Source organism: Euprymna scolopes, chromosome 15 (assembly GCF_053919585.1).
Source record: "Euprymna scolopes isolate OS-2025 chromosome 15, ASM5391958v1, whole genome shotgun sequence".
Classification (NCBI taxonomy): domain Eukaryota; kingdom Metazoa; phylum Mollusca; class Cephalopoda; order Sepiida; family Sepiolidae; genus Euprymna; species Euprymna scolopes.
In genome coordinates, this window is record NC_136496.1 from 72,273,496 (window position 1) to 72,399,798 (window position 126,303).

Below are 126,303 nucleotides of genomic sequence, written 5' to 3' on the forward strand. Positions count from 1 at the left end.
GGTCTCCCCCTCGACTCTCTCTCTCTCTCCTGGTCTCCCCCTCGACTCTCTCTCTCTCTCCTGGTCTCCCCCTCGACTCTCTCTCTCTCTCCTGGTCTCCCCCTCGACTCTCTCTCTCTCTCCTGGTCTCCCCCTCGACTCTCTCTCTCTCTCCTGGTCTCCCCCTCGACTCTCTCTCTCTCTCCTGGTCTCCCCCTCGACTCTCTCTCTCTCTCCTGGTCTCCCCCTCGACTCTCTCTCTCTCTCTCCTGATCTCCCCCTCGACTCTCTCTCTCTCTCTCTCCTGATCTCCCCCTCGACTCTCTCTCTCTCTCTCTCTCCTGGTCTCCCCCTCGACTCTCTCTCTCTCTCTCCTGGTCTCCCCCTCGACTCTCTCTCTCTCTCTCCTGGTCTCCCCCTCGACTCTCTCTCTCTCTCTCTCTCCTGGTCTCCCCCTCGACTCTCTCTCTCTCTCTCTCTCTCCTGGTCTCCCCCTCGACTCTCTCTCTCTCTCTCCTGGTCTCCCCCTCGACTCTCTCTCTCTCCTGGTCTCCCCCTCGACTCTCTCTCTCTCTCCTGGTCTCCCCCTCGACTCTCTCTCTCTCTCTCTCTCCTGGTCTCCCCCTCGACTCTCTCTCTCTCTCTCTCTCCTGGTCTCCCCCTCGACTCTCTCTCTCTCTCTCCTGGTCTCCCCCTCGACTCTCTCTCTCTCTCTCCTGGTCTCCCCCTCGACTCTCTCTCTCTCTCTCCTGGTCTCCCCCTCGACTCTCTCTCTCTCCTGGTCTCCCCCTCGACTCTCTCTCTCTCTCACCTGGTCTCCCCTCGACTCTCTCTCACCTGGTCTCCCCCTCGACTCTCTCTCTCTCTCTCCTGGTCTCCCCCTCGACTCTCTCTCCTGGTCTCCCCCTCGACTCTCTCTCTCTCTCTCTCTCCTGGTCTCCCCCTCGACTCTCTCTCTCTCTCTCTCCTGGTCTCCCCCTCGACTCTCTCTCTCTCTCCTGGTCTCCCCCTCGACTCTCTCTCTCTCTCTCTCCTGGTCTCCCCCTCGACTCTCTCTCTCTCTCCTGGTCTCCCCCTCGACTCTCTCTCTCTCTCCTGGTCTCCCCCTCGACTCTCTCTCTCTCTCCTGGTCTCCCCCTCGACTCTCTCTCTCTCTCCTGGTCTCCCCCTCGACTCTCTCTCTCTCTCCTGGTCTCCCCCTCGACTCTCTCTCTCTCTCCTGGTCTCCCCCTCGACTCTCTCTCTCTCTCCTGGTCTCCCCCTCGACTCTCTCTCTCTCTCCTGGTCTCCCCCTCGACTCTCTCTCTCTCTCCTGGTCTCCCCCTCGACTCTCTCTCTCTCTCCTGGTCTCCCCCTCGACTCTCTCTCTCTCCTGATCTCCCCCTCGACTCTCTCTCTCTCTCTCTCCTGATCTCCCCCTCGACTCTCTCTCTCTCTCTCTCTCCTGGTCTCCCCCTCGACTCTCTCTCTCTCTCTCCTGGTCTCCCCCTCGACTCTCTCTCTCTCTCTCCTGGTCTCCCCCTCGACTCTCTCTCTCTCTCTCTCTCTCCTGGTCTCCCCCTCGACTCTCTCTCTCTCTCTCTCTCTCCTGGTCTCCCCCTCGACTCTCTCTCTCTCTCTCCTGGTCTCCCCCTCGACTCTCTCTCTCTCTCTCTCCTGGTCTCCCCCTCGACTCTCTCTCTCTCCTGGTCTCCCCCTCGACTCTCTCTCTCTCTCTCTCTCCTGGTCTCCCCCTCGACTCTCTCTCTCTCTCTCTCTCCTGGTCTCCCCCTCGACTCTCTCTCTCTCTCTCCTGGTCTCCCCCTCGACTCTCTCTCTCTCTCTCCTGGTCTCCCCCTCGACTCTCTCTCTCTCTCTCCTGGTCTCCCCCTCGACTCTCTCTCTCTCCTGGTCTCCCCCTCGACTCTCTCTCTCTCTCACCTGGTCTCCCCCTCGACTCTCTCTCACCTGGTCTCCCCCTCGACTCTCTCTCTCTCTCTCCTGGTCTCCCCCTCGACTCTCTCTCCTGGTCTCCCCCTCGACTCTCTCTCTCTCTCTCTCTCCTGGTCTCCCCCTCGACTCTCTCTCTCTCTCTCTCCTGGTCTCCCCCTCGACTCTCTCTCTCTCTCCTGGTCTCCCCCTCGACTCTCTCTCTCTCTCTCTCCTGGTCTCCCCCTCGACTCTCTCTCTCTCTCCTGGTCTCCCCCTCGACTCTCTCTCTCTCTCCTGGTCTCCCCCTCGACTCTCTCTCTCTCTCCTGGTCTCCCCCTCGACTCTCTCTCTCTCTCCTGGTCTCCCCCCTCGACTCTCTCTCTCTCTCCTGGTCTCCCCCTCGACTCTCTCTCTCTCTCTCTCCTGATCTCCCCCTCGACTCTCTCTCTCTCTCTCTCCTGATCTCCCCCTCGACTCTCTCTCTCTCTCTCTCTCCTGGTCTCCCCCTCGACTCTCTCTCTCTCTCTCCTGGTCTCCCCCTCGACTCTCTCTCTCTCTCCTGGTCTCCCCCTCGACTCTCTCTCTCTCCTGGTCTCCCCCTCGACTCTCTCTCTCTCCTGGTCTCCCCCTCGACTCTCTCTCTCTCTCTCTCTCCTGGTCTCCCCCTCGACTCTCTCTCTCTCTCTCTCTCTCCTGGTCTCCCCCTCGACTCTCTCTCTCTCTCTCCTGGTCTCCCCCTCGACTCTCTCTCTCTCTCTCCTGGTCTCCCCCTCGACTCTCTCTCTCTCTCCTGGTCTCCCCCTCGACTCTCTCTCTCTCTCTCTCTCCTGGTCTCCCCCTCGACTCTCTCTCTCTCTCTCCTGGTCTCCCCCTCGACTCTCTCTCTCTCTCCTGGTCTCCCCCTCGACTCTCTCTCTCTCTCTCCTGGTCTCCCCCTCGACTCTCTCTCCTGGTCTCCCCCTCGACTCTCTCTCTCTCTCTCTCTCCTGGTCTCCCCCTCGACTCTCTCTCTCTCTCTCTCTCTCTCCCCCTCTCTCTCCTGGTCTCCCCCTCGACTCTCTCTCTCTCTCCTGGTCTCCCCCTCGACTCTCTCTCTCTCTCCTGGTCTCCCCCTCGACTCTCTCTCTCTCCTGGTCTCCCCCTCGACTCTCTCTCTCTCTCTCCTGGTCTCCCTCTCGACTCTCTCTCTCTCTCCTGGTCTCCCCCTCGACTCTCTCTCTCTCCTGGTCTCCCCCTCGACTCTCTCTCTCTCCTGGTCTCCCCCTCGACTCTCTCTCTCCTGGTCTCCCCCTCGACTCTCTCTCTCCTGGTCTCCCCTCGACTCTCTCTCTCTCTCTCCTATTCTCCCCCTCGACTCTCTCTCTCTCTCTCTCCTGGTCTCCCCCTCGACTCTCTCTCTCTCTCTCTCCTGGTCTCCCCCTCGACTCTCTCTCTCTCTCTCCTGGTCTCCCCCTCGACTCTCTCTCTCTCTCTCTCCTGGTCTCCCCCTCGACTCTCTCTCTCTCTCTCTCTCTCTCCTGGTCTCCCCCTCGACTCTCTCTCTCCTGGTCTCCCCCTCGACTCTCTCTCTCCTGGTCTCCCCCTCGACTCTCTCTCTCCTGGTCTCCCCCTCGACTCTCTCTCTCCTGGTCTCCCCCTCGACTCTCTCTCTCCTGGTCTCCCCCTCGACTCTCTCTCTCCTGGTCTCCCCCTCGACTCTCTCTCTCCTGGTCTCCCCCTCGACTCTCCCTCTCCTGGTCTTCCCCTCGACTCTCTCTCTCCTGGTCTTCCCCTCGACTCTCTCTCTCCTGGTCTTCCCCTCGACTCTCTCTCTCCTGGTCTTCCCCTCGACTCTCTCTCTCCTGGTCTTCCCCTCGACTCTCTCTCTCCTGGTCTCCCCCTCGACTCTCTCTCTCTCTCTCTCCTGGTCTCCCCCTCGACTCTCTCTCTCTCTCTCTCTCCTGGTCTCCCCCTCGACTCTCTCTCTCTCTCTCTCTCCTGGTCTCCCCCTCGACTCTCTCTCTCTCTCTCTCCTGGTCTCCCCCTCGACTCTCTCTCTCTCTCTCTCCTGGTCTCCCCCTCGACTCTCTCTCTCTCTCTTCTGGTCTCCCCCTCGACTCTCTCTCTCTCCTGGTCTCCCCCTCGACTCTCTCTCTCTCTCTCCTGGTCTCCCCCTCGACTCTCTCTCTCTCTCTCCTGGTCTCCCCCTCGACTCTCTCTCTCTCTCTCTCTCTCCTGGTCTCCCCCTCGACTCTCTCTCTCTCTTGGTCTCCCCCTCGACTCTCTCTCTCTCCTGGTCTCCCCCTCGACTCTCTCTCTCTCTCCTGGTCTCCCCCTCGACTCTCTCTCTCTCTCCTGGTCTCCCCCTCGACTCTCTCTCTCTCTCCTGGTCTCCCCCTCGACTCTCTCTCTCTCTCCTGGTCTCCCCCTCGACTCTCTCTCTCTCTCTCTCTTCTGGTCTCCCCCTCGACTCTCTCTCTCTCTCTCCTGGTCTCCCCCTCGACTCTCTCTCTCTCTCTCTCTCTCCTGGTCTCCCCCTCGACTCTCTCTCTCTCTCTCTCTCTCCTGGTCTCCCCCTCGACTCTCTCTCTCCTGGTCTCCCCCTCGACTCTCTCTCTCCTGGTCTCCCCCTCGACTCTCTCTCTCCTGGTCTCCCCCTCGACTCTCTCTCTCCTGGTCTCCCCCTCGACTCTCTCTCTCCTGGTCCCCCCCTCGACTCTCTCTCTCTCTCTCCTGGTCCCCCCCTCGACTCTCTCTCTCTCTCTCTCCTGGTCTCCTCCTCGACTCTCTCTCTCTCTCTCTCTCTCCTGGTCTCCTCCTCGACTCTCTCTCCTGGTCTCCCCCTCGACTCTCTCTCTCTCTCTCTCTCTCCTGGTCTCCCCCTCGACTCTCTCTCTCTCTCTCTCTCTCCTGGTCTCCCCCTCGACTCTCTCTCTCTCTCTCTCTCTCTCCTGGTCTCCCCCTCGACTCTCTCTCTCTCTCTCTCTCTCTCTCTCTCTCTCTCCTGGTCTCCCCCTCGACTCTCTCTCTCTCTCTCCTGGTCTCCCCCTCGACTCTCTCTCTCTCTCTCCTGGTCTCCCCCTCGACTCTCTCTCTCTCTCCTGGTCTCCCCCTCGACTCTCTCTCTCTCTCTCTCTCTCCTGGTCTCCCCCTCGACTCTCTCTCTCTCTCCTGGTCTCCCCCTCGACTCTCTCTCTCTCTCTCTTTCTCCTGGTCCCCTCTCTCTCTCTCTCTCCTGGTCCCCTCTCGACTCTCTCTCTCTCTCTCTCTCTCTCCTGGTCCGCCCTTTACTCTCTCTCTCTCTCTCTCCTGGTCCCCCCTCGACTCTCTCTCTCTCCTCTCTCTCCTGGTCCCCCCTCGACTCTCTCTCTCTCTCTCTCTCTCTCCTGGTCTCCCCCTCGACTCTCTCTCCTGGTCCCCCCTCGACTCTCTCTCTCTCTCTCTCTCTCTCTCCTGGTCCCCCCTTGACTCTCTCTCTCTCTCTCTCCCTGGTCCCCCCTCGACTCTCTCTCTCTCTCTCCTGGTCTCCCCCTCGACTCTCTCTCTCTTTCTCTCTCTCTCCTGGTCTCCCCCTCGACTCTCTCTCTCTCTCTCTCCTGGTCTCCCCTCTCGACTCTCTCTCTCCTGGTCTCCCCTCTCGACTCTCTCTCTCCTGGTCTCCCCCTCGACTCTCTCTCTCCTGGTCTCCCCCTCGACTCTCTCTCTCTCCTGGTCTCCCCCTCGACTCTCTCTCTCCTGGTCTCCCCCTCGACTCTCTCTCTCCTGGTCTCCCCCTCGACTCTCTCTCTCCTGGTCTCCCCCTCGACTCTCTCTCTCCTGGTCTCCCCCTCGACTCTCTCTCTCCTGGTCTCCCCCTCGACTCTCTCTCTCCTGGTCTCCCCCTCGACTCTCTCTCTCCTGGTCTCCCCCTCGACTCTCTCTCTCCTGGTCTTCCCCTCGACTCTCTCTCCTGGTCTCCCCCTCGACTCTCTCTCTCTCCTGGTCTCCCCCTCGACTCTCTCTCTCTCCTGGTCTCCCCCTCGACTCTCTCTCTCTCTCCTGGTCTCCCCCTCGACTCTCTCTCTGTCTCTCTCCTGGTCTCCCCCTCGACTCTCTCTCTGTCTCTCTCCTGGTCTCCCCCTCGACTCTCTCTCTGTCTCTCTCCTGGTCTCCCCCTCGACTCTCTCTCTCTCTCCTGGTCTCCCCCTCGACTCTCTCTCTCTCTCCTGGTCTCCCCCTCGACTCTCTCTCTCTCTCTCCTGGTCTCCCCCTCGACTCTCTCTCTCTCTCTCTCTCTTCTGGTCTCCCCCTCGACTCTCTCTCTCTCTCTCTCTCTCTCTCTTCTGGTCTCCCCCTCGACTCTCTCTCTCTCTCTCTCTCTCTCTCTTCTGGTCTCCCCCTCGACTCTCTCTCTCTCTCTCTCTCCTGGTCTCCCCCTCGACTCTCTCTCTCTCTCTCTCCTGGTCTCCCCCTCGACTCTCTCTCTCTCTCTCTCCTGGTCTCCCCCTCGACTCTCTCTCTCTCTCTCTCCTGGTCTCCCCCTCGACTCTCTCTCTCTCTCTCTCCTGGTCTCCCCCTCGACTCTCTCTCTCTCTCTCTCCTGGTCTCCCCCTCGACTCTCTCTCTCTCTCTCTCTCCTGGTCTCCCCCTCGACTCTCTCTCTCTCTCTCTCTCCTGGTCTCCCCCTCGACTCTCTCTCTCTCTCTCTCCTGGTCTCCCCCTCGACTCTCTCTCTCTCTCCTGGTCTCCCCCTCGACTCTCTCTCTCTCTCCTGGTCTCCCCCTCGACTCTCTCTCTCTCTCTCTCTCCTGGTCTCCCCCTCGACTCTCTCTCTCTCTCTCTCCTGGTCTCCCCCTCGACTCTCTCTCTCTCTCCTGGTCTCCCCCTCGACTCTCTCTCTCTCTCCTGGTCTCCCCCTCGACTCTCTCTCTCTCTCCTGGTCTCCCCCTCGACTCTCTCTCTCTCTCCTGGTCTCCCCCTCGACTCTCTCTCTCTCTCCTGGTCTCCCCCTCGACTCTCTCTCTCTCTCTCCTGGTCTCCCCCTCGACTCTCTCTCTCTCTCTCCTGGTCTCCCCCTCGACTCTCTCTCTCTCTCTCCTGGTCTCCCCCTCGACTCTCTCTCTCTCTCTCCTGGTCTCCCCCTCGACTCTCTCTCTCTCTCCTGGTCTCCCCCTCGACTCTCTCTCTCTCTCTCTCTCTCTCCTGGTCTCCCCCTCGACTCTCTCTCTTTCTCTCTCTCCTGGTCTCCCCCTCGACTCTCTCTCTCTCTCTCTCCTGGTCTCCCCCTCGACTCTCTCTCTCTCTCTCTCCTGGTCTCCCCCTCGACTCTCTCTCTCTCTCTCTCTCTCCTGGTCTCCCCCTCGACTCTCTCTCTCTCTCTCTCTCTCTCTCCTGGTCTCCCCCTCGACTCTCTCTCTCTCTCTCTCCTGGTCTGCCCCTCGACTCTCTCTCCTGGTCTCCCCCTCGACTCTCTCTCTCTCTCTCTCCTGGTCTCCCCCTCGACTCTCTCTCTCTCACTCTCTCCTGGTCTCCCCCTCGACTCTCTCTCTCTCCTGGTCTCCCCCTCGACTCTCTCTCTCTCTCTCTCCTGGTCTCCCCCTCGACTCTCTCTCTCTCTCCTGGTCTCCCCCTCGACTCTCTCTCTCTCTCTCCTGGTCTCCCCCTCGACTCTCTCTCTCTCTCTCCTGGTCTCCCCCTCGACTCTCTCTCTCTCTCTCTCTCCTGGTCTCCCCCTCGACTCTCTCTCTCTCTCCTGGTCTCCCCCTCGACTCTCTCTCTCTCTCCTGGTCTCCCCCTCGACTCTCTCTCTCTCTCCTGGTCTCCCCCTCGACTCTCTCTCTCTCTCCTGGTCTCCCCCTCGACTCTCTCTCTCTCTCCTGGTCTCCCCCTCGACTCTCTCTCTCTCTCCTGGTCTCCCCCTCGACTCTCTCTCTCTCTCCTGGTCTCCCCCTCGACTCTCTCTCTCTCTCCTGGTCTCCCCCTCGACTCTCTCTCTCTCTCTCTCTCCTGGTCCCCCCCTCGACTCTCTCTCTCTCTCTCTCCTGGTCCCCCCCTCGACTCTCTCTCTCTCTCTCCTGGTCCCCCCCTCGACTCTCTCTCTCTCTCTCTTTCTCCTGGTCCCCTCTCTCTCTCTCTCTCTCTCTCTCCTGGTCCCCTCTCGACTCTCTCTCTCTCTCTCTCTCTCTCCTGGTCCGCCCTTTACTCTCTCTCTCTCTCTCTCCTGGTCCCCCCTCGACTCTCTCTGTCTCCTCTCTCTCCTGGTCCCCCCTCGACTCTCTCTCTCTCTCTCTCTCTCTCTCTCCTGGTCTCCCCCTCGACTCTCTCTCCTGGTCCCCGCCGACTCTCTCTCTCTCTCTCTCTCTCCTGGTCCCCCCTTGACTCTCTCTCTCTCTCTCTCTCTCCTGGTCCCCCCTCGACTCTCTCTCTCTCTCTCTCTCTCTCTCTCCTGGTCCCCCCTCGACTCTCTCTCTCTCTCTCTCTCTCTCTCTCCTGGTCCCCCCTCGACTCTCTCTCTCTCTCTCTCTCTCTCTCTCCTGGTCCCCCCTCGACTCTCTCTCTCTCTCTCTCTCCTGGTCCCCCCTCGACTCTCTCTCTCTCTCCTGGTCCCCCCTCGACTCTCTTTCTCTCTCTCTCTCCTGGTCCCCCCTCGACTCTCTCTCTCTCTCTCTCTCCTGGTCCCCCCTCGACTCTCTCTCTCTCTCCTGGTCCCCCCTCGACTCTCTTTCTCTCTCCTGGTCCCCCCTCGACTCTCTTTCTCTCTCTCTCTCCTGGTCCCCCCTCGACTCTCTCTCTCTCTCTCTCTCCTGGTCCCCCCTCGACTCTCTCTCTCTCTCTCCTGGTCCCCCCTCGACTCTCTCTCTCTCTGCCCCTATCTTGCCGTCTGTCTGTCTCCGTCTCTATTTCTGTCTCTCTATCATGTTTGTCTTTGTCTAATTTTGCTGATGGTTAAAAAATGCAATTCATCAGCTGTCAGAGAAATAGACCCGGACTTCTTTACCACCACCTCTTACTACTACCATAGCACACTTTTAGAGGGAAGGAGGGTGGGGAAGGATGGTAAATAACAGATCCGCCAAGAAGTTTGGGGTCAGGTTTGCTTTTCTACTTCAGCTTATTGTTACTTGGAAGGTAACCAGAAGATCCATCACTTGGCTTGCAGAATCAATCCTCTCCTCTTCTATCTGCTGGAAAGAACAAATGGTAAAATGAATGTAAAGCCAGGTACGGAAGAAAGGAGGTGGGATCAGATATTTTTACTTGAGGGCTTTCTTGTTCACCCATGGTATACACACAATATTTGATGACAAGGGCTTTTCACTTATTATATACTAGTTGTCCCTATTCGGTGTTGCTCGGGAGTCTGGTTTAGGAGGTAGGGCTATAAGTAGCTTTCCAAATTTTCAATATTTTAATTGGACAAGATTCATGCAAAAATTTCAGCCGGATCGATCCAATAGTTTCCAAGAAAATGTGGAATAGAAAGACTGAAATATAACATAGATTCATATGTGTTTGTCTGCATCATAAATAGTTTTCTTTGTCAACAACCAACATTCAGTTGTACAGAGCAGAAAAAGACTGGTGTTATTTCAAAGTTTTCCTTCTAGACTATTACAGCATGAAAGGGGAGGCAACCGTTCAGAATATTGGATGGAAGGGGAGATAACTGCATATCTCTTAGATATGTAGTATCAGTTAATTTTTTTTTTTTTTTATTATTATTCAATTATTTGTGGACTATTATCCTCATCTTTTAGTTGTTTCACGACGTTTCGGCTAATTATTATTCCTCTGGCCTTCGTTGAAACGTTGTGGAAGATGAGGATAAGTCCACAAATAATTAAATAAAATAAATTATACAAAATCAAAAAGGATTCCAGATTAATTCAATAATCAAGCAGTGTGGAGTATAGTGTAAATTTTATTGCCAGTTTGGAATTTAATTTCGCCAGAACATGTAAATACATAATAATGCTTTCACCTGAAATGTTGGTTATTAAAAGATCACCAACCGTCGGTCATAAAGTACTCTTAAATATGATATTTTTAATTTATGCAGATTTCGTTTTTATTATTAAAGAGCCAATTATCTGTTGAGTATTTTACCCACTATACGGTAGTGATTTCAAAAGTTTAAAAAAAATGGATGGTATCAGCTACAAGCGAAACATTTAGCTCTCTAGCATTATTTGTTACCATCTGAGCTAAGTTCATATGCATATGAAAACTTTAAAGACATCGCTATTAAATGAATAAATGTATATTTACGCATGCGTAGATGATACATGTTTAGTCCATTTACGCCTGTCAAGTTCCAATTTTTTACAATTTTTACCGGCTAAAAACCAAATCAAATTTGTTCCACAGGTCCAAAATCACCATATATATATATATATATACATATATATATAATCAAATTTCAAGACTGTAAACCAAGTAATTTGATAGACTGTTCCACACAGAAACAAGGTTACTTATAAGGATTCTTATTTAGAATTCAACTTAATTTTTATTTAAAAAAAAAAAAAAACTGTAGAAAAGTCTTTGAAATGGAACAGAAATGTCATATTCCAAAATCACATAAATTGATCGAGTAGTTTTATTTTCATTAAGAAACTCATTTTTAACAATTTATAGCAATTAATGTGAAATTATTAGCATTACAAGGTTGATCTTGCAAGTATTAATTATTGTGAACTTATCTGCCCCCCCCCCACACACACACCTTTTTCAAGATGGTTTTGCTTACTTATAAAATTTAATTTTTTGTTGCTAGTGCATTTTATGAATTGGAAGTATGTCCTGGTGCATATTACAACCGGATTTTAAAATTTAATTTTTTTTTTTTTTTTTTTTTTTTTTTAAATTTTGTTAAAAAAACAAAACTACTTTTCGATATGACATGTTCGTTCCATGACGCGTTAGTATATCACAAAGTACTTTTTTTTTTAATTAGGTTGACTTCTAAATAAGAATAAAAAAAAGTTTAACTTTTTTCCAATGACTCCCATTCAGCCGCCATTATTTGTCAACCTTCCAACAGGAAAGGGAAAAAGACTGCTGCTAGTTTTCAATGTTCTATTTCTTTTAATTTAAAATTTTGCCCGAAAAATAATTAGTTATTTTTAACTGTAATATTTCTTATTAAAAGACGTTATAGTCCAGCATTCGTTTGACTCAAACTTTCACTCTTTTTAAAAAAGATTTTTTAAGATATTAGCTTTAAAATAACAAGGCCGATAGCCATTAGTTGTGTGCTCTCGTGTAATGAATGAATGCGTGAATATAGGATTGACATGAAATTCTTAAAGATAAACTAAAATGACCAAAAAATGGGCTGAAATGACTTAAATAAATAAAAAGTAAATGACTTAGAATGACTTTAATGAACTTAAGGATGAATTGAATGACCTTAAGAATGACTTGAATGTTTAAAAAATAACTGGAATCCTTTAAAAACAACTGGAATGAGCTGGAGAATGGCTTTGAGACTGACTGGTTGTAAAGTGGGTGATCATTTTACACTAAATTAATACAGAAAAGTGATCCCCCACTTTATATCACAAAGTTACAAACGTAAGTACAGCATGTAGTAAGAACAGATACTACACTTTGAGATATTAAATCCTTTATTCATGTTAAAAATACATTGAAAATCAACAATGAACAAAAAACTTAGGCACATGACCAACTCAAAAAGTGGGGGATTGTGGGTGTCGTTGGTCATCCTTGTCACTCCAGAACTAAACAAAATCAAAAGTTTCTCCCAGCTAGTATCTTTCACCATACCGCATTCACCCTTTCATACTGGGGGACATTCTACTTAACTCCCAATTTTTAAAACATTTTTTATTGACGTGTAAAAACAAAAAAGATAACAATAAAGATGGTACAATAATTCATTTGTGTCGAGGGCGGGGAGAAAAATATGAGGGGAGGTGATTAGTAGGACCCTCCCAACCCCGTCTAGTTGATAGACTGCCCGTTCTACACTTTGATCTTGGCCAAAAGGCCGAGAAAAGCTTAAAAAGCTAAGAACAGCATGTATTAACAGACCTTTGATCTTAACCAAAAAGGCCAAGCGCAAAAAGTGTTACAGACAGACCGACAGTGACTTATAGAGTCGCTTGCACACAACTAAAAATGAATAAATAAATGTCGATTTGCTGATAAATTGTATCATAGCTTCTGGATAGAGTTAGAACATAAACCTTTAATACATGCACTTCCCTTGACTAACCCCTGCTTTTTCTTTCTCTAAATATTTTTCTTTCCTCTTTCTTTCTTTTCCTTTTTTTCTATTCCATTCTTTCCTTAATTTTCTTCTTTACTGTTCACTTTTTTTTCTTTTGTATTTGTTTCCGTTTTGCTCTTAAGTTACAGGTGTATGTCAGTAAACGTTGTCTTTGTGCAATGGAACTCTTTCCACAAAACATCTGTCATTTCTGTCACCCTTTTAACACTTCCTGTTGCTAACAAGCAAATTGTTATAACAGCTGCTGTTCTGCAAAAATCTGCCACTATGGATATACACACACACACACAATTTTCCTTTAGTCTTTTTTTTACTTTTTTGTTTTGTTTATTGTTCTCTTTTTCCGATTTTCTCACAACTTTCTATTTTATTTTAATGCTTTTTTTTTTTTCTTTTTAAACAGGATTTTGAAATTTTAATTATAGTATTGTTTGATCATTAAATTGTCGATTTTATCAAATTTTCATAAAACTATAATTAACTTCAAAAAGTTAAGTTTTCTTATCTATAAAAAAAGGGGGGAACGTGATACTATCGGTGTCCACCCAAGAAAACCTAAGTGCTAAAAAGTAATGCATAAATAAAATAATAGGAAATAAGTTTATTAGCAGAACAATTGAGAAGTTGTTCACGACACAAAGGAAGCTGAATAGGATTGTTGATCAAGGTGTGGCAAATAAAAAGGCTATATATTCTAGAGTTTTAGGAGTAGCAGTGAGTTTTGCAACAGTTTATGGACGGTCATGGGTTTGTGATGGTTGACAATAGTTTCCACTTTGACACAGCTGAAAGCAGGTTCTGGCTTGAACCAAATTGAGAGAGCTTTCGGAGATGTAGATAAGCAGACATCAACTGACAAACACGGTCTCGACAGGACTTAGATGTGGGCTTTAACATGCAATGGGCGGATAGTCTCTCTCTATCTCTCTCTCTCTCTATCTCTATCTCTCTCTCTCTCTCTCTATCTCTCTCTCTCTCTCTATCTATCTCTCTATCTATCTCTCTCTCTCTCTCTCTCACACACACACACACAGTGCAATTGATATATCTAGATCTATCTCTAAAATTTCCCCCTATAACTGAATATATTCCAAGCAACACCCATAAATCTGTCCGAGATGTTGCCAAACTTATCAAGAACCTGGGCCTGACAATATTTCAGTCATTGTGCTTAAGAATCTGCAACTAGAATCAACTCTTATCTTTACAAAGCTGTTCAATTGTTGCTTAAGAGAGAAATGCTTTCCATCTCTTTGGAAAACTTTGTCAGTCTTTGGTATTTTAAAATACTGGAGATTGTTCTTCTACATCTCAGTACAGACCGATCAGTTTCCTGTGCATTGCAAGTTGTTTGAATCTGTGATAAATCCAGAAATTGTAAATTATCTCAGCAAACAATCTAATTAGTAACAAGCAATATGGATTTCATCCTGCAGGATCAACTGCCAAGGTGTTAACTGGAATATTACACCGTATCAGCGAATTTATCATTTCTAGGGTAATAGCTCTTGACATATCAAAGGCCTTTGATAGACTTTTTGTCACAAAGGTTGTCTTCATAAATTTGCTGTCTATGAAATATTTGGAAATGTCTTTTCAATTATTAAATCCTTTCTGTTTGATAGGTCTATAAATGTAGTTATTAATGAGTAGAAATCTGAAGCACATGATATCAAGGTTGGCGTGCCTCAAGGATACATTCTGTGCCGATTCCTCTTCTCTTAGTGACTTTTCTAGATCATTTGTTGACATCTATGCAGATGATACAACTGTCTATGGCAGCACTCTGAATAGCATTGGTGATCTTGTTGATTCTCTCTTTGGATTTGGAACATGGTTTATTGTTTAAATATTTATCTACTAGCAGTTCAGCCTGGCTTTGCTCGGGCCCTATATACTGTTCATAACTTTATGTATATATATATATATATATATATATATATATATATATTAAAAAGTTTGACTCGTGTCCAGGTAATCTAGACCCAAAATTGATGGACGAGTTTGGTAGTCTGCAAAGGTCAACTTTAAACTTTAACCTCTTTGCAGCCAAAGTTTCACCCAAAAACTGATTAAAAAGCCTGCTGCATGTCTAAATACCCTTTATGTAAAATTAGCGGGGGTGCCCAGCGTTGCCTGGTATTTTGGAGGTGTGCGTTGATCAAAAACAACAAAAAAAGTGGTAGCAGGCAGGCAGGTGGGTTTGAATCTGTACCGCGAAAAAAAAGAGTTGGTAAGTAACTTTTACCTGGGTAGAGGATATTGGCACAAAGATGAAATTTAAAAAAAAAAAAAGACAGAGGTGGGATCGAACTTGAAAATGTAGGGTAATCAGTCTTTCTTGTTAACCATTACGCCATAGCGGATAGCGAAATCAATGAGTTAGTAATTAACTTATGAATCACGCACACGCAGAAATGGATGTTGCTTTTTAAATCTGGCTGGAGGCCAGTTAAGTTTCTGCTTTCTGCCATTTTATTTATTTGTTTCCCCACAAAAGCTTTGTTTTTAATGTTGAGAAAACCAGCTCCCTCCAAAAAGGGGGAACTGTGGCAGTATCCAAATAAATAGTAATTGTCTCCGTATGAAGGGTATTCCTTACATTGATCCAGGACCAATTACAGAACAGATACTACCTTGCCCGAAGGTGGTTTGTGTTCGATTAGTTTTGCTTTATTTATACGAAAAAGACAAACAAACACACAAAACGAGGGAATTTTATAAAATCTCAATCAAAAACAGATAGACAAATCTTAAATATCTTTGCAAATCTTAGATATTATGATCTAGGAAGTATGCGAAAACTTCTCCCGGAATCTAACCGACGTGAAAACCCTGATGCAAAAAGCCTTTAAATGCGCGCACCTATTTTGCCTTTTATTAGATTTCAAATGATTAGGCCAAAAATTGGCTGAATAGTTTGCTAGAGACTGCAAAGGTCAAATCTTTTGAACTTTGACCACTTGCCAGCCAAATATTTCGGCCAAAAACTGATTAAAAAGCTTGCCCTATGTCTGAATACACTTTATGTAAAATTTCAAATGTTTAGACCAAAAATTGACTGAGTAATTTGGTAGAGACTGCAGAGATCAAATTTTTTAAAACTTTGACCCCAATTTTGACCCCTTAACATTTATTGTTTTGGGCTCAAATCAAGTTAAAAAGTTTGATCCATGTCCAACTAACCTACATCTAAAATTTCAAGTGTTTAGACCCAAAATTAGCAGAGGAATTTGATAGACTTTTCAAAGGTCAAATCATTGAACTCTGACCCCTTGACAGCCAAATTTCTGGCAGAAAACGGATTAAAGATTTTCCCAAATCTCAATACCCCTTATGTCAAATCTCGAGTCTGTAGACTGAAAATTGACAGTGGTTTGGTAGGAAAATGTGGTGTATATATATATATATATATATATATATATATATATATATATATATATAATGACACATACGCACACACTTTTATAGATATATAGATTTACCTTCAAAAATTGAAACAAAGGAAATGGCTACTATAATAACATTGTCTTTCTACTTTCCTCACTATTTCCTCTTTTTGTTATAGTTTTTCCTCTTTTTCTAATCGCTTCCTAACACTTTGGGGAGGGAAGGGGATGGGGTATCTATAGTATCACATGGAAAAATAGTAACAGAAGGTCAAAACAGAAGTAGTTGAATACACTACAACCAAGACGGCAGGAAGGATTTCATCTTGGCCAAGCGTTTGATCATATATGGAAAAGGGAGAAACCCAGCACAAACCAAGCTGCATGAGATAGAAGAAAATGAGGTGTTTATTTAGAATTTTACTTAGAAAAATATCTTTATGATGTCCATACTCGTCACAGAACTGTCATATTCCAAAAATTACGTAAATTGATCAAGTAGTCTATTTATTAATTTATTTTTTTGTTAAGAAAATCAAATTTTATAACAAGCTGAATGGGAGAGCTGCTGGGCGCCATGTTTTAAATTCAAGGGCGACAATTCAATTTGATTATAGAGATTTTGTTTGTATGCATAATAATCTTTTAATTGTTAAAAATCGTAAAATTTGATTTTCTTAAATAGCAAAAAAAGAAAACTACTTGATCAATTTATGTGATTTTTGGAATATGACATCTTCGTTCTGTGACGAGTACATACATCATAAAGATGTTTTTATCTATTTTTTTTTTTAAATGAGTGTAATTTTAAACAAACACTGAAAATGATAATAATGCAACATTATTTAAAAAATATATTAAAATTCAAGCTTCTTTAAGTGATTTTTTTTTCACTTTATTATATTTTCACTTTATTATATCTTTTCACTTTATTATATTTCTCAACAAACCCAACTGGCTAAATCATTAAAATTTTGCTTTCTCGTCAACACAGCTGAGGTTTCATTCACTGCACAGGGATGATGGAGAGGGTTATTTCAGAATTTTCTTCATAGGTTTTGGTTAATGGGGTGTTACAGGGAGAGCATAAATACATAAAGATATACACAATACATATCATCATCATCATCATCATAACTATTTCTGTTCTTTCTTTTCTTTTTCAGTATAATTCATCCTGTGAAGATGGTTTTTGGTTTTGTAGCGATTGCAGCCGCTTTTGGAGGTTTTGTATTCTGTACAAATAATCAGTGGAAAGCGCGCAAGTTCAAGAAAGACCATCCCATCATCAGTGTGTTAATAGTGCTTGGGGCAGGCTATCTGCTCGTCTACATGCTTGGTGCTGTAATAGTCTTCTTGCTTGGGATAGCTTTTCCTCTTATGTGTAAGTATGAACTTATGTAGCCTTTCTTCAGTAAAACAAGAATTATGACATTTTCATTTTTTATTTTGAAAGTTTTTTTTTTTTTATTCAAATGCATTTTTTTATTTAATCTTTCTGATTGTTTCTGTCTTTCTCTCACTTCACCTTCCTCTCATTTCACCTTCCTTTTTTCTTTTCCTTCTCTACTATTGCTTCTTTTCCCCCTTTCCCCTCTCCTTTTATTCCATTCCCCCTTTTTCTCTCCTTCCTCCTCCTCTTTCATCTCCTTCCTCCTCCTCTTTCATCTCCTTCCTCCTCCTCTTTCATCTCCTTCCTCCTCCTCTTTCATCTCCTTCCTCCTCCTTTCATCTCCTTCCTCCTCCTTTCATCTCCTTCCTCCTCCTTTCATCTCCTTCCTCCTCCTTTCATCTCCTTCCTCCTCCTTTCATCTCCTTCCTCCTCTCTTTCATCTCCTTCCTCCACTCTTTCATCTCCTTCCTCCTCCTTTCATCTCCTTCCTCCTCCTTTCATCTCCTTCCTCCTCCTTTCATCTCCTTCCTCCTCCTTTCATCTCCTTCCTCCTCTCTTTCATCTCCTTCCTCCACTCTTTCATCTCCTTCCTCCACTCTTTCATCTCCTTCCTCCTCTCTTTCATCTCCTTCCTCCACTCTTTCATTTCCTTCCCATTTGTCTCTCTCTCACCCCCACTCTTTCCCATTTGGCTCTCTCGCCCCCACTCTTTCCCATTTGGCTCTCTCGCCCCCACTCTTTCCCATTTGTCTCTCTCACCCCCTACTCTTTCCCATTTGTCTCTCTCACCCCCTACTCTTTCCCATTTGTCTCTCTCACCCCCCACTCTTTCCCATTTGTCTCTCTCACCCCCCACTCTTTCCCATTTGTCTCTCTCACCCCCCACTCTTTCCCATTTGTCTCTCTCACCCCCCACTCTTTCCCATTTGTCTCTCTCACCCCCCACTCTTTCCCATTTGTCTCTCTCACCCCCCACTCTTTCCCATTTGTCTCTCTCACCCCCCACTCTTTCCCATTTGTCTCTCTCACCCCCCACTCTTTCCCATTTGTCTCTCTCACCCCCACTCTTTCCACTCTTTCCCATTTGTCTCTCTCACCCCCACTCTTTCCACTCTTTCCCATTTGTCTCTCTCGCCCCCACTCTTTCCCATTTGTCTCTCTCGCCCCCACTCTTTCCCATTTGTCTCTCTCGCCCCCACTCTTTCCCATTTGTCTCTCTCGCCCCCACTCTTTCCCATTTTTCTCTCTCTCTCGCCCCCACTCGTTCCCATTTTTCTCTCTCTCTCGCCCCCACTCGTTCCCATTTTTCTCTCTCTCTCGCCCCCACTCGTTCCCATTTTTCTCTCTCTCTCGCCCCCACTCGTTCCCATTTTTCTCTCTCTCTCGCCCCCACTCGTTCCCATTTTTCTCTCTCTCTCGCCCCCACTCGTTCCCATTTTTCTCTCTCTCTCTCGCACCCCTCGTTCCCATTTTTCTCTCTCTCTCGCCCCCACTCGTTCCCATTTGTCTCTCTCTCTCGCCCCCACTCGTTCCCATTTGTCTCTCTCTCTCTCGCCCCCACTCGTTCCCATTTGTCTCTCTCTCTCTCGCCCCCACTCGTTCCCATTTGTCTCTCTCTCTCTCGCCCCCACTCGTTCCCATTTTTCTCTCTCTCTCGCCCCCACTCGTTCCCATTTTTCTCTCTCTCTCGCCCCCACTCGTTCCCATTTTTCTCTCTCTCTCGCCCCCACTCGTTCCCATTTTTCTCTCTCTCTCGCCCCCACTCGTTCCAATTTTTCTCTCTCTCTCGCCCCCACTCGTTCCCATTTTTCTCTCTCTCTCGCCCCCACTCGTTCCCATTTTTCTCTCTCTCTCGCCCCCACTCGTTCCCATTTTTCTCTCTCTCTCGCCCCCACTCGTTCCCATTTTTCTCTCTCTCTCGCCCCCACTCGTTCCCATTTTTCTCTCTCTCTCGCCCCCACTCGTTCCCATTTTTCTCTCTCTCTCGCCCCCACTCGTTCCCATTTTTCTCTCTCTCTCGCCCCCACTCGTTCCCATTTTTCTCTCTCTCTCGCCCCCACTCGTTCCCATTTTTCTCTCTCTCTCGCCCCCACTCGTTCCCATTTTTCTCTCTCTCTCGCCCCCACTCGTTCCCATTTTTCTCTCTCTCTCGCCCCCACTCGTTCCCATTTTTCTCTCTCTCTCGCCCCCACTCGTTCCCATTTTTCTCTCTCTCTCGCCCCCACTCGTTCCCATTTTTCTCTCTCTCTCGCCCCCACTCGTTCCCATTTTTCTCTCTCTCTCGCCCCCACTCGTTCCCATTTTTCTCTCTCTCTCGCCCCCACTCGTTCCCATTTTTCTCTCTCTCTCGCCCCCACTCGTTCCCATTTTTCTCTCTCTCTCGCCCCCACTCGTTCCTATTTGTCTCTCTCTCACACCCCTCGTTCCCATTTGTCTCCCTTACTCCATTCTTTCCCCCTTTCTCTCCCTTTCCCCTATTTTCTTCCTCTCTTTTTCTCTTTCCTTACTTCCTTACCATTTAGTTTTCATCATCCACCATCAATACTCTCTTCTTGATCTTTTTCACACAAATATTTCTCCTCTCCCCATTGTCTCTGACAAACTCACGAGTATTTTGTTTGTTTTTTCTTTTTGTTGTCTGTTTTTTATTCTTTTAGCATTAAATAGTCCTTATTTTTCCAGTTAAAAAAAGAGAGAGAGAAATAATGAAATTACAAGAATTAGTTCGCAATTTGGGTTGTTCCATTGGTAATTCAAGCAATATAATAATCTTGTTTCAATATAACATGACATTCAAAGAATCTGTCTTTTATATGTTAAACCATTGTGTCCTTATTTTACAGGTTTCAATTACTCTGCATATATATATATGTATATATGAGAGATAAAATACAACACCAACTTAATAAAATCTCATAAATTTCTTTCAATCCAAAATGGACCTTCTCCAATTAGATGAACTAGTCATGTTGGCATTTAATTCATAACCATGTCCTTAGATATGTCAGATGCCAACCTAACTGACTCACCCTCAGTTGAAAAGACCCATTTTGGGTTGAAATAAATTTGAGATTGGGCTAAGTTTGTGTTATATTTTTTTTCTTTTAACTCCTATCTATGCTTTGCATTGAGCTCTCTTACAAGATTTTCATTATATAATATTTGGATTGCAGAAATTCCACTCTTGACCAAAGTATTGTAGGCTTGGAACAACAGATGCCACATACAAATTTATTATATCTACCCTGATTGCCACTAACTTATGTAGTTTACGACCACAATTTCTGCCACATTCAATCATGATAATAAAATGCTACATTACATCCAATGACCAACACTATCACAATCGCCACGTCTACAGAGGGAGAAGTTTGTATTTTTCTTTCTCAATATTTAGTGCTCTCACCACTACCAGTTTTAACTGAGCCCAATTCTACATTTTTCAGGCTTCGTTAAATATTCTGTTCCTATACTGTCTTATTTTGCATACCAATCTCGATTCTTTTTAATTGATTATGAAAATTTCAAATAGCATTAACAATGGACGAATGTAAACTGGGATTGTTTTAAAAGAAAATTAAAACATGTTTCACAATTTTCAATCAATTAGAAGGAAAATATTTAGAAAGATCTACTCTTGTAATATATGCTCTCAAGTGTATATTTTTTTACATTTTGTAAAGTATATGTTGACATTACACAGATTTTAATCGTTTGAATATTTTGTAAAAGAAAAGCATCAAATCTCTAATTCAAAGTTTAGAAATTTGAAAAAAATTAGAATCGGCATTTGTATTGGAATCAGGAATTTTAAATTATTTCATATAATAATATGCGATGCCATGTTTCCAAAAGATGTTTAGGAATAAAGAATAATATTTCAAGCAGGATGGAGCACATCTCCATTGTAATTATAATGTAAGAACCTATCTTGATAGTCACCTGCCAAATAAATAGGTAGGATGAAGAGGAAGTATCGTATTGTCCACACAGGATTTGACCTCCATGGATTTTTAGGAGAGGGCATGTTAAACGCAAGGTTCATACCACAAAACCAACTGCAATGAATGAGTTAAAAGCAGCCATTGAAAGAGGATGTGCCAACAAACCAATTGAACTGATTAGGAACATTTGGGATTCAATCAGTGGGCGTTAAATGTTCATGGAACACAATGTCCAATAATTTGAACATTTTCCATTATTAGCTGGTTTCTATATTTGTTCACAGTATTTTAAGGTATGAAATTTTTCTTTAATATAATAAATGCTGGTTTTATGATTGTTTAAAAAGTGAATAAATTTGATAGACACCTTGTGTGTGTGTATGTATGTATGTATATATATATATATATATATATTACTAGTAGGTAGCCTCGTGTTGTCTGGTCGTAAGATACGCTTATGAATATTTTAATTCATGCAGATTAGGTATTTATTATTATAGAGACAATTCTCTATCGATTATTATATTGAATCTAATATATAGTAGCGAGATCAAAACTAAAAAAAATATACATATGATTTGGGTTCCATAAGCTGTAATCAAAACCAAAACACTCAACTCTCTATTCTTATTCCTTAGTCTCTGAGCCACACCCATACACACATATATATATACAGGGTGTCCAAAAAGTTATTGAAGGGTTTCGAACTTAAATATATTCTTTATTTTTGATATCTTTCTGTAATTTTAACTGACTAAAACATTGGGAAATTTTTTTTTAAAGAAATGTAAAATACGCTTAAATATTTGTACAGATTCCATACATATTAATCTAGTCGTGATTTCAAAAGTAAAAAAAAAAAAGTATTTGGGTGCCATAAGCTAGAATTGAAACTGAAAACAAAACTAGCATTCAAAGCTGGTGATGCTACCACTGTACCAACGTGACACGCATATGAACTAATTAAAAATAAACTAAGATGAATGCACAAAATGTATAATGATTTTTTAAAAGAATCCAAATAATACAGATAATTCAGAAACATGAATTTTTAGTTGTTTGGGGGGGGGCGCACAGCTTTACCCGATCGTAAAGTATGCTTAAATATGATATTTTAATTTGTCCAGATTTCGTATATATTATTACAGGGTTGTGATTTCAAAAGTAAAAAAGTATTTGGGTGTCATAAGCTAGAATTGAAACCGAAAACAAAACTAGCATTCAAAGCTGGTGATGTTACCACTGTACCAACGTGACACGCATATGAACTGATTGAAAATAAACTACGATGAATGTACAAAATGTATAATGTAGATTCCATGAAGAAAACTTCTTAGAACAGCACACCTGTCGAACTCTGTTCTGTTTTCCTGTTTTCCAACTGATTACAGTATGGTTGTCTTAAAGTCCAACGTGAACAAATTTTTGATGAGCCATCCCTTAAGAAATACCAATTTATAAAATCTCCACTAATAACAATGATTGACATGTTCCCCTTGACTATTGACTCATTAACCTTTATCCTCGAGTGGCCTCTGGGCCTTGATAAGTGGTGACTCCTTTGTAAAAAAAAAAAAAAAAAAAAAGCTATAAATTACATAATTTGTCAGTCCCATCTCCAGAATATTGCACCCCTGTGCCTGTTTTACAAGTACTTCAATGGAATGTACTCTTACAAACTCATAAAACTTGTATCTACTGGACTAACCTGTTGTATACAGAGTATCAAAATGGGGATATCTATAAATATAAAAGCGAAAATGTGTGTATTTATGTATGTACACTTTTTGTGTATGCCCGCAAAAGGCTTTTTTCCGGGGGCTGCTCGCTCCTTCTTAAAACTTTTTATATGACCTCATAATCATAATATCTACGACCTAACAATGGGGATCACCTGTCTATTTAATTTGCCCGACTTTGAAACGTTTAATATTCCACATTTTTGGATTGCCATGTGTTGCTTTCGTTTTTCGGTATAATGATGATAATAATAAAAAAAAAATTCAATTCAATTGGTCAATGTCGGCTTTGCTGTCATATCAGACAATTGCTTCATTACTCCTCCCCAATAATAAATGGGGTAGCCGCTTTTCCTTCCTTCCTTCCTCCCCCCCCAAAAACAATCATTAAAAACTGTCCCCGCACTAAAAATATTCACTGCTGAATAGGCATTGCTTACATCGTAACGCTCCCGCAGTGACCTCATTAAATGCCCTCCTGTCAATCAAACCTCTTTCACTTACTCTTTTTTGACTTGACTCACTTTTTAATCGCTCTTACATTGTCACTGTCGCAGTAGTGCAGGTGTTCAAGCTCAGCCTATTGGCCTCAAGCTCTGGGTTCGAGCCTACCTGCCACCCCCTTCTTTTTTTTTTTCCATTTTTAAAATTGCTACTGTTAAATTTCCTTTTTGTTCTGATTTACCCTCCCCTCAAACACGCACACCTACAAACACCTGGGCAACGCTGGGTACCCCCCCCCCCCGCTAATCTATATATATATATATATATAAAAGGCAAAATGTGTGTGTATGTATGTTTGCTTTTTTGTGTATGTCCGCTTGGTTCTCTCATTCTTAAAACTTTTTATATCATGTCTAAATGATAATACCTACAAGTTAACAATGGGGATCGCCTGTCTATTTAATTTGCCCGACTTTGAAAAGCTAAATATTCCACATTTTCGGATCGCCACGTGTTGCTTTTACTTTTCAGTATAAAAACAGCAAAACTGGATTCGAACCAGATGTAAACGTCGCTGTCAACTATCCGGCAGTAACCGATTGGACCTCATTAAAAACTGCGGAATAGCGTGATGTTTGACATTCACTTTTTAATCACTCTTACATTGCTACTGTCACCGTAGTGCAGGTGTTTAGGCTCAGCCTATGGGCCTCAAGGCTCCGGGTTTGAGCCTACATGTCACCGTCCCCTTATGTTTTTTTTTTTTTTTTTCATTTTTAAAATTGCTGTTTCTTACCTTTTTTTTGTATTTAAACAGGGTTAAGTTTCCTTCTTGTTCTTCTTTACCCCTCCCCCCGAAACAAACACACACACACACACACACCTACAAACACCTGGGCAATGCCAGGTACCCCCGCTAGTATATATATAAAAGGCAAATGTGGTGCGCATATTTTTGTATGTCCAAGAAAGGCTTTTTTCGCTGGGCTTCTCGGGGGGGGGGTTATGTCTTAGAACTGTTTATATACCCCCCCAGATAATATCTAGGATTTGCGAACGCATGTCGAGTCTAGATTTATTTACATCGACTTTTACACAATTCGTGCTATTTCAGCACCTCATGTTCATTCGTCTTTTTCATATAAAATCCAGTTTCCAAAAAAGGAAGACTCTGGATTGGAATAAAAGTAAATATTACCTCAGTCTAAAAGGATTTATCCTTTTTATTGATAATTTTACTATTTAAGTGACATCCTCAGTGCAGGTGGGGATGCAGAGGTAAGTTCTATAGCTCGTGTAAGATTAGGTTGGAAGAAATTTAGGGAAGTGTTGCCCCTCTTAAAAAAAAAAAAAAAAAAAATCATGGTTTCTCACAAAGTAAAAGCAAAACTGGTACTCTTGCATAATTTGACCTGGATTCTTGGGAATTTCCATCAAGCATGGATCAGGCGAGACCTGTAATCATCGGTTTAATCTGAGCATTGTTCAAATGTTGAAACTCTAAATCAACTTCTTTTTTATTTATTTTTCTGTTGGAAGGCCTACAACAAAGTAGGAGGAGAAGGATTCCACTACCTGACTGTGAATCATAGTATGCATTTTGTAGACCTTGCGACGAAGGCAACAACAAATCCCGTTGAGAGGATGTTAGAAGGGAGCAAAACAGCGAAACAAGCAAGAATGCGGGATGAACCGGTAGCTTCTGGGTACATATCTACTTGAATTTATGTGGAGACAAAAATTCAGAAACGGTCCTTTTGTTTCCATCATAAATCACATTTGCGAAAGCTACCCAGCTTCCTTCCATTTCCTCTACCCCATCTCCTCCCTCTTTGCCATCAATGGCCGTTCAGTAGTCAACCGAAGTATTCCTAAGGAAATATCCTCATCTCTAAAAAGTTCTTCTGCTGGCAATGAACAGCCGTAAAAAAAAAAAAATTAAAATATTAAATTTTCTTAAAAAAAATTTTTTTTTTCCTGTACTTTCATCTAATAGTTTACATTTTTCGTAAACATATTTTTCATATTTTCTTCAAAAAAATATATGAAAAAAAAATTCAGTGGAACACCCCCAAAAAAATTACTGAAAAAAAAACTTTACTGAAAAAGTCTTGAAAAAAAAAACCCCAAAAAACTTATACCTAACAATTTTAAAAAAGTAAAAGATTCATCTTTTCTTGAAGAAAAAAGAAAAACAAATTTTTGTTGATAAATAATTTGCAAAATAATAAATAAATAAAAAAAATATTTTCAGTCACTTTAAGGTGGGTTTTTGTTATTTTTGATTATTTTTTATTTATTTTTTTTTTCGGTTTATTTGTTTTGAAATTAGTCTGCATCTGTTACAATGCTCAGTTTAAACCTAATGACTGCTGGTCTCGCCTGATCCATGCTTGAAGAGAATTCCCGAGAATCCGGGTCAAATTATGCAAGAATACCAGAAAACTATGTGCGGCCTGTGTTAGGAGTGAGGATGTGTGGTAGTGGTACTTAAACCCTTAAGGAAGAGGACATTAATAGAATTTCTCGAACAGATTTGGAGATGGTGAGGTCGATGTGTGGTGTAAGTCTCAGGGATAGGAAGTAATCAGAAGAGTTGAGGAATAGATTACATAATCCCACCATAATTTATGTTTTGCATCAGAATCGATTGAGGTGGTATGGACAATGGACATATCATAAGGATAGATAACGCAAATCCAGTCATCAGATGTAGGTTTATTGAGATTGATGGATTTAGAGGGAATAGTAAACCATGTAAGAAATGGAGTAAGTTAAGGAAATTGAGATTATGACCAGGCCTTGCACAAGACTGAGAGGCCTGGCGAAGAGCCATCAGGCAAAACCATTCAACCCATGCTAGCATGGAAATGGGTGTTAAATGATGATGGTGATGATGAATACAGAAGAGAGAAACTTTGCTCAAAAGGTTATGTTGATGACTCAACATATTTTTTTTATAGCTTTTAATAGGTGACATTTTCTTATTTCTCTCTGCATTTGGAATTGTATAGTTTTTTTATTTCCATTCGTCTCATACCCCCCCCCCCATCACAAGTCAAAAACATTTTACAATTTCTTTTTAGGCAGAACTTATGTGGATATTCTTTATTGGATTCAAAAAAGAAAGATCATGTGTCATCCAAATGACTTGGGAATGGTTAAAAGGCAGGCACATTCAGCAGAGTTGATATACTGTATGATTATTAGTGCTGGGATGGTTAACCAGAATCCAGGAATCAAAAAAAAAAAAAAAAAAAAATCAGAACTTTTTGGGATAACAGAATTGGTATTGGAAAAATTTGTCTGTTTTCCGATGCCAAAAACGATTCTGCTTTATTATTTTTATTTGTTTCTTTTTGTTTAAAAGTTATTTTTCCATGGCTTGTGCTAATGATGAAATATTTCCTGATTTTAAACTATCATTAAAATTTATAGATCATCCCCACAAGTGTATTTGTACATTTGGGAGAATATATGCTTATATTATGTTTCTTCGATAATCTAATTCTCCCTCTCTACTCCCAAAAAAGAAAGCAACTTTATAGTTAAAAATTTAAATTTGAAAAGAATCGGAATTAAGAACAGAATCTGTAATTGTATTGGAATCAGGGGAAAATATTGGAATTTTCCCATCACTAATGAATATAAATGATGCATTGCATTTTTTTAATTTATTTATTTTTTTTTTACTAATTATTCACTGTTTATCAAGGTCAAAAGACTAATCAGTCTATCAGGTAGATGGTAAAATAATATGGTGATTAGACCGAGGGTTGAAACTGGACAAAATTTAATTAAGAGGATGGTTCAGCAAGAATTTAATATTTGACTTGAAAACAACCATGTTTCAGTTAGCTCCGAAAAAGCCTCACAGTTGTTGTTCCACATACAAGTAGTTCTTGGAAAGATACGTTGTTCATGGAAGTTCTGTTTAGTTTTAGGTACACAAAGGGAGGGAGAAAATTGAATAGACAAGTTTTGTTGTGAATGTTTTATAGGGAAGGGGGCATAGATTGGTGCTCAGTCAAGCATCTATCATGAAACTAACAATAGAGAAAAACTAGCAATCTGTCATCTGTGAGAAAGAGGCTGTACACAAGAGTACATCTACTAGATTTCGAAATCTATTTTGTACACTGTCAAGGCAGAAAGGGTATTCTGAGTGACACCTCCAGATGTGGCAGCAGTTCTCCATCTTTTGATGTATTTGAGTCTTATACAAGTGGAGAATTGTGTCAAGAGTGAGGTAATTGCTGGAGCAATAGAAAGATCCAACTATTTATCTAGTGACGTTGGCAATAGATCTGATGTGTTTCATTTCAGGTCTGAAGTGAAGGGTGGTCTTAGAAGCTTATTAAAGCAGGGGGTTTCTTTAAGGAGAAATCTATTCATTTCAACTTGAGGAAGCAAGAGAAGTTTGGTTTAAGTCATTAAATGTAGCCAACCACCTTTTTCTCTGTTGCATCATTTGCTCCAGGTCAGAAGAGATTCACAAAGATCTTTATCATTAATGGATTTTGAAGTGTTGTGATAGATTGTTAAGTCACCTGCATATAAATATCAAAACATGATTTGAAAGATCATTGACGAAGATCAGGATTAAGGTTGGGCACAGAATAGATCATTGAGGCATACCAGTGTTGATACTATAATCTTCAAACTTCTACCCATCAACAACTACTTTTATCATCCATCAGAGGTAAAGGAGTTCATGGTTGAGAAGACATTTCCAGGTAACATAAATCTTTGTGTCAAAGACTATCAAAAGTCTTTCAAGCTATTTCTCTAGAAATGAAGCCCTTGTCAATATATTCACTTAACCTGTGTGATATTACACAATAGCACATCAACAGGATGAAATCCATATTTTTTGATTAAAAAAAAAAAAAATTTTTTTTTTTCTTTTTCTTTTTTTTCTTTCTTTTTTTTTTGCTGAGGTGATTGACAACTTCTTGTGTTCTAGATTCAAGCAGAAAACTAATCTTTCTTTTTCTTTTTCTTGTTTTGTTTAACATGTGGGGGACAAAGCGTCAACTTCGAATGATTCAATGATTTGATTGACAATTCTCACCTAAGACACTGCAGCCTCTTTTGTCATCTTCTTTGAACTTCACATCTACATCAGATAAAATCGATCCTTTAACTCATCCATTGTTACCAAAGATTCATCTATGAAAATTACTTTTTGGAGAAATCAATTTTCATTGCTTAATTTTGACGTTTTAAAAATATTTGCTTTACTGAGAAAAATTTGACACCATGATTCCTTGACAGATTCCAGTTTGCAAAATATTCTACACTATTTGTAATTCTTCACTCCTTAAATTCCATTGTATTTTACTTTCGTTATCTGTCTTATCATAAAAACAGTGACGTGTGTGTGTCCATTTAGACAGCATGTTTTCATTTAGATAAGCATTATTGAATAACACAAAATATTTGTTTATTTGTTTTTTGATCTTTTCGATCTTAAAAACTAGAAAAAAAAAAAACCTGCATCCAAGTGCAAAGTTCAAATCCAACAGACATAAATAAGCCAGACTAATACTCCGTCTGATAGTGATTGTGTGAGCCACTTAAAAGTACTCAAAATGGCACAAAATAAAACTCTTTACAGTCCAAGTATGACAATTCAACAGAAGTACATGATGAAATAATTAAAAAATTGAGATGACAAAAAAAAAATAATCAAACAAAAACATTCCATGATATTCATTAACCTTTGTCTAAACATAGATATATATATATACATATCATTCCAAAACCAAAAGATGTTGTTAATTTACATTGATAAGTTTTGTTTTATTTTTATGTGGTACGTCTTGTACAGGTTTCGTTGAATATAGGAAGACAACTAAACAACTCCTCAGAGACAAATATATGTTCCACAAAAATATGTTAGAAAGTTTTTTTTTATATATAGAATGAAAAAGGATTGGATGAAGAAAACAAGATGAAAGGAAATGGTGAGGTGTAATGTCTGTAAAAATAAATTACACACACACAAAAAAATTCAAACTATGTGTGATAAAATATCTTACATTGCCATGTTGGATTTTAATTTTTGAGAAGTTAAATTCTCATTTCTTTAATGAGCAAACTTTGCACATTTTTAAAATTTTCAGTCTGCCAGGGTAAACAAAATTTGGTAAAGCACTTTCAGCCATTTTGTGACAGATATTTTTTTTCCACTTATGTTTTATTTAAAAAATTTTATTTTTGTTTCCCAGTATTTTTTTCCATCATTTTGTTTCCCAGTATTTTTTTCCATTATTTTGTTTCCCAGTATTTTTTTCCATCATTTTGTTTCCCAGTATTTTTTTCATTATTTTGTTTCCCAGTATTTTTTCCATTATTTTGTTTCTCAGTATTTTTTCCATTATTTTGTTTCCCAGTATTTTTTCCATTATTTTGTTTCCCAGTATTTTTTCCATTATTTTGTTTCCCAGTATTTTTTCCATTATTTTGTTTCTCAGTATTTTTTCCATTATTTTGTTTCCCAGTATTTTTTCCATTATTTTGTTTCCCAGTATTTTTTCCATTATTTTGTTTCCCAGTATTTTTTCCATTATTTTGTTTCCCAGTATTTTTTTCCATTATTTTGTTTCCCAGTATTTTTTTCCATTATTTTGTTTCCCAGTATTTTTTCCATTATTTTGTTTCTCAGTATTTTTTCCATTATTTTGTTTCCCAGTATTTTTTCCATTATTTTGTTTCCCAGTATTTTTTCATTATTTTGTTTCCCAGTATTTTTTTCATTATTTTGTTTCCTAGTATTTTTTCCATTATTTTGTTTCCCAGTATTTTTTCCATTATTTTGTTTCCCAGTATTTTTTCCATTATTTTGTTTCCCAGTATTTTTTCCATTATTTTGTTTCCTAGTATTTTTTCCATTATTTTGTTTCCTAGTATTTTTTTCATTATTTTGTTTCCCAGTATTTTTTTCATTATTTTGTTTCCCAGTATCTTTTTCCATTATTTTGTTTCCCAGTATCTTTTTCCATTATTTTGTTTCCCAGTATTTTTTTCCATTATTTTGTTTCCCAGTATTTCTTTCCCATTATTTTTTCCCCCTTATTTTCTTTCCCAGTATTTTTTCCCCATTATTTTCTTTTCCAGTATTTTTTTCCCCATTATTTTCTTTCCCAGTAATTTTTCTTGATTTTTTATTTGCTTTCAGTACTTTTCAATTTTTTCATTGTTTTTATTATTTTTATTATTTTTCATTGTTTTTATTATTTTTCATTGTTTTTTATTTTTTCATTGTTTTTTTATTTTTTCATTGTTTTTATTATTTTTCATTGTTTTTATTATTTTTCATTGTTTTTATTATTTTTCATTGTTTTTTATTTTTTCATTGTTTATTTTTTCATTATTTTTATTATTTTTTATTGTTAGTTTTTGGTTGTTTATTGTTTTTTCATTGTTTTTTATTTTTTCATTGTTTTTTTTTTTTTCACTTTTTTCTACTTCTATTATTTTTTTTCTCTCCCAATAATTTTTCTTTTTCTTTTTCTCTTCCAGTAATTTTGCTTCATGCTTCTTTGCGTATGAGAAGCATTAAAAACAAGTTCACAAACAAGATGGAGTATATAGGTTTGAAGCGGACTCCGATGGGAATCATATTGGAAGGTTTTGGCCAGGATCAGGAAGGTAGTTAGACATGGGATCATTTAAGTTACGCTCCGTGCAGAACGTCCCCTTCATCCACACAAATAATTCACAAAAAAAATGCAAAAAAAAAATATATATATATAAAATTCAAACTAAAAAAAAAAAATGAAAACAGAATGAAAAAGATTAAAAAAAAAAAACACAAAAAACGTCCATGGTTGAAATTTGCTTGTTGCAAAAATGACCGGTGGTCAAGACACCCTTGTCTGCCATTGCAGGTGAATCTACTCTCAACCTTCCCACTTTCTCTTTGTAATACTATTAGCAGTCAGATTGGCCACTTTTTTTTAATTTGGCTTTATTAGCCTTTCATAACATTTGACTTACTGCTGCTGATTACATTGAGGTCGAAGGGCACCATCCACAAAAAAAATACAAAAATTGATTATCAGGTGAGCCCTGACTTTGCCACAAATGCCTACAATATCAATGTTGAATTTAACGCCCTTTTTTTTTTCTTTTTTTTTTTTTTTTTTAAATCTTGCTCTATCTCGCTCACTCTTTCTCTGGGGACTTTACAAGATTTATTGTCATATAATATCCTCGTAATAATATTGATTTCCTTAATGTCTGTCATTGTGGTTTTCTTCTTAAGGTTCTATTTAATTGTGCTTTCATTAAAGTAAACCGCAAAAAGAAAAAAAATTATCTATCTTCTGTGATTGACTTGTTTGCAGTGGGGAAAAGCATTTTTTTTTTTTTTTTACCTAATGTTTTTAATTCTTTTCTCAAATTAAGAAAAAAAAAATTATAAATTTTTTTTCCCCTTTTTTCTCATTTTTTTCTTTTTTATTTTCACATTTTTTTCCATTTTATTTTACTTCTACTTTTTATTTAGCAACTTTTTATTTATTCAGTGTTTTTTTTTTTCCAGTTTTCATAACAATTATGGTGGCTATAAAATTTGGGAAATATTCTCAACTATTTTTCTGAAATTAACTCTTTAGTTGTTTGTTGAGAAAAACAATTTCTTGCATAACGATACTAACGATACAAATAAATAAAAGATGCTTTCATTATTATTTTTTTTATTGTTCTTTGTGATTGAAAGCAAATAAATTCAATATTCACGTTCTTTATACTCACAGTTAATGAATTAAAAAAAAACTCAAAAAAAAAAAAAAATATATATACAAAAAACTAAAAAAACTTTTCAAATATACATTTATGGGTTATTCTAAGAAAGCTTGAATATCTGATTAATACAGTATGAGTTCTCATACACATACACACACACATATATATATATATATATATTATAATTTGTATGAAGAACTAATTAAAGAGTACCCAGCTATGTAATAAGAGCATAATATACTTGCATCATACAATTATGTGCTAATTAATGGAGCAATAGGTGTTTGGATACTACCCCTTCATCATCAGCTGGACTAAGTAAGACTGAGTGGGTAGTATTTAAATCTAAACATCTATTGTATCAGAAACTGTTAGTACAGATGGCTGACCAGTACATAATTGTGATCAATATTAGTTTTAATTATATATATAGCAACGATGATATAATTATTTAGACCATAAACCTCATTAGTTTTAATTGCAAAAGCTGTTGCAGGATGCAGTCATTTTGGTAGTAAACCCTTCGTTATACATATTTTGTTCAAAACAAACCGGCATGGATTGTGTCTAATATATGTCCACATAAGTAAGGCTTTCGTGGAATGAAATATTCCATTTAAAATTTGGTCAATATTATCTGTAACTCTGTATTAACACTAAAGATATTATGAAGGATTTTTTTTTTTTTTTAACAAAAAAAATTGCTAACTATATTTTGAGAGGTGGAGGGGGATATCCCCCTCCACCTCTCAAAATTGTGCTATATGTTTAGCTTGGTACGTGAAGACTTCAGCACTATTTTTTTCTTTTTTTTTTCAAATGAAGAAAAGGGGGATTATTCCAATCCTTTCCTGATTAATTGAATGATTTTGACTTTTTTTCTAAGACTTAAAAAAAGAAAATTAATCCGCAAATCCTTTTATTTTCTCCTTTTCATTGTATTATAGTTTTGAATTGTCCATTTTAAAAAATTTTTTTTTTTAATCACAAATTTTTTTAGTTTTTTTTTTTTTCTAATACCATTTGAGGAATTGCCTTTCATATACACTTGATGGAAAAAAATATGCAAGAGAAATAAAACAAAAAATAAAACCTTGCTTTTGATTTTGAAAAATATATATATATTTTTATTTGATTTATGTTGTTTTTTTTACCTATCTAGCCTCCCCCCCCCACCACCACCACCACCAAAAAAAATATTGAGCTGTATGTTTAGCTCAGTACATGAAGATTTAGTACTTCTTTTTATGAAAACTTCAGCACCTTTTTTTTTTTCTTTTTTTTTTTTTTTTTAAATTTATTTATTTCTTTTTATTTTATTTTTTGGGGGGCGCTTCTACATTATTAGAACAAAATTTTGTAGTTGATAAATGGAGTTTTCAGATGAAAAATGGTTTCTACTGATTTTTTTTTTTTTTTTTTTTTTTTTTTTTTTGTCAATTCTAATAAATTGCAATGTTAGCTTCCAAATTATGCAGTCGAAATTACCGGAATATTACTGAACTATTAAAAAAAAAAAACTTCAATCGTGTTAGCAGGTGAAAAATTGCGGCCATCTTGTTTTTATAAAATAAATCGAAATGAAAACATAAACAAAATGTTTAATGTGACTAACGCAAAACAAATAACAAAATAAACAACATATATACAGTGTTTCTAAGTCTGATTTTCATTTAAGATGTTTTCATAATTGTTTAATCTAAAAATAACTGTTTGCATAAAATTAAATAACGTAAAAATAACATATATACAAGTTTTTTTGCAACTGTTGAAACATTTCCTGAGTTTTCCTAGAATTATTGGGAGAAAATTACCTCCCTTTTAACTCTCCTGTATCTTACATAAGTATGATCGTTTTCTTCAAATTCTATTTTCTTTTGATAAATAATTTTCTACTGTATTGATTTCCGTAATTTTTAGATATAGTCATCTTAAAAATACGAAGAATACATAGATACCATTGTTTTCATGTGGAATTTAGTTTTACAATTTTCAACATTTTGTTCTGATAGTGTAAAAGCGCCTTTTTTTTTTTCTTTTTCTTTTTTTTTTTCTTTTTCTTTTTTTTTTAAATGAAGAAAAAGCAGCAAACATGAATCTTAGTTTTCTAATTAAAGCATAATACAAGTCCTTTGGCTCTGTGTCTCAAAATACTTTTTTTTTCTTACTCTGCACTGACACTATATAAATATTATGGATTAATTTTTTTTTTTTTTTTTTTTGTATAAAAAAATATTGTTTATTATATTTACATTGCTTAACTGTTTAGCTCCCAAACCTGACCATAACTTTGTAGCAGTGTTGAAAAGAGATACTGTTAAAAGTAGGGTTTTTTTTTTTTATAGGTTTCATAAATTTGAATTTTTAGACGGTTCTAGTGTCATCAAACAATAATGTACCAAATTTGGAAAGAAAATGCTGATTTCAATATTGCAAACCTAAGATTATTAGACAAAACATGTCCTTCGTTTTCAATTAATATATCGATGATTATAAAATGCATTTATAAAACCAATAATAAATGATGATAGGATGCACTTTTATAAGTTTACAATGAAGATAGAAAAATTACATGTTAAAAAAAAAAAAACAATGAAATAGTATTTAAATGTTTTGTAAAGTGCTCCATATTATAAATATTTTCAAATATATATAACAGAGCCTATGTAATTCATAAAGTTCCAACTGTCTCATGTGTTCCAATATTACACTATAATGCTGCGTCCTGTGAGACATAACTTGAAAAATTATATTAAAAAAAAAAAAGAAAAAAAATTAACTTTTTTTTCTCTTCATTTTTTTCTATTCACTTGGTGTCTTATAACCTTGTGCAATTTTTTTTTTTTTTTTAACCTTTCACTGTCACCACAGTTCTGAAGTTGAATAACTAGTCAAATATACTGAGGATCTCCCTAGTCCTAGCTGCTCCTTTTCCTCTCGTTTTCATTGTGATTATGATAAACCTTTCTCATTTCATTTTGCCAATATTTTTTTTTTGTTTTTGTTTTTTTAGTACATCTTTTTTTAAAAGCATGGATTCTTCATTTCTTTGACAATTTTCCACTTCCATGACTCCAGATCTCGATTTAGAGACAATTCCAACACATTTCATTTGTTTTGAAAACGGTTTGAACTTGACGTTCAATCGAAAGGTCAGTGAGTTGGTTATTAATTCCAATCCTTTCCTGATTAATTGATTGATTATTTGCTTATTGAATGATTTGGACTTTTTTTTTTTTTCCAAGATTTACAAAAAAATAAAAAATAAAAATTTAATCCGCGAATCCTTTTTTTTTTTCCTTTTCATTTTATTATGGTTTTGAATTGTCCAATTTTTTTTAAAAATCACAATTTGTTTTTAATCTTTTTTTTTCTGATACCATTTGAGGAATTGCCTTTCATATAAACTTAAATTGATGGAAAAATATGCAAAAGAAATAAAACAAAAAAAAACAAAACTTTGCTGTTGATTTTGAAAAATATATTTATATATATTTTTTATTTGATTTATTATATTTTTTTTACCTGTCTAGCCTTCCCTCCCCTCAAATTAAGCTAGATGGTACATGAAGACTTAACCTGTTTCAGCACTTTTTCTTTTTTTTTCAAATGAAGAAAAAAACAGCAGATATGAATTTTAGTTTTCTAATTAACGCATAATACAAGTCCTTTGGCTCTGTATGTCTCAAAATACTCCCCTCAAGACAGCAGCAGATCCTTTTGTTTTCCCCTTGTGTATTTCTCAAGTTTCAAAGAAAAATAATTGAAAGAAAATACAATAAAAAAAGATAGAAATTTATACTTTTGTTTGTTTTTGTCTTTTTTTTCCTTGCATTTCATCTTTTTTTTCCTCTTTTTTTTATTTTCTTATTTTGTGTGTTTTTTCATTTCTTCCATTATTTATTAATGGCAATATTTTCTTCTACATGAGTAAGTTTAGCAAACTTCTGTCATTATTAACCAGCAGAGTGTTACCACTGTCAACCAAGTGAAGAGTCTAACAGGCATGTGTATAGTGTGATGATGTATAGAAATGAAACCTGCCCAATGAGGATTGAGGATATGTGTTGCATGGAGAGAAACTGATGTGTAATGTGAGTCTTGAATACAAATTTACATCTGATAACCCCAGGAAGATTAAATCTGGACAGTATGTGTGTGCTGAACAGTAGACTTTGTTTGTTTGGTCACATTGAACAAATGGATGAGGGTACTTGGGTTAGTGGATGCAGAACAGTGGAGGTAGCAGGGTCAGTTGGCAGGAGAAGGCTAAAGAAAATATAGAAAGTGGTAAGAATGAATTGAGAGAGAGATAAATATATAGTTGGCCAGAAATAGGTAAATTTGGAAGTCAATTAAGTCGTCCAACACATGCCAGCATGTAAAACAGCTGTTAAACGAAATATGATGGTAAGTATTGATTTAAAAGTTGTATTTTTATTTTGAAGGATGAAATATTGTATTACTATTTAAATAAGACACAATTGTTAATTAGATAATAGTTAGTTGAAATGTCTGTAAGAAATATAATGATGCTTGTGTAGGGGATTTAGGTGTGTAGAAAATAACCGTATTACAGCAGCATCGCTGTGGATGCATTCATATGAATAGTGTTGCAGGACTAACGGGTGTCAATGTTAGTCCCGCAAACTCAAAATAATAAAAATAAAAATCAAGTGTAAAATGAAGTTGAACAATCAAGCAAAGATGACTGAGACGAATGAATAAATTAAATACAAAATTTTTTTTTTATTTAATTGTAAATAAATGAACAGACAGGATTGTTTTCTTTGAGAACGGTGACTGAGGTAATTACATGTTTTTTATGTAATGGAGACAGTTCTGCAACTGAGGTATTAAAAGTTCTATATGTGATGAAATAGAAAAGTCCTGCGACTGAGGTAATTTAATGTTTTTTTTTTTTTTTTTTTTTTTTTTTTTTTTTTTTTTTTAATGAAATGAAATAACCAAGAAAAGTCCTGCAACTGAGGTAATTGAATGTTTTGAAGGAGAAAAGTAAAAGTTCTTGGTTAGAAATAACCAGTCTTTTTTTTTTTAGGAAGAAATAACAATATAAAAGTCCATCGCTTATTTTAGCAAAGAGATAGAAAAGAGTAAAACTCCATTAAGATAAAACGTCCATCTCGACGTTGAGAATCAAATGATGATGCACACGTCGAGAATCAAATGATGATGCACACGAGTTTGACTCCATCACTGTAGATGTTAAATGGCTTGCTTACGGCGTGCTGTGCTGACTGACTCGCTTGGGCGCAAAAATGCCCTTTTTATACATTTCAACCGGCTCCACGGAGGCCTTCAGAAAAAAACATTTTTAAATTTTGGATGAAAAGAATAACATCTGTGACGTAAGATGCTTCCTAAGACGTTCACGTGAACAGGTGAAGTTTCACTTATAAGTCCACCGAATTTGCATGGGGTGTAGAAATGTATGTTTACACATCTGCGCGTGCAACTGGGTTTTACAGTTGCGGTAGCGCACCATTATTCTGTTTGAGTAGATTCCGCCATTGTTTGCTGAGTCGCCGGCAGGGCTACGATAATAGGCTTGTTTTAAATGAAGAAAAAGGCTAATAACAGCCTCCACAATTTGGCATTCTTTTAGAACTCATCATTGGTCTTTTTTTAAATGAAATGTTCTGTTTAATAAAAAAAAGTACTATTGCCCTGCAACTATTATCGCATTTTTGTAACCTATATAAATAAAACAGGTGTGTGTGTGTGTGTATGAAAATATTTAACCAATAAACTCTTAAACTGCTGGTCACATAACACTGAAATTAACTGGAAATAGTAATCCTCCACTAAGGATGGTTTATTATGAATAAAATCTTTGTTTGGATGGATAACACGTGCAGAAAATATGTTGGCAAGTTGAAATGCAAAATGTTCGTTTAAATTTGCCGACATATTTTTAATTTATCCGCATGCCCAAACTCAATTTCTTCAAGTCGTTTAATATTAAGTTGTTCTTACCTATCGCTCGATAGCTACATCGGTAGGAGATGCGACTAGAGGCTAAATGTTTTTCTTTCAATTCTAGCTGATGATGCCCATGTCATTTTTTTTTTTTTAACTTTTGAACTTTTTGGTACAATATAATATTCAATAGACAATGTGCTCTGTAATAATAAGTGCAAAATCTGCATGAATTAAAATATATTTGTGAACTTTATGACCCAGCAAGACAGGGCTAGTGTTAAATAAAAATTACGCTTTTGAAAAGCTTAACAGTTTTTAAAAAAGGTTTTGAAAAAAGTAGTATAAAAAAAGTTATAGTCGCACTTTTCTTTTAATAATTTCATCGTTTTGTTTTATTTTTAAAATGATTTCATTGTTTGTTGTTGATATTATCAAGAATTAATCGCAGCTACTTTTTCTTTTAAACCATAACATTTTTTTTAATGAAAATGTACTCGAAAAAAAAAGGTCTGTGCATCACAATTTTCTTTTAATAAAAATCACTTTTTTTTTTGTAATGTTTTGATTCTTTGTTTAAAAAAAAAAACAAGTAGTCGTATTTTACTTTTCTTACAATTCCTCGAATTGTGTTGGTTTTAGCATCCTAAATTCTCATATGAAAACAAACGAATCACTTAGTAAAATGGAATTGTCTCCCTCAAACAAATGACGAATTTTAGAAGAGCATCTACAATTTATATTAACTTTATTTAAGTTTCAGCAATAAAGAAACATAAGAATATAAGGCAGGTTGGTCCAGCCAGTGGGCGTCTACTATAGAATAAGAATTAAACCTAGGGGATTCATCTGTCTAACCTAGAGATAAGACAAGTAATATGTCTGATCACATTGGCATAGAACTTGAATGCCTACTAGACACTACCCTCGAGTGTCTAAGGTCTCTCTGTATAAGGGTTTGTCAGGACAACCTGACATGAGAATACGTTTCCCTAGAAGTAAACCCTGACTAAATATTCAAAATTGCATAGTATTCACGGCCCAAATAAGATCTCTTCTGCATGGCTAATCCACACTGGCTTTTACGTCCTGGAATTTGGTAAGACAGATGTGCAACATTTTCTAACGTCAGGCCATATTTGAACTTTGGAACAACAATGGGGGCTAGTTACCATAAAAACCTGTAGACTTATCAGAACTATGGTTCAGTAATTAAGTCCTTCAGTAATGTTGTGAGTAAATTTAGGAATAACATGGGAGACCATGCATGCTTCACTTGAGTGCACAGTGAACGAGGCATAAAAAAAAAAATTGACTAAGCTCAGCATTTGCCCCCCACCCCATTTAGTCCCAAAAGTCCCCAGGGGATGTCAAATCCTCGTGAGAATAAACAAACGGTAAGTTTTAGGCCTTAACATATGTAAATTTGAGTTCTGCACCATGCAAAAAAAAGAAATGATTAACCCATCATTTGCCCCCCCCCCCACCGTCATTTAGCCTCAAAAGTCCCCAAAGCCTTAACATATTTAAATTTTAGTTCAGCACCATGCAAAACTGCTAAGTAGACATACACAGAAAATTTTGGACAAATATGGTAAAATAGTCCTAAAAATGGAGTGTTTTTACTAGCCCTAAAAGAACCCCTGGGACACACCCAAGAGTTATCGAGAAGTATAGACAAACAAAATTATATAGAAATCAGTTAGTTACAACTTTTCTGAAAGTTTCATAAAAATCCAAGACATCAATTGTTTTTAATAAGCACAAAAGTATCAATTTTAGCCATTTTAACCCGAAAGCCACCTCTAGGGGATCAACCGGAGTTTTCCCGGAAAATCCGTTCCATTACTTTTTTACTCATGTTTAATGTTTGTACAAAATTTCAAAAAAATTCCAAGGCATAGTTATTGAGAAACGTGCAAACAGACAAGGGTGAATTTACAGGTCCATCCTCCTTTTGTCAGGAGACGAAAAACATGATATTCAAACATTTTATTACTTTTTTAATGTGAAAATTAGTGTTTTGCATTTTTACATAATTTGTCAGTGTCTGCTCGGATAGATTATTACAACCACTCTCAGTTGATTTGATAGATTTTCATCTTCCGACTCCTCACTGCTGAAAGACGTAACATCTTGTTGCTTATTTATCATGAATTGTTCAATTTCCTTCCTTAAATTCCAAAATCTTTTCAAAGTAGCAGCTCTGTTATGATTCAAATTTTATACAGTAATTAAATATTATCAACATTTAGATAAAGAACTTACCTGAAATAGTAACGATATCTAGTTTTTACATAAACCTACTTGAAAATATCTTTTGTCCACCTCGTTTTAAAATGAAAAGATGCAATGTTTGCTAACTTTTGTGATATTTTGTGTGGTCAATTCAAAACCGATAGAACTAGTTTTACAATCTCAAAAAGTGTGGGGGAGGGTCGAAATCAAAGTGCGTAATTATAAAAAAACAAAATACTATCTGAAGGCCACATTGAATAGCCTGACAGACCGGATTGTGGCCCACAGGCCGCCTGTTGCACACTTCTTCGGTAAGACAGAGACCACAAGAAAGATATAAATGGTCAATTGGGGAGAGAAAAATTATGTTAACTTCTTTACTAATTCAGTGTTTGAGAGGTTGTTTGTTTTTGTTTTTTTGTTGTTTTTTTTTTACACGGTGGTCACCATCAAGGCCTGGAAGCCACTCAGGGGTAAGAGTTATTGCAAGTACAGTACGTTAGTGTGGAGATTTGATGAAGTGTTTACTTAAGGGGGCGGTTCATTAGGCATTTGTTGACATTGGACTTAAAGACATCCAAGTTGTAGTCAGGTGGGAAATAAGCAGAGGGAACAGTCCCACAGGCGTGCAGTTCTAAGAAAGAAGCTTTGTTCATGGAATCCACGTTTTGATTTCGGCACAGATAAAGAGCGGGGGAAATTTTTCACAGTGGATTCAGCTAGTTTTTACATAAACCTACTTGAAAATATCTTTTGTCCACCTTGTTTTAAAATGAAAAGATGCAATGGTTGCTAACTCTTGTGATATTTTGTGTGGTCAATTCCAAAACCGATAGAACTAGTTTTACAATCTCAAAAAGTGTGTGGGGGGGGGTCGAAATCTTTAGAGGTAAAGGGGAACTTTAATGAAATATTCAAATATCTATGTATCTCAAATCAAGATCAAGTGTTAGTCCTTAGGAAGGAGCCCCTTGATTTCTGAGATGTTTGAGTGAAAAAAAATAAAGGAACTTTAGACTGGCTAAGAAGAGGATCAAGGCTTGATGAACAGTGCTTTTAAGAGGAGTGATCTCTGCAATAACAAGTGCAGGTTCTTCGACACAGAAGTTGAGTGTAAACCACCTAACATCCAGCTGTAAGGTTTTATGGTGGATAGCTACTATACGACACAACACAATAGTGTGCAAATATCTACACTGGACGATCTATAAAAAGTTGAATATCAAATGTAGCAGCAAGTCCTGGGAACATACACCAGGAAGAACAGTTGGAAATATGTCATCCACTATGACTATGTAATTCCTACAGCTATATACACCTACAAAATAGTGCCATTTAACCTGGTATAGTGATATAGGACAAGGAGAAAGAACCAACCTTAGTAGAAGCTAGTGTCCCCAATGATGCTGGGTTAAAAGAGCTGAAAGGGAAAAGATAACAAAATACCAAGGTCTTATATATATAACATGAAAAGAAATTGGAAATCTTAGGAAGATCTCTAATATTCCAGTAATTATAGGAGCAACTGGATTCGCAAAAAAGAATTTCAAAAACTACCTGGCAAATATACCTGATGAACCAAGTGCAAGAAATACAAACAATTGCACTGAAAGGAACAGCTAGAATCTTAAAAAGATCTCTCAGTTAGAAGGTATGAAATAACTGATGAATATCTGGCACTTGATAGGATGCCCGATCCCCAGCTAGAACAAAATAAGAAAATTTAAAAAGTTTAGGCAGAAATGAGAAGATGCACTCGTGCAACATGTTCTAATCACTCGATATATCAGTACCTGTGTTATCCAACCGAACCATGTACCAATCACTACGCAAAAGATTACGTGTCAGTGCAAAAGAAAATAGATCTTCACTTCTAATTCTTCAAATGATCTATTATAAAACTAAATCTGAGTGAATCAACGTTTGTTTCAAGGCTTCTTTTTTTTTTTTTCCATATATTATTTAATGTTAGAAAATAAATGTTAAAATATTGTTTAGTTCTTGGATTAAGTTACATTTGGGGGGGGAATCCCATTTTAGTGAGCAGTAATTTGTAATTTACACTATTTTTTCTATGTCTCTGTGTGCATTTAGAAAAAGATGAACTCCCTTTTTCAGCATTGCTTTTTTTTCACCCTTTTCTTTTTTCCCCTTTTTCTTTTTCCACCTTTTTCTTTTTTTCCCCCCTTTTTCTTTCCTTTTTTTTTTTTTTATTCCTTTTGCTTTCTATTTTTAATTTTTTTTTTTTTAATTTTGTTTCTTATATTTGCTCCAAACAAGGTACATTGCCATCGAGACTAAGGGACTACTGTGATTTATAATGTTCTTAAAGATATCACTGGTAAGAGTGGTGTTGTGCAGAGAGATGTTTGTGCACATTACATTTAAATTTCTGCATTTTGGTACTTATAAGGAAAACCAGGTAAGGAGAAAATCCAAAGACAAGCAGTTCAATGAAAGAAACTAACAGAATGGGAAGCATTCTAGTATCTGGGGTGGGATTTTGCTGATTGACATATTGGTCATCAAATTTACATAGTGTTTGTATACATCATAAGCACATATGTAAAAAAATTAGATAGCAAAATAAATATGTATGATTGATAAGGTTAATATAGGAGTAAAGAGACTAATCATCTTTAGCTCTAAATGTCTTTAGTGATATGCCAGTTTATTGATTTTGAATTAAACCAAAGTGGAATAGACGTAGTGGGTAGTGGCCGTGATCCAAAGGATCATAGGACCTAAATAGATAATTTGAAGTGAACTCTAACGTTTTGATTTGGGGAAATAGATTCTTCACATAGGATATACATTACATTGAAATCTGAAGTCAGAAACATGATATTTGATAAATATTTATAGTTCTGTATAATTTCATATTAAACAGTTTTTCCGTTCAGATTGAATTTGTGACTAAAGTTTAACTCTCTCTCTCTCTCTCTCTCTCTCTCTCTCATATATGGTTTTAAAAATGGAGGTGGAAACACCTAGAATCTAGACGCCCCCCCCCACATACACACAAACACACTTATGTGGGCTTTTTCAAGAGTAAAAATCTTCAGTGATCATTTATATTCTTGAAAAAGCCTGCACAAGACAGTTAAAAGTCAAGCTTCTAAGTCTTTCCACCTCCATTTTAAAAAATATCATCAGATTTGTATCCCTTTTTTATAATCGTAATTTATATTTGATTGTATGCAATTCTGTCAGAAAAGATTTTTAAAATTTTGTGTTATTTAAAAATATTTTTTTTTTTTTGCCATTGCTATGCGATATGACTTTTTTTTTCATTTTTCAAAGTGAAGTTTGGCTGATCAAATGAATATACTACTAAAACTATGAACTTTGCTTATCTTGCTTATTATTGATTGTAAATAAATTTACTTAGGCACAGTTGCCAAAAGCTGTGGATGTTTATTTGAAGATAGCAGCCATAATTGCTAGCTGTTGTTGAGTTTATTTATTTATTTATTTATTTATTTTTCCCCACTCCAAACTAGGCATTTTGCCATTTGGAATGTAAGGGGCTACTATTTGGAATCATGCTTAACAAAGGACTGAGAGAAGTTGAAAAATGAAATGTCTGTTCACATTTAAACTTCTGCAGTTTAGTACAGTCAAGGAACCAGGACACAGGGGTGGGGGGTTCCAAAGTCTTTACAGTCCGAGGGAAGAAACTATTAGAGTAGAAAGCTATGTGCAAGTCACTCGATCACTGTAGATTGACATTAACATTTATAGCTTTATAAAGGTTTAAGTTCACTTGAATATCGTTGCCGTTGAGAGTGGCCCTGAGGTTGTTCCTTGCAAATGGATACAGAGATGGCTTTGTTGCAGGGTTTGAATCCCATGATCAGCGGCAATCGTAATTTCCTGCACAGATGATTCCAGAAGGATGAAACACTAGTGTCTGTAGGTAATAAAAATGATTATTTATAATTATATATATATACACGAGTTGGAAAGATTAACCGAATCGGGAACATTGGAACTTTTGGTGGTATCAAAATCAGAAAATTTTGTTCCTATTCACTAAAACTATTCTTTTAATTCACTTTGTTTGTTTCTTCTTCTTTTTTTTTCTTCTTTTTTTTTTTACAAAGGAGTCACCACTTATTAAGGCCCGGAGACCACTTGAGGATAAGGGCTAATGAGTGTACAGTAGTCAATGGGAAAATGTCGTAGTAATCGTTAGTAGTGGAAATTTGGTAAATTGGATTACTTAAGGAGATCGTTCATCAAGAACTTGTTCACATTGGACTTGCAAACGACCATATTGTAGTCAGTTGGAAAACAGAACAGAGTTCCACAGACATGCAATTTTAAGAAAGAAGCTTTGTTTATGGAATCTACATTTAGGTTTAGGCACAGATAAAGAGTTGGGAAAATTATTGATAGTGGTTTCAGCTAGACGAGTGTTTTTTGTGAAAGTCAGGCCACGGGGGACCATAGATTGAAGCTCAGATGAGAAATTGCCATGAAAATAACGATAAAGCAGAGACAGGCTCACAACATCTCTTCTGTAGGAAAGAGGTTGCACGAAAGAGAAAAGGGCATCCCCCACTAGGCTACAAATTCTATTTTGAACTCTGCAAGGCAAGATAAGCTGCTTCTAGCAGCTCCTGCCCAGATGTGGCAACAGTACTCCATCCTTGGATGTACTTGGCTCTTATACAGGCAGAGAATTACATCAGCAGTGAGATATCTACTGGAGGGGTAGAACAATCCCACCATTTTTCCATCAGCCTTCGCAACGGATTTGATATTAGTGTTTCATCTCAGATTAGGAGCAAAAGTCAGACCTAGAAGTTTGTCAAAACATGGAGCCTCCCCAAGATGAAAGCCATTCATTTCAATTGATGCCAGACGGGGATCAGAGCGTTTATGATGCAAAGAGAGAAGCTTGGTTTTAGATGCATTAAAATTAACCAACCACCTCTTTCCCCATTGCACAATGTGATCAAGGTCAGAGGAGAGAGAACTCGGTCATTTGAAGTGTTGCTATAGATGGTAGCGTCATCAGCATAAATGTCTACGAATAATTTTAGGATGTCATTTGGGAGATCATTGATGTAGATCAGGAAGAGAATTGGGGCCAGGATAGACCCCTGATGGACTCCAGCATTAATACTGTGAGCTGATTTTTGTCTATCAACCACTACCCTTATGAACCTATTAGAGAGAAATAATTTAATAATTGAAAAGACATTTTCAGTTATACCGTAGCTGGAGATTTTGTGGAGCAGACCTTTATGCCATATCCTATCAAAGGCCTTTAATATGTCAAAGGCAATTGCCCTAGAAAGGAAACCTCTGTCGAGAGATTCGCTAATCCTATGAGATATAACTGTTAGCACATTTGCTGTAGATCTAGCAGAACGGAAACCATATTGCATGTCATTGAGGAGGTTATTTTTGCTGAGGTGGTTGACTTCTCTATTTTACACAGATTCCAGCAACTTGCTTATGACGCATAGAAGACTTATTGGTCTGTATTGAAAGGGAGATAACCGATCAACTAAATTTTTAAATACTGGACAAACTGATGAGGTTTTCCAGGTTGTTGGGAAGCATTTCTCCTTAAGACAATGCTTAAATAGCTTTGTAAGTATGGAGTTAGTTCTGGTTGAAGCTTTTTGAGCACTATAATAGGAATGCTGTCAGGGCCAGTTGTTTTACTGGAATCAAGATTTTTGATTAGCTTGGCAACATCACGCACATATATTTGTATATCGCATAGCATGTTTTCAGACACTGGAGGAAATCCAGGGGGTTGGTGGTCCTAATCGCATAGGATAGAATTAGCTGCAAAGAATTTGGTTTTGTCTGATGCTGACGAGATTACCTCAGGTCCATTGATGATGGTTGGGATAGAGCACACACTTCTATTCAGGACCCTGTTTGTTATTTGCAAAAACTGGTGGGACCCAAGCCACTGCTCAACTACTTTGGACTTGATAAACTGAGCATACAACTCTCTCGCATTCTTTATTACTCTTTTACAGTAGTTGCTGGCAGTCCTGAAGACAGCTTTAGTCTCAGTGCATCTATTATGTTAGAAACAACGGAAATAGTGATTTCCGTGCACAATGGTAGCAGCATATTCTGGATAGAACCGTGGCTGGTTGTTAGGTTTTTGCTGGAAATTTTTGGAGGGTATGTAATAAAATTTTAAATAAAAATTTTCCTTTGCTGGTACAAATAATAAAATGGTGAACGTTTGATTTTAAACATAGATCTATGGATCTCCACCATAAGTGTGTTTTTGCATTTACAGAAATATATGCACATATTTACATGGGTGTTTAAGGTGATCCAAAAATTAAAAAAATAAACAACTCTATAACTATATATATATATTTAGATATTTAAAAAGAATCTGAATTGATAATTGTATTGGAATCAGAAAAAAATGTTAGAATTGTCCTTGCTTGTGACTGAATGATGATCAATGAATATTTCTCACTCCTATATTTTTATTGTCATCAAAATCCGTGAAATCGCCTTGGAGGAAGATTCACATGCCTCCATGCAGTAACTTAGTTAAAAAATATATGTTATTCTACATTGCACTCTAGAGAACTTCCTGTTCCTTTTATAAAATTATTTTATATAAACTTCTTTCCAGTTAACGAAAAAAATCATGAAGAAATTTACATGCGGGTTTGAACCTACAGACCACATTATGGAAAAAAAAAAAAAAAAAAAAATGCACATAAATTTTCAAGTCTTATAAGATTCTTTACAGTTAATGAAAAAAAAAAAAAGAAATTTCCGTGCAGAGTTTGAACCTACAGACCATGTCATACAAAAAAAAATAAATAAATTAAGAAATTTCCGTGCAGAGTTTGAACCTACAGACCATGTCATGCAAAAAAAAAAAAAAAATCATGCTATCAACGTACACACAGTAGAATTTTCATGGTCTGTTGTTCTATCATTGTTGCAAAGCGACAAGATGGAAAAAATGGCTTCACCAACGATAGATAAATTAAAGTAATTGTTTCAATTATCGGTAATTATTTGGGGTAGTCTGAGACCAAACTTAACTAAGATCACTCTTAAGTTCTGTAAATTTTAAAGAAAATCTGTTCAGCCGTTTTGGACTCTATAGGGAACGAACTCGCACACACACACACACACACACAGACAAAGTTGCATTTATATAATTGTAGATATATATATATATATATATATATATATATATATATATATATATATATATATATATATATTAGTGCTTGATTCCTATACAATTACTGATTTTGATTCTTTATGAATCTCTAAATATTTAACTAGAAAGTTGTTATTTTTTCCCGAATAAATGTGCAAATATTTTCTTAAACGTAAGAGTACACTTGTATGGATGATTGATAGATTGTAGTTTTTACTGGTAGTCTAAAATCAATAAATATTTATTATTTTATCATGGCTACAAGCAGTGTAAGATTTTTTTTACACAAAATAAAAAAATAAAAAGATAAAAGGATCGGTTTGAGCATCAGAAAATAGGCGAGAATTCTTCTGAATCCAATATCCTAAAAAATTTCAATTCCTGATTCCAGTTAATCATCCTGACATTAATATAATTTCTGTGGCGAGTGTCAACGATTGTTTTATACGGGACAAAACGGTTGTAAGATGATGTTAATAAAATCAAAACTCAATATCCTTGTCATCATTTTGGAAGTATTGGAAAACTTTCACATCTTCAGACAATGTTGGTTGAAAACTTTCACATCTGCAGACAATGTTGGTTGAAAACTTTCACATCTGCAGACAATGTTGGTTGAAAACTTTCACATCTGCAGACAATGTTGGTTGAAAACTTTCACATCTGCAGACAATGTTGGTTGAAAACTTTCACATCTGCAGACAATGTTGGTTGAAAACTTTCAAGAGTGATAGGGTTAAAGATTTTTCAGAAACAACAATAACAAGTATGGCATTATAACTGTACATGTTCTTAGTCATGTGATAGAGTGCTTTTACATATCCTGCTTAATAACAAACAAATGTAACAATGCATGTAATTTATTCCATTCAGAAACAGCAATCGGCAGTAGAAAGATTGCAAAGATGGCTATAGTTGCATGGTGAAGATATTTTTTTCTATTCCAGGACCACATCTCAGAAAATATGTATATTGTCGGAGATTAACCACTGCTTTGTTTGTTCTTTTTGTTTTTTTGTTTTTTGCAACTGTTTTTTTGTTTGTCACTGTTTTAAGATTGGAGGGGGGGTACAAAAAATTTATTTTATTTATTTATTTGTTTTTAGAGGATAGTTTTTTTGGGGGGGGGGGGAGTCGATTATCTGCTGGGGATTTCTAAGGAAAATGACACACTCTTGCTGTAAATTTTGAGCAGTTGCAATGACATGGGATCACATGTATTTCCAATTAATTTCCATTCCTGGCAAAATGAAAGTACTTTTTCCGGCGACTGTAGCATAATTTGCAAACCCACTAGATTCATTGTTATTGCTTTACTAGAATTTATTTATTTTTAATAATTTCAATTTTTGGACGATTAAAACTAATATTTTCTTCCAATTTTATTAACTATCTTCTACTGTTTTGTTATATTTTGACTGAATATTGTTAAGGCAGAATTCATGGAAAGATGGATTGTTCATTGCATAAAACATCCTAATTGCATCATGTTCAAGGGAGGTAAATCTGACCCCACCCTTTTTTTCAGCAAAATTCATGTTTTGATTTCTAAAAACACTATATTCTAAACCTCTACTTCCACTTTCTTGCAGCACTATAGGTATATGCATATAGATAAAAACGTTTCTGAATTTTTTAAATGAGGATTGCTAATTCATATTATTTGAATTATTCAGATTACTGTTCTCATCTTCAGTGTCATTTTCACAACGTTTTGGTCAATGTAACCTCCGACCTTCTCCAGGTGTATCTTGTCAAACTCGTGAATCTACACAGAATTTCAAATTGAACCTTCTATTTGCCTGCAAGAACCTGTGGCTTAGTGGATAAAGTACTTGCTAAAATTCAGTTGTAAAGTTACTCTCTTCCAGAGGCTAAAGGTTCAAACCTCAGTGTGGATGATACTGAAAATGTAACTGCGAATTACTTAGGACTTCTACCCAGTCATGGCTGACAGAATGAGAGCATGCTACCCCTGTGGTGTAAATAAAGGCTTCTGTTAGAAATTCTGTGCAGATTTCTAAGTTAAGCAAGATATAACTGAAGAAGGTCTAAGGTTACATCAACCGAAATGTGAAACTAATACTCAAGATGGGAACAGTAGTGTGAACAATTTGAATAATATGAATGTAGATAAAACAGTGTATGCATGTATCTATAACCAACATATATACAAATACAAAAAAAAATTCGATGGAAAAAAAAAAGACAATGGTCAACCAAGGGAAGGATCTATCATGCATGTATGAGGCAGTGTAATGATATACAGAAGTGAAATCTTGTAAGTGAGGATTGAGGATAAGAGTTGCATGGAAAGAAATGGTATTATAGATGTATAAGGTGAGTGTTAAAGACATGCTTAGATCAGATAATTCTTAGAGGAAGATTAAATAAGATGTGTACAGAAGAGTAGACTTTGTTGGTTTAGTGTCGTTGAAAGAATAGGCAAGTTTTTCAGTTAATAGATGTAGAATAGTTAGCAAATCCAGTTCCCAGGAGAAGGAAAACATAGAAGGAAGCGATTGGGATGGATTTTAAAGAAAGAAAGAAAGAAAAATAAGACCTGTCCAGAGATAGATTAGTTTGAGAGTCAATTTTTAAAGGTTGTCCAACACATGCCAGCATGTAAAATGGACGTTAAACTGATGCTGATGATGGCACTCACAGTTTATAATTTCATTAAAAACATCAAGCAGAAAAGGTCTGATTTGTTTTATTTTTGTTCAAGCTAAAAGTATCAGGTGAGATTTTTCAGTTAATGTCAGATACTTAACTGAATTTCAGCCACATTAGCGGATAATATTTAATGAGTATTTGTTTAGATTCCATTCAGTGCAGCCGTAGCCGAGATTCAACTCACTACACAAGTTTGTAGTGTAATTCAAATCTTGTTGGTAGCCGAATACGTGATGTTTCGTCGGGGCTATCACTAGACGGGGTGCCTACCACGACTTAAGAGAGTCCCATCTACCCTCAAGAGAAGGATATTTTACCTCGCAGTACATACAGTGCCTCGTCTTCCCAAATGGTCACCCATCTGGTAATGGCCTGACTTAACGTTGCTTAACTTTGGTGATCTGGCAAGAACCGGTGTGTCAATGTGATTGTGCCATACTGATTACATTGGTGATCTTTTAAACCAACACATTTCAGGTGAAAACATTATTACGTACATATATGTAATAGCGAAATTAGTGCAAATTCCAAAAATTACGAAAAATGATTCAGTATAAAATGTGCTAAATATATTTTTAACAAAAAATTAGCCACTTTCTGAAATGCATTGTTTAAAAATGTCGGACTCTCAATTTCTCAATTTATATCAAGGATTATCTCCCTTGTTTGTCATACTGACTTGGTCACAAAACACTTCCACATTAAAACATACGATAAAACTTGATAATTCAATAAATTCTATTTTTACTCTGTAATTGTTTTCCTACTCAATCATTTCACAGAAAAGCAAAAATTTTTTTGTTCCAGAAAAAATAAATATCTGTTTATTCAACAGTCGAGTCCAACAAAAATGCATTACTGGCGACTAGCCATCCAAAACACACTTCGCAGAAGAACACACCACACTTGACACATTTATTTTTTCACAACCTCCATGAAGTAAACTCATCAACAAATCAATTTGTCACGGACATTTAGCAACGAGAAACGTAATGACTTCCAATTCTACTGGAACCGTTCAAATTTAAAGAAATTATCAATTCTACAAAACAAATTGGAACACAGTCACAAACAACAAGCCTCGTGTTGACACAAAAAACGGATTTTACAAGCAACTGTCACGGACGGACATATTACGAAATCTTCACTACTTCAAATTTTTTAAATCACAACTGACACACATAAAAGAACCTTCCTTTTATTTCGATAAACATTTTTGGTTTTCTCCCGAAAACCATTCCAACAGGGGGGGGGGGGGCTATCAAACAGGCAGAGACTTCTTCTCACAACTTTAAGATTTGAAATCCATTTCTCCCTGGCTTGTCCAATCATAAGCCAGCTCTCAGTCACGTGACCAAGTATATAAAAGGCGAAATCACAAACCTTTAATTCTCTTTCTCGCTGGTCTGTCCAACAGCAAACATCGCGGGGGGGGGGGGCAATACACCCTCCCCCCCCCCCCAGGCCTAACACGAGTACAAAACAAGCTTCTCTTCAAACTCCTACTTGCTTCCACATGCTGTACCCAAACGAACATTCTTTGTCATGCTAAAGAACTGTCCTCCACGATATCACTCACGCTCATGCATGACAACACGTCAACGCACTGAAGACTTTGCCCTTTCTTTCTCCTTTAAGCGGTTTCCTTCATCCCGGCGACGACTAGCTATAAACATATGTGGACTGAGTTGTTCTCTCTGCAACAAGCCGGCAATATATTAATGCTACATCTTCACCAAGAACACCTATCTCTTTCTTTCTCCTTCCACAGGCCTGACCTATATCTAATTGTCGGATATCTAATCCTCGTCTCCACAAAAGGAACTCTTCACTACTACTATAAGAACACGTGCGCATAAGAACACTGAACTCTCATACTGATACGTTTCTCTCTTCTACCAAAGCTACTAACGAAAATGACAAATAAAGTGTGTTTATTAATATAGAATGAAACTTCCATTGTGTTGTCTCATTTCTATAAAACTTTCAAATGAGAATTCTTAGCCAAGCAAATCAAAGCACAAATCCAACTCAATACATATGGACCATCTAAGAACCATGAAAAATGAAACACAGCCAACTAACTCTCCTCCTCTACAGCTAGAATAATATATATATATATATATATATATATATATATATATATATATTTTAAAACAGTAATATATATATATATATATATATATATATATTTATTATTTTTAAAACAGTAATCTACGTACATGCGTGTTTCAAGGTCATTACCTATCATCAGCGTAGTTTAACTGTTTCTAGGGATCGAACCTCAGACCATGTTTACCACAGTCTGGTGCCTTAACCGTTAGGCCATAATCCCTAGATTAATTATACTGTTTATTTTTATCGCTTATAAATTTAGATTTCGTTATTGTCGTTATTTTTCAAGCGATACATACGGTTAATATTGGCTATATATATATATTAGTTTTTTTGTTTGTTTGTTTAAATTTCATTCAGAAAAACATGATTTTTTTGTTTGAATAAAGAATACAGTTCAAATTTTTTTCCTTAACCCACAGATTTTCAATGTAGGCTCATCTCCTCAGAGGAAAAATCTTTAGCAAATATTAGATCTAATTCGAAATAATATTATTATTTAGCACATACAAAGAGAAATATATTTAAAAACTAATTACATCTTTTTAGGGGGCATAGATAAAGAAAATAGATGAAATAAAAGTGGAAGGATATGAATTTATAGTATCCGGGTGTCCTGGTAATCCTTTTATAAAGTGGTATACCATGGTTAAAGTCCGAGTTTGTTGAATAAATCCACATTTTAGGTGGATTCCAATTTATTGTAAGGCATTTTTGGTGCTTAGTGATAGTCCTTTCAGTATAGAAATTCTAAGGTTTATTCCGCCTCATTTTTAGTTGGTATAGTCCTTGTATGAAGTGTCCGCTGGAAGCTATTTTCTTTTGTAGATTGAAATTATATATTAAAAACCTCCGTAATATTTTTGATAAAATCTTAGGATGGCTGGAAATTTTTCAAATCAGATATTTTAAGGGTGGACTTGAAATAAAGATACAATAAGATAATGTCCCAAATATAGTTAGGTAAAATTATAAAATATATCATATACTGGTATGTTTTGAGCATTTTTTCGTATCCCTGGTTGCATGATGTGAAGAGAAGGAAGGATAAATTTGAAATTTGTGTCTGACCCTAAGTGTTCAACTAAGAGGGAGGGAGGCGTATAAAGAGAAAGGAAGCTAACCAGCGTTATTGTCAGTTGAGCATTGGAAGGGGAGGGGGGGGCTTTCTATAGGACTTATGTGGGTACATCAAGGTTAAGAGAATGCAATGAAAATAAGTAAATGAAAAAGACAAAATAATAAAGTAAAAATTATTGAATTAAGGATAAAAAGTAATTTAACCAGTGTTACTGTGTACTATCTAAATTTGTTATAAATCCTAAATGAATAATCTTAAATGTGAAGTAATGATAGGAGGGTAAGTTATGAGCTATATATTACGGGGGCCAAAACAAAAGGGTACTCCTAAATCTTTAGTAATGGTAATTATAGTTTAGAATGCCTGGGGTAATATTGTTAAAGGGTGATTAGTGCTATTAAGAATGTGGATATAAGAAGTATTTTTAAGGTGATTTTTTTGGAGGAATATTTTAGCAGATTGTTATTCTATGTTTGGTGCTGCTGTTATTATGACGCTTATTAGATTCCATCCAGTTACTGTTACAGTTTTGATTAAGGGATTATGGATGGGTTTGTCAGTGGTAAGAAATTTGGCGGGGGGGGGCAGTAGGAGATTATGAAACGGTGGATAAGTTGAGTTAATAAGGGCGGTGATTAAGAAGCATATTAATACAAGTTGTGAGTTAGGAAGGTATAACTAAGGGGAGTTAACCATGTTAGATGTGGATGCATATAGGCGTTTAAATAATCTTTAATAATGTTTACTAAAAGTAGGATTCTATAGCCAGGATATGACATGTAACATGTAAGGAGGTAATTGGTTTGATATGAATGTGGCATTCATTAATGAGAGAGGTTGTGTATTAAGCTGCTTGAAGTGTTTATAAAGTGTATAATAATGGATCGTAAATAAAAGAATGTGGTGAGTTTGGGTTTGTTGCGTAAAAGGTGATGTGCAGTGGGTGTTATTTTTTATTGCAAAAGCTGCATACTCTATGTTATTTCAAAGTGGCTGTATCTAAATTTTCTCTTATGTTTGCAATTTGGTACCAATTCATTTCTAGTGTTTATTGTTGGTTTAGAAAAAGTGATTATTTTAACCGCTTCAGAGATGCATAGGTTACATGATTTAGATCCTGGTGCGTATGATTTTGCTTGTTTTATTGTATTCCATTTGATTGAGTAAAGAATCTTTTTAAGCGTTAGGTTTTTTAATTAAGGTTGTTAAAGAAGTGCCTTTTTTTATTTTGTGTATTTTTGCTTTTGAAGGAATTTAAGTGGTTTGAGATTCTTAATTATTAATATAGAAGTTGCACCCATATAAGTTAGTTTTAGGTTCATTAAGTTTGTATTTAGGTTATTATCTGGATTTAAAGTATTTAATCTGTGTTCTTATTCCCTCAGGATTCTGATATATATTCGGATCCTTTGTTATAGATCACCCAGATATCTATTTGAAAAGGTCAATCTACCGACAGAAAAAATAAGTACGCCCCCCCCTCTTATTATAGTACTTTGTTCTCATTAAAAACCCTTAAGAGACAATAACTTTTGGGTTTGTATTATTGTACACATAGATTCGAAAAAGTTGTCAAAAAACAAATATATGACAAATAAATGTTATCAAAGGCAAGATAAATTCTTTTTCTACTTAACTGGATATGTTCTTATTTAATGTAACATGTTTATTCAGCTCGAAAAACAGTGTTTACGGATGTATTAGAAAATTTTAAATGGCACCCGACTTTCTCTTTACACAGTAAGTTTGGGAAAAGGAGTTAAAAATAAACATTATGCAAAATACTGTTAAAAACCACCGAACATATGTCAGCCAATGTCATGGTAACATATATTGAGTGAGTTTCTAACCGTATTTTGTCTAGTTTTTTATTTATAATTCCTTTTCCCAAACTTACCGTGTTAAAGAGAGAGTCAGGTGCTATTTTAAATTTTTCAATACATCGGTAAACACTGTATGTTTTTCGAGCTGAATAAGCATGTCACATTACATAAAAACACTAAAAACATATCCAGTTAGGTAGAAAAGTAACTTACCTTGCCTTTGATAATATATATTTGTTTTTTTTGACAACTTTTTCGCATCTATATGTGTACAGTAATACAAACCCTAACCTTTTAAAGGATAAATCAAATTCTACGGGGTGAAAACTCCAGATCAAACATATTTCCAATTTCTTGTGTGATTGTTGACAATAATCATATTTTATTTTACACTATATATTTATATAGGATTTTTACATGTATTTTCCCCACATAAAGATAATTTGAAGACTGTCCTATTCCATCTGGATTTCCAGATGATTGAGCAGCAAGACTAATCTACTACCAATCTATGGCCATAAAACCTACCACCTAGGAGGTCTGGTATCTAGACAGCCATTAATTTATATTATAATCACAGCAGAGAAGTTCGTGTCTGAAATAAGGTTACTTTTTCAAGAGATTCATCTTTCAGCATGAATCCCTGTTTAAAGAGACACTAACTTTTGATAGAAGAAATCCAATTCTAGGTGGACAAAACTCCAGATCAGACATACTTCCAATTTCTTTTGTGATTTGTCTTCTCTTGGTCCAATGTCTCCCACTCACAGTAAACATGTTATTCATGTGCATTACAAACCTGCGCGTGCCTTGTGCACGTTTGCATTATGTCCTCTAGCAAGAAAATACCAATTCGGTTGTTCACCTGGAAATACAAATTCAAATTTATGAGTTCTGCAGTTGTTCTGAAGGCAAGTGATGTATAGGGCTATGACAACAGCATATTCTTTTCCTTGTTTTGATTCTCAGGTATATATCCATTGATATCTTATGTGTTTTTATGTAGAGTGATGTGGTTCTCGGTTGATTAATTGTGCCTAACTGTGTTGGATATACATTCGAGAGTCAAAACAATGAAAAGAATATGCTGTTGATCTAGCCCTAGTGATGTATGAGATAGTTTGCAACAAAGCTTACTTCTATCCACCATTCCATGAAGTTTGTATTGTTGCGTTAAAGTTAAAATTATGTATTACACAGCCACCATTATAACTGCTCTAAAATTACAAGAATCATTTCATTTGCTTTGATTGTAGAACTTTCCATCTTCTCTTTTTGTTGTTGTTCTTTTTTTGTTTTATTTTGGTTTTTTTTACATAGGAGTCACCACTTATCAAGGCCCGGAAGCTACTCGAGGATAAAGTGTACAGTAGTCAATGGGATAATATTGTAGTAATCGTTAGTAATCGAAGTTTGGTTAATTGGATTACTTAAGGGGGAGGTTCATCAAAAATTTGTTTACGTTGGACTTGAAGACAACCAAGTTGTAGTCAGCTGGGAAGCAGGCAAACGGAAGAGAGTTCCACAGGCGAGCAGTTCTAAGAAAGAAGCTTTGTTCATGGAATCTACGTTTTGATTTAGGCACAGATAAAGAGTGGGGAAAATTATTATAGACTTTGACTTCAGTGAGGGAAATGGTTTATGGCACAAGTTACTTAGATACTTAATCTGTCTTAAGTTGCTGGAAAAAATGGTTGCATCATTCTACTGCTCCAGACTGTATCTAACTCCCATTGCAATCCTCTTCTTGTACAAGAGCGAAATACATCCTAAAATGGAACTGCCACATCTGGGGAGTAGTTGCTTAGAGCACCTTTTGTTGCCTTGACAAGGTTCAAAACTGATTTTGAAACCTATTGACTACAACATGGTCGTCTTCAAATCCAATGTAAACAAATTCTTGTTGAGCCGTCCCTCTAAATAATCAAAATCTACCCAATTTCTATAACTACCAATCACTATGCTGTTGTTTCACTGACCAACTTACATTCATTAACCCTTATCCTCCAGTTGCTTTCAGGCCTTAATAAGTGGAGACGCCCTTGTAAACAAAAATCTATATATCTATAGAAGTGAGAATGTGTGTGCGTGAGGATACTTCTGAACCTATATACTCAACGAATTTTTTATCTCCAGACTTGAAATTTGGTATATAGGGTATTTAGACACGTGGAAAACTTTAATCGGTTTTCATCTGGAAAAAGAGCTTCTAAGGGGTCAAAATTTAAAAATTGGTACTTGGTGGGGGGGAGCTCATCAGAATTGTATCTGTTTATCAACTGTTAAACGAGGTTTGAAAATACTTTTTAACGATTGTGTCAAGCTGGTCTAATGGTTATCGTACTTGACTCATTGTCTTTACGTTTTGATTTGGATCTCAGCTTGAGTATTGCTTTTTTACTTACAAGAATTGAACTGTTTAGAAAAAACATAATACTTGCACGCACATGTCTCGGTTTCTTTCTGTGTTTTTTACTTCATGTTTTTTAAAGAAATTTAACTAATGGATGAACTAATGAATGAATCATTATGAATTTTGGAATATATTCTAGTAATAATGAGAAGATTCCAATATTTTCCGATTCTGATACAATTACAGATTGTTCTAAATTCTTGATTCCGATTCTTTTAAAATATCTAAATATTTAGCTGTAGAGGTGTTATTTCTTTTAATTTACAAACTGATGGCACAAATGTGAAAATACACTTGTGGGTGTGATCTATCGATTTTAATTCTATTGTTAGTTTAAAATCAATAAATATTTATCATGTTATCAGCAATATCAGCAATAGGAGATTAAGTTTTAAACAAAGGCAAATCAAAAAGGAAACGATTAAAAGAATCATTTTTGGCATTGGATAATAGACAAAAGAAATTTCCGAATTTGATGATTTTTTTTTTTTTTTTTTTTTTAATTTTCACCCCAAACAAGGCACATTGCCACTTTGATGTACTATCAGGAACATAAGCTACAGGGGTACTATGTAGGGAGTTGGACAGCAAGATGTTGGTTCACGTTACACGAACTTCTGCATGTCAGTACAGTTGGAGAAGCAGGAACCCGGAAGTCTAGCGGTTCTGGGGAAGAAACGACTGGAATAGAAGGCTCTCTTACATCTAGGGATCTCAACTGTGAAGGGGTGGGATTTTGCTGCTTGTCGGGTTTGTTGGAGGTATTTACGTTGAGGGGGTAGAAGTGCTTGCATTTCTTTGGAGCATTCACCATTAAAGTACTTGTAGAACAGACAGAGGGATACTACATTTCGTTGATGGGACAGAGGCTGAAGCTTAGATGACAGTTCAGGTGACTCTCTTTTGAACCTTGTCCAAGAGTGAGAGACTAGTAGCAGATGCACCAGCCTAAATATGGCAACAATACTCCATACATGGGCGAATGGTGGCTTTATAGAGGTACAGGATACTTTCGGGCATTAGCAGCTTTCTAGCATGGTAGAGAGAACCTACCTTTTTCGCAGTGGCCCTGGCAATGCTCTCAATATAATTGTTCCAACTCATGTTTCCTGTGAACGTTAGGCCGAAGAGTTTAAAAGATGTACTTTCAGATAAAGAGTCATTGGCCATTGCTATTGGTGGTAGAGAAGATTTCTTGTAATTATTGAAGGAAACAAGTTTAGTCTTGGTAGCATTGAATGTGACCATCCATTTTTGTCCCCATTCCACTAGAGATTGGAGGTCATCCTCCTGTGTTTCTGCCATTTCTTTAGATATATGTTCATTTGTTTTCCTGTCGTGTCTGTTATAGAGCGTGGTGTCATCAGCATGTATACCCATCTCACAGACAATTTTGTCAGGGAGGTCATTTATGAATATACAATTTACACCATTAGTGATTACTACACTACCACCTTACATTCATTAACTCTTATCTTCGAGTGGGTTTCGAGCCTTGATAAGTGGTGACTCCCAAGTTAAAAAAAAAAAACGAACAAACAAAACACATAGTAATTGTCTGTATTTTGTTTTTTGTTTTTTTTTTGAGATGAGGTGTTTTCATTGATTGAGATTGTCGGACTGACTTCCTCATCTTGGTTGTTATTGTCTAAAGGGGAGACGGAAAAATCGGGTATAGCCAACCATGTCTGGATGGAGAGTGGGGACCATCGCCCCCTATGGGATGAAGTAAAAATAATAAACAGAGAGACCCACTGGAAAGTGAGAAAACTTAAAGAAACAGCTCACATGCTCGGACATAACAACCTACTGAGCAAACCAAGCATAGAGCTGAATGCAATTTGGACACCTCTGATAGAGAGAGAAAACCTTGAATAACAACATAGGTTTAACATTAACAAAAACCAACTAAGAATTGTCCTAGTGACATATGGTCGAGTGGTCCTAGACGTTGTATAAAAGTTTACAGTTACCCAAATGTGCTGAGTTCAATCCTGAACGAAGGCAGTGAAAAAGTAACATTCAAAACAGAGAATCAGCAACTACGTCCCAAAGCCTAGCTGGAGTCCGTAATAATAATAAAGGGTTGGGTTCGAGACTCCTAACAAACGGTTCCCCAGTTCGATACAAAACACCTGACGAAGGCGGGAGGGCAAAGCGGCCGAAACGTTGTAAACAAAACACATAATCGAACGATCACATTATGACGTCACATTTTTGAGTGAAAAGAAGAAAGCAAAAAACAAAAGCTTGCTAGATGTTAAATCTATATTGGGACCCTACGCCAGTAAGTAGAAATTATGTTAACTAGCATGAAATTTGGTGAGGATCACATTAGTACATATCAGATCAACTTGTTGGCAAATGGAAATATACCAACTGCAGGAGGGGTGATCGAAGTAGAACAAAGTGTGCTAAAAATACAGGTGTAAAATGATATGATATAGAAATGACGTCATGTGTTTGGGGGACAGATCAGAGTTTCTAGTCAGTCCATCATGGAGAGTGATACAGACGAGATAAACCTGACAATGTATAGAGAATCTAAGCAAATGTCACCTCAATATCTGGCGTCTGCGTCTCTCAATTTCCAAGTAAAAGAACAAGAAGGAATTAATTTAACCTAGGTAGTCTCTTTCTTCTTTGTGAACAAACTCTCTCTCTCTCTCTCTCTCATAAAACATTTGAAATCTCAGCAATTCTCCATTGTGTTTCCATGCATTCATTTTAAGTTAAACAGAAAATTAACAACCATGGGAATCACAGCCCACACATGGAAAAGCGACGATCGTAGAATGAAGATCAGCAACCGTGCACGTATGTATAAAAGAGATCTTATTTGATTTATCTGGTTTCTTGATCATTCACTGGAGAAAACACACGTGTTCAAAAGTGCATGTTTACGTACACAGCGATGTGCAAATCTTGTGCTAACATTGAAAATGTTACATTTATTCCCAATTTTCGCTGCTATTTTATTATAATAAATTGCATTAAGTTCTGTGAAATGGTTTGTAGATTCCTGGGCTCAGCCTTAAAGTTACTCGTAGAAAAACAAACAAACAAAAAACACGTGCCGTTTGTGCACCATCTGGATTATTCAGATTATTGTTCTTATGTTGATGTTATTCACAAAGTTTCAACCAATGTAATCTCTGATTTTCTGCAGGTGCGTCTTGTCAAACTCGAGAATCTGCTGCGCAGAATTTTGGACGGAATGTTTTGCTCAATCCATGGTGGTCCAAATTCTCAATCCTCATCTCCAAAATTGCAAAACATAACATGTGGAAGTTATGAATTTATTTCTTGAAATAATAAAAAATAAATTTAATTTCGCGTTAAAACAGCGCTACTTTACAAACAGTAAACGTAAAGCTTATGTGAACACACACACACACACACACATACACACACACACACACACACACACACAAGGTGTCTCAAAAATGTACTTACACTTTAACTGTAATCAGCGTTGCCTGATTAATAATGCTCACTGTTTTAAATATTTGTGAACACGATTCTTCAATTACATCTCTTCTGTATTGAAAGTTATTCCATTTCACTCAATATTTGTAAATAAAGTTTTCATCGTCACTCGAAGGGTAAGTACATTTTTTGAGACAACAAATCTCTCTCTCTCTCTCTCTCTCTCTCTCTCTCTCATATATATATATATATATATATATATATATATATATATATATATATATATATGTATATATATATATATGTATATATATATGTATATATATATATGTATATATATATATATATGTATATATATATATATGTATATATATATATATATGTATATATATATATATATATGTATATATATATGTATATATATATATGTATATATATATATATATGTATATATATATATATGTATATATATATATATATATATATGTATATATATATATATATATATATGTATATATATATATATATATATATATATGTATATATATATATATATATGTATATATATATGTATATATATATATATATATATGTATATATATATGTATATATATATATATATATGTATATATATATGTATATATATATATATATATATATATATGTATATATATATATATATGTATATATATATGTATATATATATATATATGTATATATATATGTATATATATATATATATGTATATATATATGTATATATATATATATATATGTATATATATATGTATATATATATATATATATATGTATATATATATATATATGTATATATATATATGTATATATATATATATATATGTATATATATATATATATATGTATATATATATATATATATATGTATATATATATATATATATATATATATATATATATATATATATATATAAAAGGAACAAACCGAGTTATGTGTTCATCAACGTTTCGTCTTTATTTCGAGACTTCCTCATTCATCTAGAGGACATTTTAAAATAAAGACAGGACTTTGATGAACACAAAACTCAGTTTGTTCCTTTTTATTTCTGTATTTCATCGGAATACTATTTCCATTATTCTCAATAATATATATATGTGTGTGTGTGTGTGTGTGTGTGTGTGCATGAAATAAATACATATATCAATATACGTTGATGTCTTATAGCTTGAACATATACACATGCATAAAATGAACGCATACATTAATTTATCAATTATGTCATGCACATCAGCATTGTTGTTGTTGTTGAGACGGAGGAAGAGGAGGATCATCATTTATTCATTCATTTCAAATGAATCAGATAATTATTGTTGACATTTGTTTCCTCGATATCTTTCTAATTAGAATTCTTTCTAGAAAATCATTAGGAGGGACATTAAAATCATTAGGAGGGACATTAAAATCATTAGGAGGGACATAGGGACTGCCAAAATTCACCACAGAATTACCCCACCCTATATGTAACACGATGTAATTTTATTATAAATTAATATTATCAGTATAACTTTTGTACCATTTAAAAGAAGGGCAAAATAAACCAGTAATAATTAAAAAAAAAATTTTTCATCGAACGAAAATAATGAAATTGCAAGACGAAAATCGTGTTTACATAATTGGCGCTTTAAAATAACGTTCCCATGTAGTAGACATTTTGAACATGAAAACATACCCATATTTAATAAATCTAGCAAAAATCAACTAATGGTCAGATTTTCGTGAAATTTTAGATACTTATTCATTTTAGAATGAATTTATATATAAAATGCAGTTTTCATAAAATATACGAGGGGAAATATTTTCTTAGTGTGCCCCCCCCCACCACCACCATATTTATTTTTTCGAACAAAATATATTTAAATCTATCGAAATTTCTATTTATTATGAAACATAAGAGTTCAAATAAGTAAAAAATATTTATTTAAAAGTTTAAATACACATATTGAACAAAAATTTACCTTGAAGTTGCAATTAAAAAAATGATATAAATTTAATATTATTATGTTTTTTTTTAAATAACGTTTTTTCGAATTAATATATACTATAATCAGTTGAATTGCCAAGAAAAAGAAACTTCGTAAACATTAATTAATTTTTAAAAGATTAAAACGATTAAAATTTCATTATTTCAAAATGTTCCGTTACATAGATTTTTAATTAATTGTGTTTAAAAATTTTTTTTAAATATTACGTTTTTACATAAACATGGCTCTTGTCAGCTATTTTATCACCAGATTAAAACCGATTTGAAAATATTATTGCACAAATATTAAGCATTTTGTAGCCCCCCCCTCATATTTTGTTCGTCTCTTTTTACCGAACAAAATATGGAAGCCCGTAGGTAACCAAAAGAACATTCAGTAAAACCGTATTTCATATTTGATATACAAATGTTTATAATATTATTAATCATTAAACTGTAAATCTTAAAACCTAACAAAATTATAACAAAGATTAATTATTAATGGCAGTTTGAGGAAGATAAACAAAGGTTTTAAAAAATCATTAAGTCGCTTCTGCTTTTCCATAGTTCGTATAGTTAACACGAGTCTGATGTCACGGGAACATGCGCTCCGTTTTTCACATTGTTTGGGGGATACTTAAGGCACCACATAATGGTTGCCAAGTGAAAACGTTTCTATGACACACCCAGGTTGTCATTTCGTATTGTTAACCACTGCGCCACCGTCACCTCTCTGTTGTTGTTGTTGTTGTTGTTGTTGTTGAGCATTATTCATGATGGCATTCGTTTCCACCATATCTTAAAGGTTACCAACGTCCTTAAGTGAAAGTGTTTCTGTGGAATGAACTGGGTTCGAAATTGACACACCCAGGTTATCAGCCATGTTGTTAACCACTTATTTCATTTATTCGCATACAGGACAGTAATGCCATGCATAGAATTTATATACGTAAAACAAAGTACCAGAAAATAAAATTGAAATCTTAAAAATTTGGGACGTAAGCGGAAAAGTAAAAAAAAAAAATTTTTTTGGTGAGTTGTACTGCCGCTTTGCAATTTAATGTCTAATTCTGTTAAAACATGTTTCTAGATCGTGAGTTTTTTCTCGGACTTGCATGAACCTTTTCTAGCCTCACACAAAAACATGCATTCACATTTCAAGCCATATTTCTTGTCATATACATACGTGCACACAAACATACGCGCACACGTACACACACGTAGATATATTCACGTTTGCATACATACACTCACATTCACGTGCATACACACACACACACACTAACGTACACACATGTACGCACATATACGCGCACACGTACGCACACATGGGCAACGTCATTTCCCCTTTAAAGGAAATCCACACATGCGCAAAAGACCACCGGAAACAACTATAAAAGCTAGAGGCATAAGCTGCTTCATTCTTTTTGACTCACCTTCCGAGCTAAGGGGTCGGCGGACCAACCGCCTCCCTTGCAGGGCATGCGCGCCCGCGCACCTCCCACAACCTGCTACTATATGTGGGGCAAGAGCTAACAGACGATAGTACGTACACTTTATACGCTTTCTCTCTCCATGAACTGGATTGACTTTCTCACTCTTTTTTCCCTTTTGCTTTGGTCCATCAACCAGACAAGTTCGTGTCCACAGCTATTGGCCTGAAGACATTTCCACGTGGACAAGTGCCAACATGTGCGCGCAGCTTTACTGGTATCAACCCTCTATCTTTTTTTTTGGCTACACGCTGGATTGTCATTCCCATTTCCACTACATAACTCACGCCTCTTTCCACGTGTGGACATGAACACGTGTTACACCTAAAACATTCATTTTTCAACAGAAAATAAACGAAATGTTTATTTTGTTCAGCAATTGAGTTTTGTTTCCTTCTTTCCATTCGTTTCATTATTTTCTTTTGTAGCAAGTTGGGATATTTATATCCTGGCCTGCAACAGACTCTTGCTAGATTATTGAGAGAGAGTCGTCACTGAACAATCAATTAGTGCCAAAAACAAGTTTTCCTTTTTTTCTTCCTCTTTCTAATTTTATCCACTCGTCTCTCCGTTTTAAGAATTATTCTGCTTCGGCCATTTCCAGTTTGTTTCCTAAATCGCAATCGGAAATATTCAGGTCAAGTTGGGCCGTGGCCGTCGTAATGGTGGCCACAGTTGGGCCCTCTTCTATAAAAGCTCTAATCATTTATTGTTATCTCAAGCCTGATATTATCTCCTTCCCACTGCAGGATGATGTGATACAAGGGTTGGAAAGTGGGATTTGAAAAGCCAGCGCCCAAAGAAGAAGAGAACTGCAAAAAAAAATGCCTGAGTAACCCAGTCGATATTTCCCAATAGTGGCGCCTCAGGTCATTAGCAATAAACTAACCCCTTCTCAAAAGGAGAAGGCAAAGCCTGGGAAAATGGACTTCCTAAAACTGCACAGAACCAAAACAAACTTCAGCCAACAGGGGAAAAGTCATCTTAATAATGACCTGTAAGCATCTCCAAACCGCCATTATACACATTAATTAGTGACGTCATCATTTCGTGTGTTTACTATAGTCTGGATGAATTTCTATGGAAGATCATTTATACAGAAATTTATGAATAAATAAAATGTACAATAAAAAAAATGGATAAAAAATAATATAAGACTAATCTTTTGTAAAACAAATAGATTTTTGATAACGAACTACACAGACGATAAAATTAATTTTAACCTGTTCTGTTGATACATGTATCTAAAGATGCTGCTGCTTACAGGCGTCTGTACTTTTCTTGGTGAAAAAAAAGCATAAAATTTGATTATCACCCTCTGTCATTTTAAATAATCAAATCCAAACAACTTTTTCTTAGTCGATTTTGCTTTTGTATTTTTTATTATCTCAAGAGTCATATATTCTATTATATGAATATATTTTTTTTATTATTGGAAATCTTTTATATAAAAAATCTATTTAAACTTCATATCGCATAATATTTGAAATTAATATCATTTAAAGCTTTTTTAAAATAATAATTTTTTTTAATTCTGTGGGTTTTTTTTGTTGCTGTAATTCAGACAATTATATTATTGAGAAAAAGTTTATCAAGAAAAAGTGTTTTTCTTTTTTAACATAATAAATATTCATTTTATGTCAAATTTTATTTACAACTTTAAGATAAGTGAAATAAATAACAGGATTTTATATGTATAAAAAAATAACTATTTTTTAATTATTTGATTTTTTCAGCTTTAAAAAATGTTGAAATTTTTATCAATCTACATTTATTTTGTTTAATTTTCATATCATGAAATATGTGAAGGAGGTTAGAACACCTATAAAAAAATTTCCTCTAATATATTTAACAGAACCTACTTTTATTATGTAAGTTTATTTAATAATGAATAAATACCGAAAATTTCAGGAAAATATGATAATTATTTGATTTTTTTTCTAGATTCTTAAAACATTGGTGTATCTATGGTTTCAAAAATGTCACTACATAGGAGCATTGTTTTAAAGCGTCGATAATGTAAGCACAATTTTTTTCTCGCATTTTCATTATTTTTATATGCTGTAAGAAATTATTTCTCACATCCCAATTTATTCCCTACAGAGGCAAAAGAATCCACAAATACAAAGGCCATCAAACTCAAAATTTATTCAAATGTAACAGCAATGAAAGTTTATTGGTTCTGGTATAGTCCATTTGCAAAATGGTGGCCTGTCTTGCCTCCATACGCATGGAGCTGGTAGTATGAATTTCTATTGTTGGAATGTTAGTTCGTTGTTCCTCGAAAGGATCCATGAATGTTCATGGTGGGCTCGGTTGAAATATTGGCGCCTAAAATTAGGCATAATGAGTCATTTAGGACTCTAGATGAATTGAGATAAGATCCAATATTTGGTAAATAAACGTGAAGAACTGTTCTTGAATGTCATCCTTAATTTGGATAGATTCAGCAGTATAAAGTTGTCTCTGCTTGTAGAGATGTGGTTCCTTGTTCACCAAGTTAGGTGATACAATATGAAGGAATCGTCGTGGCTCCCCCAGTGAAGGAGTCGCTGGGTTTTGAGTCCATCCGTCGCTGAGTTCTTGTCTGGACTGAAAAGTAAAAGCATGATACAAAAAATGCGCCATGCTAATCACCTGACACATTCTAAATCAACCAATGACGGCCAACCACCAAATTGCATGGGCGGCCAAACAAACAAGAAAGATGGCTACTGTATATGGAATTTCTCACAATGCTGTAAAAAAATTAAAAAGAAATTAGCAGTTTATTTGAAGTTTATTTATTTAAATTGTAAAAAAGTTAGGATGATAATATTAAATTAAATTACAGTTACATCGTGTTACATACAGGAGGGGGGGGTAAAACTGTGGCGCGTTGGAGGTACCTAATAATTTTTGTTTCGCATTTTCATTATTTTTGTATGCTGTAAAAAATTTAAAAAATATTAGCAGTTAATTTGAAGCTTCTTCTTATGAATGGTAAAACGGTTAGGATGATAATATTAAATTAAATAACAGTTGCATCGTGTTATATACAATATAACTATAACAATATTAAATAAAAAAGTAATCAACCACCTCAACAGAAATAATCTTAGTGACATGCAATATGGTTTCTGTTCTTCCAGATCTACAGCAGATGTGCTAACGGTTATATCGCATAGGATTAGTGAATCTCTCGACAAAGGCTTCCTTTCTAGGGCAATTGCTCTTGACATATCAAAGGCCTTCGATAAGGTATGGCATAAAGGCCTACTTCACAAGATTTTCAGCTACAGTATAACTGGAAATGTTTTCTCAACTATTAAATCATTTCTCTCTGATAGGCTCATAAGAGTAGTGGTTGATGGGCAGAAATCAGAGGCCTAGAGTATTAATGCTGGAGTCCCTCAGGGGTCCATCCTGGGCCCAACTCTCTTCCTGATCTACATCAATGATCTCCCAAAACACATACTTAAATCATTCGTTGACATCTATGCTGATGACACGACCATCTATGGCAACACATCAAAGGCCGTAAATGACAAAGTTCTCTCTGATTCTCTCTCCTCTGATCTTGAGCGCATGGGGAAAGAGGTGGCTGGTTACTTTTAATGCATCTAAAACCAAGCTCCTATCTTTACATCATCAACGCTCTGATCCCCATCTGGCATCAATTGAAATGGACGACTCTCCTCTAGAGGAGGCTCTCTGTTTTGATAAGCTTTTGGGATTGACCTTTACTCCTGACCTGAAATGGTATACGTACATTGTCTATTGCCAAGGTCGCTGGAAAAATGGTAGGATCCTTTTACCGCTCCAGAAGATATCTCACTGCTGACGCAATTCTCTAGCTATATAAAAGGCAAGTACGTCCAAGGATGGAGTACTGCTCCTACATCTGGGCAGGACGTGCTAAAATAGCCTATCCTGCCTTGACAGTGTACAAAATAGACTTTGTGGTTTAGTGGGGGATGCCCTTTTCTCTTCCCTGCAACCTCTCTCCCACAGAAAAGACGTTGCGAGCCTGTCTTTGTTTTATCGTCATTTCGGACGTGGCAAGTGCTCGTCTGAGCTCCAATCTCTGGTTCTCCCTCGCCAATCTTTCACGAAAAACACCTGTCTAGCTGAAACCACTGTCAAAAATTTTCCCCATTCTTTATCTGTAATAAAATCAAAACGTAGATTCCATGAACAAAGCTTCTTTCTTAGAAGTGCACGCCTGTGGAATTCTCTTCAGTTTGCCTGTTTCCCACCTGACTACAACTTGAATGTCTTCAAGTCTAACATAAACAAATTCCTGATAAACCGCCCCCTTAAGTAAGACACTTTATCAAATCTCCATTACTATAATATTATCCCATTGACTGTACACGCAATAACCCTTATCCCCGAATGGCTTCCGGGCCTTGATAAGTGGTAACTACCATGTAAAAAAAAGGGGGGGTAAACTATGGCGCACGTTGGTGGTACCCAATGATCTGTCGAGGGAAAACTCCCGGTTGAACTCAGGAACGTCTCGTATTTGAATTTAAAGAACAGACGTTGGTCGATGTGAGTTATCTACCCTTGACACCAAAATTCCTCTCCAGATTTTTATTTGTTGACATTAACTGAATCCGAATCCAAAAAAAACAACAAACAAAAAACAAAACAAAACAAAAAGAAGAACGAAAGGTTAGTATTTATATGTGTTGTCAGGTTATATATATTTAATGTTTTGCCAGTTTAAATACATTAATTGGTCATCTGTTAAAAATCTCCGCGTTTATATTTTTATTTCTGAAATTATATTTATTTCCCATGTTGCTCTTCCTAATCAATATTATTATTATTTTGGGTGGGATCGCTTTTATGTTTATCTTTTTTTTATATATAAAACTAGTAAAAGTTAATAATTAATTAATTAATATAGGGCCATTAAAAATGTTAATACACATAATATCGAGCGGCAACAAACGGCGATCGATTTGTCTTCTGTGGTTAACATTATAAAAGTTTATTTAAAAAAAAAATGCTCATTTATGCCGAATACAGACCGTGCTATTTTTTTTAGATAAGATTTTCAAGTTAAATTCGATTTTATGGTATTTTTTGTTTATTAAATTTTTAGGTAAAAGTACAAAATAGTTATAAAGCACCGATGTTAAGAATGAGTTTCTCAATAATAACGCTATTATTTCAGCCAGCACGCTCCGTATTTCTGGCATAAGTACAAAAAAATTGGTATTCAAGTAGATTAACACGCTCAGTTACCCCCCCCCCCCAATGAGATTCTATTTTTTTAGGCAGTGTAGAAATATCTTGAAAAACTTAGCGGAAATAAATTAAAAAAAATATATTTTTTTAAGTTACGCCCATTATAGCGTTTTAGGGCAGAAAAAAAAAAGAAGAATGGATATTAAAGTAAATCTTTACGAATATATATATATATATATATATATATATATATATATATATATATATATATATATATATATATTTACTTTGTTACGTCATTAATTTAAGTTTCAAATGATAAATATTGGACATATTCTGAAAAGTGAACTGGAGGTGCTAAGTTTAATTTCATTCTAAGAATTTTTTTTTAATTTTAACTATTCTCTAATCCTTACTGTTTATCCTCACTGAGGAACAAGAAAGGCAATAAACATAGAATTTTTTTGACTTTTGAGCCATTATCGGCTCTCCAAAAACGACATGTTCGGGACCGGCCATGTTTCTGTCGGTTTAACTTACAAACTCGACACCACTTCTTTTTGAACGGAATAAAAATCTTTAAAATACGTTAAAACACACAAAACCGGTTTGTTTTGCAATTCACAGAGGTACGAAAAAATTGTCAAAAATTCAAATGTACAACAAAACAAATTTTATCAAAGGCAAGATTACTCTTCTACCTACCTGGGAACGTTTTTAGTTGTTTTACTGACTTTAAAAGGTTTATTCAGTTCGAAAAGCATACAGACAGTGTCGAGTGTTGGGTGAAAACAAGAAAAATGGCCGTGAATTGACACCTACATATTTAAAGTTTCGATAATGGCTTAAAAGAAAAAAAAATTATACAAAAGGCTGTTATAAACCTACCCAATATATGTCACGCCGTGACATTGTCACGGTAATATTCGATGGGTTTCTAACAGTTTGCATACTTTTTTTTATTTCATCAGCATTATTTTTTTTTTTTTTTGCATCATAACTTCAAATAGTTAGGTGTCAAGTCGCGGCCATTTCTTTTGTTCTCACTTAACGCTAGACACTATATGGTTTTCGAAATGAATAAACGCTTTAAAGTGGGTAGAACCACTAAAAACCTATTCAGCTAGGTAGAAAAGCAACTTATCTTGCTTTTGATAACATTTATTTGTTATATAATTTTTTACCCCCCCCCTTTTATTCGTTTGTTGGCTTCTCTGCTAAATGTCTAATGTCGAAAATAGTAATATATTAAAAAATTATGAAAATTCATCAAATAGAATAACTGATATTGTGTTTTGGGTTTGCTTTACTATGCACATAGATTCGAAAAAGTTGTCAAAAAAGCAAATATATAACAAACTAGCGGGGGTGGGTATCCGGCGTTGCCTGGGTGTTTGGAGTTGTGCATGTAGGAAGGGGGATCCTGTTTTAATATTATAAAAAAAACCACGATGTTATAAAAACTTGGAAAAACCAAAACAAAGCAAAACCGCGAACAAATGTAAAAAAAAAAAAAAAAAGGAAAAAAAATGTGTAAAAGAGAAAAAAAAGTTTAGGTAGGAAGACAGGCTCAAACCTGAAGCATCGAGGCTAAGGCGGAAAAAAAATGCCTGACATGTTACCTCTACGCCAAAGAGACACACAATTGAGAACGGATAAAATTAACCCTTTAAAAACACTTGCAGATGGTTGAAACTAACGTCAACGTTTTCTAGGTCGAACATGACGTCATTGTCGTAGTAGCAGGAGGAGGCCGAGTTTAGGGTGAAACGCACACACACACACACACACATTTTAGCTTTTAATATTTATAGATGCCCCCCCCCCCGCCCTGGTTTAGCTAATATATGACGTGTAAAATTGAATGGAATAAAAAACAAAACGAACGTGAAAGAATACCAAAGGAAAAAAAAGAAAAACCCTCAAAAAGTTACTGCATAAAATGCAAATATGTTTATTTAAATCTAATTTTTTTGTTTTTTTTAATGGAAAAACAAAATTTAAAAAAATAAAACTTACCGTGTATAATGAAAATATGTTTATTAGATTTTATTTATTTATTTTTCTTTGTTTCAATGAAAAAGAAAAAAAAATGAATAATTAAACCCGGAAACTGACCGTGTTTTTAATTTTTTTTTAATGTTGGTTTGTTTTGGTTTCTTATGGTTTCTTTTTTTTTGTATTGTTTTCTTTGTTGTCGCTGTTAACCAATTTGAATGTCATCTGATTCCAATATCGATAGCATAGTGTTAATTGTGTTAATGAAACTCTCAGAAATGCAATGTATAGAAATAAATAATGAATAAGTAAATAATCCGAAAATAGGAAGTCAGTTCCCACCCCCCTAGTATCACGTATGAAATCAATGCAAACATAATAGAAGTATAAAGACACTAAATAAAATATTAAAGCGACTAATCAGTGCAAGATTTGAAGAACGCTGACGGCTGACTGTTAAAGTTTCTTGTAAAAACTGGAATCCAATGTTAGTTCGTTTCATTTAATTAATCCTCACCCTCTCCACCACCACCCTACAAAAAGAGAAGAAATATAAAGGGAGTAAAAAAGGGAAAAAAGAAGAAGAAATTTATAAAATGGCACAAGTAACTCACAGAAAAACTGGAATGTAAAGTCGCATTTCACCCGATGGAAAAATGCCATCCCATATTTTTTAAGCAACTAAGAACTCAAACCGGTGTTCCTCGTATATTCCTCTGTGGACGTATCCTCAGCGGTGTTAAGTGGTCGCGTGCGGAGTATGAATCGAATAGAGAGAAAAGATTCCATTGATTCTAACCGATTGTGGCAGTGAACTCTCACCGGAAAAATATAGTAATGTACAAATATCAAGGAACTGTAAGGGTTGTAGGCCTATAGCACACCTCAGATCCTGTGCTGAAGTGTGGGGACATTTGAATGTAATGTTGTGATTTTTAATCCTATTAAGGTCAAACTCACATGGGAAAAAATTATTTTATTTTATTTATATAGATAGATAGAAAGAAGATAGATAGAAGATAGATAGAGAAGAGAAGAAGATAAATGTTATCAAAGGAAAGATAAGTTACTTTTCTATCTAACTGGATAATTTTTTTAGTGTTTTTATTTAATGTAAAATGTTGAATCGGTTGAAAAAACATGGAGTGTTTATCGATATATTTGAAAAAGACAAATGGCAGCGAGGTCTCGGTTGAATATGTTAAGTTTGGGAAAATGAGTTCAAACTAAAAAAATATACAAAATATTGTTAGAAAACCAGCAAAAAGCTATAAGAGTAAAACAAACTGTGTTTTTAGTAAAAAAAAACAAAAAAACTATCGCTATAGACAACAAATATTACACGCCATGAGCAAGTAATTTTAAAATATTCGTTCCTTCTTCAATCTACTTTATAAAGTCTTAAGAAAAATGCAATTTTACCCAATTTTCCGTAACAATTCTTTTTAACTATAAATAACTCTCTACTTGATGAATTTGTGATTTTTAGATATTTTACTATAGGTATATTCACGGTGATGTGTAAAACGTCACTATTTTGTACACATTAATAATGACGTCATCATTTTGTGTGTTTGTCAATTTCTATGGATGGACATTCGTGTTATAATTGTTAATGGAAGTTATGTTTTTTCTTTTTTTTGCTATGGATAAAAACAATATAAAACTTACCTTTTGTAAAACAAATAGATTATTATTAATGAACTACACAAACGAGACTTAATAAATTATGTATCTAAAGATAATGTTGCTTACAGGCCTCCATACTTTTTTGAAACAAGGCGTAAAACATAAGGATCACCCTCTATCAATTTAAATAATAAAATCAAAACAAATTTTTTTAGGCCGATTTTGGATTTTAATATCTCAATAGTCTTATATTCTCTTATATGAATATATATTTTTATTATTGAAAACCTGTTATTAAAAAATCTGTTTAAACTTCATATTGTGTAATGTTTGAATTTAATATCATTTAAAGCTTTTTAAGAATAATTATTTTTTTTAATTCTGTTTTTGTGTGTGTGTGTGTGTGTGTGTGTGTGTGTGTGTGTGCGTGTGTATGTTGTAATTCAAATAGTTACATTACTGAGAAAAAAATTATCAAGAAAGTTTTTTTTAACATAATAATATTGATTTTATGTCCAATTTTATTTAAAACTTTAAAGTAAGTGAAATAAATAACAGGATTATATATATATATATATATATATATATATATATATATATATATATAATGTGTGTGAACGTGTCTGTGTGTCTGTCTGTGTACATTTCCCTACGCAAACTCTGTCAATTTTTAGTCTACAGACTCGAAATTTGATATACAGGGTACTGAGATTTGGGAAAATCTTTGTAATCCGTTTTCGGACAGAAATTTGGCTGTTAAGGGGTCAAAGTTCAACGGTTTGACCTTTAAGAACTCTACCAAACTCCTCCGACAATTTTGGGTCTAAACACTTGAAATTTTAGATAAAGGTTCCTTGGACATGGATCTAACTTAATAACTTGATTAGAGCCCTAAACAATAAATGTTAAGGGGTCATAATAGGGGTCAAAGTTAAAAAAATTGGCCTGTTTTTTTTTTTTTGCTCAGCATACACCTCACACCCGGCAAACGCTGGGCACCCATGCTAGTATATATAACTATTTTTTTTATTATTTGATCTTTTCAGCTTTAAAAAAATGTTGAAATTTTTAGCGACCTACATTTATTTTGCTTAACTTTCGAGCCATGAAATATAGGGGGTAGAACACCTAAAAAATATATATATTTCCTCTAATATATTTAACGAAACCTACTTTTATTATGTAAGTTTATTTAATAATGAATAAATATCGAAAATTTCAGGAAGATATGACTATTATTTGATTTTTGCTGGATTTTTAAATTATGATTGTGTCTACGGCTTCAAAAACGTCACTACATAGGAACGTTGTTTTAAAACGTCGATAATGTAAACACGATTTTTGTCTCGTATTTTCATTATTTTTATATGTTGTAAATTTTTTTTAATATTAGTAGTTTATTTGAAAGTTCTTTTAAATGGTAAAAAAGTTAGAATGATAATATTAAATTACAGTTACATCGTTACATATAGGGGGGGGGTAAAACTGTGGCGCGCGTTGAAGGTACCTATATTACTATTTAAAAATAGTATTTTCAACATATACTTGACAATTAAGTACGGGTTCATGTGAACTTCCCCCCCCCCCTACAATTTTTTTCCTTTTCGTCTTTTTCAACTATTTCTGCAGATTATTGACATTGTATGCTAATCTATCACATTATTAAAAAAAAAAAAAAAAGAAAGAAAAAAGTCAATATTTAAAGATTTGAAAGAAAGGAAGGTTCAATTTCACATACAACGTTTTAGTAAATCGATCCCCCATTTCTTGAACTAATTTTTGACGTTGGGGCTTTCAGACCCTCCCCCTCTACCGCCATTATTATTATTATTATTGTTATTTGATTTTTTTTTTTTTTTTTTTTTTACTTTGGGGAAGGTTCGGTCTGACCCACCCTCTTTATTTTATTTTATTTATTTTATTTACGACTTTTTAAGAGGTTATCTATATTCCAAACGAGAGAACATCATTTATTTATTTTAGAAAAAGCGTGAATTGGAACTAGTAGAAAAAAAATATTTTTCTTGTAGATTTCAGTGTGCTTAAAAAGAATATGATAACCATTTCTATCGCGAATTTACCATTTTCGTAGTATTAACCCCTGAACTTTGGAACTATATTCTGCCATTTCGTTGCAATATTTTGGGTGTATAATGGGGTATATATTTAAATGCTGCCCACATCAGCATTATGTGGCACAAGGCCGGAAAGTGGGAACCCCGCAGGCTCCTCTAAAGGAGGGGCACTCCTGCAATTTTTAAAAATTGCCTGAGTAACCCCGTCGGCATTCCCTGGTCGGGGCGCTTCAGGCAGCAAGCAATAAACTTGCCCCACCGGAAAGCCCGGTGGCAAGGCCTAGGAGGGTGGACCTCCTAGGTATTACCCAGGCGGTACACCTCAGTCCAACAGGTGCTGGGCCGGTTCCCGGCCCCTCACCTGTTGGGCTGAGTGTCAAGTAACGAATCCTTGACTTGTACTACCCTGTCTCCCTGCAGCCGAAGCCGCTAGGAGACACATCCCATCATAGTGAAGTTAATGGGGTAGTTATTTAATTGCCGCCCACATCGGCAATATTTGGCACAAGGCCTGGAAAGTGGGAACCCCGCAGGCTTCCCTAAAGGAGGGGCACTCCTGCAATTTAAAAAATTGCCTGTGTAACCCCGTCAGCATTCCCCGGTCGGGGAGCCTCAGGCAGCAAGCAATAAACTTGGCCCACCGGAAAGCCCGGTGGCAAGGCCTGGAAGGGTGGACCTCCTAGGTATTACCCAGGCGGTGTACCTCAGTCCAACAGGTGCTGGGCCGATTCCCGGCCCCTTACTTGTTGGGTTGAGTGTCAAGTGACGAATCCTTGACTTGTACTACCCTATCTCCCTGCAGCCGAAGCCGCTAGGAGACATCCCATCAAAATGGACTTATAATGGGGTATGATCCCACACAGTCGGACGATTCTATTTATAAACGATGCTGCTAAGAACTGACGAATCAAATTAATTCACGTTCTGCTACCAACCAAGCAGAAACCAGAATTGCTTCATAAATATTAAACCTTTTCTGGAGCAATTTCACATGTTCTTTCCCGGGTTTTGACACGGTAAGAATATTTTGTTCTGTAAAACTGTCTACTACAAACAAGTCACCTCCCAAGACTTGTGTGTAACAGCGAACCATCTGAAACTGTTCTGAAACTCAAAATGGCTTACACTTCTAGAGTTTACGCTACGTGCTAACGTGTGGTAGTATTTTCTTTCATGATACATTCGCATGCGCACGAGGGTAGTAAAGCGACTTGCCACCTGCATGCGAAGGAATCTTTAGCGAACTTTTGAAATAACAATTTTTTTTATGTTATGTAGTTTTTAATGCTTTTTAATTGATCTACAAAATGAAGTTTTCACGAACGGTTTACAAAAACATTTTTATGATTTTCGTACTTTTTTTTTAGGGGGGGAGATTCTGTTATAAAACTTGTATAGCTTAACAGGTGCTTCTGCAGTTTAATTAACCATTTTTCTCTAAGTAACACGCCGACATTTATCAAGCAGAGTATTGTTTAACATTTCACAAAAATTCTGTTTATATTGGGGTTTTTGTAAACACAGAATTTTTTGTGAAATGTTAAGCAGTACTCTGCTCGATAAATGTTGGTGCATTGCTTACAGAAAAAAACGGTTAATTAAACTGCAGAAGCACCTATTAAGCTATATAAGTTCTATAATTGAATGCCCCCCCCCACTAAAAAAAAAAGAACGAAAAACATGTTTTTGTAAACGGCTCATGAAAACTTAATTTTTTAGATCAATTAAAAAGCATTAAAAACTACCTAACACAAAAAGTAAATAACATTTTCTTAAAATACTGTCTTGTTATTTCAAATGTCCGCTAAAGATTCCTTCGCGATTTGACAAGTTACTTTACTACGCTCGTGCGCACACGAACGCATCATGTAAGAAAATACTACCGAAACAAATAAAATAATGCGTTGTGATATTTACTTTTTAATTATGGAAACTAATAAAATGCAAATTGTTAAAAATAAATGATTTCTCTTCAGTCTGTGTGCATGCGTAGACAGCCGACTTACGCCATTATAGCTGATTATACAAAGAAAATAATCTATGGTGAACTACGATGTTCACTCTTTCACTGCCGGAAGTTCAAGTGCCCCGAAACGTTTTCTGCGCATGTGGCTAGAGGCGCCTTTTTACTAAATTACTTTAAAAATTCAATGTTTTCATTTTCTGACCAATCAGAGAATTTTCCAAGCTGTCGGAAATTCGGTGTCTGTGGGAGTCGATGAGAATCTTTAAAAGAGCTCTGTATTTTCCAAAAAAAAACAGTTAACAAAAATTCAGAGATAGTGCTGGAAGGCATATATCACTACTGTCTGCAACTCAACTCTAACACGACAACACTTTGAACATAACAGTCAGCTAATCAGACAATGTAGGCGAACACACAGACACAGAAACAGTAACTAACTTTTGCATTCCCCCTTTTATTATCGTATGCTCACTTGAAATTAAGTTTATGAAAATAATTATTTTAAAACTTCTCACATTTTTCAATGAACCTTCCAGAGTGATTAATTAACTCTACTCAAAAACTTTCAGTGAAAATTATTTTATATAGTTGAGTGAGGAAGTTTTCTTTACGATTTACAGACCCGTGAACTAATCACGGCTCTTGAATTATCAACTCAAACTTCCTCGAAATCTCAAACTAATTTCCCCTTTTGTTCACTCATAAATGAAAATATTTCCTAAAATGTAATAAATCTTTTTCCTTTTATAAATTGAGAGTTAACCTTGTTTGTTATGTTGATATATTTTCTACGAAAGAACCTCGTAAATTCGATTCTCTGTCTCGCTCTCTTTACTTCTTTTCCCCACAATAATAACATTAATTAATAATACATAAACAAAAAAAAAAGGAATAGGCCAAAAATCCCTTAGAAAAATATTAATATCTCCAAAACTATTAAATATTTTTCTACTAATTCAAGTTCATGTTTTTTTGTAAACCGGTTGTGAAAACTTACTGATTGCATTATTTTTACTATTAAATGGGGTGAAAACTATTGTTTTTTTTAATCTTATGAAAATTTTTTTTGTGATTTAAAATTTCAGCCATGTATTCATGAAATGTCACATCACTACCTCCCGTGCATAGCGTAAATGAAGTCAGTGAAATGTCGTTACGTCATTATAGCTGATTTTACAAAGAAAATAATCCCTTGGAAAAATATTAATATCTCCAAAACTATTAATTTGCGACGGATACGGGGTTCAGATTTTTTTTTTTTTCTTTCAGCACACCGAAATCTACAAAAACAATATATTTTTTTCTAGTAGTTCGAGTTCACGTTTTTTCTAAAATAATTGTTCTGTTTCTTGGCCCATATAATTTTATCTGAAAGACGATGTGCAGTAACTAAAAAATTGTAGTTACCCCCCCCCCCCAATAAAAACGGGTGCTTGTCTGGTTTACCAAAGACATTAACAAACGGAGGTATTAAAACGAACTATATTGTACGTATCCGTCATAGGATAAAGTTCTCATAAAAAATCACTTAATTTGATCAGGTATTTTTTTATTTTATTTTTTTTTACAAAGGAAATTAGAAAATCAAAATATTGAATTTCAAATGAAACCAATGGTCTCTACTTAATTGTCATGTCACAATAATGAACATATCCAAAAATTACGAAAAACGATCAGGTAGAAAATTAAATATCAATGAAATCAGTTTTTAAAGAGAATTACAGAAAATTGAGTTTCGCAAAAAACGAAAAGGGTGAGTACGAAGCGTAAGAAAGGAGGTAAATATTTTCTGAAAACTGAAAATCTTTGGCGAATTTAGTAAAACTTAATTTTTGCTTTTTTTTTTTTTTAACAAGGGAGTCATCACTTATCAAGGTTTGAAGGCCACTCGAGGATAAGGGTTAATGAATGTAAGGTGGTCAGTAATTGCTAATGGTGTAAGATGGGTAGAATTTGATTATTTAAGGGGACGGTTTAACAAGAACTTGTTTATATTGGACTTGAAGGCTATGATATTGCAGTCAGCTGGAAAGCAGGCCAGCAGAACAGTGTTCCACGGGCAAGCAATTCGAGGAAAGAAGCTTTGTTCATGGAATATGTGTTTAGATTTTGGCACAGATAGGAAGTGGGTGAAATTTTTGATAGTGGTAATAGCTAGTCGAGTGTTTTTTTGTGAAAATCCGTCAAGGGAGACCATAGATTAGAGCTCAGACAAGCACTTGCCATGAAAATAACGATAAAGCAAAGACAGGCTCGCAACGTCTTTTCTGTGGCAAAAAAGGTTGCAGGAAGAGAAAATAGTATCACCTACTAGATTTCAAAGCAGGTTTTGAACTCTATCAAGGCAAAAACTGTTTTCATTAGTAATTAATTTTTTTATCTTATCGTTCTTGTAATTTTTGGATATGTGACATGACAGTTAAGTAGATACTATTGGCTTTATTTAAAATTCAATATTCTGATTTTCGTTATTACAACGAAGAAAAACCAATTTTTCTTTTTGTGATTGTCACTAATTTAAATGAAAGTGTTTGAAATAACAAAACTTAGAAGGTATGTTTTACAATCCACAGAGATTCGAAAAAGTGGTCCAAAATTCAAATATATAACAAACAAATGTTATCAAAGGCAAGATAAGTTACTCTTCTACCTATTTGGAAAAGTTTTTAGTTGTTTTACTCACTTTAAAATGTTTATTCAGTTCAAAAAACATATAGTGTCGAGTGTTAGGTAAAAACAAGGAAAACGGCCGTGAATTGACACGTAAATATGTAAAGTTTTGATAATTACTTAAAAATAAAAAATTATACAAAATACTGTTAGAAACCTACTCAATATATGTAATGATAACATATATTGAGTGGGTTTCTAACTGTTTTGTATAAAAAAGAATCCTTTCAAAAAAAGACTAGTTATTTTTGTATGTAGAGTGTTGAAATTAAACTGGAATTACATAACTATTACTCAGAAAGGTCTTTTCCTTGATATAACACTGACAAGTCTTCTGTTAGATGGAAAAGCAGAAGTTGAAAAGTAACTATTTTAATATAAATATCTTAAATATTTTCTAAAATTAGAATTTTATTTAAGGAGTGTTATATCAAGAAGCGCCCAAAAAGTGTCAGTGGAATTTTTTCTTTTTTTTTTAAATGGTTAGTCTAAGTAGTGGAGGTGATTGCCAGTTGCTGGGATAAGCTTTTTACTCTAACTGTAGATCAAAAGTGATGATAACAAGTGCATCTTACAATCAGTATTAATACTCAAAGCATATGCAGGTAGGTAGAAGAGTACATTAGTGTTTGGTAAAAGTTATTTGTTATATATTCGTCCACCCCAGGCCCTTTTTTGAGTTGTTAACTATACTACACTTTCGCCAAATATAAAATGAGATTCTACATTTTTAGGTGATTACGTGTGGTTTTATGACCTTACCACTGCTATGATTTGTAGATACTGGTATAAAGAAAAAGAAAAAAAAAAGAAATGTGAATCATTTTACATTAAATTTATATCCGAAAGTGATCCCTCACTCTAAATTTTAAAATAATATTTTTTAAAACTACTTCTCACAAAGTTTTTTAGAGTGCTGATATGTAATCAGCTTTGAAAAAAAAAAAAAAAAAAAAAAAAGGAAAAGGCGAGTCTTATTTCACTTTCGGGCGAGGGATAGCTGAGAGTGTCATTATGCAATAATACCATTTTTTGTTTCGTTTATTTTTCATTTTTATAAGAAAATTCCAAGAAACCTGTTTTTACTATTTTTTTGTTTTTTTTTAAGTCGTTCCTAGATTAACCCTGATATGCATATATTTTTTTTAAAATTTAATTTTAAACTATCACTTTAATCGATATTAATATAGTGAGAATCATAGGAAAAGTTAAGGCACAAGTTAAGTTATTAGTGCTTGTCCAGAATTCAACCTAATTAAAAAAAAAAAAAAAATACAGGAAAATCTTTATGGTGTACGTAACCATCGCGGAATGAAAATATCGTATTCCAAAAATCATGTAAGTTGATCAAATAGTTATTATTTTGTATAGAAAATCATTTATTTATTGATTTTCAGCAATTTACTATTAATTGTAGCCATTACTAGGCTGATTTTAATCTCTTTCTGGAGGGGGGTTGTTAAAAGGGAGATAACCAGTGATGAATTTTAAAGATTTGACGAAGTGAGACATGCCATCCTCGTCTCTTCACAAAATTTGATTTTCTTAGTTAACAGAAATAACTGATTGATCAATTTACGTAATTTTTGAAATATGACATGATCGATTCATGACAAGTATGTACACCATAAAGATTTTTCTGTTTTTTAATTGGGACAAACAACCCCAAGATATTAAAAAATTTAATTTTTGCATAAGTTATATCTTAAATTTTTTCATTTTTTTTTTCTTTGAATTTACAGAATTTAATTAAAAACAAAAGTTAATAAAGTAAAAACATAACTAGTAAAAAATTTAATATTATTATTATTAAAAAATATATATGGATGGCAGTAATGTAGACTTTTACTTAAAAGTTAAAGACTCTCTCTCTCTCTTTCTGTCTTTTACTTTCTCTTTTTCTTTCTTTCTGGGCTTTGTTCAAAACCATTTTACCTGTTGTCATGTTTCCTATTTTCACAAAATAATTCAGTAGGTGAAAGGTACAATAAATAAATAAACAAATAAAATTGACACTGTCATAGTGTCATTTTGGGTGTGTTGCAAATCAAAAGGAGTAGAAGGAGTGGAGGAGTTTCCCCCCATAGTAATTTACTCGTTTGTAACTATTTTATTTACATTAGTGCACCGCCCCCCCCTCTCCCCCCACCTCTTTCTTACTACATATTTATGGACTTAGTAAACTTAGGCATCCTCAACATTTCCTCATTTTATTACAGTTCCTAATCACAGGCAAAAAATACAAATACATGTGATCAAAACTTTTACCAGAGATAAACATAAACTCCCTACTCACTGTTCCTTGACACATCAACTGTATTGTTGAAATTGTGAAATTTATGCAACATCAGCTGTTATTTGTAGCCTGATGATTGTCTCACATATTGGAATTGTGAAATTTATGCAATATCAGCTGTTATTTGTAGCCTGATGATTGTCCTACATATTGGAATTGTGAAATTTATGCAATATCAGCTGTTATTTGTAGCCTGATGATTGTCTTACATATTGGAATTGTGAAATTTATGCAATATCAGCTGTTATTTGTAGCCTGATGATTGTCTTACATATTGGAATTGTGAAATTTATGCAATATCAGCTGTTATTTGTAGTCTGATGATTGTCCTACATATTGGAATTGTGAAATTTATGCAATATCAGCTGTTATTTGTAGCCTGATGATTGTCTCACATATTGGAATTGTGAAATTTATGCAATATCAGCTGTTATTTGTAGTCTGATGATTGTCCTACATATTGGAATTGTGAAATTTATGCAATATCAGCTGTTATTTGTAGCCTGATGATTGTCTCACATATTGGAATTGTGAAATTTATGCAATATCAGCTGTTATTTGTAGCCTGATGATTGTCTCACATATTGGAATTGTGAAATTTATGCAATATCAGCTGTTATTTGTAGTCTGATGATTGTCTCACATATTGGAATTGTGAAATTTATGCAATATCAGCTGTTATTTGTAGCCTGATGATTGTCCTACATATTGGAATTGTGAAATTTATGCAATATCAGCTGTTATTTGTAGCCTGATGATTGTCCTACATATTGGAATTGTGAAATTTATGCAATATCAGCTGTTATTTGTAGCCTGATGATTGTCTTACATATTGGAATTGTGAAATTTATGCAATATCAGCTGTTATTTGTAGCCTGATGATTGTCTCACATATTGGAATTGTGAAATTTATGCAATATCAGCTGTTATTTGTAGTCTGATGATTGTCCTACATATTGGAATTGTGAAATTTATGCAATATCAGCTGTTATTTGTAGCCTGATGATTGTCTCACATATTGGAATTGTGAAATTTATGCAATATCAGCTGTTATTTGTAGTCTGATGATTGTCCTACATATTGGAATTGTGAAATTTATGCAATATCAGCTGTTATTTGTAGCCTGATGATTGTCTCACATATTGGAATTGTGAAATTTATGCAATATCAGCTGTTATTTGTAGTCTGATGATTGTCTCACATATTGGAATTGTGAAATTTATGCAATATCAGCTGTTATTTGTAGCCTGATGATTGTCTCACATATTAGAATTGTGAAATTTATGCAATATCAGCTGTTATTTGTAGTCTGATGATTGTCTCACATATTGGAATTGTGAAATTTATGCAATATCAGCTGTTATTTGTAGCCTGATGATTGTCCTACATATTGGAATTGTGAAATTTATGCAATATCAGCTGTTATTTGTAGCCTGATGATTGTCCTACATATTGGAATTGTGAAATTTATGCAATATCAGCTGTTATTTGTAGTCTGATGATTGTCCTACATATTGGAATTGTGAAATTTATGCAATATCAGCTGTTATTTGTAGCCTGATGATTGTCTCACATATTGGAATTGTGAAATTTATGCAATATCAGCTGTTATTTGTAGTCTGATGATTGTCTCACATATTGGAATTGTGAAATTTATGCAATATCAGCTGTTATTTGTAGCCTGATGATTGTCCTACATATTGGAATTGTGAAATTTATGCAATATCAGCTGTTATTTGTAGTCTGATGATTGTCTCACATATTAGAATTGTGAAATTTATGCAATATCAGCTGTTATTTGTAGTCTGATGATTGTCTCACATATTAGAATTGTGAAATTTATGCAATATCAGCTGTTATTTGTAGCCTGATGATTGTCTCACATATTAGAATTGTGAAATTTATGCAATATCAGCTGTTATTTGTAGCCTGATGATTGTCTCACATATTGGAATTGTGAAATTTATGCAATATCAGCTGTTATTTGTAGTCTGATGATTGTCTCACATATTAGAATTGTGAAATTTATGCAATATCAGCTGTTATTTGTAGCCTGATGATTGTCCTACATATTGGAATTGTGAAATTTATGGAATATCAGCTGTTATTTGTAGTGGTGGGACGATTAATCGGAATCGGAATCGTTAATCGTAAGAATCGTGTATTTTGGGAGGTATCGGAATCGGAATCGCATCGTTAAAAAATACCTTAATTTTCCGATTCCTTAATTACGATTCTTTTAGTCTGATGTTGAAAAAAATAAAAAAATTTCCTGATATTTCTAACCGCAAGAGAGAAATAAAAAGAAACCAAAGAAATTCATTATTAACAGGGCAATGCTTAGTGCCCCTCCCTTACAAGGTTCATTCATTCAGATCTATTGTAATCAAAACTACAAAAGAGTTAACTTGAAAAGTATGCAGGGCTCTACATTGCGAGTAAAAAAAACAAAAAAAAACGCTTATCTTTTTGGCCACTGTTTTTTTTTACTGACAAATCTTCTAATAGTGAATGAAAATGCTTTTTCAACTTATATTTTCTTAAAATAGAACGAGCAAAGTCAAATTATTTAAACAGTAAAAGGTTTAATAGAACAATATACTTTTTTTTTTCTTTTTTTAAAAGAAGGCTTTTGAAAGAAATATCTCTAAAATGAAATTGATCACGTTGTATTATTTCGCAAAGTTTTGACAGTAGTCGGTTTCTTTTGAAGTTTCAAAAAAATCGACCCCATACCTATCTCTTCCAAACCTAAAGTTATTAAATAACCCCTTCGTTAATTTAAGGGTAATTAATTCAATTCAGTCAAGTTTTTTTTTTTTTAATTTCATTGAAATAAAATCCATCATTTTTTTTTTCTCCAGAAAGATAAAACCCTGAATTTGATTATATTAAAAGCAGAATAATATAATCTTTTTTCTAGATTTTTAAATTGAAAATTAAAAGTGTTTTGCGCAGTTTTTTGCCGAACGAAAAAGAAATTAATATATATATTTTTAAAAGGTTTTTTAATCAATTAATTTTTATGTCTAAATAATATTTACGATTAATTAAATAATTTCATTTTAAAAAGTATTTATAAATAGAATTTTACTAAGGACTTATAGTTTAGCAATATTGAACCGCATCAACAATGTGTGAATTGAACACAGTCAACCAAAAAAAAAATTCAAAAGAAAATGCGGGTTTGTATTACTGTACACATAGATTCGAAAAAGTTGTCAAAAAACAAATATATAACAAATAAATGTTATCAAAGGCAAGATAAGTTATTTTTCTACCTAACTGGATATATTTTTCGGGTTTTTATTCAATGTAACATGTTTATTCAGCTCGAAAAGCATACAGTGTTTACCGATGTATTGGAAAATTCAAAATGGCGCCCGACACTCTCTTTAACACGGTAAGTTCAGGAAAAGATGTTATAAATAATAAACTATACAAAATACTGCTAGAAACTCGCTCAATATATGTTACCATGACATATTTTGACATATATTCGGCGGGTTTTTAATAGTATTTTGTCTAGTTTATTATTTATGACACCTTTTCCCGAACTTACCATGTTAAAGAGAGTGTCGGGCGCCATTTTGAATTTTCCAATACATCGGTAAACACTGCATGTTTTTCGAGCTGAATAAACATGTTACATTGAATAAAAACAAAATAAATTACCCAGTTTGGTAGAAAAGTAACTTATCTTGCCTTTGATAATATTTGTTTGTTATATATTTGTTTTTTGACAACTTTTTCGAATCTATGTGTACAGTAATACAAACCCGAAAATGCATATTTGCATTTCATTATGTAAACTTTTATACATTGGTTTCAAAAATTAAATTCTATAAGTTTTTTTTGTTAACTACCGGTTGGTACAATTTACCGCCCCATCCCTTTATATTTTTTTCTTTTTGTCTTTTTTAGCGGATTATTTTCAATTAATTATCCAAATAAGTGACTAGCTTTAAAACAAAATTTAATAGTAAATTATTTGTTTACAGATAAACTGAATTTTCTAATATGGCCCAAAGTCCAAAAAAAAGTCTTTTTGAAGATGATGAGTTGAAAGCCATTTGCAAAGTCTGTCAAATTAAAATATCGTGAGGAATAAAACCATCTAACATGACCACAACCAACATGTTAAAACATTTAACTATGAAGCATCCAAATAAATTGGAGGAGCAAAATAAAAAAGAAAAGGAACAAAAAATTACCAACTAGTCACTCAGAGCAGTTTTATTAGTGAGGGTCGAAATCGCAGTGTCTTTTTTTTTTTTTTTTTTTTGCCTACGTCACCATCTATGTGTCACCATTTTTTTTTAACCCTCCTTAACTTCAAAGAGTAAATACAATACATACAACTAAAAAAATAATCTTTAAAAATGCTGATTCCATTCATGAAAAATTCTTTTAACTAGAAATTAAAACTTAGGTAAAGATAGCTGACTGACAGCAACAGGAGCACTGGTTAACTACTGAACCACGTGGAAAGGTGTGGGGGAGGAGGAAAAAAAAGGAAATTAAATGATGATAATAAATTATGATAACCGTCTTTGAAAGGCACTAAACTCCTAAAATTTACTTCTTTAAAATTTTAGGCGGCATTCCCCGGCGATTTTAAAGCACTCTCTCTCTCTCCAAAAAAAAGAAAAAAAAAAAAGATTTAATTTTTAAGTTTGGGAAAGATATATTTATTATAATCGAATTCCTGTATGAAGACTGGATCTACTTTATTGGACGTTAATTTGTGAGATAAGTAATTTTTCAATGTTTAATATGTTTTTAAAATTTCAATTGTCAATTAAATTTTTTTAATTGCGTTTATTTTTCAATTTATTTAAAAAAAACAGGATTTTAAATGTATTTTTCAAGGTAACAAGCTTCGAAAGAAGTCTAATAAAAAAGAATCACTTAATTTTTAATTTCGACAACACTGAGAATTTAATTATTAAAAAAATATTGAAATGTGACATTTTTTTATTTAACATTTCTATTAGTTCAATTAATTTTCTTTCAATAATTCATTTCACTCAACAAACTTCACCATTTTTTTTTTTTTAATCTTTTTCTGTAATTTTGGTAATTATGTTTGCTCAATTTTATCTAGTATTTCATTTGTTTTTTATAGTGGTATCATTTTTATATGTGTTCCTTTGATATACCCTATTTCAAAATTAGTTTGGCTAAACTTATTCTTCACGTTAGAAACAACGTATAAAAGCAATGAAAAAGTAAGAAAAAAATAATAGGTGTTAACTACTCCTTGTGAATTATGGAGGCCTGAAGAACTGCCGTCACAAATACAACTATCAATAGCTAAACAAAAAATCGTTTTTGAAATTCCTTTAATTGTAACTTTTCGCTATACCTACCTTTTGGTATAAAACACAAAAACTTTCGATTAATGGTATTTCTCATATATGGTCGTTAACTTTGGAAAGGTTATTTTGTATCTACGGCGCCATGTCACGTGGTATATTGTTTTTTTTTTTCATTACGCACGTTCATTTATAAATTATTAAATCAAATATTTATCTTTTTTATATTTAATTAGTATATATTTTCTTTCTCTTCCGCTATATTTTTTTTATTTAATTCATTAAATCTGTTAATTATGAGGACCAAAATATTGAATCGTGTGTATTTATTATCTAATTTTCTTGTTTTTGTTCTGTTATATAAATTCTATTTTATTTGTTTTTTCTCTGAAGGATAAATTCTATTTTCTTTGAGTTTGTTTTTCTGTATTCCAATTAAGTAAAATAAATTTTCTCTAAAATAAATTTTGCTAATTTTTCTGTTTAGTTTACTATATAATAATTTTATTTAAACCAAAACACAACGGTGTAGACATAAAATATATCTTCCAAAGTTAGGGAACATATTTGGGAACTACCGACCATAAGTATAAAACTACCTGGTATATTTCAAAACAATAAATTCCCTAGGAATCGGAATCAGAATCGTACTTGGTATCGGAATCGTTAATCAATATTTTCCTGGAATCGGAATCGGAATCGTATAAAAATTAGGAATCGTCCCAACACTAGTTATTTGTAGCCTGATGATTGTCCTACATATTAGAATTGTGAAATTTATGCAATATCAGCTGTTATTTGTAGCCTGATGATTGTCCTACATGTTAGAATTGTGAAATTTATGCAATATCAGCTGTTATTTGTAGCCTGATGATTGTCCTACATATTAGAATTGTGAAATTTATGCAATATCAGCTGTTATTTGTAGCCTGATGATTGTCCTACATGTTAGAATTGTGAAATTTATGCAATATCAGCTGTTATTTGTAGCCTGATGATTATCCTACATGTTAGAATTGTGAAATTTATGCAATATCAGCTGTTATTTGTAGCCTGATGATTGTCCTACATATTAGAATTGTGAAATTTATGCAATATCAGCTGTTATTTGTAGCCTGATGATTGTCCTACATGTTAGAATTGTGAAATTTATGCAATATCAGCTGTTATTTGTAGCCTGATGATTGTCCTACATATTAGAATTGTGAAATTTATGAAATATCAGCTGTTATTTGTAGCCTGATGATTGTCCTACATATTAGAATTGTGAAATTTATGAAATATCAGCTGTTATTTGTAGCCTGATGATTGTCCTACATGTTAGAATTGTGAAATTTATGAAATATCAGCTGTTATTTGTAGCCTGATGATTATCCTACATGTTAGAATTGTGAAATTTATGCAATATCAGCTGTTATTTGTAGCCTGATGATTGTCCTACATGTTAGAATTGTGAAATTTATGAAATATCAGCTGTTATTTGTAGCCTGATGATTGTCCTACATGTTAGAATTGTGAAATTTATGAAATATCAGCTGTTATTTGTAGCCTGATGATTATCCTACATGTTAGAATTGTGAAATTTATGAAATATCAGCTGTTATTTGTAGCCTGATGATTGTCCTACATATTAGAATTGTGAAATTTATGCAATATCAGCTGTTATTTGTAGCCTGATGATTGTCCTACATATTAGAATTGTGAAATTTATGCAATATCAGCTGTTATTTGTAGCCTGATGATTGTCCTACATGTTAGAATTGTGAAATTTATGCAATATCAGCTGAATTTGGAGCCTAATGATTGCTTTGCATATTGTTGACATTGTGAAACTTATGCAACATCAGCTGTATTATGTTTACATTGTGAAATTTATAATGCATTCACTCTATTTTCTACACACAGTCATATCCATGCCAGAGAACAGTGCGTCAATAATTTTAGTATTACTATTTGCCTAAAAATGTGTTCTGTTTAATATATTAAAGTAAAAAATTGCAAGTAAAAAAAATGAAAACAAAATTTATATATATTTTTAAAAATTTATAAATATAAATATGAGGTTTTGCAATTCAGAAAATGTGGAATCCTTTCCACTCCCATATGAGAAATTCATCAAATTAAAAAAAAAAAAAGCTTTTGCTATTTGCTACTCCTATTCCTATGTGAATAATCAGTTGAGTTCTTGTCTATTTGTTTGCTCCGACAAAAGTAATCCACAAAGTACTACAATAAAAAAATAATAATAAATCTCACAATAAAACTCATTGTTATACACTATGTTTCTCATGCAATCTTACAATTATTTTGGTTCTTATCCAAAATTCCCCTCCCCTCACTTGAAAAAAACAAAAAAATTTTTAAATCTGTATGATCTATATACTCGTGACAGAACAAAAATATCATATTCCAAAATTCACGCAAATTGATCAAATAGTTTCATTTTTAACTAAGAAAATTAAATTATATGAGTAAGTGAGTATGGAACTGTCTTGCATCTTGAACAGACAAGGGACATAATTCAACAATAATTCAAAGTTGCGAGATCAGTCTTGTAATGCCTACGATTTCCCATTAATCGTTTCAAAGCGTTTAAAAATCCTTTTCTTTCTAAAGATAAAACTACTTAATCAATTTATGTGATTTTTGGAATATGGTCTCTTCGTTCTGTCACGCGTACGTACATCATAGAGATTTTTCTGCATTTTTATTTTTTAATATGGGAGAAATTCTGGATGAGCACTATGATTTTTACTATATTAGTAATAATCTTTCAGTGAGACTAAAGTCAAATGAAAATATGCTGCAAATTACATTTTAATTCGATTAAGTATTTCTCAGGTTATTTGATGTAAGAAAGAAATGAGAAGGAATTTTTTTTTTTTTTTTTTGCACATGCGAAACATTCAAAAGAGTGTGGAATGCACTGTTTCTCCCCTTCTATTTCATACTTCATAATGGAATATATGTTCACCTGCGAACATATATGAGAAAGAACCGTTCGAAATAAGTCATACATCATCCACTAGTAACCTTCATCATCATCATCATGACGGGCTCCTTGCCCGGACCAATGTGACTCTTCCTCTCCAGAATTTCCTGTCTTCCATCAGCTGCCTCAGATCTTCAGGTTCACAGTTGGCGCTGTGTGCTATTTGTTGGATGTACGTGGATCTAGGTCGTCCTCTGCTTGCGCGTCCATGTCATGGAGTCCATAGCAATACATCACTCACCAATTCATGTTTGCTCCTCAGACAATGACCGGCAAATTGTAGGCGTCTTTCTCTAATGGTATTAGATATGGCAGGTAGATTGCCATAAAGTTGATGCTTCGTGGGACCTTAGCAACCTTAGCAGAAGTTAATATCCTCAATGATGCTGGGAGAGGAAAAAGATAACAAAATACAAAAGTCTTATGAAAAGAAACTGGGATTTTAGGAAGATCTTCATCATTCCAGTAATTAGAGGAGCAACTGGACTCATGAAAAATAATTCCAATAACTACCTGGTGAACTAAGTGCAAATGAGATACAAACAATTGCACTTAAAGAGATGGTTAAAATCTTAAAAAGATCCCTTGGTTGGTATGATAGCAGGTGAATCTTTGGCATCCGGTAGTATGTCCCATCCCCAACTAGAATAAAATGATCTGAAAATGCAAAAAAAAAAAAAAGTGAAGGTTTGCCTTTAAGTCTTGTTAAAGATAATTATTTAAGTACATGTGAAAATGAAATAAGAACAAGTAGTTAATAAAACATGTTAAAAAAACACTTTGAAAAAGAGTTAAAAACATTTAATTTTAAAGAGGAAGCACAAAATAAGTGGATAGTCCTTAATCGGCAGAGTTTCGAAGAAATACTTTCCTTCTTATCAGGATAGGATTTAGCAAAATGCGGGATCGGATTTTGCTTGCAAAAGTATTTGATGAAACTACAAGTAAGTCATAGATTTTACTTAGTTACAAATAGTGAAGCAGAGGGAATATGGTGAAGAAAAAGATGATTTCACGTGAATGGATAGTCTGGTGAAGGGTAAAATATCCAATAAGAGTAAAATCCAAAAATCAAAATCCAAAAAAGTTGGTTAAGTTTCCATTTCCACAAGTAAAATCCAAGAGAATCGCATTTTATATATATGTATATGAGTGTGTGTGTATGTGTGTATATTTCTTTTACAAAAGAGTCACCACTTATCAAGGGTCAGAGGCGACTCTAGGATAAGGGTTAATGAGTGTACAGTATTCAGTGGGACGGTATCATAGTAATCGTTGGTAGTGGAAATTTAGTAAGTTGGATTACTTAAGAGAACGGCTCATCAAGAACTTATTTACGCTGGACTTAAAGACGACCATATTGTAATCAACTGAAAAACAGGCAAACAAAAAATAGTAATAATGATTGTACGTGTCAAGATCCCATCTATGGGCTAGATAGAATCTGTCTTCGATGTGGCATGGAACAGCATCCAGTGATACATTGCGAATGACTTAAACATGATGAATACAGAGTTTATGATGCTAAGAACTTTAAGCATAAACACGTTTACGAATATGAATTGAAATCAGCATAAAAAAGTTGCCCTCATTGTAGCTCAGTCAGTAAAACAGTACTCAAATTTATGGCAGTTCAGCTTGATTAGCCTTGCTGGTTTCAACTCAGTCAACGATTTCTATTATTATCTTCAGAAATTTAGCAGAGCCTTTCGATTTTCCCAAATAGTGGAGTTGAAAGAAAGAGCTGTCCTCAGATAGGTTAGTTTTGAAGTTAGTTTCTAAAAGCTGTCCAACACGTGCCTGCATGTAAAATGAGCGTAAAACCAAATGCGATGATGATCGGATAGATAACATGTAATTATTTAGAAAAACTCAAATGCAATACTGGATTATGTGGACTATTGTTCTCATTTTGAGTGTTATTCTTACAAAGTTTCGACCAATGTAACCTCCAAACTTCTTCAGATGTATCTTGTCGAATCAAGATTTTGCATGGAATTTCAAACAGGGCCTATAATTTAACCTGTAGGGATAATATGTTCGCATTCTGTTAGCCAGAATCTTAATTATATTCAGAGTATCACTCACATTAAGGATTGAATCTTCAACTTCCAGAAGTGTCGCTTAAAATTAAATTTTACCTTGTACTTTGTCCGTTACGTGATGGGTCAGTTGTCCGAATAATAAAAAAATTCAGAAACTAAAATGCAATAGTGTTGTTCAATATGGAGTGATAATCTCTACTAAAGTAATTGCCATAATTAAACCGATTTAATAGCGACTACATCAGACCTCATTTGCATTTGGTAAACTGAAATGACTAGAAAGCATCATCTATTATGATAGTAAAGTTGAGTAATCTTTTTTCTGCATATTTTAATCACACAAAATACTAGCTAAAATATGGCTCAGTTTTGGGATTGAGTTATGTTTGAAAAGAAATCCATTTTAATTTTTCTAATAAGCTACAGTTTACAGTTTCCATGATGAGAACAGTAGTTTAAATATTACAAATTATTAATAAAATTCCAGAACATAATATTAAACCATTATCCTATGAATGATATGAAATTGTTGCTGATGATGATACCGCTTTAGGAGGTGCAGAGTCTTCTCTTTGTTGTCATATATATAAAATCAAGTCAAACGAAATTTCTAATTCAGATCTAAGTAGGATTGTATCTGATACAATGATGTTTGATTCTACCTAGCCAGTGTTTTTCCCCCTTCCTTAATGTTTTTTACAGTATCAAAATGTCCTGTCTACAAACAGATCTACATTAGCATTATGGTAGATGCTCACCTATAAATACGATACAATTATGTTCCAGAATTATATAGATAAAGATTGATCATTTGTATTATTCGATTCAAATTATCAATTCTCATCTAAAAAAATTCTGAAACATTATATTAAACCTTGTCCTGGACACAACATGGAATTGTATCTTGTGGTGATACCCCATTAGTGAGGTGTAGGGTCACCCCCTTGGTTTCCATTACTCCCATGTCCAAAGATCATTATTTAAGTACATGTGAAAATGAAATATATATATATATATATATATATATATATATATATATATATATATATATATATATATATATATAATGTACATGTGTGTGTGTGTGTGTGTGTATATTTCTTTTACAAAAGAGTCATCACTTATTAAGACTCGGAGGCGACTCCAGGATAAGGGTTAATGAGTGTACAGTATTCAGTGGAACAGTATCATAGTAATCATTGGTAGTGGAAATTTAGTAAGTTGGATTACTTAAGAGGACGGCTCATCAAGAACTTGTTTACGCTGGACTTAAAGACGACCATATTGTAATCAATTGAAAAACAGGCAAACAAAAAATAGTAATAATGATTGTACGTGTCAAGATCCCATCTGTGGGCTAGATAGAATCTGTCTTCGATGTGGCATGGAACAGCATCCAGTGATACATTGCGAATGACTTAAACATGATGAATACAGAGATTATGATGCTAAGAACTTTAAGCATAAACACGTTTACGAATATGAATTGAAATCAGCATAAAAAAGTTGCCCTGCTATGAAAGAATACAAAGCAAACACCAAATCTCTATTATATTAAGATTGTCTCTATCCACATGAAATGTATTTACTTTAATTGCCTTTGCGAATGATCTGATGGCTTTGTAAACTTTGCAATGTAAAGTTAAAGATATTCTTAGATCTGATGACCTTAGAGGAGGAGTGAATGTGGACAATATAGAGTAATGTGTACCATACTGAAACATCACTCACCCTAGATGGGTTGAACCCAAGGAGAAAGTTTCATGGGAATATCAATTTCAAGGCTTGTAGGGGTGATATGTGCAAAACAGGAGACTTTGATGGTATGGTCACTTTAAAAAAAATGGATGAGAGTTGTTGTAGAACAGTTGAGGTAACAGGTTCAGTTCGCAAGGGAAGGCAAAAGAAAACATGGGAGGAAGTGATAAGGATGAGAGAAAGATAGATAAATAAAGATCTGTGAAGCGATAGTTTAGTTTGTAAATTAATTTCTAAAAGCAAACGAATATGGTAATGATGATGATGATGATGATTTTTCTCTTTATTTCCTTTTTCTATCAATCATGTCATTAATAGAAACAAAAAAAAAATGGTTGAATATATGGTTTTCTTATTTTTGTACGTTTGCCAAACGAAGTTATTATTCACAAATGCCAGCCAGAAAAAAAAAGAGAAAAAAAGAGAAAGAAAACTACCGTTAAAAGCAGAGTTAATTGCGTTTTACCAAGCGATTAGTTCATATTTCTTTGGGAACTGAATGGAGAGAAAACAAACAAACAAACAAACAAACAAACAAAAAAAAAACTGGAAAATTGTCCATGGAATAAATAAGTAAACAATAATTCTGAGAATTTTCCATTGCCAAAATGCTTTGAAATTCTTCAGCAATTTTCTGCAAGTGTTTTTGCATCATTCACCTGTACACAGTCTCTTGGACACTCCCAACATATGTTCTTTTCTAGTTCTATGGTTGCGATTGGCTTTTTTTTTTTTTTTTTTTTTTTTTTTTGCTGTACCCATTGAAATTCTGCATAATTAAGATAACGTAATAAAAAGTCAGAGGTCAAGAGGTGTACGTGGGCAGGTAGTAATAATAGTTTTTTTTTTTTTTTTTTTTGTAAACTTATGTGATATTATGGGCATTGCCCCCTGCTGCCCAAGTGTTCGGCAGTAAAAGAAAGAAAAAGAAGCATGATAGGAGAAATGGGTTTATCAGCAGAACAATGGATGGGAAGTTGTTCACAAAGGCACACAAAAGAAAGTGATCCCCTTAAACTCTAATATATATATATATATATATCAATTAAATTCCTTTAAGTTCTTGTGGATATTTTTTTTAGGCTGTTTAATTGCATCAAAAATGTAGAATTTTAAATTTTAAGTTTCCAAGGGAGTAAACTATGCTGGTTGTGATAGTAAAAGATACCCCCCCATCCCATTTTATATTCAAAATAGGAAAATAAATAAATAAAGTAAAAAAAAATAATAATAATAAATACTACCTTCTTCCAATTTTACCACTGTTTAACCTCTCGATTTATGAATTACTGGACAGTATATTTTATTTTAAAGTTATATAGGAAAGTGATCCCCACTCTAGAATATAAAATTTTTTTTTTTTCTAAATTAAAAATTAAATTTGTTCTTTACATATGTTTTTTCAGACTGTCTACATGTAATCGTCTAGACCCCCCCACCCCGCCCCACCCTCAGTAAAAGTCGAGGAAGTAAACTGGCCGTTTTACCTAATGTTTAATTGATTATTTTTAAGAGAAAATTATTTTATCTTTCCTCAGTAACTGCAGTTGACCATTTTGACTAAATAATTGTAATTCCGCCATTTTTATACAAAATGTCATAACGTAATGATTAGGGATATCCAATTGTTGTGTAAAATCACTAACATTTTATGCACTATCAGCCACGTCATCATTTTGTGTCTATCTTATAATTGTGGATACTTTTTACGGATGTCGCTAGTCACTTTAATTGAATCAGGAAAGCAGCGTCCTTTTGCTATTGTTTATGCTAATTTCATTAATTAGAGACCGTACATTTTTTTTGAAAATAGGTGTGTCAGAATTTTGGGGGAATTTTTGACACTCTTTACACAAAACTGCGAATAAAATATAAAAAAAAAAAACTTGTAATTTCTCTTTTTAAAATGGGTTTGTTTAATTTCTTTATGGAATATACTTCCACAATAAACTATTAAAGTTGTTTAAAAAGTAATAGAAATATTATTTTTTATTTTTTAAAAAAGTGTTTACAAAGTGCATGCACGCGTTCCATGCAGCCATTTTTTCTACGTAATGAAATCAATTTAATTTTACGAGTAAAATTTTTTTTAATTTTTAAACTTTAAAAATCTATCCAAATTTTTCTAATGGTTCAATTTTTACGATATTTTCAAGTTCAGTGTGAAATTTTATGCTCTTTCCAATAAATCGAATATAAAAAAAAGCGGTTTTTTTTTTCAATTCACGCCTCCATTTTGAAATGTCTATTCAAATGAAAATAATTAATTTTCTCACCTCGTATATCACAAATTAAAGATAAAAGATCAATAAATAAAATAATCTAATTTAAAATAAACAACAAAAAAAAGAATAGTTATTTGCAAATTTACCTGTAAAGTCCAAAGTTTAAGACCTTTCTTTTTTAAAAAACAAACATGATTTTTTTTAAAGTGAAACTTCATGTTCTGCTTAGATTGTCAAGTAAATATCGGATGCTGATGACAATTTTTTCTATTTCATTCAATGTTTTTTTTAGATATTAAAAAAAAAAATTCACTCCATAAAGAAGAAATAAAATATATTAAATCAAAAACTCATGTATTTCTTTAAGAGAATAAAAAAAAGGAAAATTGGTAGAGCGGATTTTTTTTAAATGGCTAAAACTTATGAGTTAAATGTGATCATTTTTTAAGTACGGTGAGTCATATTGACCAACTTTGTATTTGGAATCAAATGTCAGACATACAAAAGGGAGATAAGGCACATGGCTTAAAGACAAATTATTTATGGTCCCTTTAGACATCCGTCAACAGCGACACCACTTTTTTTAACAGCGCAAAGTTACAAAAAGGTTGTCATTTCCGCAACTTTTGCTTAAAAATATCCTTTATTTAAAAAGTACATTGAATATAAAATACAAATGTGGACAAATTCTTATAAATGAAGAATGGAAGCACCCATTGCTTAGTATTTTTTATAGGTAAGTGTTTTTTGGAATTTATATATATTTATTATATTTAGATTTAGTTAAAATTCGTTGAATTTCGTGAAATCTTTATTAAAGAAAACCGATTAAAAAAAAATTGTATATTTTCGATTAAACCTTTTATTATTTTAAAATTTTGTCTTTGCTCCTTTTATTGAAAAAAAATTAGGGTTTGAAATTAGATTGTTTATGCTGTTTTAAGCTTCGAAAGATAGTGAGTCTATTTAATCAAATGTTTATTCGCTACTTTGTAATAGCGACTCTTTGGCCTTTTGGTCAAGATCAAAGTGTAGTATCTGTTCTTCAGATGCTGCACTTCCATTTCTTGTTCTCTTTTGGTGGAGGACCAGTCCTTCATGACTGAGACAATTTTTTATTTTTGTACCTTTTCTCCACGTTAAAAAACGACCCTGGTGTCTAACTCTGTCCCGTGGGGAGGCATTGTAAATAGGTACTTTGTAATGGCGACTTCTGACACTGCTAGCGCTGAAATCAAGTTCACCACCCCACTAAAAGTAAACATCTTTTAATAATTAAAATAATTTCAAGTTGTAGTTAAATTTGCTATTTTATAATTGCCAATAATCATTTTTTATATTATCTATCTATCTATCTAAAAAAGTGAATGTGTGTGTGTCTGTATACATTTCCCTACGCAATAACTCTGTCAATTTTTAGTCTACAGACTCGAAATTTGATATACAGGGTACTGAGATTTGGAAAAATCTGTGATCGGTTTTCGGCCAGAAATTTGGCAACTAAGGGGTCAAAGTTCAACAATTTGACCTTTGAGAACTCTACCAAACTCCACCGCCAATTTTGGGTCTAAACACTTGAAATTTTAGATATAGGTTCCTTGGACATGGATCTAACTTAATAACTTGATTTGAGCCCAAAACAATAAATTTTAAGGGATCATAATAGGGGTCAAAGTTAAAAAAATTGGCCGCTTTTTTTTTTTTTTTGCTCAACATACACCTCCAAATACCCCGGGCAACGCCGGGCACCCATGCTAGTATATCTATAAAAGTGAACGTGTCTGTGTGTGTATCTGTGTGTCTGTGTACAATTCCCTACGCAATAACTCTGTCAATTTTAAGTCTACAGACTTGAAATTTGATATACAGGGTACTGAGATTTGGGAAAATCTTTGTAATCCGTTTTCGTCCAGAAATTTGGCTGTTAAGGGGTCAAAGTTCAATGATTTGACCTTTGAGAACTCTACCAAACTCCTCCGCTAATTTTGGGTCTAAACACTTGAAATTTTAGATATAGGTTCTTTGGACATGGATCTAACTTAATAACTTGATTTGAGCCCCAAACAATAAATGTTAAGGGGTCAAAGTTTAAAAAATTGACCGCTTTTTTTTTTCTTTTTTTTTTTCTTTTTTTTACTCAGCATACACCCCCAAACACCCGGGGAACGCCGGGCTGAAATTTTAGTATGAAAATATATTTTTTTTTAATTAGAAAACCTTACTCAAAAATCTGTTTAAACTTCATATCGCAGAATATTGGAATTTCATTCTATTTAAATCTTTTAGAAATTAATTATTTTTTTTATAATTCTGTTGTCTGTTGTAATTTAACTAATCATAGTGTATATTATTGAGAAAAAAAAAAACGTTTATTTTTTTCTTTTTAAACATAATTGATTTTATGTCCGTTTTTTATTTACAATTTCAACTAATTTCGACATGATACGTAATGTTTTCACCTGAAATGCATTGGTTTAAAACATCACTAATCTGCGCAAGCACCGAAAATGTTAATCGGAATTGAGATTGTAGATAAAGTAGACAATTTGGCAATTTTATAAAATCAGCCCCGCTTCCAATAACTCAAACACTAACGATCCGGTATTACGCAGAAAAAAAGGTAAAACTATACAAACACCGTGACAGCGAATTAACCCTACCCCTAACCCTAACCCCAACCCTAACCCTAACCCTAACCCTAAACCTAAACCTAACCCTAACCCTAACCCTAAACCCTAACCCTAACCCTAACCCTAATCCTAACCCTAACCCTAACGCTGTCACGGTGTTTGTATAATAATACCGAAAAAAAGAAGAAAACAAAATCCATGCGAGATTAACGTATATTTATTTGAAGTCAGAAGTGATTGTATAAAAAATACCGAATATTTATCCTATTCATTTATCCAAATTGGATACACAATTTCTATGCTGAACAGTAAATGTAAATGAGTGATGTTACTTTATATATGTTACCTATAAGTATAAAAACTTTATAAGGAAAAGTTAACTTTAAAAAAAAAACAAAAAAAAAACTAACATTTCAAGAACGATAACTCATACTTAAAGATTTCAGAGTTATGCCCCTTCCTTATCACAATTTTTGAAAATTCATGATATAGTTTTCTTGGATGATAATTTACATTTATGAACTTTGACAGATTTGATGCGAATAATCTCCAATTTAACCAACGAACTATGAAATTGGTTTACTGATTATAAACAACATTTCAAATAATATAACCTCTCTGTTTCACACAGCATGCCGTCGAAATCTTTTTAAAAACATTTTCAATTTTATTGCTCTTTTATTCTTTTTTTTTTTTCTGAGAACATTTATATAGATTTTTTTCAAAGAATATATATACAGCATGATCACATTGACAATCAGGCATTATCGACTTAGGAGAGATGTGGGTGGGTGGAGGTGCACAATCCTTGCTTCACAATTACATATGTAGCTACCCTTACAGGGGGTATCCATTGTCTCTCGAGACTGAACAAAGACGATCATGTGTGTGTGTGTGTGTTGAAAAGATCTTCTGTAACACAAAAATAATTATTACACAACAAACAACAAATAGCCTTGAGCCCATGGAGGGGCATAATAGGCCATCTACAACTTTGTTGATGCTTTTGTAGTGACTGAGTTCTTTTTATGGGGTAAGGTGCTGGCCCCACGCCCAACCTTCCCAGAAGGTACATACAGTGCCTAGCCTTCCCAAATGGTCACCCATCTGGTACTGGCCAGGCTCAACGTAGCTTAACTTCGATGATCTGGCGAGAACCAGTGTGTCAACGTGATTGTGCCATACAAATATTACGCTCTTATTGATATATTCTTTATAATCGAGCACTTTGCTGAGGTTCTCTCTCAGAAACCTTACACAGATGTGTGTATATATGTGTTTGTTTATATATATATATATATATATATATATATATATATATAAGCTGAATGTGTGTGTGTGATCACGAATAGGCTCCTATATGGTTGACTATTTTAAAAAACTGATTACATATAATGATAGAAGATGTATCGAGACACAGGATTGAGTATGTTTGATCTGGCAGAACGGTGGTTCATTAAAATTGTGGGGTCTGCGTTCACGTCTGGTCCATAAAGTATGGAAATAAAAAACGTTTAAAAGTGTTTTTGATATAGATGTACATAAGAATACTTTGATAAGTATGTTTTAACTTAAATAAGGATGATATAATAAAATTGTGGGGTCTGCGTTCGCGCCTGGCATCCATAGAATGGAAATAGGCACAAACAAAGACTTTTCATATCTATCTGTGTAAGTATACTTTGATAATTATGTTTCAGTTTGAAGAAATATGGCATAATAAAATTATGGGGTGTTCGTTCGTGCCTGCATATTTGTGCTCTTTCCAAAACATTATTCAATGTACAGATTGCAGAATCTCTGGATTGCAATTTAACTCCTTTATTTAATTCCTGATGTTTTCCTTTAATTCTTGCAGGGTTTGGTGTTTGTTAACATAGACTCTTTCTTTAAGATATCCCCACAAGAAAAAGTCGAGGCTAGTCAAGTCTGGGAAACGTTGTGGGTATTTGACATTGTCATGGCAAGAGATAATGTTGTCGCTAAAGCATTGCCTGATTTTGGTAAAACAATTTCACAACTTGCATAATGCTATAGTTGTCCATAATTAATTTTCAAAATATTATCTGTAAAATATCTGAAATAGAGAAAAAAATAATCATTAATGGTAAAATGACAAAGATTTTCAACCCTTCAGTGACTTTTTGGACACCATTTCTTGGTCTTACTAGATTTCAGGACAAGAATTCATCTAGTCTGGTGGAGTTATTTTTATTTTGTTATTTTTGATATTTAGTCAGGGTTTACTTGTAAGGGAAGTATCCTCATGCTAGATTGCCTTGACAAATCCCTGTACAGAGAGATCTTAAACACTTAAGGATAGTGTCTGGTAGGTATTCAGATTCTCTCTTACTGGAATGATGGACATAAATGAATAGTGATATTTTGTGCTCAAAAGACAAAGCTTTTTTTCCTTTAAAAATTACAAGAAACCTTTTCCACTATTGAATGCCATATCTAATAGCATCGTACCAGAGAATTCATTATTCAAACTCTTCAATCTAACATTCATGGGTGAAATGAATCGGAATAAATACAGAGAAGACATTGCCAAGGCTGCTGCAAAGAAGACAGGTTCCCTCTATAGAGCTAGAAAACTTCTCACACCCACCAGGATCTTTACAGTGACCATTTGCCCATGCATGGCATATTTGTTGTCATATCTGTGCTGGTGCTGCAACCATCAGCCTCTCTCTTTTAGGTAAGGTCTTAAAAAAGAACCTCTACTCTAAGAAATCCCATACTGTCTACCAAGCACCAGCCCCTGTAACATCACCCCACTGTTGCATCCCTATGCTTGTTTTACAAGTACTTCAATTGGAACGTGCTCTGAAGGACTTACTGCACTCTTATTCCCCCCCCCCCCCTACTCTTGATTGACACGTCAGTCAACAAAATTCCTGCCCATTCACTGTAGAAATCCCCAGGTTTCGGAGGATTTTCTACTCTAATAGTTAAAGATAACTGCTAAAGAAAACAGAAAAGTGGATGGCTTCCTCAAACAGCTAGTTTTTGGAATTTCCTCCCTGGCCTGTGTTTCTCTGACTGAACCAACATATAGAAATTTGAATGTAATATGAACAAACATCTCGCTAAGCAACTCCCCACTTAGCATGCCCCTGTAAGTATAACCCCTAATTTATAGTTTCCCTTTGCATCTTAGTAGCATTTGTCTTATTTGGGGTGAATGAAAGTAAAAAATTAAAAAGTAAGTTTAGGGCTTTCATCAACCACCAAACTTTGAAAAATCTAAACAGAGCTCTACGGACAAACTTATCTTTAGTTGACCTTTGACAACTAAATATTTTCGTTTACTAGACAAATAGAAAAGTTACTAGCCAAACCCACATGATTTTTAGAATATGACATCTTCGTTCTAGGACAAGTATGTATATCATAAAGATTTTTCTGTGTTTTTTTTTAAACAAGTGTAATTCTAAATATACAACAAATTTTATGTTGATACTTGAAGGCATAAACATTCTAATTTCTTCAGATGTTTTTTTAAACAGCCTTTGTTAAAAAAAGAAAAGAGTATGTTGTTCTATTAAACTTTTATTGTTTAAATAATTTAACTTTGTCATTTTATTTTTTTATTATTATTATTATTATATTTTTCACTCAGTAGTGAGCTTCGGAAGATTGTCAGTGAAAGAAATACAATCGCCAAAAGATAAGCGTTTCATTATTTCTAGTTACCACTTTGGAAACTCACAAATGCGACTGTTTCACTCGCAATGTAGAGCCTTGCTAAATAACCTTTGTCTATCGGCCACAGAAGTAGTGTATTATTAGCACTCCCGCTTTTCTTTTAAATTATTACTATTATATAGCATTGTATTATATTATTATATTTTATATCTATATAATATTATATCTATATAATATTTTATATAATATTATATCTATATAATATTTTGCTTTTTCCTTTCTTAGTCTGTATGTTATGCTTTGAAAAAGGCCAACTACAATTTTTAAAGGCCAAACTGCTTAAAAAAAGGCCAAATTTACCAAATTTGGCTAAAAAAAAGCCAATCTAGCAACACTGGACAAAAATGTGAGAGTGATCTCGCTGTGATGCAACCTCGTTTTTGAATATCGTTATAATAATATATGATCATTGTTATAATAGTGCATGAAAAGAAACTTGTAATTTGGACAAGCAGCGATTCTTCACTGAAGAAAGAAATCAGCAACACATTAAGTAAAAAAAAAGGGAAAATTCAAAAGAAACAGGGCAGAAAAAAAGGACATGGTCTGCCAAGAGTTGCTGGACTGAAGAAATAAATAAAAAAAATTGTCTTATACAATATGATTTTATTATTTGCATTGAACTATGTAGCATAATATTACTTTCTAAGTATTTATTAGTACTTATTAATTTATCTCGTTGGGGTCAGTTCTATATTTAAAATACAATCGATACTCTTTTCATAGAAATGTTAATAAACTCATATTTGTTGGTTTTTCTGTCCCCAAACTAATTTTTTGTGCTATCCTGAAAAATATCAACATTATCAAAGCATATTTGTTAATTCAATATATTTCTCATTCCATGGAATTTCCACAGGTCCTACTAAGATTATATTATTACTGTTATATATTATTATTATTATATATTGTTATATATTACTAGTTGTTGGATTTATAAACATGTAACCAGCATATAAATAAACCTAAGAGGAACATTTACATTGTCTGCAGGGTGCATTATTTTGTAATAATCGATAATAATATAGAAATAGAATTACAAGATTTTACTTGTTAAATTTTTAATCCAATGGTTAATTCTTTCTTTTTTTTTTTTTACAGAAACAAATGAATGGCTTATATCTGATTGGCTGCTCGATTTGGGCATTTCTGGACATTGCTGAAGGCAATTCTGGTAAGTCTTGAAACTTATTCTATTAAGAGTTCTGTCAAAAATTATGGTAAAGTATTTATATTTGTTATAGTTTGGAACCGTACACCAGTAAGAAAAGATTATGTTAACTAGTATGAATTTTGGCAAGGGTTACATAAGTACATGTCAGGATAACCTGGTAGCAAACAGAAATAGACTCAGTTGCAGGTAGCTTAATTGAAGTGAGGGATGTCAAAGATTAGCTCTCTAGAAAAAATGTATTAGAAATGCAGGTGTTGAAATATAGGAGGAAAGTATCAAAAGGATTTTAAAAACTCAATTTGGATCAGGAAGCAGGACAGACAAGATGTGCCCAACAATCTAGAAATCTAAGGAAAACAAGTTAATAAGAAATCATAATTCGATATTGGTCTCTCCTCCCATAAACAACATCTCTCTAAATAAAACCTTTGATAGTCAGCAAATCTCCATTGTGTTTCATGCATGAGTAGATTTGTCTTAAGTTAAACAGTAGCTCAACAAACACAAAGGATCACGGCCCACACATGGAAAAGTTACAATAAAAAGTATGGAAAACCAGCAACTGCACAGAACTGCAAAAAGACTTTGATTGGTCAATTTTTCTTGATCGCTCACAGGCAAAAGCACACATGTACAAAAGTCTGCACAAAAACACTTTTACTTTATAATGTCTAAAATGTTAGACATTGATATGCCACCTAAAATATTGGCAACACATATCTCTCTCTCTTATCTTTCTGGTGTATCTTCCTCCCTTTCCCTCTCATTCTTTCACCTTCACATTTTCTGTGTTTTCAATATTAAATGAACTCCCCTTAGATAAAAGTGGAGGAAAAGTAATCAAACGAAATAAAGATCAATACAAAAGAAAACAGAAAAGTGGATGGTACATCACGTAGTATTGTTACTATAGGTAACATCACTTAGTATTGTTACTATAGGTAACATCACTTAGAATTGTTACTATAGGTAACATCACTTAGAAAAGGTACATCACTTAGTATTGTTACTATAGGTAACATTACTTACAGAAGGTACATCACTTAGAATTGTTACTATAGGTAACATCACTTAGAATTGTTACTATAGGTAACATCACTTAGAAAAGGTACATCACTTAGTATTGTTACTATAGGTAACATTACTTAGAATTGTTACTATAGGTAACATCACTTAGAAAAGGTACATCACTTAGTATTGTTACTATAGGTAACATTACTTACAGAAGGTACATCACTTAGTATTGTTACTATAGGTAACATCACTTAGAATTGTTACTATAGGTAACATTACTTAGAATTGTTACTATAGGTAACATCACTTAGAAAAGGTACATCACTTAGAATTGTTACTATAGGTAACATTACTTACAGAAGGTATATCACTTAGTATTGTTACTATAGGTAACATTACTTAGAAAAAGGTACATCACTTAGTATTGTTACTATAGGTAACATTACTTACAGAAGGTACATCACTTAGTATTGTTACTATAGGTAACATCACTTAGAAAAAGGTACATCACTTAGTATTGTTACTATAGGTAACATTACTTACAGAAGGTACATCACTTAGTATTGTTACTATAGGTAACAGCACTTAGAAAAGGTGCATCACTTAGTATTGTTACTATAGGCAACATCACTTAGAAAAAGTACATCACTTAGTATTGTTACTATAGGTAACATTACTTACAGAAGGTATATCACTTAGTGTTGTTACTATAGGTAACATCACTTAGAATTGTTACTATATGTAACATTACTTAGAATTGTTACTATAGGTAACATCACTTAGACAAGGTACATCACTTAGTATTGTTACTATAGGTAACATTACTTACAGAAGGTACATCACTTAGTTTTGTTACTATAGGTAACATTACTTAGAATTGTTACTATAGGTAACATTACTTAGAATTGTTACTATAGGTAACATCACTTAGGAAAGGTGCATCACTTAGTATTGTTACTATAGGTAACATCACTTAGAAAAGGTACATCAATTAGTATTAGTGCTATAGGTAACATCACTTAGAATTGTTACTATAGGTAACATCACTTAGAAAAGGTACATCACTTAGTATTGTTACTATAGGTAACATCACTTAGAAAAGGTGCATCACTTAGTATTGTTACTATAGGTAACATTACTTAGAATTGTTACTATAGGTAACATCACTTAGAAAAGGTGCATCACTTAGTATTGTTACTATAGGTAACATCACTTAGAAAAGGTGCATCACTTAGTTTTGTTACTATAGGTAACATTACTTACAGAAGGTACATTACTTAGTATTGTTACTATAGGTAACAGCACTTAGAAAAGGTGCATCACTTAGTATTGTTACTATAGGTAACATCACTTAGAAAAAGTACATCACTTAGTATTGTTACTATAGGTAACATCACTTAGAAAAAGGTACATCACTTAGTATTGTTACTATAGGTAACATTGCTTACAGAAGGTACATCACTTAGTATTGTTACTATAGGTAACATCACTTAGAAAAGGTGCATCACTTAGTATTGTTACTATAGGTAAGATCACTTAGAAAAAGTACATCACTTAGTATTGTTACTATAGGTAACATTGCTTACAGAAGGTACATCACTTAGTATTGTTACTATAAGTAACATCACTTAAAAAAGGTACATCACTTAGTATTGTTACTATAGGTAACATCACTTACAGAAGGTACATCCCACAATTTGACCAATCTTTGCCCATCGGCCGGAGCAACCTCTTGTGCCCATTAACCCAAGCAACATTCCTTGATCTTTTTACATATTTGTTGTCATTTTGTTTATTTCTTTGGTGCCCAGTATTATATTTCTTGCTTTAAAATAAAAGCTAGGACAGATTTTTTCATGACTTTCACAGTCTTAAAAATCATATGAAATCTGAATATGAGTCTAAAATATATTTTCCAAGATATTTAAGCTTAGGTTACTGATTTTGTTTTTTTTTAATTCACAAGTTTTTGGAATTAAAAAATTGGTTGATATATTTACTGTTCTTTGTCATTTACAATAATTTTTTTCTTGCTTGAATTGTAGAAAAATACATGGCAAGCATTTATATTTTTTATAATATTAAATTTTTTTTTTCAAACAAAAGGGGGAAATTCTTTTAAATTTTTTATTTTAATATACCCCTTCAGTTTAAAAAACAGTAATAAAAATAAATAAGTATCCACGCCCATTGAAATTAAACTTGGATGCTTAAAAATCTTAGATAACTATTATTGTAATTTTATGTTATATAAATTTGTTAGTGTATTGAAAAATCTATTTCTACATTTTAAGGTAATAAAACGAATTTGTTTTTATGTAAGATTTTATAATTTTTATATTAGTTGACATAGGCAATAAAGTAACGACTGACACAGGCAATAAAGTAACGACTGACATAGTCAATAAAGTAACGACTGACATAGTCAATAAAGTAACGACTGACATAGACAATAAAGTAACAGCTGCCATAAGCAATAAAAGAACGACTGACATAGGCAATAAAGTAACGACTGACATAGTCAATAAAGTAACAGCTGACATAGGCAATAAAATAACGACTGACAGTCAATAAAGTAACAGCTGACATAGGCAATAAATTAACGACTGACATAGGCAATAAAATAACGACTGACATAGTCAATAAAGTAACAGCTTACATAGGCAATAAAATAACGACTGACATAGGCAATAAAGTAACAGCTGACATAGTCAATAAAGTAACAGCTGCCATAGGCAATAAAATAACGACTGACATAGGCAATAAAATAACGACTGACAGTCAATAAAGTAACAGCTGACATAGGCAATAAATTAACGACTGACATAGGCAATAAAATAACGACTGACATAGTCAATAAAGTAACAGCTTACATAGGCAATAAAATAACGACTGACATAGGCAATAAAGTAACGACTGACGTAGTAAATAAAGTAACAGCTGCCATAGGCAATAAAGTAACAGCTGCCATAGGCAATCCAATAAAGACTGACATAGGCAATAAAGTAACAGCTGACATAGTCAATAAAGTAATAGCTGCCATAGGCAATAAAATAACGACTGACATAGGCAATAAAGTAACAGCTGACATAGTCAATAAAAGAACGACTGACATAGGCAATAAAAGAACGACTGACATAGGCAATAAAGTAACAGCTGCCATACGCAATAAAGTAACGACTGACATAGTCAATAAAGTAACGACTGACATAGGCAATAAAGTAACAGCTGCCATAGGCAATAAAATAACGACTGACATTGTCAATAAAGTAACAGCTGCCATAGGAAATAAAATAACGACTAACATAGTAAATAAAGTAACAGCTGCTATAGGCAATAAAGTAACGACTGACATAGTCAATAAAGTAACGGCTGCCATAGGCAATAAAGTAACAGCTGCCATAATCAATAAAATAACGACTGACATAGGCAATAAAGTCACAGCTGACATAGGCAATAAAATATCGACTGACATAGTCAATAAAGTAACAGCTGCCATAGGCAATAAAGTAACTGCCATAGTCAATAATGTAACAGCGTCCATAGGCAATAAAATAACGACTGACAGGCAATAAAGCAACAGCTGCCATAGGCAATAAAGTAACAGCTGCCATAGGCAATAAAGTAACAGCTGACATAGTCAATAAAGTAACAGCTGACATAGTCAATAAAGTAACAGCTGACATAGTCAATAAAGTAACAGCTGACATAGTCAATAAAGTAACAGCTGACATGGTCAATAAACTAACGACTGACATAGTCAATAAAGTAACAGCTGACATAGTCAATAAAGTAACAGCGTCCATAGGCAATAAAATAACGACTGACAGGCAATAAAGTAACAGCTGCCATATGCAATAAAATAACAGCTGCCATAGGCAATAAAGTAACAGCTGACATAGTCAATAAAGTAACAGCTGACATAGTCAATAAAGTAACAGCTGACATGGTCAATAAAATAACGACTGACATCTATATTTTTATAAAGTAATAGGGTTCGTGTGTTTCTGTCTGTGTGTACAGCTCTCCATCATCAACGAAATATAAAGGAGGTTAGAGGGTAGATCTCTCCTGGTAGAGAAACATTAGAACCCATTTTAGTATGTTTCTGTTATAGGAGACATAAGAATCTTTGCCTAATTTCTTTATATACTATTCTACAAACCACTCCCATATCGAATGACTTATGCTCATTTGCATATCACATTATATTAAATCTCTTTAACTAATTACCTCGACCTTATTACATATTGGAAATATTCTAATCATTTCAACTGTACTATTTACAAAATCTATTTAACATTTAATCTATCTATATCTATCTATATCTATATCTATATCTATCTATCTATCTATATCTATCTATCTTCTATGTATATCTATCTATCTATCTATCTATATCTATATCTATATCTATATCTTCTATATATATCTATAAAAACAGAGATGTGTGTGCCACAGACGATTTCTGATTGGTTAATCCAATAATCACATCTCCTAAAAAACTATTGTTCGTAGGCTCTTAACTTTACCATAAAATATTATGGCTTTATTTATTGTCCATCTTGGAAGGGTTTAATTTTTTCCTAACTTGCGATTTACAAATTAAAAAAATACGAAACTACAATCTAACAATCGAACCTCCGACATCACGGCCGCCATTATGAAACTAAACTAAAAAAAAAAAACGCGCGTTCACTCATGGTCTTTACATTTCGGGTTTGGGTACTTGTGCAGTTTTCCATTGACATTAATAAATGGAAATATTTTAAAAAAAAATATATTGTACGTACTCGTCATGGGATAAAGTTTTTCTACAGAAAAAATCACGTAATTTCATCAAGTAGTTATTTTTTATAGCGAAAAAAGAAAAAAATCAACGCTACAAGCGAGTCATCATTAATTAAACAGAAAGTTCAAGTAGGGGGATTTCCCTTTTTTTTTTATATAGCGAGGCCAAATTTCGCGAATTTGGCCTTTTTTTTAAAGCAGTTTGGCCTTCAAAATTTCTGTTTGGCCTTTTTCTTCACCGATGAAATAAAAAAAGCAAATAAAAACAACGCAATAAAACTTTTAAAAATACGGCACACTTTTGTTGTTCTTGTTTGTTTTTTTTTGGTAATTTTCCTTATTTTTTTATTTATTCAAGATAATACTATTAAATGGACACTATTATGCCAAATTAGCCCCTCCCCCCCAAAAAAATGCACAAAAATTCGAGATTTAAGGTTTTGACGAGATAATTTAGCGAATTGTCCGGACTATTGCGAGAGAACCATACATTAGTTTTTCCTGAAATTTTGCCACAAATTGTATTTCAATACATAGATGTGCATAGTAACAACATTTTTTTTTCCGAAAATTCCCATTGCGTCTCCAGATTTCATCGATGAAGAAAAAGAACAGAACTTTTGAAGGCCAAACTGCTTTTAAAAAAGGCCAAATTCGCGAAATTTGGCCTCGCTATCATAAAAAAGTGGGAAATCCCCCAACTAGAACTTTCTGTTTGGTTAAGAATCAAGGTGGCTGATTTAATAATTACTCGCTTATAAGACTATCACTACACACAAAAAAATATAGATTTATTTTTGGGTAAAGTTCCCCCGGGTTTTCCTTTCACTTGAGTAAATAATGGTCTTTTGTTATATATATGGCGTACTATTATCCTTATATATATGATGTTTATGTTTATATATATATATATATATATATATATATATATATATATATATATATAAGTGATAGTGTCTGTGTGTGTCTGTGCGTCTGTGTGCATTTCCCTACGCTAAAACTCTGTCAATTTTAAGCCTAGAGATTCGAAATTTGATATACAGGGTACTGAGATTTGGGAAAATCGATGTGATAGGTTTTCCACAGAAATTTGGCGATTAAGTGGTCAATATTCAACGATTTGACCTTTGAGAACTTTACCAAACTCCTCCTACAATTTTGGGTCTAAACACGTGATATTTTAGATATAGATTCCTTGGACATGGATCTAACTTATTAACTTTACTGGATCCCTAAACAATAAATGTTAAGAGGTCATAAGAGGGGTCAAAGTTTAAAAAAATTGACCTTTTTTTTTTCTCAGCATTAACCTCAAAACACCTGGGCAACGCCGGGCACCGATTGCTAGTAGTCAATAAAGTAACAGCTGTCATAGGCAATAAAATAACGACTGACATAGGCAGTAAAGTAACAGCTGCCATAAGCCATAAAATAACGACTGACAAAGGCAATAAAGTAACAGGTGCCATAGGCAATAAAATAACGACTGACGTAGTCAATAAAATATCAGCTGATATAGTCAATAAAATAACGACTGACAGTCAATAAAGTAACAGCTGCCATAGGCAATAAAGTAACGACTGACAGTCAATAAAGTAACAGCTGACATAGGCAATAAAATAACGACTGACATAGTCAATAAAGCAACAGCTGATATAGTCAATAAAGTAACAGCTCACATAGTCAATAAAGTAACAGCTGACATAGGAAATAAAATAACTACTGACATAGTCAATAAAGTAACAGCTGCCATAGGCAATAAAGTAACAACTGAAATAGTAATAATGTAACAGCTGACATAGGCAATAAAATAACGACTGACATAGTCAATAAAGTAACAGCTGACATAGTCAATAAAGTAACAGCTGACATGGTCAATAAAATAACGACTGACATAGTCAATAAAGTAACAGCTGCCATAGGCAATAAAATAACGACTGACATAGGCAGTAAAGTAACAGCTGCCATAGGCCATAAAATAACGATTGGCATAGGCAATAAAGTAACAGCTGCCATAGGCAATAAAATAACGACTGACGTAGTCAATAAAATAACAGCTGATATAGTCAATAAAATAACACTGACAGTCAATAAAGTAACAGCTGACATAGGCAATAAAGTAACGACTGACATAGTCAATAAAGTAACAGCTGACATAGGCAATAAAATAACGACTGACGTAGGCAATAAAATAACGACTGACATAGGCAATAAAATCAAAACTGACATAGGCAATAAAGTAACGGCTGCCATAGGCAATAAAATAACGACTGACATAGTCAATAAAGTAACGGCTGCTATAGGCAATAAAGTAACGACTGACATAGTCAATAAAGTAACAGCTGCCATAATCAATAAAATAACGACTGACATAGTCAATAAAGTAACGACTGACATAGGCAATAAAATAACGACTGACATAGTCTATAAAGTAACAGCTGACATAGGCAATAAAATAACGACTGACATAGTCAATAAAGTAACAGCTGCTATAGGCAATAAAGTAACGACTGACATAGTCAATAAAGTAACAGCTGCCATAGCAATAAAGTAACAGCTGCCATAATCAATAAAATAACGACTGACATATGCAATAAAGTAACAGCTGCCATAAGCAATAAAGTAACGACTGACATAGTCAATAAAGTAACAGCTGCTATAGGCAATAAAGTAACGACTGACATAGTCAATAAAGTAACAGCTGCCATAGGCAATAAAGTAACAGCTGCCATAATCAATAAAATAACGACTGACATATGCAATAAAGTAACAGCTGCCATAGGCAATAAAATAACGACTGACATAGTCAATAAAGCAACAGCTGACATAGTCAATAAAATAACAGCTGACATAGTCAATAAAGTAACAGCTGACATTGTTAATAAAGTAACAGCGTCCATAGGCAATACAATAACGACTGACATAGGCAATAAAGTAACAGCTGCCATAGGCAATAAAATACCGACTTACATAGTAATTAAAGTAACAGCTGACATAGGCTATAAAATAACGACTGACATAGTCAATAAAGTAACAGCTGACATAGGAAATAAAAGAACGACTGACAGTCAATAAAGTAACAGCTGACATAGGCAATACATTAACGACTGATATAGGCAATAAAATAACGACTGACATAGTCAATAAAGTAACAGCTGACATAGGCAATAAAATAACGACTGACCTAGGCAATAAAGCAACAGCTGACATAGGCAATAAAGTAACGACTGACATAGTCAATAAAGTAACAGCTGCCATAGGCAATAAAGTAACAGCTGCCATAGTCAATAAAGTAACAGCTGACATGGTCAATAAAATAACGACTGACATAGTCAATAAAATAACAGCTGCCATAGGCAATAAAATAACGACTGACATAGGCAGTAAAGTAACAGCTGCCATAGGCCATAAAATAACGATTGGCATAGGCAATAAAGTAACAGCTGCCATAGGCAATAAAATAACGACTGACGTAGTCAATAAAATAACAGCTGATATAGTCAATAAAATAACACTGACAGCCAATAAAGTAACAGCTGCCATAGGCAATAAAATAACGACTGACGTAGTCAATAAAATAACAGCTGATATAGTCAATAAAATAACACTGACAGTCAATAAAGTAACAGCTGCCATAGGCAATAAAGTAACGACTGACATAGGCAATAAATAACAGCTGACATAGGAATAAAATAACGACTGACGTAGGCAATAAAATCAAAACTGACATAGGCAATAAAGTAACGGCTGCCATAGGCAATAAAATACCGACTGACATTGTCAATAAAGTAACAGCTGCCATAATCAATAAAATAACGACTGACATTGTCAATAAAGTAACAGCTGCCATAGGCAATAAAATAACGACTGACATAGTCAATAAAGTAACGGCTGCCATAGGCAATAAAGTAACGACTGACATAGTCAATAAAGTAACAGCTGCCATAATCAATAAAATAACGACTGACATAGTCAATAAAGTAACGACTGACATAGGCAATAAAATAACGACTGACATAGTCAATAAAGTAACAGCTGACATAGGCAATAAAATAACGACTGACATAGTCAATAAAGTAACAGCTGCTATAGGCAATAAAGTAACGACTGACATAGTCAATAAAGTAACAGCTGCCATAGGCAATAAAGTAACAGCTGCCATAATCAATAAAATAACGACTGCCATATGCAATAAAGTAACAGCTGCCATAGGCAATAAAGTAACGACTGACATAGTCACTAAAGTAACAGCTGACATAGGCAATAAAATAACGACTGACATAGTCAATAAAGCAACAGCTGACATAGTCAATAAAATAAGAGCTGACATAGTCAATAAAGTAACAGCTGACATAGTCAATAAAGTAACAGCGTCCATAGGCAATAAAATAACGACTGACAGGCAATAAAGTAACAGCTGTCATAGGCAATAAAGTAACAGCTGCCATAGGCAATAAAGTAACAGCTGACATAGGCAATAAAGTAACAGCTGACATAGTCAATAAAGTAACAGCTAACATAGTCAATGAAGTAACAGCTGACATGGTCAATAAAATAACGACTGACATAGTCAATAAAGTAACAGCTGCCATAGGCAATAAAATAACGACTTACATAGGCAGTAAAGCAACCGCTGCCATAGGCCATAAAATAACGATTGACATAGGCAATAAAGTAACACCTGCCATAGGCAATAAAATAACGACTGACATAGTCAATAAAGTAACAGCTGCCATAGGCAATTAAATAACGACTCACATAGGCAATAAAGTAACAGCTGCCATAGGCAATAAGATAACCACTGACATAGTCAATAAAATAACAGCTGCCATAGGCAATAAAATAACGACTGGCATAGTCAATAAAGTAACAGCTGACATAGGCAATAAGATAACGACTGACATAGTCAATAAAGTAACAGCTGCCATAGGCCATAAAATAACGATTGGCATAGTCAATAAAGTAACAGCTGACATAGGCAATAAAGTAACAGCTGCTATAATCAATAAAATAACGACTTACATAGTCAATAAAGTAACAGCTGCCATAGGCAATAAAGTAACGACTGACATAGTTAAGAATGTAACAGCTGACATAGGCAATAAAATAACGACTGACATATTCAATAAAGTAACAGCTGACATAGTCAATAAAGTAACAGCTGACATAGTCAATAAAGTAACAGCTGACATAGTCAATAAAGTAACAGCTGACATAGTCAATAAAGTAACAGCTGACATTGTTAATAAAGTAACAGCGTCCATAGGCAATACAATAACGACTGACATAGGCAATAAAGTAACAGCTGCCATAGGCAATAAAATACCGACTGACATAGTAATTAAAGTAACAGCTGACATAGGCTATAAAATAACGACTGACATAGTCAATAAAGTAACAGCTGACATAGGCAATAAAAGAACGACTGACAGTCAATAAAGTAACAGCTGACATAGACATAAATTAACGACTGACATAGGCAATAAAATAACGGCTGACATAGTCAGTAAAGTAACAGCTGACATAGGCAATAAAATAACGACTGACATAGGCAATAAAGTAACAGCTGACATAGGGAATAAAGTAACGACTGACATAGTCAATAAAGTAACAGCTGCCATAGGCAATAAAGTAACAGCTGCCATAGGCAATAAAATAACGACTGACAAAGGCAATAAAGTAACAACCGACATAGTCAATAAAGTAACAGCTTCCATAGGCAATAAAATAACGACTGATATAGGCAATAAAGTAACAGCTGACATAGGCAATAAAGTAACAGCTGCCATAGGCAATAAAATAACGAATGACATAGGCAATAAAGTAACAGCTGTCATAGGCAATAAAATAACGACTGACATTGTCAATAAAGTAACAGCTGCCATAGGCAATAAAATAACGACTAACAACGTCAATAAAGTAACAGCTGCTATAGGCAATAAAGTAACGAGTGACATAGTCAATAAAGTAACGGCTGCCATAGGCAATAAAGTAACAGCGGCCATAATCAATAAAATAACGACTGACATAGGCAATAAAGTAACAGCTGCCATAGGCAATAAAATAACGACTGACATAGTCACTAAAGTAACAGCTGCCATAGGCAATAAAGTAACGACTGATATAGTCAATAATGTAACAGGTGACATAGGCAATAAAATAACGACTGACATAGTCAATAAAGTAACAGCGTCCATAGGCAATAAAATAACGACTGGCAGGCAATAAAGTAACAGCTGCCATAGGCAATAAAGTAACAGCTGACATAGGCAATAAAGTAACAGCTGACATAGGCAATAAAGTAACGACTGACATAGTCAATAAAGTAACAGCTGCCATAGGCAATAAAGTAACAGCTGCCATAGTCAATAAAATAACGACTGACGTAGGCAATAAAGTAACAGCTGACATAGGCAATAAAATAACGACTGACATAGTCAATAAAGTAACAGCTGCCATAGGCAATAAAGTAACGACTGACATAGTCAATAAAGTAACAGCTGACATAGGCAATAAAATAACGACTGACATAGTCAATAAAGTAACAGCTGACATAGTCAATAAAGTAACAGCTGACATAGTCAATAAAGTAACAGCGTCCATAGGCAATAAAATAACGACTGACAGGCAATAAAGTAACAGCTGCTATAGGCAATAAAGTAAAAGGTGCCATAGGCAATAAAGTAACAGCTGCCATAGGCAATAAACTAACAGCTGACATAGGCAATAAAGTAACAGCTGACATAGTCAATAAAGTAACAGCTAACATAGTCAATAAAGTAACAGCTGACATGGTCAATAAAATAACGACTGACATAGTCAATAAAGTAACAGCTGCCATAGGCCATAAAATAACGATTGACATAGGCAATAAAGTAACACCTGCCATAGGCAATAAAATAATGACTGACGTAGTCAATAAAATAACAGCTGATATAGTCAATAAAGTAACAGCTGCCATAGGCAATAAAGTAACGACTGACATAGTCAATAAAGTAACAGCTGACATAGGCAATAAAGTAACGACTGACATAGGCAATAAAGTAACAGCTGCCATAGGCAATAAAATAACGACTGACATAGTCAATAAAGTAACAGCTGCCATAGGCAATAAGATAACGACTGACATAGTAAATAAAGTAACAGCTGCCATAGGCAATAAAGTAATAGCTGCCATAGGCAATAAAGTAACAGCTGACATATGCAATAAAATAACGACTGACATAGACAATAAAGTAACAGCTGCCATAGGCAATAAAATAACGACTGGCATAGTCAATAAAGTAACAGCTGACATAGGCAATAAAATAACAACTGACATAGTCAATAAAGTAACAGCTGCCATAGGCAATAAAGTAATAGCTGACATAGGCAATAAAGTAACAGCTGACATATGCAATAAAGTAACAGCTAAAGTATGCAATAATACTAAAACTATCATTTGTGACATGGATAAATGAATATAACAGCATTAATAAAGTGGGGATTGATTCAAACACACCTTGCACATATTTGTTCAGTATCTGGGAAGATGCCAGATACCTTTAGATTGCAACTGTCCATTACTTACATTTAGTATGCTGCCATCTGTCTCAGAGAGTGGAGGATTTTGTTTGTAGTCATAAACACACTTTTTTTTCCAGCACTGTAAATAATAATCAAAGTGAGTTTATTAAATGCAAAAATTCTCAGTGATAGTCCAACTATTGAACTTCATAATTTTTTCCAGTTTGAAGACAATCATGGTATCATTACTCTTTAAACTAAAATTAACAATAAATATGTTTTTATCATCTTAATCATAATTCAGGTCATAAAGGGTTAATAGATGTTGTGTTGAATTAGTTTTATATCTAATTTTTAATTTTTACTTTTTTTTTTTCAGAAAATAATGTTCACGGGTCATCTAGTTCCTTTCCTGCCATAGTTGCCATCATTGGTGTCAGTGTGATCACTTTGGCCGTCATCTGCTGGACACTGATGTTCTTTTGCACCGATTGTTATAATGCAGAAGTGGACAGTATGAATCACCCTGCCTGCCAGTCGCAGGGAATCGGCATTGCCGTGTCTGGCCAAGCGACCCAACAAGATGAAGGGCAAGAGTTGAACAAGTACTTACATGCTCCACCCACGCAACAACCATTAGACCTTCACCAGTACCATGCGCCAGCTTCAAATTTACCAACACATAATCCGTATTCGAATTTGAATAGTAACAGTCACTGTAGCAATATCTGCCCCACGGCCTCAGCCCCTAGTATGGGACAGGTCCCTCCTGGCTATCAGAATTACCAGGGTCATAATTCGATGCATGGTTATAATCATCAGTCAATGCTGCCTCCACCACCTCCATATTCAAGTTTCTCTTGAAATTTTCTGCATAAAAACCGCAATTGATTTATTTTTTATTTTTTTACAAATTTTTTTATTAATAATAATTTATTAACCAAATCTCTTTCACTGCTGTTTTAACAACAATAAAAATCGTTTTTAACTGCTTTTAACTAATTTCAATTTCGTTTCAAAAAGAAATCATCTGCATTTGTTTAAATTCATTTTTTTATCTACGTTATTGCTGAATAATCTTTTAAAAACATTGATGGTGATTTTCTTTTTATTATTATTATTACTTTTACGCAGTATTTAATTATAATTGATTTTTAAACAATAATAAACATTGATGGTAATTTTTTAAAAATTATTATCATTGCTTTTAAACAGTATTGTATTATAATTGATTTTAAAAAATAAACATTGATGGCAATTTTTTAAAAATTATTATTGCTTTTAAGCAGTACTAAATTTGAATTGCTTTTTAAACAATAATAAACATTGATGGCAATTTTTTAAAAATTATTATTGCTTTTAAGCAGTACTAAATTTGAATTGATTTTTAAGCAATAATAAACATTGATGGCAATTTTTTAAAAATTATTATTGCTTTTAAGCAGTACTAAATTTGAATTGATTTTTAAGCAATAATAAACATTGATGGCAATTTTTTTAAAATTATTATTGCTTTTAAGCAGTACTAAATTTGAATTGATTTTTAAACAATAATAAACATTGATGGCAATTTTTTTAAAATTATTATTGCTTTTAAGCAGTACTAAATTTTAATTGATTTTTAAACAATAATAAACATTGATGGCAATTTTTTTAAAATTATTATTGCTTTTAAGCAGTACTAAATTTTAATTGATTTTTAAACAATAATAAACATTGATGGCAATTTTTTTAAAATTATTATTGCTTTTAAGCAGTACTAAATTTTAATTGATTTTTAAACAATAATAAACATTGATGGCAATTTTTTTAAAATTATTATTGCTTTTAAGCAGTACTAAATTTTAATTGATTTTTAAACAATAATAAACATTGATGGCAATTTTTTTAAAATTATTATTGCTTTTAAGCAGTACTAAATTTTAATTGATTTTTAAACAATAATAAACATTGATGGCAATTTTTTTAAAATTATTATTGCTTTTAAGCAGTACTAAATTTGAATTGATTTTTAAACAATAATAAACATTGATGGCAATTTTTTTAAAATTATTATTGCTTTTAAGCAGTACTAAATTTTAATTGATTTTTAAACAATAATAAACATTGATGGCAATTTTTTTAAAATTATTATTGCTTTTAAGCAGTACTAAATTTTAATTGATTTTTAAACAATAATAAACATTGATGGCAATTTTTTTAAAATTATTATTGCTTTTAAGCAGTACTAAATTTTAATTGATTTTTAAACAATAATAAACATTGATGGCAATTTTTTTAAAATTATTATTGCTTTTAAGCAGTACTAAATTTGAATTGATTTTTAAGCAATAATAAACATTGATGGCAATTTTTTTAAAATTATTATTGCTTTTAAGCAGTACTAAATTTGAATTGATTTTTAAACAATAATAAACATTGATGGCAATTTTTTTAAAATTATTATTGCTTTTAAGCAGTACTAAATTTTAATTGATTTTTAAGCAATCAAAAGTTTTTCAAAAAATGTAATTTATGGAATCACTCCTGTTTCAAATTGAGTTTTTTTGTGTTTTTATGAGTTTTTTAAGAATAATCTCAGACAAAATATCGAAGTTTATTTGGTAAGATTCTATATTTATGTTGCCAAACTGTGGATAGAATCTCATATGAATATCAACAACTGAGTCTGGGATGGCATGCACACAAAGTTATCTTAACTTATATATATATATATATATATATATATATATATATTTTTGTTTGTCTTGCTAACTTGGACTTATGGTTAGTGTTTGGGTTAATGAACAGTATTTTATTTATTTATCTTTTTTTTTTCTCCTGAGAAACGTTTGTTTTAATTTTTCTTAGCAAAAATATATATAATAATAATCCAAACATTAGACTTGACTAACAAATAAAACTACAAAAAAAAAAAAAAAGAACACTTGATTGAAGATAAGAGTGATTCTATGAAATAATCGAAGAAAGAAAATTTTTTGCTATTCCACATTTGAAGTTGAAAAAAGTTATTTTGTAAGTCAATATTGTCTGCTGTTTCTCCAAAATTATTCACTTCTGTCCAAAAATACTATCTTTAATTTAATTTTTGATTATGTTTTGTCAATATATTATCATTATTTACTCAATTGAAGTTTTCACATAAGTCATTATTAATTATTGTTGTTGTTATTATTATTATTATTATCAATTGTTATTATTATTATTATTATTATTATTATTATTATCAGTTATTATTATTAATCTAATAATAAAAATGTGTTAATAATATAATATACATATCATTCTTTATTGATTATTAATCTGAATAAACAAAAGAAAATTCTTATTTCTTTTTCTGTTCAACAGATGAACAGGAATGCTGCCATTTTCAATCTCAAATCTCAAACGAAAAATATTATCTGCTGTGTTTTTCAAATTATTTTTTTCAATCTCAAAATAGTATTTTTTTAATGGGGTGGGGGTCTGTTAAAAGGAAATTACAAAATTATAAAACTTTTTTCTTTTTTATTGTCATCAAAATAAAAAAAATGCTGACGTTGTTTGAAATACTTTTAACTTCTGTCATTATTGTAGTATTTACATTTTTAAAAAATTCATGCAGTAAAAAAAAAAATCATTTTGAAAGAAGAAAACTTAGAAAGAAAATGTCTTAAAACTATTGATGCTGATACTACACCAATTCTATTGATATCAGTTCTTATCCAGAATTCAACCTAAAAAAACACAGAAAAATCTTTATGGTATATGTATGTACCTGTCATAGAATGAAAATGTCATATTCCAAAACTCACATAAATTAATCAAGAAGTTATTTTTAAACTAAGAAAATCAGATTTTATTGCATAAGCAAAACGTTAATTTTTGATCTGCCATGTTTAATAAATGGAGATAATTCAATTCGAACTACCGAGATTTTAAATTCAACCTTGTAATGTATATAGTATACTATGAGTTATGAAAAAATGATTTTCTATATAAAAAAATTATTTGATTAATTTGTCTGATTTTTGGAATATTTATATTCTGTGACAAGTACATATAATATAAAGATCTTTCTGTATTTTTGTTTTTTTAAATTAGGTTGAACTCTGGACTTGCATCAATATAACTTATTTTTCTTTTATACTAAATGTTTCCCATTCTCAGAGAATGCATGATTTCATAAACTCCTTCATACGATTGTATTTCTGTAATCAACTTCAGATTGCAAATTTTCAGTCAATTTTCATGTATTCTTATCAGTCTGATACATTTTAAAGCAGTGGGTGGGGTGGAGGGTGGTGTCAAACACTCAACTATGTAATCAGAATTAATATAAGCTGGAGTCGATTCAAGATCCGACCTCTGTCCCATTGCTACAATGTCACATCCCTATGCCTAAAATTTATAAGCACTTTAATGGAATCTGTTCTGATAAACCTGTGCCCCCCTCGATATACATACTTCTGACTAACCCGACAAGCAGCAAAATCCCACCCCTTCACTGTAGCGGACCCTGGATGTTAGAAAGCCTTTTACTCTAATAGTTTCTTTGCTCAGGTTGCTAAACTGAAATTTCCTGTTTCTTGTTTCCCTGACTGTACTAACCCACAAAAGTTTAAATGTAATGTGAACAATCATCTTGCTGCTCAACTTCCCACGGTCTCCTGTTAGACACAATCCTTAATAGTAACCCCTTATGTTCCAAGTGGCAATATGCACAGATGAAGACAACATTACCTTAACAACAAATAATTATAGTTTAATAACAATTTAATTCCATTAATAATTTGATAAGCAAATGGTACTGTAATGATTCAATTTAAATCGATATTTTCCCTTCCACTATATCATTGTCACAAATATACTTTAAATGCTTATATATATATATATATATATATATATATATATATATATATATATATATATATATATATATATATATATATATAACAAAGAAATGACCAACAAGATCACTTGGTTCCATAATACATAATTTACCAGCGGATACTAAAAGAATTGCTGCCAGAAACTTAAGAAAAGGAAAAACTCTGTTGTATTTAACCAAACACGCTTGAAGATGTATATATTTATTTATGTGTTACACAAGATTAAAAAAAAAAAACATTGGTACTGTTGGTTTCAAATTCAACACAAAAGGGACTAGTCTCTGGTCAGTTATGCTGGACTCTTTTCATTCTTTGTTTATGCCTGTCTCCTCTCTCTCTATATATATATATATATATATATATATATATATATATATATATATATATATATATATATTAAATTATGCATTTTCAAGCATGTTTGTGTGTATGTTTCTCATCTCCACATTAATTAAACATTATTTCTTTTTTACTATTAATCAATTAGCATCAAGTACTAAAACAAACTTTGATTGTTGTCCAGAATTCAACCTAATTACAAACACAAAAATACAGAAAAATCTTTATGATTTATGTTCCCGTCATAAATTGATAAAGTATTTTTTTTTTTTTCATATGATCTATTTTTTTATGATCTATTTTTTTTATGATCTATTTTTTTTGTGATCTATTTTTTTTATGATCTATTTTTTTTTATGATCTATTTTTTTTTTATGATCTTTAGCTATTTTAATAGTAAAATCGTAGCCATGGCTGATTTTGATCTTAGTAGTTCGAATTGAGTTATTGCATTTTATTTATTAAAGATGCTTTACATCCTTGCTTATTCATGAAATTGTATTTTTGTAGTAAAAAAACAATCTATTTGATCAATTTACATGATTTTTGGAATATGAGATTTTTGTTTCCTGCCGAGTACATACATAATAAAGATTCTTTTTGTATTTTTGTTTTTAAATCAGGTTGAATTCTGGAAAAGAACCCAAACTTTTTAAAAAATTTCTATGTCATAAAATATTTTGATTATGAAATTAAAGTCACCAAAATGAATTACTCTTTATTTGTAAACAGATAAGTCATTTTTCTTTTATACCCAGGAAATGCAGCTTAGGTATATATATATATATATATATATATATATATATATATATATATATATAACTACTTAATTTACTCACATAAAATTAATATACAAAAGTATAGATTTATGCGTAAACTTTAAGTATTTACTTCAAAAGTGCTCAATACGTAGGTAGAGCTAGTTTGTAGCTTAATCGCCATATACATTTTATAAATTACTGATATTCCGCGCTTTATCCACTCTAGGACTCTTCAGAAGCCTAAAGAGTACTAGAGTGGATGAAACGCGGAATATTCAGTGTAGCATAATCACCATATACATTTTATAACTTACTATATATATATATATATATATATATATACTTTAAATAACTTAAAAGAGCCATTGGGAAATGATGAGTGAGATGGTTCCGATTCTCCATGATTGGGTCTGTAGAAACCATAGTAAAATATGTCTGAGCAAAGCATGTCTTACAAGTCACAATCATAGTCATCTCCAAAAAGAGCCTGTAAACTTTAAGAAATAGCAACCTACAACCCATATGATAAAAAGTGCCAGATTTGAAATGACAGATATGAGTAATTCACAAAGAACCCAAATCAACAATGTTTATAGGATAGCATGTCTGCAATTACTGTGCCAATCAGTGTCAGAGTCTAACAGGACTAAAAGGCCATATTTGATTTGCTCACATGTGAACTGAGTGATGGTAATACTCAATATCGAGTTTTCTGCCATATAGTAAGATATGAAAATATATGAGGCAAAAAAAGCTACAAAGAGACAGGCTAAAATGCATGGAATTCATGTTACCAGGTGTTTTTATATTCATATATATATATATATATATATATATATATATATATATACACACACATAGTGTTTAGTTTAGCTAGCTAACCAAACAGATTCATTGTTATTCCCACCCAGGAGTTAATGTTTCCATTAGCCAATGGCAGGGCTTTTCTCTGATAAATGTTCCTCTTTTGTTCTTTTTTGTATAGGGGTGACATATCTATTTTTTGTGAATGTATCAAACTAATAGGTGACCTTCTTTTAACATGTGTGCTTGGATTACTTTTTCTATTTCTATTTTAGATGTTGGATTCGTTTATTTTTTTATAGAATTTTATCCTAAACTAAAATTTATTCTGTGTATACAATTGTTTGTTATGTCACTTCTACAGTTTAATAGGTTTTGTAGACCTTTAAAGTTTAGAATTTCAAATTTCTCATTCAGATGTAATCTACACGAGTCATCAAAATTTCTATATGTACTGGCCTGTCCTATTTTCCACTTGATTATTGTCAACCGTCTTCTTTCTTTGAGCTCCCAGTAATGGGCTGCTAGTAATGTTTTTATTTAGCGTTGAAGTCTTCTCATTATTAATTTATATTAATCTTAATTATTTCTTTGGTGCTTGTTAAGATAGTTGACAGATCGATTCTTTAAATATGTCGATTTAAGCAAAACCAATATTACATACTCGATTGTCATGTCAAAAATAGTAATATATCCAGAAATTATGAAAATCCATCAAGTAGAACAACTGCTATTATGTTTTTAGTAAAATAAAGTCTGTCATTATAGGCTAAAATGTTTGTTGCCATTAAAATGGAATCTAAAATATGCCTTCTGAATTATATCCTGTGTTTGAAATCTTCACCGTATACTTTAAAACATGTAAGAAAAAATAAATTTTCCCCAATTTTTTGTAAAAATTACTTTTAACTATAAATAATTTTTTACTCAATGAATTTTTGTATTACTATTTTCTACTATAAAGTACATAAGGTTGTTTTTGCTTAAAATGACATAATTAAATATTCGATCTGTTGGCGAGCACCTTCTCCTTTTGCAGTTTTATTGAAATTATTGATTATCAACCATTTTTTATATAATTATTTATATTTTGACTTGTTATTATCCATATTTCAGAATGTCATCACTCCAAAAATAAGTTCCTTTTTATATTGGAAATCAAAAAGAATTTCTTTTCTATCATAGCAAATACGTTTTATTTGCTTATGGAAGAATTCTCTTTGCGTTTTTGACTTGCAGTGTCTGGAAAGAAAATATTTTAAGTTTGCGTCTGACAAATTTGTGCCTCTATCATTAATGTGAGAGAGTGCAGGTAATTTCTTCTCAGATTGAGAACTTTTGGTGTCTAAATGTTATAATTGTGAAACATGTTACACAAATTGTGATTAAAAACCTGTTTCAATTCCATATGGTGTCGTTTAAAAGTAAACATTTCAAATTGTTATTTTCTTCCCTCATAATAATCAAACTTTTGTAATATCTACAACTTCCCTGTGATAATGACTCATCACTTTATTATTATTATTATTATTATTATTATTATTATTATTATTATTATTCATTAAAGTCAAATGGTTTAACCATTTTATATTAAAGGTTTTAATTCGTTCTGTTTTTCTCTGTAAAAATGATATTAAGAAAAAAAAAAAAAATGGAAAAAAGTGCAAAGAAAACGAATCAAGGATTTTGTTAACTCGTATTCATGTAATCCCAAAAGTATACCTGACAAATTATTTATGAATTTTTCTCCGAATATTTTTTTTAATATACTCAATTTAATAAAAAATGTTCAATGAAATTTTTTCTTTGTCTTTCTGATTTTGTTTTTAAAAATTAATATATATATATAAGATTTATTGTTATTATTTTTAGCAGTGTAGGCAGTTTTGAACAGTTCCTTATTTTGTATTTAATTTTCGCTTCCTAAGAGGGAATGAGGATACCTCCCTTTTTATTTTTGTTGTCAGCATCGCCCTCTTTTCTTTGATGAGACGTATTATTATTATTATTATTATTATTATTATTATTTATTAAATATTTAAATCTTTTATTTAAATATATTTTAATATTTATATATTTAATAAATAATAATAAAAATACGTCCCATCAAAAAAAGAGGTTAGATGTAAAAACAAAAATAATGGGGAGGAAATATCTCTACTTTTTACTACTTAGAAAGCGAAAATTAAAATGCAAAAATAAGTAATGCTGCAAAACTGCTTATATATCGATAAAAAAATAACAGTAAATCTTATATTTAAAAGTGATAAAAATAGTGCATGAAATCTGACAAGGTGTCGTAGCTCATTGGTAAAATGCTACCGTTGTTGATAGTTGATTTATGCTGATGAAAGATTATACACAGAAACACATGTTCATGGAGATATGTTATTATATGC

At 34.2% G+C, this 126,303-nt stretch overlaps 2 protein-coding genes and 1 long non-coding RNA gene across 4 annotated transcripts in view; 2 read left to right on the forward strand and 1 right to left on the reverse strand.

Moving 5' to 3' along the window:
- The window catches only part of LOC145293898 (PRA1 family protein 3-like), a 116,143-nt gene extending 80,578 nt beyond the window's left edge, over positions 1 to 35,565 (forward strand). The window contains exons 2-3 of the mRNA XM_080140675.1: positions 16,659 to 16,876; positions 30,540 to 35,565. Coding sequence (XP_079996801.1) covers positions 16,659 to 16,876; positions 30,540 to 30,676 — 355 coding nt within the window. The 3' untranslated portion in view covers positions 30,677 to 35,565. The remainder of the gene's footprint in view (positions 1 to 16,658; positions 16,877 to 30,539) is intronic.
- A 33,121-nt stretch (positions 35,566 to 68,686) lies between these two features.
- Positions 68,687 to 118,390, forward strand: LOC145293899 (uncharacterized). 2 transcript variants are annotated; one of them, XM_080140677.1, is made up of 3 exons: positions 68,687 to 68,809; positions 103,746 to 103,818; positions 117,509 to 118,384. In XM_080140677.1, exons 2-3 carry the CDS (start codon positions 103,752 to 103,754, stop codon positions 117,991 to 117,993), a joined length of 552 nt encoding a protein of 183 aa, XP_079996803.1. In that variant the 5' UTR covers positions 68,687 to 68,809; positions 103,746 to 103,751; the 3' UTR covers positions 117,994 to 118,384. The 2 variants fall into 2 exon arrangements, with proteins under 2 accessions (XP_079996803.1, XP_079996802.1); XM_080140676.1 differs by lacking the exon at positions 68,687 to 68,809 and adding an exon at positions 80,131 to 80,274 and having other exon boundaries at positions 117,509 to 118,390.
- Positions 71,355 to 91,850, reverse strand: LOC145293900 (uncharacterized). The gene is made up of 2 exons (XR_013869784.1): positions 90,789 to 91,850; positions 71,355 to 71,862 (listed from the first exon to the last, which is right to left on the reverse strand). It is a non-coding gene; the product is annotated as an uncharacterized LOC145293900 (long non-coding RNA).
- Positions 118,391 to 126,303: the final 7,913 nt, after the last annotated feature.

What these genes read in the sequence shown, in the direction of transcription:
- LOC145293899 (XM_080140676.1), top strand. An exon ending in CATTGCTGAAGGCAATTCTG is followed by an intron (nt 103,819 to 117,508) that starts GTAAGTCTTGAA and finishes TTTTTTTTTCAG; the next exon opens with AAAATAATGTTCACGGGTCA.